At 43.8% G+C, this 140,314-nt stretch overlaps 2 protein-coding genes and 3 pseudogenes across 6 annotated transcripts in view; 3 read left to right on the top strand and 2 right to left on the bottom strand.

Annotated features, from left to right (window-relative positions):
* Nucleotides 1-11,655: 11,655 nt before the first annotated feature.
* Nucleotides 11,656-25,107, bottom strand: LOC311100271 (large ribosomal subunit protein eL37-like). Its single transcript, XM_084141117.1, has 4 exons — nucleotides 25,051-25,107; nucleotides 24,197-24,332; nucleotides 13,704-13,788; nucleotides 11,656-11,767 (listed from the first exon to the last, which is right to left on the bottom strand). The coding sequence occupies exons 1-4, from the start codon at nucleotides 25,051-25,053 to the stop codon at nucleotides 11,698-11,700; spliced, it is 294 nt and encodes a 97-aa protein (XP_083997243.1). The 5' UTR covers nucleotides 25,054-25,107; the 3' UTR covers nucleotides 11,656-11,697.
* A 4,267-nt stretch (nucleotides 25,108-29,374) lies between these two features.
* On the top strand, nucleotides 29,375-54,532 carry LOC311099919 (alpha-2,8-sialyltransferase 8E-like; the record flags this gene model as incomplete). 2 transcript variants are annotated; one of them, XM_084140636.1, is made up of 8 exons in its annotated part: nucleotides 29,375-29,520; nucleotides 32,721-32,828; nucleotides 44,514-44,606; nucleotides 52,218-52,304; nucleotides 52,842-52,986; nucleotides 53,161-53,273; nucleotides 53,450-53,542; nucleotides 54,070-54,532. In XM_084140636.1, 8 exons carry the CDS (start codon nucleotides 29,375-29,377, stop codon nucleotides 54,530-54,532), a joined length of 1,248 nt encoding a protein of 415 aa, XP_083996762.1. The 2 variants fall into 2 exon arrangements, with proteins under 2 accessions (XP_083996762.1, XP_083996763.1); XM_084140637.1 differs by lacking the exon at nucleotides 32,721-32,828.
* An 11,416-nt stretch (nucleotides 54,533-65,948) lies between these two features.
* LOC311099380 (lipoxygenase homology domain-containing protein 1-like) lies at nucleotides 65,949-95,101 on the top strand (annotated as a pseudogene). Its single transcript has 5 exons — nucleotides 65,949-66,125; nucleotides 78,151-78,257; nucleotides 86,135-86,204; nucleotides 93,574-93,753; nucleotides 95,091-95,101. The product of its transcript is annotated as a lipoxygenase homology domain-containing protein 1-like (transcript).
* A 5,820-nt stretch (nucleotides 95,102-100,921) lies between these two features.
* Nucleotides 100,922-124,287, top strand: LOC311099381 (lipoxygenase homology domain-containing protein 1-like; annotated as a pseudogene). The gene is made up of 20 exons: nucleotides 100,922-101,003; nucleotides 104,615-104,775; nucleotides 105,016-105,438; nucleotides 105,668-105,796; nucleotides 106,200-106,358; nucleotides 106,593-106,752; nucleotides 106,844-107,047; nucleotides 107,286-107,467; nucleotides 107,627-107,686; nucleotides 108,085-108,251; nucleotides 108,562-108,712; nucleotides 108,892-109,088; nucleotides 109,621-109,850; nucleotides 110,089-110,268; nucleotides 112,345-112,463; nucleotides 112,813-112,930; nucleotides 119,542-119,673; nucleotides 121,311-121,495; nucleotides 123,523-123,662; nucleotides 123,827-124,287. The product of its transcript is annotated as a lipoxygenase homology domain-containing protein 1-like (transcript).
* A 2,499-nt stretch (nucleotides 124,288-126,786) lies between these two features.
* Nucleotides 126,787-140,314, bottom strand: part of LOC311099383 — a 26,760-nt pseudogene continuing 13,232 nt past the window's right edge. Inside the window, exons 8-15 of the transcript XR_014615709.1 lie at nucleotides 134,161-134,179; nucleotides 133,397-133,685; nucleotides 133,072-133,197; nucleotides 132,134-132,266; nucleotides 131,719-131,823; nucleotides 131,390-131,485; nucleotides 130,913-131,016; nucleotides 126,787-130,675 (exon numbers count right to left, since the gene is read on the bottom strand). The product of XR_014615709.1 is annotated as an uncharacterized misc_RNA (transcript). The remainder of the gene's footprint in view (nucleotides 130,676-130,912; nucleotides 131,017-131,389; nucleotides 131,486-131,718; nucleotides 131,824-132,133; nucleotides 132,267-133,071; nucleotides 133,198-133,396; nucleotides 133,686-134,160; nucleotides 134,180-140,314) is intronic.

The raw sequence follows: 140,314 nt of genomic DNA on the forward strand, positions 1-140,314 counted from the left end.
CCTGCCAGCAGCCTGCCAGCAGCCTACCTACCAAAGGTTGCACCGTGTCCATTACATTTTAGTCATTTATCAGACGCTCTTATCCAGAGTAACTTACAGGAGCAATTAGGGTTAAGTGCCTTGCTCAAGGGCACATCGACATATTTTTCACCTAGACAGCTCAGGGATTCGAACCAGCGACCCTTCGGTTACGGGCCTTAACCACTAGGCTACCTAGGCTACCCAATGTAAAAATTTAAAAAAGGCATATTAGCTATCTTTCAATAGTTATCCATGTTACCGGAGCTTCATCTTATTCTTTCTAACTATTTCTATGGCGGATTCGCGGCCGCAATTTATGGAAGATGCCAAATCTTTGGAGATAACAATAGATGGCGAAGTCAAAGATAGGCCAGTGGTTTCCATCTGTGGCAAAGTTTTCCCTAAATTAATGCTTATGGCAAATCCAGCTCCAGAACCAGCCATAGAGCCAGCTGGCAAATTTTTTGAATATGGTGTAGTTAAAACCCCCTGCAACAACAGATCAAATTAGCTAGTTAGATCAGGTTAGCAAGATAGCTAGCTAGGGATAGCATGCTAGCTAGCTAATTGTTGTTGATGTTTATCAACTCCACGTGGATATTCCCACACCCTTCGTTATTCTTCGGAGGTGGAACCTAAACTGTGAATCAGTAGCTAGGTTTCTATCCAATTGGCAATAGATTATCATGTGAATATTCTAAAATATGCACAAAGAGAATATGCACATTTTCCCACCATTGGTGTGTTTCCACCAAACTCACTTGTTGCCAATAAAAATCAGTGTGTGATGACCTAGTGCACACAAAATTTACTTTTTCGCTTAAGCTTTCATGTATCGAATAAAAATCTAAAGTTCATTGTGTTTCCATCGCATTTTCAACTCTACCGATAGTTTTGTCACAAAAACTGTTGCGTTAAATAGCAAATGTGCCTACTCTGGTCTTGGCACGTGCTCTCTAGCCAACAGCTTGCAGATACAGTGCAGGTAGGCTGTGCAGGGGTTGGTGTTTGAAAGCAACATGGAATCGAAGGAAGCACCGGAACCACGGCGTAACCAGTGGGATCTCGCATTTTGCAACACACTCTCGTGATCAAACGAAGCTTAGGAAATCATCGATCACCTGATAAAGTTACTTTGAAAGGACGGAGGACAGACTTTTGCCCAAACGAGAAAAGGCCCTGCTCTCTTCCTCTCCTTCTCTTCCTCTCTCTCTATGAGGAGAGGATACTGATCCAAACACCAACTGTGGCCTCTGTGTGAACTGAAAGACTGAAAGATTGTAATACAGTTTGACATGATTTGACTGAAACAATAAAGTTGGCTGAGACTGGGTGTTAAGTGACTTTGAATGTCTTGAAAAGGGCTTAAAATAAAATGTATTATTATTATTATTATAATGTGTTGGTTGTTTGTTTTTGATGATACTGGAGCGGTCTGTGTACAGAGAGCTAATAATGTACCAGGGAGGTGAAGACATTTTCCTGCTCCCCGTGTCAGCACGAATCTCAGTCTTAACTAGTCATAACAAGTTCTTATAATTCTTATATATATTTATATACAGTAGAGATTATGTTTTAAGATTGTGAGGTTTCTAGTTGAGGATAGCTGAAGGCACCAGAATTATAGCCTCTCACTTTGCCCGAAATTCACACGCACAACCACAGTCATTCTTTGTTTTGTTTTGTCAGTGTTAGACTGTTGTAATGTTTTCAACTTTTAATGGTCATTCAATAAACTTAACGTTAACTGTGTAATTGACTCTTTCTACAGTCTAATATGTTTGTTGTAGGCTATGCAATATGATTTTGAGGTGTTGGACAAGAGTAAATGTCAAGATTATTAGTGCTGTTTTATAGCGGTACAAAATGCTAAATGCTCATTCTGATACATAGCTTTGCATCATGTGCCATCCACAGACAGTCACGCAAAGTATTTAAAAAATGAAATTCCTATCATACCTAAAGCATTCCTTTAAAACTAGTGTTTTTTCAGCATCATAAATCCGGAAGTCAGCTCGATATAAACAGCATTGGTCAGTGCAGGAACTGCAGGTATCAATGGACTAACCAATGGCTGGCACCAATGGGCGTTTCCAGATATCAAGGAACTCCCACATCAAGAAACTGCCTGAATTGCGGTCTGCAATTACACCATATTGTGTTTACTTAGCAGGCTGATGTTTATTGGGATGAGTCTTATCCTGGAGGCAGCACTAGGCGATTTCTGCTAGATAGGCAAGCTGCAAAGTCAAAATTGGCTTTATTGTAAAAATTCATGAAAACGAAAATGAGCTTTTTGGTATTAATTTTAACTCTGTAACTCTTTTAAAGTCACCATTGGCCTCATGGTGAAATCCCTGAGTGGTTTCCTTCCTCTCCGGCAACTGAGTTAAGAAGGACGCCTGTATCTTTTGTAGTGACTTGGTGTATTAATACACCATCCAAAGTGTAATTAATAACTTCACCATGCTCAAAGGAATATTCAATGTCTGATTTTTTTAAACCCGTCTACCAATAGGTGTCCTTCTTCAGTGAAAAACCTCCCTGGTCTTTGTGGTTGAATCTGTGTTTGAAATTCACTGCTCGACTGAGGGACCTTTCAGATAATTCTATGTGTGGGATACAGAGATGAGGTAATCATTCAAAAATCATGTTAAACTCTATTATTGCACACGGAGTGTGTCCATGCAATTTATTATGTGACTTGTTCAGCAAATTGTTACTCCTGAACTTATTTAGGCTTGCCATAATAAAGGGGTTGAATACTTATTGACTCAAGAAATTTCAGCTTTTCATTTTGTATGAATTTGTAAAAATTTCGAAAAACATAATTCCACTTTGACATTATGGGATATTGTGTGTAGGCCAGTGACAACATCTAAATGTAATCCATTTTAAATTCAGGCTGTAACACAACAGAATGTGGAAAAAGTAAAGGGGTTTGAATACTTTCTGAAGGCACTGTATACTAACAGCATAATAACTGGTTATAAAGTGGCGGAAATGTCCTTTAACATTACTACTGGGGCGCATTCAGCAGGACACAACATTTTGGAACGTTCTGATATAAGGAACCACCTCGGTGCTGTTCTGGTCATTATGTTTCTGTCTGCAACGACAACGTTTGCCACTCTACGTGGCCCAAGTTTCCCACCCTCTGAGTAGCTGTACAAATATTCTTATAATAGAATGACCATATCTATTGTCCACAAAATGACATGTACAAACACATTATATGTGCATTTATTTCAAGAAAAATTTAAAAACATCTAGAAAGTGATAACTTTCAAATATAGAAGTGTTATAGTATTTTGACAACATTGTTTTAGTAGGCCTAGTGCACTTTCAGAAAAAGAGCTAGATAAATACTAATTCAGTGGCAAACATCAACCAGCTTACAATCCATGACTGTCACGACTTCCTCTGAAGCTGCCTCCTTTCCTGGTTCGGGCAGGCTTCGGCGTTTGTCGTCACCGGCCTTCTAGCTACTGCCGCTCCTCATCTCATCATTCCATTTGTTTTGTCTTGTTTATTACACACACCTGGTTCATATCCCCTCATTAGTACGTGTATAAGTGTTCCCTCTGCCCCCTTGTCCTTGTGGGTGATTGTTTATTGTGAGGAGAGTGTAGCTAGGGTGAGCGCCGTGTATTTTGTATTGCCGAGGTATATTTTCTCAGTGTGCCTGTTTGGTTCCAGTGTGCCTGTTTCTGCATAACTCTGTATTCTGTGATTTACCCTCCTGCGCCTGACTTCAAATCACCCATCACAATGACAAATAACAATAACATTTGCTAACATCACTAGTTGCTTTACTAGTGACTAACACTACTATAATGAACAAAAATATAAACGTAACATGCAACAATTTCAAAGATTTTACAGAGTTACAGTTCATATAAGGAAATCAGACAATTGAAATAAAGACCCTAATCATTAGACCCTAATCTATGGATTTCACATGACTGGGAATACAGATATGCATCTGTTGGTCACAGATACCTTTTAAAAAAAGGTAGAGGTGTGGATCACCATTTGCCTCATGCAGCGCGACACATCTCATTCGCATAAAGTTGATCATGGAAGAACTGGGCCATTTTCAGCTTCCAGGAATTGTGTACAGATCCTTGCGACATGGGCCCGTGCATTATCATACTGAAACATGATATGATGGCGGCGGATGAATGCAACAACAATGGGCCTCGGGATCTCGTTACGGCATCTCTGTGCATTGAAATTGCCATTGATAAAATGCAATTGTGTTTGTTGTCCGTAGCTTTTGCCTGCCCATACCATAACCCCACTGCCACCATGGGGCACTCTGTTCACAACGTTGACATCAGCAAACCACTTGCTCACACGACGCCATACACGTGGTCTGCGGTTGTGAGGCTGGTTGGATGTACTGCCAAATTCTCTAAAACGACGTTGGAGGCAGCTTATGGTAGAGAAATTAACATGAAATTCTCTGGCAACAGCTCCGGTGGTCATTCCTGCAGTCAGCAAGCCAATTGCACGCTCCCTCAAAACCTGAGACATCTGTGGTATTGTGTTGTGTGAGAAAACCGCACATTTTAGAGAGGCCTTTTATTGTCGCCAGCACAAGGTACACCTGTGTAATGATCATGCTGTTTAATCAGCTTCTTCATATGCCACACCTGTCAGGTGGATGGATTGTCTTGGCAAATGAGAAATGCTCACTAACAGGGATGTAAACAAATTTGTGCACAAAAGTTGAGAGAAATAAGCTTTTTGTGCGTATGTAAAATTTCGGGGATCTTTTATTTCAGCTCATGAAACATGGGACCAACACTTTACATGTTGCGTTTATATTTTTGTTCAGTGTACATCACTAACATTACAACACTAATGCAAATATGAATGATAGGCTGGAAGGACATTTTGCCATAGGCTAAGGCTTACATAGGGGCTAGTCTAGGCCTTTTATGGATATTTTCAATCCCCCTCCAAGGCAGGGAATGGAAAGTCCTGGGTACCAAGTTTCATTAGTCGTATGTACAGGATACACATGGTATACACCGTCCGACGAAATGCTTACTTGCAGGTTCCTTCTCAATAATGCAACAAAAATAAGAAATACAAAAATAAAGTAAATGGCTTAGTACATTTTAGCATGAGTATAATACAGGAAGGCACAATTTATAACCCAATATTTAAACATTTTGGGGAATGGGTGATACTCGTATGCATGTGATTTGTGAGTCATCACCACTCCATTCAATAGCCTATTGAGCAACTATGGGGATTACCAGGGAGCCTGCCCTGCCGGTTTTTCTTTTGTTATAGATATGTTTCCCATTTCTTAGAAATCTCATGTCTGAGTGTAAGAGTGTGTGGCTGTGAGTGGGCGGTAGAAAGCTACTACTTTTTTTCTTTCCAACTTGATCCATGCCTGGCCAGTGGCTGGTCTAGTGCTGCCGCACCCGGACTTCATATGCCTCTGAAGGCAGCGGTTCAATTCCTGGTCTTGCACTCATTTTCTGTGCTATATCCCTCTCATCTGTCTACCATACATGTTTAGGAACAACTGATCTAGAGGCCCTCTCAGCAGACTTGGGGGCGATGTTCAGTCCCCATATTATTTTATTTTCTTGCCCCCATATTACCAACAGGGATGTAAACAAACTCTGGGAATTTCCCAGAGGGGGTAATAACACTGAGACCAACCTTGAAGGTTCATGATTTTAGAATTCTGTCAGACAAGAGGAAAGGGGTATTTTCAAGTCAAGATTTGGAGTGCTTTCTTTCCTCTAGGCCAATGAGGAAGTGTGATATATTCCGACCTGAGGATGTGACCGAGGACTGTCTGTCCCACAGTCTCATAGATTTCCCTTGTTAACAAAAAAACCCTCCCCCAAGTCAGGGGTTAAGTTATCCATCACCACAGCACACGGTTTGTGCTTAGTTATTTCCTGTTTATGATCCAGATTACACTATGCCTAAAACAGTTGCATTCAGAGTATTGATAACTGTTGTACTAATAACAATTACACTTTGGAAAGCAGTGTTATACTTAAAGAAAATCCTCTGTGCGTTATTATGGTGGTGCGTTTAACATGTACAGATTTTATGACAAATCAAACTTCAAAATCAAACTTCAACAGCAGTTTAAACAAGTAGATTAATGAGATGGTTATCTTGATAAAAAAAGAGTCACTTGATTGATGAAATTAATGATCAGGTGATTGTAATTATTTGAACCCCTCTTACTGCTGTACCATTACCCATGAACAATGACACAAATGGAAGAGTATTTTACTTAAATTATTTTATTTAGAAAACTCATTTATAAATAAAAAAGTGTCAACTGATTAAAGAAATTCCCTGCATATACAGAAGTTTTAAAAATACACACAGAATAATGTAAATAATTTTACAAATATATACTGAACAAAAATATAAACACAACATGCAACAATTTCAAAGATTTTACTGAGTTACAGTTCATATAAGGAAATCAGTCAATTGAAATAAATTCATTAGGCCCTAATCTATGGATTTCACATGACTGGGAATACAGATATGCATCTGTTGGTCAAATAAATCATTTTTTAAAAGGTAGAGGTGTGGATCACCATTTTCCTCATGCAGCGCGATACATCTTCGCATACAGTTGATCAGGCTGTTGATTGTGGTCTGTGGAAGTTGCTGGATAAGACGGGAACAGGAACACGCTGTCATACACATCGATCCAGAGCATCCCAAACATGCTCAATGGGTGACATGTATGGTGAGTATGCAGGCCATGGAAGATCTGGGCCATTTTCAGCTTCCAGGAATTGTGTACAGATCCTTGCAACATGGGCCCGTGCATTATCATGCTAAAACATGATGGCGGCGGATGAATGCAACAACAATGGGCCTCGGGATCTCGTTACGGTATCTCTGTGCATTGAAATTGCCATCGATAAAATGCAATTGTGTTCGTTGTCCGTAGCTTTTGCCTGCCTGCCCATACCATAACCCAACTGCCACCATGGGGCACTCTGTTCACAATGTTGACATCAGCAAACCACTCGCTCACACAACGCCATACACGTGGTCTGCGGTTGTGAGGCCGGTTGGACGTACTTCCAAATTCTCTAAAATGACTTTGGAGGCGGCTTATGGTAGAGAAATTAACATTAAAACAACAGCTCTGGTGGCCATTCCTGCAGTCAGCATGCAAATTGCACGCTCTCTCAAAACTTGAGACATCTGTGGCATTGTGTTGTGTGACAAAACTGCACATTATAGAGAGGCCTTTTATTGTTCCCAGCACAAGGTGCACCTGTGTAATGATCATGCAGTTTAATCAGCTTCTTCATATGCCACACCTGTCAGGTGGATGGATAATATTGACAAAGGAGAAATGCTCACTAACAGGGATGTAAACAAATGTGTGCCATAATTTGAGAGAAGTATGCTTTTTGTGCATATGGAAATTTTTTGGGATCTTTTAATTCAGCTCATGAAACATCGGACCAACACTTAACATGTTTTGCATTCATATTTTTGTTCAGTATAGATGTGACAAAACTTAATGCAAGTACACAACAGCTGTTGTGATATGGGTGAACATTTATAAAAGCAGTTGGCTTTCATTCACAAAAGTGATTAATTTGTAACAAATCTCAGAGCAAGTGTGCTACATTACTTTCTGAAGTGAGGTTAAACATAGACATGTAAATATAGTGATATAACCCACACAAACATTCACTGCCATGAACACATTTAAAACAAATGTCCATGAGAACCATTGAGGTAAGTCTCTATGACAACATCTTGGCCTATTTCCTGTTTACATGGGAATGGAATGCATGGATACATTGTGTACTATGCAATGTCCAGAACGTATTCCGGGAAGGAACCACCTCCACTCCCAGACAGGCTGCTGTGACCGTCTCCAGCTCGACCAACACACACTTGTGCCATGAACACACACTATTTTCTAATTTGATTTGAATAATTTTTGTTTCTCCTTCCCAGTCCTCATTTTGGCTTCTGTTGCTCCTCCAGTCTGAAATGTAAGTAAGGAACTTTTAATTTAGGAAAAAAATGGCTTATTGCAAGTTACATTGAGGAAAGCTTTGATGGGAAAATGTTTTACCTTTTTCTCATCAGGAACCTTTTTCCTTGCTTGCCCTCTGGGTTCAGACATTTTTTCTTACCATTCTTCATTGTGGCACTACAAAGATACAAAACAATATATTTGTAGTCTCACTTCCAAACAATCTGATTGTAAATATAATTATTTGTAATACTCACATCATTTCTGTCTTTGCACAGAATACAGTGTTTGGGTACACCTCTAACTTCTGGATGCGTTTTATCCTCACAGACTGCATTAGTTTTCCCCTGCATAGACATTTCTCAGATCTTCCACCTATTGATTTGAAGGAACAGCAGATAAGATATAGTGCTATTACAACAAAAACTAAAGGTAATTGTTATTACTAGCTTTCAACATCTGAATCTGCTATTCACTTATCAAGTTAACCATATGGATACTGCAAAATGTGCCTTTTGTACATATGAAATAACGGGAATAATTTATTCAATGAACACATGAACTAAAAATAAAATGGTAGATATACAAATGCCCTCTTAGAATTGAAATAGCCTACTTACCAGGGTAATGAGCAAGTCCAGCTCCGAAGACTGTGACACAAAGCAGGATCAAAGTTGCAGTCCTCATATTTGTTTGAAGTGTGCTACTGCTGAGAGCAGGTCAGTTGCCTTTATATTAGTGGCTCATGGTTTCCCTTTCCATTTCAAGCTCAACTAATGACCTCTACAATGATGGGATAGTACCGCAATCCCCTTTCTTCCAAATCCTGCAGGGAAATCCCCAGCATAGCAACATTTCCCTTTCAAAACTAATGTCAGCTCTGTGGCTGTCCAGTTAATTTCCATTGATTGAGGCAGTCAGAAAGAGGGGATAAAGCAGTTTATGCCAACAACAAATCTAAACATGTTCAACCCAATGCTGTAAAACATGGCTACATAGAGCAGGAGTTTTCAAACCTCCCCACAGGGAACTATTCCAGAGCTAGCACTTGATTCAACTTATCAAGCCCTGGGGCTAAAATAAAATTGTGAAACATCTATGGGTCCAAGAGGAGAGGTTTGAAAACCACTGTTGGATTCTATCTTGAAACATACTTATTCATGTTACCATACTAGAACTTATTGATAACTTTATATGTATAAGGAATGTACACTGCTCAAAAAAATAAAGGGATCACTTAAACAACACAATGTAACTCCAAGTCAATCACACTTCTGTGAAATCAAACAGTCCACTTAGGAAGCAACACCGATTGACAATAAATTTCACATGCTGTTGTGCAAATGGAATAGACAACAGGTGGAATTTATAGGCAATTAGCAAGACACCCCAAATAAAGGACTGGTTTTGCAGGTGGTGACCACAGACCACTTCTCAGTTCCTATGCTTCCTGGCTGATGTTTTGGTCACTTTTGAATGCTGGCGGTGCTTTCACTCTAGTGGTAGCATGAGACGGAGTCTACAACCCACACAAGTGGCTCAGGTAGTGCAGCTCATCCAGGATGGCACGTCAATGCGAGCTGTGGCAAGAAGGTTTGCTGTGTCTGTCAGCGTAGAGTCCAGAGCATGGAGGCGCTACCAGGAGACAGGCCAGTACATCAGGAGACGTGGAGGAGGCCGTAGGAGGGCAACAACCCAGCAGCAGGACTGCTACCTCTGCCTTTGTGCAAGGAGGAGCAGGAGGAGCACTGCCAGAGCCCTGCAAAATGACCTCCAGCAGGCCACAAATGTGCATGTGTCTGCTCAAACGGTCAGAAACAGACTCCATGAGGGTGGTATGAGGGCCCGACGTCCACAGGTGGGGGTTGTGCTTACAGCCCAACACCGTGCAGGACGTTTGGCATTTGCCAGAGAACACCAAGATTGGCAAATTCGCCACTGGCGCCCTGTGCTCTTCACAGATGAAAGCAGGTTCACACTGAGCACGTGACAGAGTCTGGAGACGCCGTGGAGAACGTTCTGCTGCCTGCAACATCCGCCAGCATGACCGGTTTGGCGGTGGGTCAGTCATGGTGTGGCATTTCTTTGGGGGGCTGCACAGCCCTCCATGTGCTCGCCAGAGGTAGCCTGACTGCCATTAGGTACCGAGATGAGATCCTCAGACCCCTTGTGAGACCATTTGCTGGTGCGGTTGGCCCTGGGTTCCTCCTAATGCAAGACAATGCTAGACCTCATGTGGCTGGACTGTGTCAGCAGTTCCTCTAAGAGGAAGGCATTGATGCTATGGACTGGCCCGCCCGTTCCCCAGACCTCACCAATGCCACGTTGCACCACAGACTGTCCAGGAGTCGGCGGATGCTTTAGTCCAGGTCTGGGAGGAGATCCCTCAGGAGACCATCCGCCACCTCATCAGGAGCATGCCCAGGCGTTGTAGGGAGGTCATACAGGCACGTGGAGGCCACACACACTACTGAGCCTCATTTTGACTTGTTTTAAGGACATTACATCAAAGTTGGATCAGCCTGTAGTGTGGTTTTCCACTTTAATTTTGAGGGTGACTCCAAATCCAGACCTCCATGGGTTGATACATTTTATTTCCATTGATAATTTTTGTGTGATTTTGTTGTCAGCACATTCAACTATGTAAAGAAAAAAGTATTTAATAAGATTATTTCATTCATTCAGATCTAGGATGTGTTATTTTAGTGTTCCCTTTATTTTTTTGAGCAGTGTATATGTTAGGGGTCAAGAGGAACTAATTAGATGTGTTGAAAGTTACTAATTGAGAAAAGGGGAAGCGCAGAAATGTCATTCTGTTCAAATATGTTATTGAATATGAATGTTCCTAAGGAGGGCGGCAAAGGGCAACAGTCTAGTATCAGTTATTGATAAGGCAGGCCAGTTGCTGAGGAACCAGGACCATGAGGGATGTGGAACTCAACTCGAGGTAAGGTCAACAGATGAAGAGGGAAGACACTGCTGGGAGGGGAGCCACAGGGACCCACCCTGATGACCATCCGATTATAGGCCTCTCACACACACTTCCACACCCATGAGGGTCCTAGACTTAGACAGGGCCATGATAATACCAGTAAGAGGAACCTACCGTGTTTCTGCCTAACAGAAAGAATGTCTAGCTTAGACGTGCAAGGAGATAACTACACCTTGTCGGAAGGTACATATGTGCTTGTGTGTTGTCTTTGCAGCTGTATGACCCAATGGGGAAATAAACATGGTTTGAGTTTTTACTCTGTTCAGAACATAACACCACAGACAGAGCACTTGATTAAGCAAAAAATAATTGATTGTACACTGTACCACTGAAAAACGTCTTTACATAATCCCACCCCACACAATCCTCAAAAGGTTGTCTCATCCATACCATTTCTATGGCTGATTTGGGCAATGTCAAGTGCTGATAAAAAAACTTAAACAACTTGACAGAAACGCACTTAATTTTTTTCCTTCATTTAAAATCCAGGTAGAATAAATAAAATATTCAATTGAGAATGGTGAACTACACCGCAATTACACAGTTCACACACTTATTCGATGTGCAGCTTAGACTGTTAAAGAGTTCTTGGATGGTTAATGTAATACTGAAAAAAAACAGACAAGACAACTTAAATCAACAGCACATTTATTTAAGTAAACCCAAAGTGTGTCTAGGACGAGCTGGAGGCAGCCACTGCAGCACGCCTGGGCTTGGGTGTGGTCCCTTCCCGGAATCCATTCCTGAAAAAGGAAAGAATATAAGACATCTGTACATTACATACAATACTCAAATAGTAACCTTATTGCTCACCTAAGCTATATGGCAACATTTCATTCAGTCACCCAGGGTCTTTACCAGGTTGTGGTGTTATTTGTACCAAGCATGTACACTACTGGTGAACAAACTAAATAATAGATGGCAATAAGCAAACATGGCTGAATAAATTGATGGCAGAGTGAAGCTTGCCTCAAAATTAAAATCACTGAACTAATGTGTTCAGACATTTATTTTTTTACATTGGCAAACTAATTTCAGCTAGCATTATTTCCAAGCAACAGCTTTAAAGGAGCACAGGCTGACAGTGGCTTAAAGGGCTACACAACCAGACTCAGGAGCAGAGAATGATTCACATATAGCAGAGTAGTGTTGCAAGGTATACTGAAACTGCTGTACTTTTTCAATACTAGAACACGATAAACAGTTCGGTACTAGAATTTGTTACTTTCGGTACTTCTTTCAAATGTGTCTCACCTCATAAGGATTGAGAGGATCAAGTCTGTCTAGTAATTTGTCTGAATGTTCTCAAGGGGGCAGTAGTGAGCTAGCTAGGCTACATGCACATGCAGCTGGAACAGCACGAGCTACTTAAGAAGCAAGCGAGAGAGAAAATGCTGACAGCATGGCAATACTTTGCTTATGGAGCAGATGAGGGCCAGCCCACCGAAACAAGGGATAATCAGCAACATATATTCAGCATGACATTCCCCTGTAGCTCAGTTGGTAGAGCATGGCGCTTGCAACGCCAGGGTTGTGGGTTCGTTTCCCACGGGGGGCCAGTATGAAAATGTATGCACTCACTAACTGTAAGTCGCTCTGGATAAGAACGTCTGCTAAATGACTAAAATGTAAATGTAATGTGAGCGTTATAATATGATTACAACCCAAAAGTAATTTGAGTTGCACTCATAACTTAGCTATGACAGCAATATATTTAGACTACTTTGCGTTTGTCTGGGCTTGCTGGTAGCCAACCAGCAGCCCTGGGTGGAGCATTGTACCCTGAGAGTTGAAATGCACTCTGGGAATTGTAGTACGCTGTGTTAAATCCATTGTATTTCTAATGGTGTGTAGACTACTGCAATATAGAAGCTTCAGAAATGAACTTAAAAAACATGTTTTGGAACTAAACTATTCACTTAATACATTAAATTATTTAGCATAGGTCTAATTAATTTCCTCTGACCCTATATTATGGCTATAGATGAGCAAATTAACCCTGATGTGTATCAAATTACATTTTAAAACAGCTTAGATGTAACGGTAAAATTATGTTGTATGCTCTGAGTCTCAGATATGGTTTTGCATAAGGAAAATGTAAGATTCTTCTGTTATTTAATAGGGCGTTTTATTTTTGAAAGAAATTGAATATAGAATAGATCTTCTATTTGTTATTTTAGTTGTTCTACCAGTTATCAACATATTGCGCAAAGTAAAAAATGAAAAGCCCAGTGGTTATTCTGTGACTAGGTAATACTCTTTTTTTTTTGCCATGGTATCTTGTATTGTTTTGGTATCGAGTATCGTGATACTGAACCTGGTATCGAAGTCAAAAATTCTGGTACCGTGACAACACTACAGCAAAGCATCAACCACCACAAATATACTCTCACATTTTAGAATGACCTGCATGTCCTTTGCATTTGATTAACTCAGGCCCTTGAGAGCCACAATCCTGCAGGTTTTAATTTCTCCCTGGCACTAATGTTACTGATTGTTCTCGAGTGCACCAGGGTCGCCGCCTTCAGTGGGCAGGAAACAGGAGAAAACGCATCCTACCTGAACTTCATTTTCAAATGCAAAACATTTTGCCATGTGCCCTACTGAACAACCCTGTTTTTCCAGGCAATGGGGCAAAAATCAGCAGGACTCTGTACTCTGGCTTTCCACTGTGCTCACCTGAATCTGCGGTAGACAACCCTCAGGTGCCTCAAGCGGCCGGTCCCAGTGGTGTTCCTCCTCTTGGCCTTAGCGCTCCAGTTGTCTACAGAAAGAGACGACAGGTCAATACACAAAGGTAGACAACAGAAATACATTTAAAAAAGCAGGATCAACGGTTTTGCCAGCGAACATTCCCAAATATCCTTAAATTAATTTGCAGATCCATGACAATAGAGCAGCATTGCATTCGTGGAAACCAAGACTTCAGGGCAGGCCTGGTTGTAGCTAGATATGTTAGCCGCATAGGGGACAATTGTAGCATTTTTGTAAACCCTAACCCTTTTCCTAACCTTAACCTAATTCTCCTAACCTGCCACAATAATTATCCTAACCTGCCACAAGTTATCCTAACCCAGGGTTTTTTCTGCAAAGAAAAGTCTTGGGCGGCCGCCTAAGTGTTTTTTTCCCCAGACCGCCTACGTATGACCAAACAGTAGTGCTGTCCCCGACTCCCAAAAAAATATTGGTCGACCGAGCTGTCTTTTATTTTGACCAATCAATTGGTCTAAATTTATAAACATGTATTTTTCCATATATAGGACACACCCTATATGTTTTAATAAAATCAACTATATGTACTGAGCTTGTCTGATGCTTTAAGCACACTGTTTGATTAAATAATTAAGACAAATGACTCAAGAGGGAGCCAGAAATCAAGATAGCCTAACCAGAAGAAAAAAACATGTTCCTGATCCTCCTCCTGCCCTTCACAGATTCTGCTGTTATGCTCCTGAATCTGCCGGTAATAGGCTACACCAGGGGTTGGCAACCTTTTCCATTTAGTACCAATTTATCTTACCATTTCTATCGATCAGTTACGATTTTCATATGCACATTTTTGTGGAACAGTGTCATTTAATTTATAAGTCTTTATCTCAAAATTATTGTCATGTGATTAATCAAAATGTTACCTAAATTAAATTACAAATCTAAAAGTAACTTTTATTACCATTGCCAACTATGTAAAAATAGCCTACATAAAGCCAACAAATAAAAACACTGCAGCCTGCAGGTAGAAAATATCCTGATGAAAATAAATATCTTATAAAACACATTGGCTATGCATGGCCTGTCTGCAACAAACTTGAAACATTGTATCAACTGTGTCTGGCCAGAAGCTTGCACTAGCAACATTGTATAAAATATTCTGGGCCCTCAGCATTTCCTGCACCAGTGAGCTTTAAAACATATTTTTCCATATATACACACCCTATGTTTGAAAAAAATCAACTATATGTAGGCTACTTCACCTGATGCTTTAAGCGCTGCAAGTAAAAAATGGACACACAAATTACTAAAAAGAGGGAGCCAGAGACCAATATAGCCTAACCAGAAGAAAAAAAAACCTGTTCCCGAACCAACCCTACTCCTCCTCCCGCTGTTGCTGGCCTTCACAGATTCTTCCATTATGCTCTTGAAGTTGCCGGTAATAGGCTATCATATAAACCACATTGGCTACACATGGCCTGACTGCAAACGAACTTGAAACATTGTATCAACTATTAACTGGGTCCAGCCCGAAGCTTGCGCTAGCAAACTTGCAACATTGTATAAAAGATTCTGGGCCCTCCGTTTTAAACGCCAGTGAGCTCGGGACAGACACAGCTGTAGGCTATTTGCGCAAGGGATAAGAAGCAGTGCTGGACTTGGGCAGGAGCTCACCGGAGCTGAGTACCGGCACCTGAAATGTTCTACTGCTTGAGCTCCTGTTCCTCTTAAAGAATCTTAGCTCAAAAGTATTGTGGAGCTCCTGCACCTAAATATAAACAGTACCAGTACATTTTTTCGATTTTACGCTGAGTGGTTATTGAAAGGGAGAGCTGGAAAGATTTTTAAAAATACATTGAGGAACTATTGTAATTCTCAATGGATGTAAAAACAGACTACGTTTGCTTGCTGTTTGAGGTGAAGAAAACATTACTTTGAGAAGCTCTACAGGTCATTAGTGGTGGTGCATTAAGCCAATCAGGAATACTATCAGATCCCCAAATGGGCACATTTATATATGCCTACATTTGCGCGCAGGCCAGGTAGCCTATAAGCCTACGTCTATGCGTGCGCATCCTTACTCAACATTGATAGGAGTGCTTCAAACGAAAGACTGACTAAATTGACAAAACTCGTAAATGGAATGAAATAAATCAAAACTTGTTTCTCACAAGTGTAGCATTGGTTGTGCACTCTGCAAACAATGTGTCCACTCAAGATAATGAGAAAGGGAAGACTGGAATAATATTGAATGCATGAAAATAAATTACCGTAAACAAAGTAAAAAACATTGTAGATTAGAAATTATAGGAATTAAAGGGAAATGTACTACTGGTGACATACGTAATGGGGAACTGATATACACCAACAATCAAACGCAAACAATTCACACAGTGAAGAAATGAAACAATGATTGTGAACAAATTGGTGGTAGAGATCACATTCTGGAGAGAGAAGTGCATTGTGCATCTGGGTACATGGTCAATCCGACCTCTGCATTGGCCATGCAGCATTTACGGTGATATTGACTCCACAGAAGTCAGGGCATTCATACTTCTTGAGCTTCATGGAGCAGTGCAGAGCTGTTGTCAAGGAAGTGAGTTTGTGTTTATACAGGATGTACCGCCCCCACTTACTGTCAACCAATCATGTCAATGCGGAGCTATAAAGAGCCCTCAGTATTGGTACAACATTTGGGAGGCGCATGGCGATGCGGTACAGAGCTCGATTTGGCCTCTGCATGCCTATGGTGGCGCCGCAATTGCGTCACACCCTCTATATGGAGCCTCCGACCATATTTTCGGATCAAGCATGAATTGGTTTTTAGTCAAGGCCCCCGTAATGGATTAGTTCATTGAGATGGGCGGGCGGGCATATATATATATATATATTACACACACACATACAGAACCTACTCATTCAAGGGTTTTTCTTGATTTTTACTATTTTCTACATTGTAGAATAATAGTGAAGACATCAAAACTATGAAATAACACATGGAATCATGTAGTAACCAAAAAAGTGTTAAACAAATCAAAATATATTTCAGATTCTTCAAATAGCAACCCTTTGCCTCGATGACAGCTTTGTACACTCTTGGCATTCTCTCAACCAGCTTCACCTGGAATGATTTTCCAACAGTCTTGGAGTTCCCACATGCTGAGCACTTGTTGGCTGCTTTTCCTTCATTCTGCAGTCCGACTCATCCCAAACCATCTCAATTGGGTTGAGGTCGGGGGAGTGTGGAGGCCAGGTCATCTGATGCAGCACTCCATCACTATCCTTCTTGGTAAAATAGCCCTTACACAGCCTGGAGGTGTGTTGGGCCATTGTCCTTTTGAAAAACAAATGATAGTCCCACTAAGCCCAAACCAGATGGGATGGCGTATCGCTGCAGAATGCTGTGGTAGCCATGCTGGTTAAGTGTGCCTTGAATTCTAAATTAAGTAAAGTAAAGCACCCCCTCACCATAACACCACCTCCTCCATGCTTTACGGTGGGAAATACACATGCAGAGTTCATCCGTTCACCCACACCATGTCTCACAACGACATGGTGGTTGGAACCAAAAATCTCCAATTTGGACTCCAGACCAAAGGACACATTTCCACCGGTCTAATGTCCATTGCTCGTGTTTCTTGGCCCAAGCAAGTCTCTTTGTATTGGTGTCCTTTAGTAGTGTTTTTTTTTGCAGCAATTCGACCATGAAGGCCTGATTCACACAGTCTCCTCTGAACAGTTGATGTTGAGACGTGTCTGTTACTTGAACTCTGTGAAGCATTTATTTGACTGCAATTTCTGAGGCTGGTAACGCTAATGAACTTATCCTCTACAGCAGAGGTAACTCTGGATCTTCCATTCCTGTGGCGGTCCTCATGAGAGCCAGTTTCATCATAGCGCTTGATGGATTTTGCAACTGCACTTTAATAAACTTTCAAAGTTCTTGAAATGTTCCAGACTTGGTATTTTACCAAATAGCCCTATCTCCTGTATACCCCCCCCCAACTTGTCACAACCCAACTGATTGGCTCAAACGCATTAAGAAGGAAAGAAATTCCACAAATTAACTTAAGGCACACCTGTTAATTGAAATGCATTCCAGGTGACTACCTCATGAAGCTGGTTGATAGAATGCCAAGAGTGCAAAGCTGTCATCAAGGCAAAGGGTGGCTATTTGAAGAATCTCAAATATAAAATACATTTTGATTTGTTGAACACTTTCTTGGTTACTACATGATTCCATATGTGTTATTTCATAGTTTTTATGTCATCACTATTATTCTACAATGTAGAAAATAGTAAAAATAAAGAAAAACCCTTGAATGAGTAGGTGTCCAAACTTTTGACTGGTTCTGTATGTGTGTGTGTGTGTGTGTGTGTGTGTGTGTGTGTGTGTATATATATATATACACACACAGTGGGGAAAGAAAGTATTTAGTCAGCCACCAATTGTGCAAGTTCTCCCACTTAAAAAGATGAGAGGCCTGTAATTTTCATCATAGGTACACGTCAACTATGACAGACAAATTGATTTTAAAAAATCCAGAAAATCACATTGTAGGATTTTTAATGATTTTATTTGCAAATTATAGTGGAAAATAAGTATTTGGTCACCTACAAACAAGCAAGATTTCTGGCTCTCATAGACCTGTAACTTATTCTTTAAGAGGCTCCTCTGTCCTCCACTCGTTACCTGTATTAATGGCACCTGTTTGAACTTATCAGTATAAAAGACACCTGTCCACAACCTCAAACAGTCACACTCCAAACTCCACTATGGCCAAGACCAAAGAGCTGTCAAAGGACACCAGAAACAAAATTGTAGACCTGCACCAGGCTGGGAAGACTGAATCTGCAATAGGTAAGCAGCTTGGTTTGTAGAAATCAACTGTGGGAGCAATTATTAGGAAATGGAAGACATACAAGACCACTGATAATCTCCCTCGATCTGGGGCTCCACGCAAGATCTCAACCCGTGGGGTCAAAATGATCACAAGAACGGTGAGCAAAAATCCCAGAACCACACAGGGGGACCCAGTGAATGACCTGCAGAGAGCTGGGACCAAAGTAACAAAGCCTACCATCAGTAACACACTACGCTGCCAGGGACTCAAATCCTGCAGTGCCAGACGTGTCCCCCTGCTTAAGCCAGTACATGTCCGGGCCCGTCTGAAGTTTGCTAGAGTGCATTTGGATGATCCAGAAGAGGATTGGGAGAATGTCAGATGAAACCAAAACATAACTTTTTGGTAAAAACTCAACTCGTCGTGTTTGGAGAACAAAGAATGCTGAGTTGCGTCCAAAGAACACCATACCTACTGTGAAGCATGGGGGTGGAAACATCATGCTTTGGGGCTGTTTTTCTGCAAAGGGACCAGGACGACTGATCCGTGTAAAGGAAAGAATGAATGGGGCCATGTATTGTGAGATTTTGAATGAAAACCTCCTTCCATCAGCAAGGGCATTGAAGATTAAACGTGGCTGGGTCTTTCAGAATGACAATGATCCCAAACACACCGCCCGGGCAACGAAGGAGTGGCTTCGTAAGAAGCATTTCAAGGTCCTGGAGTGGCCTAGCCAGTCTCCAGATCTCAACCCCATAGAAAATCTTTGGAGGGAGTTGAAAGTCCGTGTTGCCCAGCGACAGCCCCAAAACATCACTGCTCTAGAGGAGATCTGCATGGAGGAATGGGCCAAAATACCAGCAACAGTGTGTGAAAACCTTGTGAAGACTTACAGAAAACGTTTGACCTGTGTCATTGCCAACAAAGGGTATATAACAAATTATTGAGAAACTTTTGTTATTGACCAAATACTTTTTTTCCACCATAATTTGCAAATAAATTCATAAAAAATCCTACAATGTGATTTTCTGGATTTTTTTCTTCTAATTTTGTCTGTCATACTTGACGTGTACCTATGATGAAAATTACAGGCCTCTCTCATCTTTTTAAGTGGGAGAACTTGCACAATTGGTGGCTGACTAAATACTCCCCCCCCCCCCCCACTGTATATATGCCCGCCCGCCCATCTCAATGAACTAATCCATTGCGGGGGCCTTGACTAAAAACCAATTCATGCTCAGGAATGAGTAGGTGTGTCCAAACGTTTGACTGGTACAGTATGTATGCATACATACACTGCTCAAAAAAATAAAGGGAACACTTAAACAACACAATGTAACTCCAAGTCAATCACACTTCTGTGAAATTAAACATTCCACTTAGGAAGCAACACTGATTGACAATACATTTCACATGCTGTTGTGCAAATGAAATAGACAACAGGTGGAAATTATAGGCAATTAGCAAGACACCCCCAATAAAGAAGTGGTTCTGCAGGTGGTGACCACAGGCCACTTCTCAGTTCCTATGCTTCCTGGCTGATGTTTTGGTCATTTTTGAATGCTGGCGGTGCTTTCACTCTAGTGGTAGCATGAGACGGAGTCTACAACCCACACAAGTGGCTCAGGTAGTGCAGCTCATCCAGGATGGCACATCAATGCGAGCTGTGGCAAGAAGGTTTGCTGTGTCTGTCAGCGTAGTGTCCAGAGCATGGAGGCGCTACCAGGAGACAGGCCAGTACATCAGGAGACGTGGAGGAGGCCGTAGGAGGGCAACAACCCAGCAGCAGGACCGCTACCTCCGCCTTTGTGCAAGGAGGAGCACTGCCAGAGCCCTGCAAAATGACCTCCAGCAGGCCACAAATGTGCATGTGTCTGCTCAAACGGTCAGAAACAGACTCCATGAGGGTGGTATGAGGGCCCGACGTCCACAGGTGGGGGTTGTGCTTACAGCCCAACACCGTGCAGGACGTTTGGCATTTGCCAGAGAACACCAAGATTGGCAAATTGGCCACTGGCGCCCTGTGCTCTTCACAGATGAAAGCAGGTTCACACTGAGCACATGTGACAGACGTGACAGAGTCTGGAGACGCCGTGGAGAACGTTCTGCTGCCTGCAACATCCTCCAGCATGACCGGTTTGGCGGTGGGTCAGTCATGGTGTGGGGTGGCATTTCTTTGGGGGGCCGCACAGCCCTCCATGTGCTCGCCAGAGGTAGCCTGACTGCCATTAGGTACCGAGATGAAATCCTCAGACCACTTGTGAAACCATATGCTGGTGCGGTTGGCCCTGGGTTCCTCCTAATGCAAGACAATGCTAGACCTCATGTGGCTGGACTGTGTCAGCAGTTCCTCTAAGAGGAAGGCATTGATGCTATGGACCGCCCGTTCCCCAGACCTGAATCCAATTGAGCACATCTGGGACACCATGTCTCGCTCCATCCACCAACGCCACGTTGCACCACAGACTGTCCAGGAGTTGGCGGATGCTTTAGTCCAGGTCTGGGAGGAGATCCCTCAGGAGACCATCCGCCACCTCATCAGGAGCATGCCCAGGCGTTGTAGGGAGGTCATACAGGCACGTGGAGGCCACACACACTACTGAGCCTCATTTTGACTTGTTTTAAGGACATTACATCAAAGTTGGATCAGCCTGTAGTGTGGTTTTCCACTTTAAGTTTGAGGGTGACTCCAAATCCAGACCTCCATGGGTTGATACATTTGATTTCCATTGATCATTTTTGTGTGATTTTGTTGTCAGCACATTCAACTATGTAAAGAAAAAAGTATTTAATAAGATTATTTCATTCATTCAGATCTAGGATGTGTTGTTTAAGTGTTCCTTTTATTTTTTTGAGCAGTGTATATACACATAAATACATACACACACATATACATAAATACATACACATCAGCCGTATCAAATGGACACATTTATAAGTCTACATTTGTGTGCAGGCCAGGTAGGCTAGGCCTAGTTCTATGCGTAATCAGGTGCGTGTCCTTACTCAAAATTGACAGGAGTGCTCCAAACAAAAGACAATGAATAAATTGACAACTCGTAAATGGAATGAAATAAACCAAAACATTTTCCTCACAAGTGTAGCCTAGGTTGTGCACTCTGCAAACAACATGTCCACTCCTACAATGACAATGGTAAGACTGTAATAATAATATATTGAATGCATTAACAGAAATTACCATAACCAAACAAACATTGTAATTTAGAAATGGTAATTAACGGTAAATGTAGTACTGGTGTGCCATCCCCGCGGCCTCCACAATGGATTAGTCCACTCAGGCAGTCGGAAGAACCAAAAATTCCCCAAATGATGCATTCAGGAGTATTTGTCATGGTATGCAGCCCCATTTGATTTTGTTATGTTTGAATCACTCAGATAGCATAAGCCATGACAAGATGTGTAGAATTGCAGGAAATTAGCTTTTAAACAGCTACATTTTGTCCACTGCGGCCAACAGGAGGGCCTCAAATGTTCGGTCGGTGACCGCACCATTGGCCATGCCCCCACCCAAGCCCCATTTTATTCAGATAAAACCCTGCCCTAACATGCTACGAAAAGTAACTTCTGCTAGTCAACACCGGCAGACTTGCCCTGGACAGTCTTGGCTTCCACTAATGCAATACAGTGAAAATAGACTAAATAGTAATTGTTCAAGCGCCATCTACGCTCAACAGTTAGCTGATCCTACTTTGTAATACACACCCCTGGTCAACAGATGTGGGGACACAGGTAAACACATCCAGAGGTTAGGCAAAGATATTGTTCATCTAATTTGTCAACCAATGTGCACGCATGGAGAGTTTGGGGTCTTGTCTCAGTCACAAAGTAAGAATCACTGAAATTCATATGTTCAGACATTTGTATTGAAATCATCACTGACAAGACACTGGGTAATAAACATGAACTGACTCATGCTGCACTGTCAAACATTCAAAAACAAGTCAACAAGGCAAGCAGTAATGCAAACAAAATAAAAGACAATGCTGCAACAAACCTCAGTATTCAATAGAGACAGAATACCCACAGGTCTGTGACATCTTGGTGACAACATAGTGGTGATGTGCCGTTTGTAAACGATTCATTCTTTTTGAACGACTCATTACTGACTTGAGAGTAATGATTCTTTTTTCAGAGGGACTCGTTCATTTGATCTGCTGGCCGCAATGAAACGTACAGCAGGATTAATACTCGCTTCTCCGGCTCCGGAGACACCAACTGTATCATGTGCTCACGGAAAAATAGATAATGCATAAAGAAAAATACATGTTTAGAACTGATAATTGATTCGATTGCATGGTCAAAGAATGAATGACATTAACTGATTATTGAACGTTAGAAGAGACAGCTCTGCTCAACACTTGAACGTGAAAACAAGTATTTTGGGGGGGCTGTTGCAGTTCGCAAATGATATTGTGCTAATCGCCCTCGCGGAAGTAAAGTGTCGAGAGAAGGTGGGACGATGACGTCGTGTTCAAGAACTGTGCAAAGGGAGTGGATGAGGCATGCAGGGAGAAACGCTTTGTCAACGACACTCGCGCTCAGAGTTCCACAAGAAATTCATGGAGAAATATGTGAAGTAGGACTTGCAGTGCTGCTATGAAGGTGTTTCATGTCTCTCTGCTCTGTTCCCAGTTCTAAGGGAGAGGACATTTTCAGTAATAACTGACTGATAGGGATTGGTCTGAAAACATTGAATGAACCTGAAGAATGGTGTCATCCTTCAACATGGAACACGCACCAAATCCTCTGTATATAAATGATTCTAACTCCTGACCTTAAAATAGATTTCAACTAGTTTTGTTTCATGTACAATCATTTTCCACCCCTGAAAGGAATGGTTGCAATAGTGACATCATCAATGTCAACTTGTTGTTATTTAACTTTTACCTTACCATTTTTAAGCCCCCCCCAAAAAAAAATTATGTTCAACTTAGGCCAAGATTCAATCAGTTCTGGCGTCAACCCGCGATAACCGCCAACTGCACAGCAGTTGCATTGTTATTATTTAGCCGATGTCGAGGTGTAACTGCGTTGGGCCCCATGTAGCTCAGTTGGTAGAGCATGGCTTTTGCAACGGCAGGGTTGTGGGTTCGATTCCCACGGGAGGCCAGTATGAAAAATGTATGCACTCACTAACTGTAAGTCGCTCTGGATAAGAGCGTCTGCTAAATGACTAAAATGTAAAATGTAGAGCATTCTGCCAAGAGCCGTTCACAATCTAGTCCGGTTGCGGACGCAACTAGACCTTGTTTCAAAGCTATCAATAAATAATCGTATTTGTATAAGTAGCATTGAAGCACACTTTTATAAGTCTGTCATAAATGACAGCTACAATAAGCCCCTATGGGGAACGGGATGCGTGTAGAATCATGATTCTTTCGAGTTTTTAGTTCATTGTTAGCCGTTAGGGGTCCTGCATGCTCTGGGCATGACTGAATCAAATGAACGAAATGAGTTAAAATATTTGTTCTTTTGACTAAACGAGTTGAAAAGATCTGAGTCAGTAAGAAGTACCAAACTTCCCATCACTACAATATAGCAGTTTCAATGAATGGATAAGCCGAATTATCGATCTCAAGGAATGGCATGGACACTTACAACTTCTCTTGCGCTTCTCGGGGTAGCCACACTTCCCGCAGGATGACTTCTGCAGATGGTAAGCCTTGGAACCGCAGCGACGGCATAGAGCATGTGTCTTATTACGCCGCTTTCCGAAGGACGACGTCCCCTTCGTCTGAAACACACAAGGACCAAAAGTTAGCCAAAGAGATCTTTGTCATTCGGTGTGAATGCATGGCGAGGTTGGGGTCTTGTCTCAGTCAATAAGTAAGAATCACTGAAAATTCATATGTTCAGACATTTGTATTGAAAACATAATTGACAAGACAATGACACAGGATAATTCATAGCAGAGAATTAGTCATTTGTTGTACATCTGATTGCATGCGTAGGTAACCAAGCTGGACTACTGACGTTTCTATCCAACTTCCTGGTAACTTCACTAGTTTGCTAGTTTTCCATTTTTGGTTTAGGCAAGGTAGCAAGTTAGCTAGCAAGACCAGTGGCATAATATACTAACACTACTAGCTAGAAACAGTTCAACAAAACAACTCATAACTAGTTGATTAGAGGGAATTAGCTACACAAAGAAAGGTGAGGATGTTGTGGTTTGTAGAATGGCTCATTTACCTTGAGCACAAACTAGCTAAGGTTGTTTTCTAGCTAGCTAACCCCAAAACATACACAATGGACCAATGCTTCCTTTGCTAGTTAACTAGCTAACGAAGTTGTCTTCTGCTTTTTCTACACCATCTAACGTTTAATCAAAAACAATATCAGTGAGAAACCATTATCATTGATTGTAAGTCGTAAACCACTACGATTTCTTGAAAAATAAACCGATAAATAAATAGATGTTGTAAGATCCATCTCTGACAAATTATTTCACTCACCATTTTCTTCCTGTGGGTGGGTGAAAAGAGACCGGAAAAGACCTTGGTGTTGCAGTAAATCAGAACCGACGTTGTTCCGGTGTAACAGTAAAATAAGCCCTCTTAATTAGGACAAGCATTTCATTCCATAAGTAGCCTACTAAGTTGCCCGCTACCTACTAAGGATGTAAACATTAATTTATGTACTGAAGACAAAACCGACCAATTGTTATTTATTTATATCAGGCAGGGCCTGTTTGAATACTTTAAAATGCATAATTCCTTCTCTGCCTTCACCCATCAAATAATGTTGAATCAGTGATTACTCCAAGGAAGGGAAGAGGGAAGGATATAATTGAAAAAGTATTCTATCTGGGCTACTTCCATAGCTTGTTTCTGAAATGGATATGAATGCACAGGTTTCTTCCTTAGCCTATCAAGATAAGGAGTCCACAACGTTTCAATGAGTCTATACAATGCCTAGGCCTACTACATGAACACCATACAATATATGCTTTTAAAGACTTTACACAAGTGGAGTTGCATCCAAGACAATCAATTTCCATGTGTCAATCAGTCATACTGTGATCATCATAGGCTACAATGACTTTCTCTATACCAGGCGGTGTCAGTGGAAGGCCCTAAAAATTGTCAAAGACTCCAGCCACGGCAAGCGGTACCGGAGCGCCATGTCTAGGTCCAAAAAGCTTCTTAACAGCTTCTACCCCAAAGCCATAAGACTCCTGAACAGCTAATCAAATGGCTACCTGGACTATTTGCTGCTGCTACTCTCTGTTTATTATCTATGCATAGTAACTTTAACTCTACCTACATGTACATATTACCTCAATTACCTCGACTAACCTGTGCCCCCGCACATTGACTCTGTACCGGTACCCCCTGTATATAGCCTCGCTACTGTTATTTTACTGCTGCTCTTTCATGTTTTAGTTATCTATTTTTTACTTAACACCTATTTTTCTTAAAACTGCATTGTTGGTTAAGAGCTTGTAAGTAAGCATTTCACTGTAATATGTGACAAATACAATTTGATTTGCATTTACTCAGGCAGCCCAATTCTGATTTTTTTTCATTAACTGGTCTTTTGACCAATCAGATCAGCTATGAAAAGGTCTGATGTGAAAAGATCTGATGTGATTGGTCAAAAGACCAATTAGTGGAAAAAATATCAGATTTGGGCTGCCTGTGTAAACGCATTGCTTTTGAATGTAATATTATTTTTAGCCACAAGATGTTGCCAATCAGCTGCTGGTGGCCAAGTGACAATGATCTAAAGCAGCTTCATCGCCTGTCTGCTTTCCTTAATCTGAAACCAACTTCATGAAATAACTGTACAGTTTAAGCGCATTCCTGCTTGATATCCGACATATTGCTATTCCCAGATTTGTAAAGAGGAAGGAGAGAGGACAAGGACAGGAATCCACTTCAGACAAATTGAGATGGACTCACTGAATGAGGATGTGATGTGGACTATCAGTTCAGTTTATTTTGTCTATTCAAGTTTTTCATTCACAACAAAAATAATTTCATATTTCTAACTTCTATACATTGTATACATACGAAGGGCGGCAGATAGTCTAGCGGTTAAGAGCGTTGGGCCAGTAATCGAAAAGTTCACTGGTTCGAATCCCTGAGCCATCTTGGTGAAAAATCTGCAGATGTACCCTTGAGCCAGGCATTTAACCCTAATTGTTACAGGTTCGCCATCAATAATGGCTGATCCTGGCTGTAACCCCACTCTCAGGGGGAGTTGGGATTGGCAAAAAACACATTTCTGTTTCACACTTGTACAGGTTACCCACTTTTGAAAAAGGACAAATATAAGCACCTCTATTTGACATTATGCTCCCCAGATAATAAAGGGGAGGGGATAAATATTGTCTCATTTTATACTTGTATCATTAAAGGCCCAGTGCAGTCAAAATTCTGTTTTTCCTGTGTTTTGTATTGTACATCAGCTGATGAAACACTGTAAAAGTGTGAAAAAATGTGATCAGTGTTATTTCCTGATAGTTGCTGGTTGAAAATATAATTTACACAGGACCTTCTAATCAGCAGGCTTTGCATGGGTCGAGTTTTAGCTTGCCTGGTGACATCACCAGGTGGTATAGTTTAATAGACCAATAACAGAGAGTTCCAAACCTCTCTGCCAATAACATCTAGTTTTCAGGTTACATATCCCTCCCATTAGGCCCCTCCAATTAGGTACCTCACTCAGACCACTCCCAGACAGTCCTAGCAAAATTATTGCTTGAGAAAGCTATTTTAGTTGCTTTTTGGCCATTTTAATGGAAAACTATTACAGTAAGGTACTTCATTGTTACCCAGAAATGATTTGATTGAACCATTGGACACTACCCACTTATTATTATTATTATTATTATGGATACAGACATCAATTCAATGTCTATTCCACATTGGTGCAACGCAATTTCATTAAATGATGTGGAAACAACGTTGATTCAACCAGTGTGTGCCCAGTGGGCCCGTTTCACACTGTGTATTTCAATACTGTATCACCGACATAGCTCATTCTAATATTTCTACTACTGTACATTGTATTTTAGCTACACTGTTTATACACACCACATATGTATTTATATACTGGATTCTTGACATAGCTCACTGTAATATATCTACTTCTGTACATATCATTCTTAGTATATATTCTATAAATTCCTCTGGTGTGCATATGTACAGTATAGATATAAGCATTTCGCTGCATATGCTGTAACACCTGCTAAACTGTGTATGCGACCAATCAACTTTGATTTCATTTGATATTGAGATCAAAACGGCTGCACTGGGCCTTTAACATTAAAGCAGTGTGCCTCAATGTCTTTCATCATTGTTCCCTCCCAGTAGGCTTATGTTTCCAACTAGTCCCTGAATAGCTAATTGAGAATAATCATCATGGATATTTAGGAATAGGCCTATTCATTTTAAATATCTTATTGGGCGAGAGGATATACATGTAGGCCTAGTGGTATGACATTTGTATGGAATGGGCCTACACACACGCATTGTTGAGAAGAGGGGAAATCATTTGGCCCCCAAACACCAACACCTACAACCAAACACATACCCTAGCCTAAGCAACAAAACGATGAGTGTGGATGTTGTTTTTAACACAATGCTTTTTGGACATTAAAGAGGCTATTTACTCCACTCATCTTTATTGGATATTCTATAAGCTTTTGAAATGGTTTGTGTTTGTGTAATAAAATATAGACCTATGGAAATTAGAATTTCATTATTTGTCAAAAGCCTGATTTCCCCTTTGTAAGGCAAATTGGCCTATGTGTAGGACTATATGGGAGATTGATATAGGCCTATTAGACCTGTGGGTGAACTCAGGTGTTTACTGGGCACTGTGAGCAGACAATTAAACCAGTCGTTTAGGAGGTGTCTACCTTGTCCTTAGAAGACAGCACATTGACCTTGGTTTTGGCTGACTGGAGATGAACCCCACAGGGAGAGAGAAGATAGAGATATAGCGAAGCTAGAGATATAGAGAAGATATATATATATATATATATATATATTATATATATATATATAGAGAGAGAGAGAGAGAGAGAGAGAGAGAGAGAGAGATAGAGAGAGAGAGAGAGAGAGAGAGAGAGAGAGAGAGAGCGAGAGAGAGAGAAGAGAGAGAGAGAGAGAGAGAGAGAGAGAGAGAGAGAGAGCATCAGCATCCATGGACCAGTCTGCTGTAATAGAAAGAAGCTGCTATTATCACCATTAACGCCATTCTGTTTGTCCTGAGAAGAGAGAGATTTCGTAGACTACACCTTTCTTTTGGGTCATGTTGAATTGACTATTTACGAATTACAGTCATGTTCTTTTTATGAGCTAGCCTATCCTGACAGTTTATGGAACACTGTTAAATGAGACTGGAATATCTGCATTGCCTGCCACTGTCTGTGGAGCCCTACGATCGAGCGCACCACCCAGTCGAGACAGTAACGCATGATCACAAAGAGATGTCAGGCATTTTTTGAGAAACATTGAATGTTTTCTGTACCATCATCAGCCTTGCAAAATACCAGAAGGTATAATATTTGTATTCTACAATTTCTAATCAAATCACGGTCCGTCCGGAATCGTAGCCTATTTCCATGCTTTCTGTTTATAAGGAGGCAATACTTCTCGACCAAGACCAATGAGATCTGTGCTGTGGCCGCAGCGAAGTAGAGTTGTAAAAATAGCGTAAAGACTTTTGGACAATTGTCCTCTCGAATGCTTTCACGATAAACCTGTGTGATTGATTCTGAATGGTGCGGCAAGAGAAGGTTAATTCTGTTTTTTTTGGCACCAGCGGATGCTGCGCCGAAGAATGGGATACGCCGACCTTACGTCGGGTAGAGATTTACTCGGCAATAGGTCGCTTTGTTTTATATTCATTTGCGCATTTGGACTGGTTACACTTTTACAACAGATTCTCAATGGAAAAAACTACATTAAAAGGTAAGCAATGTGAAATATATATCTTCCACAAATAGCCTATAGGCCCAAATCAAATAATTTGCCATTCATCTGAAGACTCAAATATTATCAATTGCATAATGTTGAAATTGTAAGGGACGGCCTGACATTTAGAAATTGTGTAAACGAAATGGCTCTGTTATTGTTATAATTGTATTAATACTGTCATCATTGTAATTCAGTGTAAATATGGGAGTAGTGGTTGTAGTAATTGCTGCATGGGGGGGGGGGGGGGGGGGGGGGTGTTAAGCTTAAAAAATAGCACATCAGTCTTCCATTTTTCCAGTGGCATATTTAAACTATTCTCATGTGGTGAAGCATCACATTCATGCCACACACAATGCTCCAGCTGTTTATCGTAGTGTACTCCCTTCTTTTTAAAGTGTTTATTTGATTTTCAGTTTTAGCCTTATCTACTGATCATACATAAGGCTTGGATATCTGCTGATATCACAGTTTTAAAAACAACTAAAATCTATTGATGCAGTTTATTGATCCGTATTTTTCACTTAATGTTGATCATTTCTACATGTTAATGTCACAGGGGTTATTGTCAGATTCTATAGTCATTTAGCTAGTTCACCCTGTGGGCTTCAATGCACACACAGTCATGCTGCTGTTTCAGCATAATGCATTCCTAAGATGTTTTGTAACACCTCTGCAACAGCAATATCTCTACCTAATAGAGATACCTTTTCTAATGCAATCTTTTTTGTTAATAGCTCCCATAGTGATACATGCTATTATTAATCACTGGAAGGCTTTGACTTCTGCATTATCTTCTGGGATGTTTTTCATTGTGAGACGAGCAGATGCTAAGAACCTGATATATTCTCATCTTTAGATAGGCCTATTTAACCCCCCCCCCCCCCCCCAAATAGAATAAAAAGATTGTCACACTAAAATACGCCTCCCTCTTCCCATGCACCCCCAGCAATTTCAGACAGTGCATTCTAGCTTTGCCTAACAGCAAACATACATGTGCTGCATTCTAACTGCCCCCCCCCCCCCCCCCCCCCCCCCCCGCCCAATGCCCCGTCACCTGTGTGTCTCCACCACCGCTTGGGCTACTCTGATGAAATCCTGTGGATTCATGGCATCCTGACCCTATGCTATGGCTGAGATGGCATGAACCCAGCCCCAGCAATACCTCTATCTATCTACCTATCTATCTAGCTATCCTGCCCCTCAGTCCTAGCACTCTGACTGGGAAAGAGGGGAACGGGCTACAGTCACAACGAAGCCACTGAGCCAGCCAGTGGGCAACAACAGCAACCATTTTGCTACACAGTATCTGCACACCTCAGGAGAAAGAGAGCGAGAGAATGAGTGTGTTTGCGAGAGAGAGAGATAGAGAGAGAGAGTGAGGGTGGAGAAATGGAGAGAGAACGTTCAAGAGATGGAGAGAGTGAGTGTCTTGAAAATGATGTCACTGTGAGATATTCTCCCCTTCTTCTCCCCCCATGCTGAAACCATGACAACAAGCTAAAGTTGTGGATGGGACCAATGGTCCAACCCCTCCCGACCTATGCTACCAACATGTAGCCCAGTCAAACACTGCCTAAGAACATGTGTCTCAATCTCATGAAATTCTCTTATGCCCCAAAGGATCTCAGTAAACCATATCTGCAAATGACCACATTGTGTGGGTCTGGAAGAGACTGTACTAAAGAAGACACTTAAACTACAACGCAATAATGCCAGTTGTAGAGAGCACTATCTGAGAATAATCAGCATGAAATACATGCACTTTAGTCCTCCATTACTCCAAGATCATTTTAATTTGTTTTACCCAGATTATATTAGACCTTCAGGAAAGTTCAGGGTGACTATTCAGAGAGTGCACAACATGTCTGTTAAAAGACATAAGACACATGTGCTTTGGAGTGGTGTAGTGCTTTTAGCATTCTGGCATGTGATAAATCTCCCCTTTTGAATTTCCACAGTGTGTATCATATAGCACAGCCTGGCTGCTGTGACATTAACAAACACCCCTTAAAGATGTATGCCAGGGTAAAGATCGCGAGGCTGTGAAATCACAGGGTAGAGAGGAAGAAGGGCTTATTAAATAATACAGTGACCCACTTTGGAGCAGTACACATGATCTTCTCTCATCTCCACTTGACTCGGAGAGGGCGATACCTAAAAATACCCGCAGCAGGCTGGTTAGGCTACAAGTGGAGATCCAGATGCCTAAATCCATGTCCTGTTTTAGCACACTCCATCCTGACTGCAACAGCCAGGGGCAGAGTGTCATTGAGATTTTTAAGTGGTTCTCTGAGAAGCCAAATGGGCCTGGAGTATTGACATGATGCCCAAAGTAGTGTTCGTTTTATCACATAATGTGCTTATGGATAGGATTTACACTGTAGTGATACACTTTGCTGTCCACAATGATTTAATGGAACAAAATCACAGGATTATTTGCACAATGGCATGAATGCTCAAATATATTTATTTTGATTCATATGTTTTTTTTTTCTTTCTTAGTGAGTTAGGCTTCAAATATAATGAATGAAATCAAACATGTCCCTTTTACACAAAATCCGTCTTCGAATTAAATCATTTTAATTTCTTACAGGTTTGGATATTTGGTTGGGATATTTGGATTTGCCTCATGCAATTTTGACAAAATCTGTTCAATTCACTCATGTTACTCAGGGAGGAGATGGAATCTGTCCCATCCAGTAGGGGTCAGCGTCGTGGCCTGGGAGGGTACAGGTGCTATGCACCTCTCAAAGGTGGCCTATATGCCGCTGTTGTCTGTAAACCGTTAAGTATCCTCTCAGTTTGTCTGTTCTCAATGTAACCCCTTAACCATAATCATTTGGTTCTGATTTATAGAATGCGTTGTGGTTTTTTAGATTGTGCATGAGCGTAATGTGCAAAAATACCCTATAGGCTAATCTACAGAACTAAGATGTGCTGCATATTGAGACAACAACTGAGATCCGTCAACTAACCTAGATTTGACCTGTTTGACCACAATGAATGGATTAAGGTATATTAAAGCCAAAATGCTGATCCCTCTGTATGGTGTGGTGTGTCTCTGTTTGTGCATTGTGTATAAGAGTGTGTGTGTATGTGTGTGTGTGTGTGTGTGTGTGTGTTTGACTGACTGTTAGTTCTCAGGTAATGAAAGCACAATAAATCCCAAATAAACTGACTCATTTTCTTACTAGTGTGAAACAGTTTAGCCGACTCAAAGGAGACGAGACAGGAAATTGGACCGGTCCTGTAAATGTCTTGGATGATGGATCTCTGAAGCCTGCCAGGAATGTGAAGAAAAGGTACATTTCCAACGTGATTGACTGACTGTACAACACCCCTGTGAGACAGAAAGAGATAGAGAGAGAACATGAGATTTCCTGCTGATAACCCAGCCCCCTGCATGTGTGGCCTGGGCCTTAGAAGCCTCCACTCGCAATGCATAACCAGTATAACCAACAAACTGCTGTACTAACTAACTAGTAAAGAGACGAAGTCAGCAACACACACATAACTATTTTGCTTCTGCTTGTTTTGCATTTCTGAGGAATCCTAGTTGAGATGTTTGCAGGGGTGATGATGACACAGGACCCACTCACACTGACATTTAACTCTGACTTACCTGCCTGCATGTTGACAGATGTTTCCGTCAGAATTTTCAGCCCGATTCACAGAGCTCCGTAATAGTCACACCCTGCCTAGCCGATATTAAGAAGAAAAAAAAACGCTCTCAAAGGTAGGCCAGTCTGAAGGCATTTAAGTACTTTTACAGAAACCCAAGAATGCCTCTTTATTTTTCATTGGTCTGAAAGGATTCAACTCTCATATATTTTCAGTGGTGGTTGCACTGCAGATTTGCTCTTGCATGTTGTCTCATCCCTTCCACCCCCATGACCCTCGAACCCTGACCCCCATCCCCACTGAGAAGCTGGTTGGACCGCGGTTCTCCTGTTGATGTACTGGCTTCTCCTCGTACCTCTGTGTCTCATCCAGCACCCATCTCTCAAGCGCCTTTCGCCCTCAACCTGTGTGTTCATGCATTCTGCACAGCTCTGTGTGTATGTCATATGCATAGTGGACACGTCTCTCTGTTCCCCTATCTCCTCTTCTCACATCTGCATTGTATCTCTCTGCAACCTATCTGGATTACCTTTCCTTTTGTTTTCCTCTCAAGAGAAGACAAAAATATGAAACATTTCCCAGTAGGTCTCTGGCTTCAGTGTGCTGAGGACCTAAAGTCAGTAGGCGTGATAACATGCTGGTTATTAATAGGCACTCTTCCATCATGGATGGCAGAAAGCCAGTGTGGCATGGGCGATCTAAGATGACATTCAGAGTCATCCTCTTTCTTCTCTTCTAGGCTACAGTGCTTATTAGGTGTTCTTCGTTAGAGCTAAACCAAAAGAAACTAAGAAGCTACAGATCTCAGTCTTAATAGGAATTAGGATAAGTATGGTTTTCAATGATAAAGGATAAGAGACATTATGCTCTAGACCTCTTCAGTATCTACTTGATAGCAAGCCAATCCAAAATACACTGCATCATCAGGGGGATGTAGACAACCAGTTTCATTGTTTCTTACACATTTTGATTTTATCCCAGCATCTTGTTCAAATGCATTTTTCTGTCATGTCGCCCATGTTGCCTTTTTGTGTTTTACCTCACCTCATTTTACTTGAACAGCCATGCGTACAACATTAATCCCCCTTTTCACCAAAATTTTCTACCTCATCCTATCTCACTGAGATAGCATTTACTCTACAAATTCACTCACTGCGTTGCATATTGGGAAGGCCGCCATCTTGGATTCAACTGAGCAACCCCTCACCCAGCAGACAACATTTTACACGTGACATCATAATAACGTCATTTTCTGGTTGTAAACTGGCATTCTGGTATAGTAGAGGGGACTTCATATAACCAGATTACAACCAGATAAAGACGACATCAACACGTGATTGGATATACATTTGTTATCTGGTTATATAGCCAGATTACAACCAGATGAAGACATATTTTTATGGTTGCTAGAAAGATGTTTAGCCATTGGAACCAGTTTTGCACGCTGGGCAGCCACTCTTTGTCCCTCCAGTAGACAGTAGGACTCAACATCACCTATTTGGTATCTACTTTTAAATATGCTCCAAATAGAAAGCACCTTCTCAATAAGTTTCAGGTATTGGGAGCTTTTAGCTCTCCTCCTTTCCTGTTGCCTCTGAGGCTAAGCAGTCGGCTGTGGTCCTCAGGCAAGAATTTTTCTGCTCAGGTGCCAGAGAGGGCAGCCTTTTCCAAAGCTGGTACATGGATCAATAGCATTATCCATTACAAGCCTATTTAAATACACCTAGTGGGAGATTTGACTCCTCCGTGTGGCTCTCTGCCTGGCTTGAGAGGGAGGAAAATATTTGGGTTAGATTCTGGGGCTGATGATGTTCTCAAAAAAGAATTTCTGTCATGCTAAAATGTTCACCATGTTTTCACTTTCCTTAAGTTTCCTTCTCTTCAGATGTCATTGTGTTTGTCTCAAATATCACACAATCACTACCACCATATCAATCTAATGTTGTTTTTGTGTTATGTCACCATTTTCCTGTATAATGTTTCTTTATTGGTTTCTTTATTTATTTCCTTGTCTGAAACCTTCCAAGACTCTCAAGCATGTAAAGTTTGTATCTGTCCAATCAGGATTTTTAAAAATTAAAATTGAATCATTCAATGAGCTGTAAAATCTTATCGAATGGTTTGAATCTGAGTGAGAATGATGACTGTGTACAGTATGTAAATTATGATTATGTCTATGCATGTACATGTATGTGTGTATGTATGTGTGTGCATGTCATACGAGATAGGTAATAAATACAAATGTAGGACCAATAGATTTTTATGTGATCTTCCTCAGTTTTATTTCTACATGCAAAGAGATCTGCAGACTTTTATGGTTATTCCAAACTGATGAACTCAGGCTACCCAGCAAGCAAAATTGGGAACATTAAGTCTAAATGAAGATATATTCTGGTTGTAAACTGGTTGAGAAGACGTCTTATAACAGGATTACAACCAACTGGTCTTTATGACAACTAGGTAAAGACATGTTTTTTGTGACAAGACCAAAACGTCATGGGAAAGATGTCATATTTTGGTTATCTGGTCAAATAATCAGATTATTATAATACAACCAGATAAAGAGGCTTTCTTGGTTGCTAAAAAGACATGGAAAAAAACTTCCTTATACAACCAGTATACAACATGAGGTAACACTTTACCGTAGGTGTCCTTATGCATGCATTCATAAAGCCTTTATAACAGCTATATAACACATTATAACATTTGTCATAAGCTGTCATAAATAGTTTTAAATATTTATGTGTCACGGCATGAGATATTATAAAACCAGTTATAATGTGTGTTAAAAATGACTTTTCATCCTGTTGTCATATGCTCTAATGTCAACTGTTAATAACAACTGATATTACACAGTCTGCATGAAAACGTATGTCATATGTTGTTACATGCTACATAAGAGTCTACATACCAGATGTTATAACAGTATGTTATGTAATTTACCAACCTCCTGTGTAACATTATTATATTGAATGGAATGATGGGTGTCATAACCATGTCATATGCCCTTATAGAGTGTGCACAGACACCTTAAGTAAAGTTACATTAATTTGAGGTGCTATAAAACAGTTATGAATGTGCTGCTTAGACCACAGGATGAGTTGAGAGTTTCATACAATGTTACCATTTAAATGATCTCCAAGAAACATGGGCAAATGTTTAAGAAAGGACACATTATAATACCAACAACTTGCCAAAAAAACAAAAATATTGAAACGAAATGGAAGCATATATAATTTTAAAACAAAATCAACGTTGCTGGGGCACAACAGGATTTGTGACAGCTGTGAAAAAAGTAAGATGTGTAGGCTACAGCAACAATGACAGCTATATTACAGTGTGGAAAAAAAGTATTTAGTCAGTCACCAATTGTGCAAGTTCTCCCACTTAAAAAGTTGAGAGAGGCCTGTAATTTTCATCATAGGTACACGTCAACTATGACAGACAAAATGAGAAAAAAAAATCAAGAAAATCACATTGTAGGATTTTTAATGAATTTATTTGCAAATTATGGTGGAAAATAAGTAATTGGTCAATAACAAAAGTTTCTCAATACTTTGTTATATACTCTTTGTTGGCAATGACACAGGTCAAACGATTTCTGTAAGTCTTTACAAGGTTTTCACACACTGTTGCTGGTATTTTGGCCCATTCCTCCATGCAGATCTCCTCTAGAGCAGTGATGTTTTGGGGATGTCGCTGGGCAACACGGACTTTCAACTCCCGCCAAAGATTTTCTATGGGGTTGAGATCTGGAGACTGGCTAGGCCACTCCAGGACCTTGAAATGCTTCTTACGAAGCCACTCCTTCGTTGCCCGGGCGGTGTGTTTGGGATCATTGTCATGCTGAAAGACCCAGCCACGTTTCATCTTCAATGCCCTTGCTGATGGAAGGAGGTTTTCACTCAAAATCTCACGATATATGGCCCCATTCATTCTTTCCTTTACACGGATCAGTCGTCCTGGTCCCTTTGCAGAAAAACAGCCCCAAAGCATGATGTTTCCACTCCCATGCTTCACAGTAGGTATGGTGTTCTTTGGATGCAACTCAGCATTCTTTGTCCTCCAAACACGACGAGTTGAGTTTTTACCCAAAAATTATATTTTGGTTTCATCTGACCATATGACATTCTCCCAATCCTCTTCTGGATCATCCAAATGCACTCTAGCAAACTTCAGACGGGCCTGGACATGTACTGGCTTAAGCAGGGGGACACGTCTGGCACTGCAAGATTTGAGTCCCTGGCGGCGTAGTGTGTTACTGATGGTAGGCTTTGTTACTTTGGTCCCAGCTCTCTGCAGGTCATTCACTAGGTCCCCCTGTGTGGTTCTGGGATTTTTGCTCACCGTTCTTGTGATCATTTTGACCCCACGGGGTGAGATCTTGCGTGGAGCCCCAGATCGAGGGAGATTATCAGTGGTCTTGTTTGTCTTCCATTTCCTAATAATTGCTCTCACAGTTGATTTCTTCAAACCAAGCTGCTTACCTATTGCAGATTCAGTCTTCCCAGCCTGGTGCAGGTCTACAATTTTGTTTCTGGTGTCCTTTGACAGCTCTTTGGTCTTGGCCATAGTGGAGTTTGGAGTGTGACTGTTTGAGGTTGTGGACAGGTGTCTTTTATACTGATAACAAGTTCAAACAGGTGCCATTAATGCAGGTAACGAGTGGAGGACAGAGGAGCCTCTTAAATAAGAAGTTACAGGTCTGTGAGAGCCAGAAATCTTGCTTGTTTGTAGGTGACCAAATACTTATTTTCCACCATAATTTGCAAATAAATTCATTAAAAATCCTACAATGTGATTTTCTGGATTTTTTTTTCTCAATTTGTCTGTCATAGTTGACGTGTACCTATGATGAAAATGACAGGCCTCTCTCATCTTTTTAAGTGGGAGAACTTGCACAATTGGTGGCTGACTAAATACTTTTTTTCCCCACTGTATGAAAAAAATTATAATTCTAGCTAGTTTGTTGCAATTGCAACATTTTGTTGGCCCACCAATGGCTAGCTATTCTGCTAGCAATCTGCTAGCGCTAGCTAGCTAACTCCACTAGCTACAGGTAGAATTAAAAAACGTACTCCGTAGCACATTGCACATTAACATCCTCTTTCACTTAGAGTGACTTCAGAAAGTATTCACACCCCTTTATTTTTTCCACATTTTGTTATGTTACAGCCTGAATTTAAAATTGATTAAATGGAGATTTTTTGGTCACTGGCCTACACACAATACCCCATAATGTCAAAGTGGAATTATGTTTCTTGACATTTTTACAAATGAATTAAAAATGAAAAGCTGAAATGTCTTGAGTCAATAACTATTCAACCCCTTTGTTATGGCAAGCCTAAATACGTTCAGGAGTAAAGATTATCTTAACAAGTTATATAATGTTACATGGACTCACTACTCTGTGTGCAATAATAGTGTTTAACATGATTTTTGAATGACTACCTCATCTCTGTACCCCACACATACAATTATCTGTAAGGTCCCTCAGTCAAGCAGCAAATTTCAAACACAGATTCAACCACAAAGACCAGGGAGGTTTTCCAATGCTTCGCAAAGAAGGACACCTATTGGTAGATGAAAAAAAAGCAGACAGTGAATATCCATTTGGTGAAGTTATTAATTACACTTTGGATGGTGTAACAATACACCCAGTCACTACAAAGATACAGAGAGGAAGGACACCGTTCAGGGATTTCACCATGAGGCCAATGGTGACTTTAAAACAGTTACAGAGTTTAATGTCTATGATAGGAGAAAACTGAGGATGGATCAATAACATTGTAGTTACTCCACAATACTAACCTACTGACTGAGTGAAAAGAAAGAACCCTGTACAGAATACCAAAACATGCATCCTGTTTGCAACAAGGCATTAACGTAATATTGTAGTGAGCAGTAATATTTTATATGTGTATGATATACAGTATATTATATATACTTCACATGCTACTCGTAATAAGACAGTTAAATAAGACACTCGCAATTAGCCTATTAAAATGTATAAAGATGTATAAAGATAATTAAAATATACAAGCAAGCATTAGGCAATGAGTTGACGTTGACTAGCAAGAATTGGTCTGACAATTGTCCATATCAAAGGCAGATATTTAATTAACATTGTACAATGAATGGATTCACATACAATGCATAAAGCTTAAGTTACAAAGCATTACTAAGCATACTTCTAGGCATATAGATCCTAAGCTTAACTTGGAAGACAATGCATCAACAAAGAGATGCTTACTAGGCCAGAGGCCTAGAAGTCTAGAAAATGAGAATTGATAATACAACCTTCCTCCATGGACTGGATACAGGATAAGAGAGAGAACAAAGGCATTTATTTATGTTTATAACATCTAAAGGTGTAACCTTTCAACCCAAAACCAACCACCATTGACCAATCAAACGATACCAAGTTTACAGTAACCTAAACGCTCCCAGGCCCAATCTCCACAGGTATTCAGACCCTTTACTCAGTACTTTGGCAGCGTTTACAGTATTGAGTCTTCTTGGGCATGACGCTACAAGCTTGGCGCACCTGTATTTGGGGAGTTTCTCCCATTCTTCTCTGCAGATCCTCTCAAGCTCTGTCAGGTTGGATGGGGAGCATTGTTGCACAGCTATTTTCAGGTCTCTCCAGAGATGTTCGATTGGGTTCAAGTCCAGGCTCTGGCTGGGCCACTCAAGGACATTCAGAGACTTGTCCCGAAGCCACTCCTGGGTTGTCTTGGCTGTGTGCTTAGGGTCGTTGTCCTGTTGGAAGGTGAACCTTCACCCCAGTCTGAGGTCCTGAGCGCACTGGAGCAGGTTTTCATCAAGGATCTCTCTGTACTTTGCTCCGTTCATCTTTCCCTCGATCCTGACTAGTCTCCCAGTCCCTGTTGCTGAAAAACATCCCCACAGCATGATGCTGCCACCACCATGCATCACCGTAGGGATGATGCCAGGTTTCCTCCAGACCTGACACTTGGCATTCAGTCCAAAGAGTTCAATCTTGGTTTCATCAGACCAGAGAATCATGTTTCTCATGGTCTGAGAGTCTTTAGGTGCCTTTTGACAAACTCCAAGCAGGCTGTCATGTGCCTTTTACTGAGGAGTGGCTTCCGTCTGGCCACTCTACCATAAAGTCCTGATTGGTGGAGTAGAGATGGTTGTCCTTCTGGAAGGTTCTCCCATCTCCACAGAGGAACTCTAGAACTCTGTCAGAGTGACCAAGGCCCTTCTCCCCCGATTGCTCAGTTTGGCCGGGCGGCCAGCTCTAGGAAGAGTCTTGGTGGTTCCAAACTTCTTCCATTAAAGAATGATGGAGGCCACTTTGTTCTTGGGGACTTTCAATGTTGCAGACATTTGTTGGTACCCTTCCCTGTCTCGGAGCTCTACGGACAATTCCTTCGACCTCATGGTTTGGGTTTTGCTCTGACATGCACTGTCAACTGTGGGACCTTATATAGACAGGTGTGTGCCTTTTCAAATCATGTCCAATCAATTGAATTTACCACAGGTGGACGCTAATCAAGTTGTAGAAACATCTCAAGGATGATCAATGGAAACAGGATGCACCTGAGCTCAATTTCGAGTCTCATAGCAAAGGGTCTGAATACTTATGTAAATAAGGTATTTCTGTTTTTTATAAAAAAAAAAAAACTGTTTTCTCTTTGTCATTATGGGGTATTGTGTGTAGATTGCTGAGGATTCTTAAAAAATAAAAAATCAATTTTAGAATAAGGCTGCAACGTAACAAAATGTGGAAAAACTCAAGGGGTCTGAATACTTTCCGAAGGCACTGTACATCAGTGGAGGCTGCTGAGGGGAGGATGACTCATAATAATGGCTGGAATGGAGTCAATGGAATGGTATCAAACACATCAAACACATGGTTTCCATGTGGTTGATACCATTCCATTGACTCCATTCCAACCAATATTATGAGCCGTCCTCCCCTCAGCAGCCTCCAGTGACATACATATAGATAGTATCAGAGTTATCCTCAGTGTTTCAGATAGATACCAGACATGGATACTATAGTATTATTCTATCACGTTCAATAGTCAGTCCTCTGGATACTGTAACAAAGAGATACATTTTGGCCTTCAGAGGGGGAAGGGCTGACTAGTCCTTGGGCATTGTCCTTTGTTCCTGGACCATTTGCCATGCAACTCCAGGTGTCAGAGAACACAGAAATTAGGGCCAAGCCTACAATTTTGAAAAAAATGTGGCAAAACAATTAACTTTTTTTCCTGAAAACAGAGTGTTATGTTTGGGGCAAATCCAATACAACACATTACTGAGTACCACTCTCCATATTTTCAAGCGTAGTGGTGGCTGCATCATGTTATGAGTATGCTTGTAATCGTTAAGGAATGGGGAGGTAAGCACAGGCAAAATCCTAGAGGAAAACCTGGTCCAGTCTGCTTTCCAAAAGACACTGGGAGGTGAATTCACCTTCAGCAGGACAATAATAACCTAAACCACAAGGCCAAATCTACACTGGAGTTGCTTACCAAGAAGACAGTGAATGTTCCTGAATGGCTGAGTTAGTTTTGACTTAAATCTGTTTGAAAATCTACGGCAAGAGCTGAAAATGGTTGTCTAGCAATGATCAACAACCAATTTGACAGGGCTTGAAGAATTTTGAAAATTATAATAGGCAAATGTTGCACAATCCAGGTGTGGAAAGCTCTTAGAGACGTATCCAGAAAGACTCACAGCTGTAATTGCTGTCAAAGGTGCTTCTAAAAAGTATTGACTCAGGGGTGTAATTTCATTTTCAATGCATTTGCAAACATTTCTAAAAACATGTTTTCACTTTGTCATTATGGAGTATTGTGTGTAGATGGGTGAGATCCATTTTGAATTCAGGCAGTAACAACAAAATGTGGAATAAGTCAAGGGGTTTGAATACTTTCTGAAGGCGCCGTACACTTTAAATGCAATTACCTTTTCATCTTAATACACGTTATTTAACTCAAGCTAACTAACGTTATTGGTATCCATGTTATTTGATGATCCAATGAAAAGTTATTGCGATCTCTTGTGTCAGTGAATCATACAGCTGAAATCAGAAGAAGAAGAAGGGTGGGACTTACCAACATAACAATACAGAAGCAAGAAGATCACCTCACAACCCAATTGTAAAGAACATGGATAATGTTAGCTAGTTAGATTGAGTTAAACAACATGTATTAAAAACATGCTCCGGAACTTTGGCGACAACAAAGTATTTTTTATACCTCCCGCTTTGGGCTAGATGTGTCAATGTGTAGTTCATACATTCATAATCTATGAGCAGAATTTTTGTCTTACCTCAATTAGCCACAACATTTCTAATTTGAAAGCAACTGTTTTTCTGGAAGCTGTGCTGCGCCATTTTCCCTACATTTTCCTCCACTTGGGCCAGCCCCATAGCAATTCGAGTTCTAACCAATGAGCTTCAGCCCCTCACCATTTGAGTGACAACTAGCAAGATGCATACACAGCAGAGCAAGAGAGAGAAAAATGATGTGGTGCACATATCTGCACATATGTGACGAAGTACGGAATTTTCGGGGACCACTTTTTGCTCGTGAGCACTACTTTCAGAACTACTGGCTAAAAAGTATACAAAAGTACTGGAGAATCTCTTTAAGATTAAAAAGTAATTGCCTCTAAACTAAAGTATACAGTAAGAGAATGTATTGTGTGATGTGCTGCAAAGTAAGCTTTATAATTCAGAATTCCCCCACTAGCTAGCTATGCATCGATGGGGGCACGCAGCACAGTGAGGCCTATTGTGCTCATGTAGTGCCACTAAGGTAAATGAATGGCTAGTATACTGTCAAACAAAACACATTGTTTGGACTGTGTAGAGCAGGGCTCTCCAACCCTGTTCCTAGTTACCTGACTGACTAACTAGCTAGCTAGCTACCCATTTTTTTGTAATATAGCTGCTCTCATTGTTACTGTAGTCTGCACATCTTCCTTTTTTCCCATCTGTCACAAATCCTGTTGTGCCCCAGCAATGTTGATTTTGGTGTAAAATTCTATTTGCTTCCATTTTGTTTAAACATTTTTGGTTTATAATATGTCTTTTTTTATTATTAAAAAAATCGTAAGTACATCTGTACTCCCATTTGCCCATGTTTCTTGGAGATCCTTTAAATGGTAACATTGTATGAAACTCTCAACTCATCCTGTGGTCTAAGCAGCACATAACTGTTTTATAACATCTCAAATTAATGTAACTTTACTTAAGGTGTCTGTGCACACTCTATAAGGGCATATGACATGGTTATGACACCCATCATTCCATTCAATGTAATAATGTGACACAGAGGTTGGTCAATTACATAACATACTGTTATAACATCTGGTATGTAGACTCTTATGTAGCAGGCATATGACATAAGTTGTCACCCAGACTGTGTAATAGCAGTTGTTATTAACAGTTGACATTAGAGCATATGACAACAGGATGAACAGTCATTTTTAACAACCATTCCTGTATAACCGATTTTATACCGTGACTCATAACTATTGAAAACGACTTATGACAGCTTATGACAAATGTTATAATGTGCCGCAGAGCTGTTATAAAGGCTTTATGAATGCATGCATAAGGACACCTACAGTAAAGTGTTACCCAACCGGACTATAATTGCATAAAATACCAGTTTTGCCCACTGGGTAAGTATGCTGTGTCTGCCTTATGCAGTAAGACAGCCGCAGTCACTCCCCATATTCGCCATTGGCATCACACTGTGCAGCTGTGCAGTTCACTCTATCCAGCCTACTGTACATGCCATACGACACAGACATACCTTATCCATGATAAAGGTTGTTCAGTCTAGGTGCTCCTGCCATGAGGATTTGGTCATATTTTCTCACAATTTACCACAAGATTTCTACCTCCCCCTTCCCCTTTCTCACTACATATTTCATGCTCTTTTTGTTGTTTGCAAAGACAATTTTTTGTTAAGAGAATGTCCATGTTAATTGTGAATGTTAAAATGAATGTTATCAGCAACAAAAACATCTGAAAACAAAACAGAGAAATTATATTACTTGTCTTAAACAGTGGTAGCTGGTGACAAAAAAGTGTCCAGGGTACATATTGTGGATTCCCTATCCATAGGAATGATATCACACCTGCCACTCATTCCATAACAATGTCTTCACGTTAAAGATTAATTTTAATAATGTATTTTAAAGTAAAGCCACAATTGTATTGGAATAAAGTTAAAAATGTCCCCTAATGTATATCATCTTTCCCCAACCCCACTGTGCTATGTGTTTTGTGTCCCAGCTTGTTCCTTATTATTGTTTATTATTGTGTAGATCAGATCAGTGCAGCGTGACGCTGACTGTGCCTATCCCTCCAGGTATCTGGACTCATACGATGGATCCTACGAATACAACTCCACTGCATGCAAAGAGCTCAGGCAGGAGATTATGGATGTCAAAGTCCTGACCATGTGAGTGTAATCGCCTGTGTTACACTCTAAGAAAAAAAGGTTATATCTAGAACCTAAAAGGGTTCTTCGGCTGTCCCCACAGGAGAACCCTTTGAAGAACCCTTTTTGGCTCCGGGCAGAAACCTTTTGAGTTCCATGTAAAACCCTTTCCACAGAGGGTTCTACATGGAACCCAAAAGGGTTCTACCTGGAACCAAAAAGGTTTCTTCAAAGGGTTCTCCTGTGGGGACAGCCGAAGAACCCTTTTGGAACACTATTTTCTGAGAGTGATGCAGTGATGGGCAACTATGATCCTTGAGGGCCTATGTGCCTTGCTGGTTTGTGTTCTCTCTTTGAAATGAGTGTCTAATTTAGATATTGGAGGAAGCAAAGTCTGTGCACTCAGTTCCAACATTCAGGCCCATCCCTTGTCCTTTCCAAAAACATTGAAATAATGATTTTATAATACAACAATAGGAAGATATAGTGGTAGAAACAGACAAGGGCAAAGATACATGAGAAAGTGGACTGTCACGATCGTCAGGAACAGATGAGGACCAAGGCGCAGCGTTGCAGGCAAACATACTCTTTATTGAGCGAAAACACGATCAAAACAACAAAGACGGTAACGTGACAGTACACGGTCAAACTAAACCAACTTGAAACAAGAACCCACAAAACCAAAGGAAAAACCGACAGTTTAAATATGGCTCCCAATCAGAGACAACCAGCAAACAGCTGACACTCGTTGCCTCTGATTGGGAGTCACTCAGGCCAACATAGAAATAGGGAACATAGATCTACACACCCTGGCTCAACATAACAGTGTCCCCAGAGCCAGGGCGTGACATGGACGAGACAGGCTTTGAACCTCTGTCGCCAGGGGGATGTACTGTACAACATGCAGCAGTGCTACCATAGGACAGACTCTGGCACAGGCTTACATATTCTTGAGGATGTTTGAGCTAGTTATCACACCTGCAAGAGGGGCTTGCTGAGGGACAGTGTGCCAGGCCAGGCAGCAGACAGCGCGACATACAGACAACAGCCCCTTGGCTCCGCCAGCAGTTACAGAGCAGTGACTGGCTCTAATTACTCTACATCCAGCCCTGGTAGTGCTTTCCCCCTGTCACGGTTCAGACAGACGACCAGAGGACCACAATTGCGTCACACCAGAAAGTTTATTAAAACTTAAGGGAAAAGGGAAGTAGGGAGTGAGTGAAGGCTCCAGGGGTAACAGGGATCCCGTCCAATGTGCTGGGTCTGTGCCCCCCCCAGTGGCAGCGATGCGTCCTATGAAGCCGGTGGTGGGTGGTCCAGAAGTCCTGGGGGGGGGGGAGACACAGACACAACAGGGCGGATGAAACAAGGCAGCAGTACAGTTCAAGGGAAATCCAAATACGTAGTAGCAAGGCAGAAGGCTGGTCAGAGTTACCGGGATCGAAGAGTAGTCAGGAGTCGTTATGGCAAAAAGCAGGTCTGGATCTCCTGGGGCAGAAGAGTATCCAAACATCAGGCAGGTCCGGGAACACAAAACCAGGGTGAGCCAGAAGCGCGAGCAAACAGGTTCCGGGTGTGAGCTTTGCAGACGATCTGACAAAGGAGAGCTGAAAGACAGGGCTTTAAATACTGGGAGAGGTAGTGGGTAATGCAGCGCAGCTGGCAGAGTAATTAGAGCAGAGCAGAGCAGGGACAGGTGGAGCTAGTTAGGCTGAGTAGAGAGAGTGGTGAGCAGAGTGGAAGAAAATTAAGGTGGTAACCCGGTGGAGTGAGAGGCTCATGACAGAACCCCCCCCCCAAGGGACGGCCCCAGAAGTCCCAAGAGCAACACCACGCCGGGCGGGAGGAGGGGAGCCGGAGGAGGGCTAGAACTCCTCCGAACGGTCCGAGTGAATGTCCTCATCCTCGGAGGAAGCCGGAGGGCCGTGGTCGGGAGATGGGACAGGTCCCGAGACAGGATCAGGCACAGGACAGGAAGCCGAGCGGGCAGGACGGTTAGGGACCCCTCTGGGGCGGCCCCTACGGATTGCAGGTTGATCAGGATGCCGTTGGTGGAAGGCGGTGATGAGAGTCCTATCCACAATCCGACTAGCTGGCACCCAGGTCCTTTCCTCAGGTCCATAGCCCTCCCAGTCAATGAGGTACTGGAGACCCCTACCCCTCCGTCTGGACCGAAGCAGGCGGCGGACGGTGTAAACCAGACCACCATCGACGAGCCGTGGAGGAGGAGGACAAGGCGCAGCAGGGACCAGCGGACTCTCATGAATGGGCTTAATCTTAGACACATGGAAAGTGGGGTGCACCCTCAGGGAATTAGGCAGTTGGAGCCGGACAGCAGTTGGGCTAATCACTCTTATGATAGGGAATGGGCCAATGAACCGAGGTGCCAGCTTCTGCGACTCCACCCTGAGTGGCAGGTTCTTCGATGACAACCACACCCTTTGACCAACATGGTAGGTGGGAGCAGGAATTCTCAGACGGTTGGCCCCGGTAGTGTAGCTGGCAACGGATCTGAGGAGTGTGGCTCGGGCTTGTGACCAGGTGCGGCGACATCGACGGGCAAAAGCAAGTGCAGATGGGCAAGTAACCTCCTCTTCCTGGCTGGCAAATAGAGGAGGCTGGTATCCATAAACACATTGGAAAGGGGACATACCGATGGCAGAGCAGGTCAGAGAATTGTGTGCGTACTCCACCCATGTCAATTGCTGCGACCAGGAGTGGGGGTTGCGTGAAGTCATGCATCGCAGTGCCTTCTCGAGCTCCTGATTTGCCCGCTCTGACTGCCCATTGGATTGGGGATGGAATCCGGAAGTCAGACTGACTGTGGCTCCCAGCAGGTGACAGAACTCCTTCCAAAAAGCGGAGGAGAATTGTGGACCACGGTCAGAAACTACATCCTTTGGCAGTCCGTGGATCCGGAAGACGTGTTCCAGGACCACCTGGGCGGTCTCCTTGGCGGTTGGGAGCTTGGGGAGGGGAATGAAGTGTGCCATCTTGCTGAATCGGTCAACTATGGTGAGAATGACGGTCATGCCACTTGAAGGGGGCAGCCCCGTGACAAAGTCAAGGGCGATGTGAGACCAGGGACGTCTGGGCACAGGCAGGGGCTGCAGCAATCCGGCTGGGGGCTGGCAGGACGACTTGTGTTGGTTGCAGATGGGGCAGGCTTGGACGAATTCCCGTACATCCTTTCTCAGAGAGGGCCACCAGAACCTCTGGGCGAGCAGGTTGTAAGTGCGGGTGGAGCCAGGGTGACAAGCTAGGCGGGAGTCATGTCCCCACTGAACGACCTGGGACCTCAGGTTTTCGGGGACAAAAAGGCGGTCAGCTGGGCAAGTGCTGGGACCTGGCTGGTTACGGAGAGCTTCCAGCACCTGTTCCTCAACAGCCCAGGTCAGAGCTGCTACGATGCAGGGACTTGGCAGAATCGACACAGGGTCCTTGGAGGGGGTGTCATCCTTCTGGAATTGACGGGAGAGGGCGTCTGGCTTGGTGTTGCGTGATCCAGGCCGGTATGACAGAGTGAAATTAAACCTGGTGAAGAACAGGGCCCAGCGGGACTGCCTGGAGTTCAACCGTTTGGCCGTGCGGATGTACTCCAAGTTCTTATGATCGGTCCAAACGAGAAATGGAATGGTGGACCCCTCCAGCCAGTGACGCCACTCCTCCAAGGCAAGCTTCACAGCCAGCAGCTCACGGTTCCCTATGTCGTAATTGCACTCAGAGGGGGACAACCGACGTGAGAAAAAGGCACAGGGATGGAGCTTCCTATCCTCCGCAGCCCACTGAGAAATCACAGCACCAACTCCCACATCCGAGGCGTCCACCTCCACAATGAATTGCCGGTCCACATCAGGCATCTGGAGGATGGGAGCGGAGGTGAACCTCACCTTGAGGGTACTGAAGGCTTTGTCGGCTGCTGGGGTCCAGGTGAAGGGTTGCTTGGTGCTGGTTAGAGCAGTGAGAGGGGCAGCAACGGTACTGTAGTTCCGGATAAACTTTCTATAGAAGTTAGCAAACCCCAGAAACTGTTGCAGCTTCTTTCTGTTCTCCGGAACTGGCCATGAAGTGACTGCTGATACTTTGGCAGGATCCATTTGGATACTTCCCTCTGCCACTATGTACCCCAGGAAGGCCACTGTCTTGACGTGAAACTCACATTTCTCTGCCTTGGCGTAGAGGGAATTCTCCAGAAGACGGTGAAGGACTTGCTGGACATGGCGGGTGTGTTCAGACAGGTTTCTGGAGTAGATTAAGATGTCATCCAGGTAAACGAAGACAAACTTGTTTAACATGTCCCGCAGTACATCATTCACTAGAGCCTGGAACACAGCAGGAGCATTGGTGAGTCCAAAAGGCATAACCAGATACTCGTAGTGGCCTGTTGGTGTATTGAATGCGGTTTTCCATTCATCTCCCTCCCGGATCCGCACTAGGTGGTAAGCGTTTCTGAGATCCAACTTGGTAAAAACAGTGGCTCCCTGGAGCAACTCAAAAGCAGAGGTGAGCAGAGGCAGAGGGTAACGGTTCTTCACTGTGATGTCGTTGAGTCCCCTGTAGTCGATGCAGGGGCGAAGAGATCCGTCCTTCTTCCCCACAAAGAAGAAGCCAGCACCAGCAGGAGATGAAGATGAACGGATTAATCCTGCGGACAGAGAGCCATTGATGTAGTCCTCCATGGACTTTCTTTCAGGAGCAGACAACGAATAAAGACGGCCCTTTGGAGGGGCTGTTCCAGGGAGGAGGTCGATGGCACAGTCGTACGGTCGGTGAGGGGGCAGAGATGTGGCTCTTGCTTTGTTAAACACTTCTCTGAGACCATGGTAGCATTCTGGGACATTGGAGAGGTCAGGAGCGGAGTTAGTAGGTACTGGCCGAGGGGGTAGTGCGGCAGCAAGCAGGCAGGTTCGGTGGCAGTCCTCTCCCCACTCCCTGATCACCCCGGTCACCCAGTCGAGCTGAGGGTTGTGCCGGCGGAGCCATGGGTAACCCAGGATGAGGGGTTGGCCTGGAGAGGGGAGCAGGTGAAACTGGATAGTTTCTTGATGGTTTCCGGACAGACCCATCGAGACCGGGGCCGTGACATGAGTGACCGATCCGAGTAAGTGTCCGTCCAGTGCCCGGGCAGGAATAGGAGGTGTCAAACGGAGGTTCTCCAGTCCCAGTTGGCGTGCCAGCTTGATGTCCATTATGTTGGCTTCGGCGCCAGAATCCACCAGAGCAGCCAGGGTGTGAGTTGAGTCAGAGAGGCGGAGGTGAACTTGCAGCAGGGGTTTGCGGTCGGAGGACTGGATGGTCATTGAACTCAACCGGACTCCCCCTATGCCCGGTGAGCTTCGGCCCTTTAAAGGGCAGGTTACCACACGATGTCCATCACCTCCACAATAGAGGCAGAGGTTTGAGGTGAAGCGGCGCTGGCGCTCTGCAGGAGTGAGAGAGGCTCGCCCAATCTCCATAGGCTCAGACTGATCAAGCTGACCTGGGTGAGTGGCAGTAGATGACAGGAGCCCAGTCGGATCTCTCCGAATGCCGGTAGTAGGTGGACCTTGGCGCCCCCTCTCACGACGACGGGTCTGTATCCTTCTGTCGATCCTGACAGTCAGTGCGATGGCTTCATCAAGAGTGGAAGGCAGTTCATGGGAGACCAACTCGTCCTTGATATAGTCAGCCAAACTATGGAAGAACGCGTCCACCAACGATGGTGTGTTCCAAGAACTTCGTCTAGCCAGGGTTCGGAAGTCGATGGAATGGTCTGCGACTGTACGTCTGCCTTGTCGAATACTGAACAGTTCACGAGACGCCTCTGCGGTTGGTGAATCCAGGTCAAACACCTTCAGCATCTCCTCAGCAAACAGGTCGAAGGTTGCACATGCGGGGGTTTGACGTTCGAACTCTGCTGTTCCCCAGAGTCGAGCTCGGCCCGTCAGGTGAGTGATGGCATACCCAACTTTAGCCCCCTCCGTGGCGAAGGTCCTTGGCTGCAAGGAGAACTGAAGTCGGCAGCTAGTCAGGAATGGCCGGACCTGGGTTGAATCGCCGTTGAACCGCTCGGGGTTTCCAATCTTGGGTTCCGGAGCAGCGGCTGCAATGACCGGGGCAGGTAACTCGGGGGCAGGGCTGGTGGGCAGACTGGCTGGGGTAAGGTTGGTGAGGAGTTGAATGATCATGGCGAGTTGTTGTTGCTGCTGCTGGAACTGCTGCTCATGCTCGTCGGTTTCCATGTCGGGGGAAGTGTGCGCTGAGTCCATAATGGTCAGATCGTACTGTCACGGTTCAGACAGACGACCAGAGGACCACAATTGCGTCACACCAGAAAGTTTATTAAAACTTAAGGGAAAAGGGAAGTAGGGAGTGAGTGAAGGCTCCAGGGGTAACAGGGATCCCGTCCAATGTGCTGGGTCTGTGCCCCCCCCAGTGGCAGCGATGCGTCCTATGAAGCCGGTGGTGGGTGGTCCAGAAGTCCTGGGGGGGGGGGAGACACAGACACAACAGGGCGGATGAAACAAGGCAGCAGTACAGTTCAAGGGAAATCCAAATACGTAGTAGCAAGGCAGAAGGCTGGTCAGAGTTACCGGGATCGAAGAGTAGTCAGGAGTCGTTATGGCAAAAAGCAGGTCTGGATCTCCTGGGGCAGAAGAGTATCCAAACATCAGGCAGGTCCGGGAACACAAAACCAGGGTGAGCCAGAAGCGCGAGCAAACAGGTTCCGGGTGTGAGCTTTGCAGACGATCTGACAAAGGAGAGCTGAAAGACAGGGCTTTAAATACTGGGAGAGGTAGTGGGTAATGCAGCGCAGCTGGCAGAGTAATTAGAGCAGAGCAGAGCAGGGACAGGTGGAGCTAGTTAGGCTGAGTAGAGAGAGTGGTGAGCAGAGTGGAAGAAAATTAAGGTGGTAACCCGGTGGAGTGAGAGGCTCATGACACCCCCCCCCCCGAGCAAATCACATTTCCCAATCATCGAGGAAGAATGTCAGTTCAAGGGGAGCTATTTAGAGACCTTCTATTTCTGGCCATCGCCATCTTCTGAAGACAGCAGACGCAAGGCGTCAGTCAGAGGGAGTGCCTGAGCGCAATGCTAAATCCATTGCCACAGCTTCCAGTGCCATTCTCATGTTACACCTCAGCGCGTGTTTAATATTCATATTACAGAGCAGAGCCAAGTAAAGTGCTGCAGTGTCATCTCTGTGGTTTCTGTAGCTCCATGCAGCCCCCTCCCCCTGTTGGCACTTTTCAACCCCCTCATTGTGAGACCATCTACAGCAGGGATGGGCCCCTGGAGGTCATGGGGCCTGTGGCCCCCCTTTTGTAGGCCAGCAGATCAATTTCCAAAGACAAAAAAATATTATAATAAAACTTTTTTGTTTTACTTAGGGCCCCCAAAAAACTAGGGCCGGCTCTGACTGCATGTGTGGGTATGGATGTGTGTACACAGAGCCGCGAGCCACTGCGGCCCCACATGATGAGTTCAGATGTTTTGTGGCTCCCACCCCCATAGAATGTGCCCATCCCTGATCTACAGTATATACAGTATAGGACCATAGGGTATAGGGCTTATTCTTAAACATGCATGGATCACTTGACTCTTCTCTTGTTTGTCTCGGTTTTATGTGGGGTTTCCCTGCCCATCTGCCAGGGTGAAGACGTCGGAGCTGTTTGAGAGATGGAGGAACCTGCAGGTGTGCAAGTGGCAGCAAAACATGGTGGAGACCAACAACTTCAAGTGAGCTTCTAATTGACCTTAAACGCATCATAGAGATGGTGTTTCAGGTCATCTTTCTTGCAGTCACACTGTACATCTCAAAAAGAATGCTATATCATATTATTGTGGTTCACGAGACCTTAAACACTTCTTGAGGCATTGTGATATCTGATCATCTGCAGAGCGTGAACGCAAAACAGAAGACTTGGAATGCCACCAGAGTCTATTAGCATGTGCCTCTTCAGAGGGGATATTAGTGCTCTTCTACCGTACATCACACACATTAGCCTCCCTCTCCTCTGTGGCCCCATCCATGTCTATCTAGTGTGACTCTGCCCCTATAGTACCAATCACATTGCTTAGATGTCTCTCTGTACATCAGGGCATCTTTATTGTGTGACTAACCAGACTCATAGAGACACTTTCTACTGCAGGGTGCACAGTTCTAGTCCTCAAGGACCAGGGCTGCAATGTTGCTAGTTTTTTGCAGCATCCTTGTTCTACTACAGTTTTTTGGGTCTGACAGTAACTCCTCCCTTCTACTGTTCTCTCCAATAGGATGTCTCTGTCGCGGTGTTGTAATGCGCCCTCCTTCCTGTTCACAACCAAGAGGAACACCCCAGCAGGCACCAAGCTGAGGTATGAGGTGGACACCAGTGGCATCCTGCCCATCAGTACTGAGGTCTTCAAGATGTTTCCTGACGTGAGTGTTCCAATTATAACAATATACAGTATATCATCCTGTATGACTACCTGTCATCCATGCATCCTATGCTATGTACCCTACCTCCCACCCTAAGGTGATGGAACTCCACCTTCTCTGGTTATAAACTGTACCCCATATTTCTGTTTGACATTGGTTCTGTTTCATTGAAAGGACATGCCTTACTCCAAGTCCCAGTTTAAGAAATGTGCAGTTGTTGGAAACGGAGGAATCATCAAGAACAGCAAATGTGGGAAGGAAATTGACTCCGCAGATTTCGTGTTTAGGTACACAGCATCTTTATTCTGTACTGCTAAAAATATTTCCAAGCGTCACGCTTGGGTTGATTTCTTTTTGACTGCAGATATCAAATGGCAAGATACAGTATTTAATTACTTTCGCTCAGCTCAGGCCTTCTCAGAATCTGCATTGAATAATGTAAATAATTATCCTTCCTTCAAAGATGCAACATACCACCCATCAATGAGAAGTATTCAGCTGATGTAGGCGCCAAAACGGATCTGGTGACGATTAATCCAAGTATTATAACGGAGAGGTACTGTAAGGCTATGTCAACAAAAAAGGGTATTCTCACTGGGCACACACTGGTTGAATCAACTTTGTTTCCACATAATTTCAATGAAATTACATTGAACCAATGTGGAATAGACGTTGAATTGACGTCTGTGCCCAGGCACACACACACACATACACATACACACACACACACACCATCTAGACCTGAAATGCATTAACGGCAGCAGTTACAATGGGTGTGCATTGTACTTAGTAAAAAAACAGAGCTGCAGCACTCACGTCTGCTACTTGTAGCTCAGTTGGTAGAGCATGGCGTTTGCAACGCCAGGGTTGTGGGTTTGATTCCCACGGGGGGCCAGTGTGAAAAAAAATAATAATAATGTATGCACTCACTAACTGTAAGTCGCTCTGGATAAGAGCGTCTGCTAAATGACGTAAATGTAAATGTACTTGCAAACACACACACACAACACACACACACACACCTCCTCCCTCCTTATACACACTCTGATCCCTTACCTCTCCTCTCCTCTCCTCCACCACCAGATTCCAGAAGCTAGAGAAGTGGCGGCGGCCATTTTACGAGGTTCTTCAGAACTACGAGAACTCATCAGTGGTCCTACCCGCCTTCTACAACACGCGTAACACAGACGTCTCCTTCCGAGTCAAGTACATGTTGGACGACTTTGACGCCCAGAGGGGCGTGTTCTTCTTCCACCCCCAGTACCTGCTCAACGTCCAGCGCTTCTGGACTGTCCAGGGTGTCCGCGCCAAACGCCTCAGCAGCGGCCTGATGCTAGTCACTGCCGCCATGGAACTGTGCGAGGAGGTCCACCTCTATGGCTTCTGGGCGTTTCCCATGAACCCCTCTGGCATTTTCATCACGCACCATTACTATGACAACGTCAAGCCCCGCCCCGGGTTCCACGCCATGCCCCACGAGATCTTTAACTTCCTGCACATGCACACGCGAGGCATCCTCCATGTACACTCAGGACCTTGCACATGATCATGCACCGGAGCCACGCCCACGGCGTAATGCATCATGGGAAGTCACCATTTACTCCTGTTTTTGTCTCGGTTGTTAATTGATCATCATTTTGCATATCTTCATTTAGATACAATGGTGTTTTCTTACAGTTGATGAGAGATGGCCTTTTGAGCTCACACCGTATATTTGTGCTCTTTACACTAGCTCCATGTGTTGAAGGTTGCTTGCTTTAATGCCAACACTATAATTTATCTTGGTGTGTTTCATACTCTCTTGCTGAATAAGCAACTCCAATGGCCGCCGGTTTCTCTGATTCTGTTAATGTAGGTTGCTTGTTTTAATGTGATGTGATCTTTCCTAGTGATGTCGTTTCTGTGAAATCTTAGTGGCTCGGTGGTACTGTTGTACAGAGGTTTGAACTTAACATGTTGCACAACTATTTACACTGTGCTCTCTTTCTCAGACGCTCTGTGGGTGAGGCAGCTTTTATTTATGTCTGTGTAAAAATCCTGAACACTATAGATGTTGAGCGAATCCAAAATAAATCTTCAAAGATCCAACTGTTTAACCTTCAGTTGTCCAGCTACATTAAACTGTTTTATATGGGTAAATATTTATTATAAAACACTTCCTGACCTGAGAGGACCTTTTTCATAGGTCCACTTTCTTCTGTATAACTAACTAGCCAAACACTGGAAGATATCCTTGGATATTTCTGATGTGAAATGATGATGTTTTATTTGCTTGCTCTTTTTGGACAAAGGCAAGATTATGAATATTATATAATCACCACCACCATAGTAAAATCTCTGACCTCCAGAACAGACAGTCCTAGTCACGCATCATATGTAAGGCCAGGAGGGTTTCCTCACCTTGGGACCTGACTGGGAAAACTCTGGGCCCTAGTTATAGCCTATAACTAGGGCTTGAAGCGTTTCCTGGTCAGGCTACATAGTAAGAAAAACACCTTGGCCCTAGTTATTGGGAACTGTTGAGCAATCGATTTCTCTCTGTCATTCATGTCTTAAAACCATGCTGCCTTATGATATAAATGTACAAATCCTCTCTCAGATATGCAATTCACCCCTGAATTGCTTTTCTAATGGACATTCGTATCAAACAAACTCTTGTTCTTACTGTCTGCTGACTCACTTTAATAACCTAGATGAGAAGAGGTTCACTTCTGCTGTTGAAATTACTAAATATAATATAATTCCTGTAAGATATAATGCTATTTGCATACTCGTGATGCAGTGCATGATTCTACTATATTTTTTGTTTTGTGTGTGCCTGCAACCAACACTGAAACATGTTTACAATGATCAGCTTCTGCTAAAGCTCACAGTGCATTGGGAGAGATTAGTTTAATTAAAATTATATTCAATTTATCGTCAATTGCACACAAGGTCCAACCGAAACTTGACTTTCGCTTTTAACTCAACCTCTCTGAATCGGAGAGGTGCTGCCACTTTGGGCACTGTTGTTGTGGGGGGTTAACTGCCTTGCTCAAGGGCAGAACAACAGATTTTTCAAACTAACAACTTTTCGGTTACTGGCCCAATTCTCTAACCGCTAGGCTACCTGAAACCTTATATCAACCTTGAATGGATTTTAAAAGAGAACTGATCGACGGAGGCACTTTTTCACAGACGATGGAAAGGAATTACTAATATCGCCCCGTTTTGAAATTATACGATTTTTGTTATCATTATTATCACTGCATCGTGTCATTTCCCTTTTGCAATGTGACAAAGTTGTAACCTTGAAAGCATCATGGATCTCAGCCTTGGAATGCTGTATGTCTCTATTTGTATTTGTTGTGTTTAACTGTGACAGAATGGAGGAAAATTACTGAACTGGAAACATAGGGCCATTCTTCTGTATATGCTGTGCAATGCCTTTAGATTTTTATAATGCCCCAAATTCCCATGATCTTCCATGATCACTCCTAAAGTTTTTGGAAGATTGTTTCTTTAATTCACAGTCACACAGATTGTGTGTAAAAGACACAATGCACAAAATAAGTTATCCGTATGAGCACATTAACTATTTTCAGTTTGAGTCATCAAACTGTAGAGTAAAAAATAACTAGGTAGAAGAATCGGTCCGAAAATGAAAGGATGGAATTATTACAGTTTGAACAGTGATACAAAACCTACATTCTGGGTCATTCTTTATATTGTGTTTGTAAATAAACATGTTTGGATTTTCTGCTTGTCCTGATCATTTACTTTCTATAGACATCTGATCTACAAAGAAATATGGATTTGGGTCAGGCATTTCCCTAATTACAACAACATTTGTAACCCATTTTACATTTTAGTCATTTAGCAGACGCTCTTATCCAGAGCGACTTACAGTTAGTGAGTGCATACATTTTCATACAACATCATACAACCAATCATTTTAGTCCAAACTGTTTCCACCAATCACCATACAGCCCAACAAATCTACTGGACTAACACTGCAAATTAGAAACTCAGCATAGCACTGAATGGAATTGAATACATTAAAGTATTTACATACTTTTTCAAGTGAGTGGAATTGAACATGACAGGAAAATTCAATTTCTCCCAATGAATGACAGCTAATTCAATTTTGTCATCTGAAGTCAAGTATTTTGTCTGCAGTTGATGAGCACATTGGGGCCATGTTCATTAGGGCACGCAACAGAAAGCGTTTCAAAATGTTTTGCAACAGAAACGGAAAATGAAGTCCAAGTAGTTCCTCCGTGTTTCAGTCAGTCTTCTTCCGTTTGGTGACTAATGACCACAACCCTGTATGTGCTCCTGACGGATGGACAACAACCACATGACCAATTTACTGTCTCGTTTCAGGTCAGCTGGCCTCTGGTTTGTCTGCTCCAATTAGCTCCTTAAGCAAAGCTACTGTTAGTGTCTCAATAATTAAGCAGACGGTGGTCAGTGTCCTGTCCGCTCAATGAATCACTTAAGCAAGGCTGCTACTGCTGCTCTGCAGCCCTTTTACATCATGGTCAAATCATACTGAGTCACCAGATACCATAACTTGTATAGGTGAAATAGTAGTACACCCATATTCACCTGTCATGGCAGTGAAATCTGAGAAAGACCATGCCACTATATATGAGGTATTGGGACCCCACACAGGTATTATGTATAAAGTAATTTTGGACACATAACACAGATAAATCAATTAAACTCATAGGTGATGTGATAGACCCTGTACCTACACACCATGAATGAGGTATCACGGCAGACCCGGCCTATAGCATACAACTTAGAGTGCACCGCCATGTGCTTTCAGAAAGTATTCACACCCCTTGACTTTTTCACTGGCCTACACACAACATTTCAAAGTGGAATTACACTACTTCACTTCAAAGGTTTTTCTTAATTTTTTTTATTTTCTACCTTGCAGAATAATAGTGAAGACATCAAAACTATGAAATAGCACATATGGATTCATGTAGTAACCAAAAAAGTGTTAAACAAATCAAAATATATTTTATATTTGAGATTCTTCAAATAGCCACCCTTTGCCTTGATGACAGCTTTGCACACTCTTTGCATTCTCTCAACCAGCTTCATTAAGTAGTCACCTGGAATGCATTTCAATTAACAGGTGTGCCTTCTTAAAAGTTAATTTGTGGAATTTCTTTCCCTCTTAATGCGTTTGAGCCAATCAGTTTTGTTGTGACAAGGTAGGAGGGTACACTCTAAAAAGTAAAGGTTCCTGGAGGATCCTTTAGGGGTTATTCAAATTGAAACTGTGGGGGAACCCCTATAAGTTATTTGAATAACTCTTTAAAAGGCTTCAAAGAACCCCTTTCAATGGATCCTCAAATAACCTTTTGAAGAACCTTTTGGGGTTAATTTTTGAACTACAGTTGAAGTCGGAAGTTTACATACACTTAGGTTGGAGTCATTAAAACTTGTTTTTCAACCACTCCACAAATTTCTTGTTAACAAACTATAGTTTTGTCAAGTCGGTTAGGACATCTACTTTGTGCATGACACAAGTAATTTTTCCAACAATTGTTTACAGACAGATTATTTCACTTATAATTCACTGTATCACAATTCCAGTGGGTCAGAAGTTTACATACACTAAGTTGACCGTGCCTTTAAACAGCTTGGAAAATTCCAGAAAATGATGTCATGGCTTTAGAAGCCATGATAGGCTAATTGTGATAGGCTAATTGACATCATTTGAGTCAATTGGAGGTGTACCTGTGGATGTATTTCAAGGCCTACCTTCAAACTCAGTGCCTCTTTGCTTGACATCATGGGAAAATCAAAAGAAATCAGCCAAGACCTCAGAAAATAAATTGTAGACCTCCACAAGTCTGGTTCATCCTAGGGAGCAATTTCCAAATAATTGAAGGTACCACGTTCATCTGTACAAACAATAGTACGCAAGTATAAACACCATGGGACCACGCAGCCGTCATACCGCTCAGGAAGGAGAAGCGTTCTGTCTCCTAGAGATTATGGTACTTTGGTGAGAAAAGGGCAAATCAATCCAAGAACAACAGCAAATGACCTTGTGAAGATGCTGGAGGAAACAGGTACAAAATTATCTATATCCACAGTAAAACGAGTCCTATATCGACATAACCTGAAAGGCTGCTCAGCAAGGAAGAAGCCACTGCTCCAAAACCGCCATAAAAAAGCCACACTACGATTTGCAACTGCACATGGGGACAAAGATCATCCTTTTTCGAGAAATGTACTCTGGTCTGATTAAACAAAAATATAACTGTTTGGCCATAATGACCATCGTTATGTTTGGAAAAAAATGCTTGCAAGCCGAAGAACACCATCTCAACCGTGAAGCACGGGGGTGGCTGCATCATGCTGTGGGGGTGCTTTGCTGTAGGGAGGGACTGGTGCACTTCACAAAATAGATGGCATCATGAGGAAGGAAAATGATGTGGATATATTGAAGCAACATCTCAAGACATCAGTCAGGAAGTAAAAGCTTGGTCGCAAATGGGTCTTCCAAATGGACAATGTCCCCAAGCATACTTCCAAAGTTGTGGCAAAATGGCTTAAGGACAACAAAGTCAAGGTATTGGAGTGGCCATCACAAAGCCCTGACCTCAATCCTATAGAAAATGTGTGGGAAGAACTGAAAAAGCATGTGCTAGCAAGGAGGCCTACAAACCTGACTCAGTTACACCAGCTCTGTCAAGAGGAATGGGCCAAAATTCACCCAACCTATTGTGGGAAGCATGTGGAAGGCTACCCGAAGCATTTGACCCAAATTTAACAATTTAAAGGCAATGTTACCAAATACTAATTGAGTGTATGTAAACTTCAGACCCACTGGGAATGTGATGAAAGAAATAAAAGCTGAAATAAATAATTCTCTCTACTATTATTCTGACATTTCACATTCTTAAAATAAAGTGGTGATCCTAACTGACCTAAGACAGGGAATTTTTACTAGGATTAAATGTCAGGAATTGTGAAAAACTGAGTTTAAATGTATTTGGCTAAGGTGAATGTAAACTTCAGACTTCAACTGTTATCCACCCTCCCCTATTATTATTAGTAGTAGTAATACGCTTAACAATTACAACAATAACACAATATTTTAGTTGTCAGTGTTTATTAGGATTTTAGTGGCAAAGCAGAATAAAAAACCCAAATATGAGGTCAACTCCCAGCAGAGCCCCAAGTCCAATGGGTATATCCTCTGGCATGTTGATGTTAATGTGTTGATGTTCTCCTTATCAATAGCCAGAATGATTTTGCAGTGCATGGTGATCGAACAGGTTTCCTGTTATATTCATCAGAGGTGTAGGGAGGGTGAAGTCTGTGAATCCCAAAAATATTCATTATAAAGATAATTAACAAAACATGCACATGACAGTATTCAAACCTTAGTTTTAGTGGTAAATGTGGATTAATAAAACTATTTTGATAATGGTTTTAACACACATACCTTGTCCATAATGTATAGGCCTATGGGATTTTCCTTGTACATGTGATCTGCATAACATACCAATACCAATTGACATACCTTTGTATGCCTCCTCGTCTGTAAACCTGCAGACATAGACACAAAAGTGAGCAGTTCAGTGATCTACACCCAATACAGCAGCCTTCAACATATTCTTATAGCATACATAGTCTTACCTCTTTGTTGATTGATATCCATTGAATTGTATAAATTTTCTGTTTTAGAAAGATTTGCACAAATATGAAAAGATAGATGGTATCATCATAAAACAATATCAATTTAGATCATACAAGGGACAAACCTTACCTTAAATTGTGGAGCTCTTTAAATTTTTCAGTTAAGTGCCTGTACCTGCTGTCCTTTCAAATTCAAATCCAAACGTTTCAGTTGGGCAGTTAGGTTCCTGCAAGAACCCCCACCTCCTATGGGGTTCTTGGAATAACCTTTTGGGGTCAATTTTCAGTGCCAAGAACCCTAAGGTTCTTCGAAGAACTTTAAGGATATTAGAAGAACCCTCGTTGAACCCCTAATTTTTAGAGTTTATACAGAAGATAGCCCTATTTGGTAAAAGACCAAGTCCCCATATTATGGCAAGAACAGCTCAAATAAGCAAAGAGAAATGACAGTCCATCATTACTTTAAGAGATGAAGGTCAGCCAATACGGAACATTTCAAGAACTTGAAAGTTTCTTCAATTGCAGTCGCAAAAACCATCAAGCGCTACGATGGAACTGGCTCTCATGAGGACCGCCACAGGAATGGAAGACCCAGAGTTACCTCTGCTGCAGAGGATAAGTTCATTAGAGTTACCAGCCTCAGAAATTGCAGCCCAAATAAATGCTTCACAGAGTTCAAGTAACAGACACGTCTCAACATCAACTGTTCAGAGGAGACTGTGTGAATCAGGCCTTCATGGTCGAATTTCTGCAAAGACAACACTACTAAAGGACACCAATAAGAAGAAGAGACTTGCTTGGGCCAAGAAACACGAGTAATGGACATTAGACAGGTGGAAATGTGTCCTTTGGTCTGGAGTCCAAATTGGATTTCTGGTTCCAACCGCTGTGTCTTTGTGAGACGCGGTGTGGGGGAACGGATGATCTCCGCATGTGTATATCCCACCGTAAAGCACGGAGGAGGAGGTGTTTACGGTGAGGGGGTGCTTTGCTGGTGACACTGTCTGTGATTTATTTAGAATTCTAGGCACACTTAACCAGCGTGGCTACCACAGCATTCTGCAGCGATATGCCATCCCATCTGGATTGGGCTTAGTGGGACTATCATTTGTTTTTCAACAGGACAATGACCCAATACACCTCCAGGCTGTGTAAGGGCTATTTTACCAAGAAGGAGAGTGATGGAGTGCTGCATCAGATGACCTGGCCTCCACAATCCCCCGACCTCAACCAAATTGAGACGGTTTGGGATGAGTCGGACTGCAGAGTGAAGGAAAAGCAGCCAACAAGTGCTCAGCATATGTGGGAACTCCTTCAAGACTGTTGGAAAAGCATTCCAGGTGAAGCTGGTTGAGAGAATGCCAAGAGTGTGCAAAGCTGTCATCAAGGCAAAGGGTGGCTATTTGAAGAATCTCAAATATATCTTGATTTGTTTAACACTTTTTTGGTTACTACATGATTCCATATGTGTTATTTTATAGTTTTGATGTCTTCACTATTATTCTACAATGTAGAAAATAGTTTTCAAAAATAAAGAAAAACCCTTGAATGAGTAGGTGTTGTAAAACCTTTGACCAGTAGTGTATGTTTTCCAAAAGGTTAATAAAAAATGAAAAGCTGAAATGTCTTGAGTCAATAAGTATTCAACTCTTTTTTTATGTTAAGCCTAAATAAGTTGAGGAGTAAAACAAATCTTAAGTCATATAATAAGATGCATGGACACACATACAATTATCTGTAACGTCCCTCAGTCGAGCAGTGAATTTTAAACACAGATTCAACCACAAAGATCATAATGATGGTTTTCCAATGCCTTTCAAAGAAGGGCACCTATTGGTAGATGTTTTTTTTTTTTTTTATCAGACATTGAAAATCCCTTTGAGCTTGGTGAAGTTATTAATTACCCTTTGGATGGTGTATCAATACATCCAGTCACTACAAAGATACAGACGTCCTTCCCTTACTCAGTTGCCGTAGATGACGGCAACCGCTCAGGGATTTCAACATGAGGTCAATGGTGACTTTAAAACAGTTACAGATTTTAATGGCTGTGATAAGAGAAAACTGAGGATGGATCAGAAACATTGTAGTTACTCCATAATACTAACCTAATTGACAGAGTGAAAAGAAGGAAGCTTGTACAGAATACAAATATTCCAAAACATGCATCCTGTTTGCAACAAGGCGCTAAAGTAATGCTGCAATGTGGCAAAGCAATTAACTCTTTGTCCTGAATACAAACTGTTATGTTTGTGTCAAGTCTAATAAAACACATTACTGAGTACCACTCTCCATATTTTCAAGAGTGGTAGTGGCTGCATCATGTTATGGGTATGGTTGTAATCGTTAAGGACAGGGGAGTTTTTCAGGATGAAAAATAAACAGAATGGAGCTAAGCATAGGCAAAATCCTAGAGGAAAATCTGGTTCAGTCTGCTTTCCACCAGACACTGGGAGAGGAATTCACCTTTCAGCAGGACAATAACCTAAAACATAAAGCCAAATCTACACTGGAGTTGCTTACCAGTGAATGTTCCTGGTTGTCTAGTAATGATCAACAAACAATTTGACAGAGCTTGAAGAATATTGAAAATAACAATGGGCAAATGTTGCATTATCCAGGTGTGGAAAGCTCTTAGAGACTTACCCAGAAAGACTCACAGCTGTAATTGCTGCCAAAGGTGTTTCTAACATGTATTGACTCAGGGGGTTGAACACTTATCTAATCAAGATATATTTTTCTTACACTTCGACAATACAAAGTATTTTGTGTAGATCGTTGACAAAAAATGACAATTAAATCCATTTTAATCCCACTTTGTAACACAACAAAACGTGGAAAAAGTAATGGGGTGTGAATACTTTCTGAAGTCACAGTGTAGGCCTAATGCAATTCACAGGCCTAGCATCTGGGCATTAAGTCAGAAGCTTTTAACCATGCTGAAACCGCTGAACCGTCAGAACCACTGATGGATGTTCAAATGTACCCGGTAGGCCTAAAAAAATAAGTCAAAAACATTTCCTGTGGAGCAAGAAAGCATACTTGAATGTATGTAGTTGAGTTTTTCCACACAGGTCCTATATAGGCTACACAATGTATCAAGCTCTGTATAGTCTTCAATGGAGGTAAACACGGTACATTTCTGCCCAAAACACACAAAAGCACAGGCAGCACAAGTCACAGCAGTGTTCCCTCAGAATTGATTCAACACAATCAACGTGTCTGAATCCTAACCAAGTAAACTTCAATCACTGTATCTCTCCCCTTACAGTACAGTATAATCACAAAGCTTTCTCTGTTTTCACTTGTTCTAATTGAGTCCACGTTCACTTTCCCGCTGAATGATGTTCTCATGCTTATTTAATGAAGTGACATGGTCTATAAAGAGAGCAGCGTATTGGTGATTGACCTCATGATCTTCAGGTCACCTCAACACCAGGTACGGCAGAGAAGATTCTGAGAAGTCAGCACGGTTATCAAGAGAAAGAACCGATAAATGAAGACATCGAGTAGAGATACAGGTGAGCAGGAAGCACATCCAGGTCTGCAGATGCTGGTCGTCACATTGATTATGACGATCAGCAGGTGAAAAGGTATGGATAAAGAGGTAAGACTTAAACAAACAATCTCTTTCTTACCTGCTTATCTTGTGATTGGGTATGATGCTTTGTTACGATATAGACCTACATGGGGTTGTATTGAAGTGTTAAAATTAGTTAAGATGTGTTTCAATATGTAGCTATTTTTAGATATGCCCTGCGGTTAACCACTCAGAGAAGACTTGACTATTTGCAGACATTTGTGTATTGGGTATCAGACAGTTGATGATAGAGATATTACAATTAATATGCCAGAACTCTTCCCCCCTCTCCAATCCCCTTCCTTAACACCCCTTCCCCCATGACCACCTCGTGCCTAGATGATCAGGTATCAGGTAGCAGCAGTAAGTCTACTGGAGTGATTTGGCTCATGCACAGGTGCAGATATTAGTTCATGTGTTACTTTGCCTGTAGGCTTGTGTAAATTGTTTAACCTGTCTTATCACCTGTATGTTGTCTATTTGAATAATTTGTCCATGTGAATTAAACATGGGTCTGTGTGATTAAAACATGATTTATTCAACTCCATTTAAAATAGTAGGAGAAAGGGCTCAAACAAGCAAACGGAAACCCCAACCATGCACAGTCTCCACTCTAATACTCTAGTAAGTGTCCTAGATATTTAGTTTAGATATCACAAGCTAAATACGTTGTTCTTGCAGGCAGGGGTCAGAGGTGAGGCTGGGTAGACCTGACTCCTTCTAAACAGTAGTGATCAGCATAGATGAGTTTAACTGAGCATGACTGAAGTAGAGGTCTTCACGGAGCCACCTGTACCCGAATACCCGAGACACGATCTGGGAGCCGAGAGGGATCCAGATTTCTAAATAATGTCACGGGTCTGGGTCGGATCTGGTATAATTGTCACGGGTCTCGGTTGTGTAATTTGAACTGACTTGTTTGGAAGGGCCCGTACAGAGCCGAACGCGACTGCTGCAGTGGAGAGAGAGAGAGAGAAATTGTATCATTTATGCAGCTGCTCTTGCTTTTCATGAGAGCTCTTGCTTTCCACCTGTAGCTTGTTATTGTTGTTGTTGTTGGCCAATCATGTCATCAAAGCGGCAATAGACTACAGTCATAGAACGTCCATGTGTGGCAAAAGTTAGGAGAGATCTAATCAATGGAAGATGGAATTAAAATGAGGGATTTCAACGTTAAATGAGATGGATAGGCTACAACGACCAAGAGCCAGCAGGGAGGCTGCTACTTAATATTCTATGGCTTAGCTTCTCCCGGCTTGATGCAGTCAAGACAGGTAGGCCTACTATGTAATCATTATTATTCTACAATAGCGCGAGTCGGCTTGTTTGGTTGTTGTCTCTTGAATAATGGAGAACACCGCACAGGGCAGAGAGGATAAGTTATCTCGGCAAGGCGCCTTTTTCACAGGGCTTTCTCCTGTGGGTCACGTGGTTCCCGTGGGGCCAGTAACTTTTCATGAGCAGAGCGTGTCGGCAGCCCTGCCCCAGGAGGAGCGCTTCTGACCTGGCAGAGCTCAGTGTGGCCCCAGCCTCCTCTTCCAGCACATCCACACACCTGACAGCCGGCCAGTCCAGTCTAGTGTACCCAGGGGCCCCAACGCGGCCCCCTGCCACGGCTTAAATGAATTGTCGTACACCTCTAGAAACTCAAGGAAGCTCTTACGAAACTGAAGGCCAGGAAAGCTGATGAATAAAAGATGCTCTCAAAAAGGAAAGAATCTGCGGAGGAATGGAGGAAACTAAAGAGGTTGATGACAACGTGGAGGAAAAGGAGCCAAAACCGAAAGGGAAAAGCAAGTTTGTTGCCAACGGAGACGCCGAGCCAAACGGGGAGAAGAAGAGCCCAGAGTTGTCAGAGGAGGCACCGGAGAAAGGGAGAGAGAGAAAGGGGGAAAGCCATGATAAGGTAAAAGAGAAGAAAAATAAAGAAAGCAGGTGATGCAGAGAAGGGGGCTAGGGATGAAGTGATTGAAAATGAGGAAGAGGGGATGACGAGCAGAGCAACAATGACACCACCAAAACCAAACCCACGAAGAAGAAATCCAAAGAAGAGGACATGACTGATGGAGAAGTTATAGAAGAGAAGAGGAGAGGAGGAGACAAGAAGTCCAAAGATGGAGGGAAGAAGAACAAGAAGAAGGCTCAGGATGAGGAGCCAGGAGGGAGAAGAAGAAGACTCCAAGACAAAAAACACGAAGAAGAAGAAGAAGAAGAAGAAGAAGGGATCGGCTGAAAGAAAGAAAAGATAGAAAAGAAATGGAAGAAGACCATGGCCAAGCAGGTGGACTATGCTGCCACAATGAGCTGATGACCTACCACACAGACTCATCCGATGGCCATGAGGAAAAGTACCACAGCTTACCTGTACATGGTTCAGGTAAGTCTGGGTTGTAAGGTACTCCAGTTCTAAGCACTGCTGTATTCTGAAGTGGGGTTGAGTTATATTTCTACAGCCAAGCTGGGCTCTACTGTGTTCTTGTAGGGCCTGTGTGGGGATCCCTCTGTTAGGACAGCTCAGTGTGTTCCACATCAATGGAGCCCAACAGAGACTTAGAGGCAGACAGATGCTTGGAGTCAGGCTGGGGCCAGGGCCTAGGGCCAGGGTTGGTAGAACTGGGGCTATGCAGGGGCCAGGAGCAAGGACTGAGACCAGACAAACAGGCACGCACACACACACACACACACCAGAAGTAGAACTCTCTTTCTCTACTCATTTATCAGGTCTGATTATACAGTGGGGGAAAAAAGTATTTAGTCAGCCACCAATTGTGCAAGTTCTCCCACTTAAAAAGATGAGAGAGGCCTGTAATTTTCATCATAGGTACACGTCAACTATGACAGACAAAATGAGAATGTTTTTTCCAGAAAATCACATTGTAGGATTTTTAATGAATTTATTTGCAAATTATGGTGGAAAATAAGTATTTGGTCAATAACTAAAGTTTCTCAATACTTTGTTATATACCCTTTGTTGGCAATGACACAGGTCAAACGTTTTCTGTATGTCTTCACAAGGTTTTCACACACTGTTGCTGGTATTTTGGCCCATTCCTCCATGCAGATCTCCTCTAGAGCAGTGATGTTTTGGGGCTGTCGCTGGGCAACACGGACTTTCAACTCCCTCCAAAGATTTTCTATGGGGTTGAGATCTGGAGACTGGCTAGGCCACTCCAGGACCTTGAAATGCTTCTTACGAAGCCACTCCTTTGTTGCCCGGGTGGTGTGTTTGGGATCATTGTCATGCTGAAAGACCCAGCCACGTTTCATCTTCAATGCCCTTGCTGATGGAAGGAGGTTTTCACTCAAAATCTCACGATACATGGCCCCATTCATTCTTTCCTTTACATGGATTAGTCATCCTGGTCCCTTTGCAGAAAAACAGCCCCAAAGCATGATGTTTCCACCCCCATGCTTCACAGTAGGTATGGTGTTCTTTGGATGCAACTCAGCATTCTTTGTCCTCCAAACACGACGAGTTGAGTTTTTACCAAAAAGTTCTATTTTGGTTTCATATGACCAAATGACATTCTCCCAATCCTCTTCTGGATCATCCAAATGCACTCTAGCAAACTTCAGACGGGCCTGGACATGTACTGGCTTAAGCAGGGGGACACGTCTAGCACTGCAGGATTTGAGTCCCTGGCGGCGTAGTGTGTTACTGATGGTAGGCTTCGTTACTTTGGTCCCAGCCCTCTGCAGGTCATTCACTAGGTCCCCCCGTGTGGTTCTGGGATTTTTGCTCACCGTTCTTGTGATCATTTTGACCCCACGGGGTGAGATCTTGCGTGGAGCCCCAGATCGAGGGAGATTATCAGTGGTCTTGTATGTCTTCCATTTCCTAATAATTTTTCCCACAGTTGATTTCTTCAAACCAAGCTGCTTACCTATTGCAGATTCAGTCTTCCCAGCCTGGTGCAGGTCTACAATTTTGTTTCTGGTGTCCTTTGACAGCTCTTTGGTCTTGGCCATAGTGGAGTTTGGAGTGTGACTGTTTGAGGTTGTGGACAGGTGTCTTTTATACTGATAACAAGTTCAAACAGGTGCCATTAATACAGGTAACGAGTGGAGGACAGAGGAGCCTCTTAAAGAAGAAGTTACAGGTCTGTGAGAGCCAGAAATCTTGCTTGTTTGTAGGTGACCAAATACTTATTTTCCACCATAATTTGCAAATAAATTCATAAAAAATCCTACAATGTGATTTTCTGGATTTATTTTTCTCAATTTGTCTGTCACAGTTGACATGTACCTATGATGAAAATTACAGGCCTCTCTCATCTTTTTAAGTGGGAGAACTTGCACAATTGGTGGCTGACTAAATACACTGCTCAAAAAAATAAAGGGAACACTAAAATAACACATCCTAGATCTGAATGAATGAAATTATCTTATTAAATACGTTTTTCTTTACATAGTTGAATGTGCTGACAACAAAATCACACAAAAATGATCAATGGAAATCAAATTTATCAACCCATGGAGGTCTGGATTTGGAGTCACCCTCAAAATTAAAGTGGAAAACCACACTACAGGCTGATCCAACTTTGATGTAATGTCCTTAAAACAAGTAAAAATGAGGCTCAGTAGTGTGTGTGGCCTCCACGTGCCTGTATGACCTCCCTACAATGCCTGGGCATGCTCCTGATGAGGTGGCGGATGGTCTCCTGAGGGATCTCCTCCCAGACCTGGACTAAAGCATCTGCCAACTCCTGGACAGTCTGTGGTGCAACGTGGCGTTGGAGGATGGAGCGAGACATGATGTCCCAGATGTGCTCAATTGGATTCAGGTCTGGGGAATGGGCGGGCCAGTCCATAGCATCAATGCCTTCCTCTTGCAGGAACTGCTGACACACTCCAGCCACATGAGGTCTAGAATTGTCTTGCATTAGGAGGAACCCAGGGCCAACCGCACCAGCATATGGTCTCACAAGGGGTCTGAGGATCTAATCTCGGTACCTAATGGCAGTCAGGCTACCTCTGGCGAGCACATGGAGGGCTGTGCGGCCCCCCAAAGAAATGCCACCCCACACCATGACTGACCCACTGCCAAACCGGTCATGCTGGAGGATGTTGCAGGCAGCAGAAGGTTCTCCACGGCGTCTCCAGACTCTGTCACGTCTGTCACGTGCTCAGTGTGAACCTGCTTTCATCTGTGAAGAGCACAGGGCGCCAGTGGCGAATTTGCCAATCTTGGTGTTCTCTGGCAAATGCCAAACGTCCTGCATGGTGTTGGGCTGTAAGCACAATCCCCACCTGTGGACATCGGGCCCTCATACCACCCTCATGGAGTCTGTTTCTGACCATTTGAGCAGACACATGCACATTTGTGGCCTGCTGGAGGTCATTTTGCAGGGCTCTGGCAGTGCTCCTCCTGCTCCTCCTTGCACAAAGGCGGAGGTAGCAGTCCTGCTGCTGGGTTGTTGCCCTCCTACGGCCTCCTCCACGTCTCCTGATGTACTGGCCTGTCTCCTGGTAGCGCCTCCATGCTCTGGACACTATGCTGACAGACACAGCAAACCTTCTTGCCACAGCTCGCATTGATGTGCCATCCTGGATGAGCTCCACTACCTGAGCCATTTGTGTGGGTTGTAGACTCCGTCTCATGCTACCACTAGAGTGAAAGCACCGCCAGCATTCAAAAGTGACCAAAACATCAGCCAGGAAGCATAGGAACTGAGAAGTGGTCTGTGGTCACCACCTGCAAAACCAGTCCTTTATTGGGGGTGTCTTGCTAATTGCCTATAATTTCCACCTGTTGTCTATTCCATTTGCACAACAGCATATGAAATTTTTTGTCAATGAGTGTTGCTTCCTAAGAGGACAGTTTGATTTCACAGAAGTGTGATTGACTTGGAGTTGCATTGTGTTGTTTAAGTGTTCCCTTTATTTTTTTGAGCAGTGTACTTTTTTTCCCCACTGTATCAGGTCTCTCTGTCTGATCAGGGTTTTTTTAGGACTCACTCTCTCTCAGGTCTTTCTCTCCCACTCTCTGATCAAGTTCTCCACTATTTCTCTCTCTCTCTCGCACTCTCTATCTATCTATCTATCTATCTATCTATCTATCTATCTATCTATCTATCTATCTATCTATCTATCTATCTATCTATCTATCTATCTATCTATCTATCTATCTATCTATCTATCTATCTATCTATCTATCTATCTATCTATCTATCTATCTATCTATCTCTCTCTCTCTCTCCCACCCTCCCTTTCTCTCTCTCTCTCTCTCTCTTTCTTTCTCTCTCTTTCTCTGTCTCTCTGTCTCTCTGTCTCTGTCTCTCTCTCTCTCTCTCTCTCTCTCTCTCTCTCTCTCCCACCCTCCCTTTCTCTCTCTCTCCCACCCTCCCTTTCTCTCTCTCTTTCTCTCTCTCTCGCTCTCTCTCTCTCTCCCTCCCTCCCACCCTCCCTCTCTCTCTCTCTCTCTCTCTTCTCCCTTTCTCTCCCTTTCTCTCTCTCTCTCTCTCTCTCTCTCTCTCTCTCTTCTCCCTTTCTCTCTCTCTCTCTCTCTCTCTCTCTCTCTCTCTCGCTCTCTCTCTCTCTCTCTCTCTCTCTCTCTCTCTCTCTCTCTCTCTCTCTCTCTCTCTCTCTGTCTCACACACACACAAATAAAATCCAACTGTATGTCACCTGTGCTGAATACAACAGGTGTAGACTTTATCGTGAAATGCTTACTTACGAGCCCTTTCCCAACAATGAAGAGTTAAAAAGTAAGGAAATGTGCTAATAAAAATAGGAAATAGTAAGACAATAAATAACAAGAACGAAACGAGGCTAAGGAGTACTGTTACTGAGTCAATGTGCAGGGGTTGTGGTAGTTAGATAATATGCATAGCCATGGGAAGTAGGGGTGCTGAAGGTGCTGCAGCCAGTCTAGATGCACTCAATGGTGCAGCTGTAAAACGTTTTGAGGATCTGAGAGGCCACGGCCAATTTTTTTAACCTTTTGAGGGGGAGATGGCTGTCGCGCCTTCTTCACGACACACACATACACACACACACCCACACACACTCTCCCCCCTTTCTCTGGTATTGTTTTCTTACTTGTCTTTATATTTTACTGAACCTAATGAACTGGTCCTCCATGGACTCGTCTTAACTCTCAGGGCTGAGGCAATGCTGGGGTCCTCTGACTGTTTCCAGAGGAATGTCACAAGGCTCCATTCTGTATCATTTATGAGGCTGTACAATCAAAGTTTACCCAATGTCATTGTCACGACTTCGGCGAGGCTGCCTCCCCTCCTTGTTCGGGCAGGCTTCGGCGTTCGTCGTCACCAGCTTACTAACCACTGCCGCCCCAATCATCATCACAATTATCTTGTCTTGTCAATCACACACCTGGTTCCTATCCCCCAATTAGTTTGTGTATAAGTGTTCCCTCTGCCCCCTTGTCCTTGTGGGTGATTGTTAGTTGTGAGAGTAGTATAGCTCGGTGGAGCTACTCGTACATGTTGTTGCCAGGGTAGATTTTCCCCTGTGCCTATGTATTATTGGATTCTACCGTTACAGTGTATTTGCCAGGGATGAGTGTTTCCCCTGTGCCTGTTTCGTTGATCGCTATTTGAGCGCATTTGCGTGTCTACGAAGGAATAAACTCTGTATTCGGTGATTACCCTCCTGCGCCTGACTCCTTTCCATCACACTCTTCACAGTCATGCAGTATTTACCAGGGACTTCCATTTACAGCTTCTCGTGTTTTCCCTGTATATACACTATTAACCATGACCTGCTTGTTACAGAATTCCGCTGACTGGCCAGGGGGTTTGACCTAAACCCCTTGGTTACATTACCCTATAGCCCAAGCTCTATGCAATTACTACGTACTGCACCATCAGTTCTTAATGGTGTAGAATAGAAAGATCCCTAATGAAGCCTGCTAAAGGAAGAAGACCCATTGCAGGACATAATATTACAAAGAAAATCCTTTGGGAGCCTATAACACTACAGGTTCATATTATTTGTATAAAAAGAGCAATGAAGTGTAATCACACCAAATTCAAGTAATTATAGAAAGCACTTACACTGACTTAGCAGCAAAACAAACAAATCTACTAAATGAAACATACCTAAGTCACACACATAAACACAAAGTGACAACAGATAAACACATCTACAGTGACAGCAGACATGTGTCAACTCCTCTCCCCCTCCTCCTCCACTCCCAACATCAGACAGACGGGCGTGGTACAAACAAAACAAAGCCATATGATACGGATGAGTGCTGGGTGTTCATCTCCCTTCCTCCCTATCTGTTTTGTGGTCAGTCAGAGAGAGGGAGAGGGTGAGAGAGAACGAGGAGAGAGAGAGAGAGAGAGAGAGAGAGAGAGAGAGAGAGAGAGAGAGAGAGATGCACAGAAATCCAGATCTGAAGCCAGGCATGGATTCACTCACGGCAGATTCGCTGCATTGGGTTCCCTGGAAGCCTCTATGGAAGGAAACATAATACTCCTAATTGAGCCATCGCTCAATGATTGAATCCTGCCAGTTCTTATGATCTGACTTTTACCCTAGAGATGGATTGGACAGTGTTCAGGCCCAATGTTCAGCTGATGCTGTAAAGCTCGGGTATACCTATCAGCGTGACCACAAGACAGGATAATAAATCAACTAAAGTAATGATGTGTCTCTCTCGCTCTCTCTCTCTCTCTCTCTCTCTCTCTCTCTCTCTCTCTCTCTCTCTCTCTCTCTCTCTCTCTCTCTCTCTCTCTCTCTCTCTCTCTCTCCCTCAATTCAATGGGCTTTATTGGCATTGGAAATAATAATAATAATAATAATATGCCATTTAGCAGACGCTTTTATCCAAAGCGACTTACAGTCATGCGTGCATACATTTTTTTTTGTGTATGGGTGGTCCCGGGGATCGAACCCACTACCTTGGCGTTACAAGCGCCGTGCTCTACCAGCTGAGCTACAGAGGACCACATACAGTACCAGTATAAAGTTTGGACACACCTACTCATTCAAGGGGTTTTCTTTATTTTTACTATTTTCTACATTGTAGAATAATAGTGAAGACATCAAAACTATGAAATAACACATATGGAATCATGTAGTAAACAACAAAGTGTTTCGCCGGTCTACTGAGCCACCGGTCTGAGCAAACCACCTCGGCAACACCGGAATGGAAACCCAATGCACCCTAATCACCTCCAGCGCACCTGCACCTCATCATCTCATCACCACCCCTATATAGCCCTGGACTGTTCAGTGTTGTGTTGTGTGTGATTGTTAGTGTCTTGTCCTTGCTCTTTGTAGTTTCCCAGCGCCTCAACCAGCACCAGCAGCAGATTGCCCAGCTGAACGCCGCCATGTAGGAAGTGCTCCAAATGCTGCATAAACTGACCATCGCTCCGGATCCACCTCAAGGAGCGGCGAGTGCACCCAGTCCACCTCCTCCCGTGCTATCACCAACGTCTGAAGGACCCCTCGCCCTGCCGGAGCGCTATGATGGGAACATTTCGAAATGCAGAGGCTTCCTGCTGCAGGTTTCACTGTATCTGGCGCGTCAGCGTGGGGCATCTCCATCGGACCAAGCCAGGATAGCGTTGGTGATTTCGTTACTGAAGGGAAAGGCGCTGGATTGGGCCACGGCAGTCTGGGAAGGAGGTGAGGCCGCGGCGCTTCCCTACTCCACCTTCCTCGCTCGGTTCAGGCCGGTGTTCGATCATCCCACGGAGGGAAAGGACGGGGGTGAGCGTCTTCTCCGGCTACAACAGGGAGAGGGGGCCGCGTTCGAGCACGCCCTGAGATTTCGAACGGTGGCGGCATCTTCCGGCTGGAATGAGTGCGCCACGTCCATTCGTCTTGATGACATGCTGAGAGACTGACGCTCACCCCAGCTGAGCTATGGAAGCTGCCCTGCCTCCGAGTCCTCACCCATGGAGGTGGGCAGCACCCCCTACACAACCACGGACCACAGATCTCCTGGCGACTCCCTATCTAGGCGGTATGACTCCCGTCACCGCTCCGTGAGTGTTCCGTTATCACCTGTCACCAAACCATTGTTTTTAGTTCCCCTAATGGTGAATGGTTCTTCCTTCTCTTCGCTTTCCACGGCAATGATAGATTCCGGATCAGCGGGGAACCTTATAGATAGGGAGCTGGTCTCTGAATGGGGGTTGCCCACTGTGCCACTGCCTTCTCCGCTAGACATCACCTCGCTGGACAATAAACCAATGGATCAGGCACCATTACGCACGTCACTCTCCCCATCACCATCACCATTCCCACACTACCGAAGCACCACGAGGAGCTGTCCACATCCACATCACCATTCCTACAACTTCACCGGATCGTCTTGGGATTGCCCTGGCTCAGACTACACAACCCCACCATCAATTGGATCACCAAGAGGATCACAGCCCGGTCCCCCTCATGCCGGAGGACCTGCCTGCCGGTGGTTTGTTGTTCCGGAGTCCCTCCAGCCCAACATTCCATGTGAGTACGCAGATCTCTCCGACGTATTCTCTGCCTCCAAGGCTAAGTGTCTCCCTCCTCACAGGTCCTGGGACTGCGCCATTGACCTGCTGGAGGGACAACACCCCCCGAAGAGTCGCATTTACTCCCTCTCTATAGCGGAGACTGAGGCCATCAGTTCATCAGACACTCTACCTCTCCTGCCTCCGCCAGCTTCTTCTTCGTGGCCAAAAAAGATGGAGGACTGAGGCCGTGCATTGACTACCGGGGGCTGAACGCAGTCACCACCAAGTACCGGTAGCCCCTCCCTCTGGTCCCATCGAGCAGCTGCGAGGGGCCCGGTACTTTACCAAGTTGGACCTGAGGAGTGCCTACAACCTGATCCGAATCCGTGAAGGAGACGAGTGGAAGACTGCATTCAGCACTACCTCAGGCCACTATAAATACTGCGTCATGCCCTACGGCCTCGCCAACGCACCTTCTGTGTTCCAGTCCCTCGTCAATGACGTGTTCCGAGACATGCTGAGTAGACAGGTGGTGGTGTACATCGAGGATATCCTGATCTACTCGGCTAAGTTCGAGTAGCACGTCAGGTACGTCAGAGCGGTCCTACTCCGCCTCCGTGAACACAACCTGTTGGTGGAATTCGCATTTCTCCCCCTTCACCAACAGGCCATCTCCTTCCTGGGATACAGGATCAGTCCTCAGGGGGTGTTCATGGAAAGAGCTAAGATGGATGCCGTTAGGTCTTGGCCAGTCCCCAACACCATCAAGGGCCTACAGAGCTTCCTGTGCTTCGCAAATTTCTACCGGCGTTTCATCAGGTCCTTCAGCTCCATAGCCGCCCCGCTCACCTCTCTCCTTAAGGGGGGGCCTCAGAAGCTGGCCTGGAACTCTGAGGCTGATGCTGCCTTCAAGAGGCTGAAGGAGAGGTTCACCACAGCGCCCCTCCTAAAACACCCAGATCCAGCTCGTCCTTTCATCCTGGAGGTGGACGCATCTGAGGAGGGCGTGGTTGGGGTCCTCTCCCAGCAGCAAGGTAAGCCAGAGAAAATGTATCCCTGTGCCTTTTTCTCAAAAAAGCTTACCCCCGCAGAGAGGAACTATGGAGTTGGAGACAGGGAGCTGTTGCCGGTGGTCCTCGTTCTGGAAGAATGGAGACACTGGCTGGAGGACGCAGTCCATCCATTCCGGATTCTCACTGACCACCGGAATTTGGAGCACATACGGGCAGCGAAACGGATGAACTCTCGTCAAGCCAAGTGGGCCCAATTTCTTACTCGCTTTCAATTTGTTCTACCGCCCAGGATCCCAGAATGTGAAAGCCGACACACTCTCCAGGATGCACCATACCGGAGAAAGGAAGGATCTGAGGGGTCCTATCCTGCCTCCGTCTCTCATCGTGGCACCTGTCGTTTGGGTTGTGGACGAAGTCATCCGCCTGGCAGCTCAGGAGGACCCAGCGCCTGCCAACGCCCCTCCGGGGCACGTGTATGTACCCACCAGGGTCCGTGACCACCTGCTGATCTGGGCACACACCACCCTTACGGCAGGGCACTCCGGTATGACGCGCACCCTACATTCTCTCTCACAAAAATACTGGTGGCCCACCTTGGCTACTGATGTCTCCCGCTATATCAACTCCTGTTCCGTATGTGCCCAAACGAAGACACCTCGGAACACCCCGGCAGGCAAACTAGTTCCTCTCCCAGTGCCTCAGCGACCTTGGTCACACCTGTCCATAGACTTTGTCACCGACCTCCCACGTTCTGACGGCTTCACCACAGTCCTGGTGGTCGTAGATCGGTTCTCCAAATCATACAGTTTTTTGCCACTAACTGGTCTTCCTTCTGCTCTCCAGGTCCTGAGGTCCTGTTCCAACAGGTCTTCTGGCATTATGGACATCTGGAGGACATCGTCTCGGACCGTGGCCCCGAATCCACCTCCCGAGTGTGGAAGGCTTTCCTGGAGAAGATTGGGGCCACGGCCAGCCTCACTTCCAGGTATAGGCCTCAGTCGAATGGGCAGGTGGAGCGCATGAACCAGGAGCTGGGGACATTCCTTCGTTGCCACTGTCATGACCGGCAGGGTGAGTGGGCAAGGTTTTTATCCTGGGCAGAATAAGCCCAGAACTCCCTCGTTCACTCCTCCACGGGGCTCATTCCCTTCCGGTACGTCCTGGGGTACCAGCCGGCCCTGGCCCCTTGGACACCCAGCCAGACCGATGCACCTGCTGTCAACGAGTGGTTCTGCAGGGCCGGACAGGTCTGGGACTCCGCCCAGGTCCATCTCCAGAGGGCCATTAGTTGGCAGAAGGACCAAGCCAACCGCCACCGCAGTGAGGCCCCCGTATTCCAGCCTGGTGATCGTGTCTGGCGGTCCACTAAAAATCTCCCTCTCCGCCTGTCCTGCAAGAAACTAAGCCCCCGGTTTGTGGGGCCTTTTAAGGTCCTCTGTCTGATAAATGAGGTATCGTACCAGCTGCTCCTTCCCCCTCACTACCGTGTCTCACCCACTTGCAGGCCCGCTCCTCGTCCTCGGGGTCGTCCTCCAGGCTGGCGACGTCCTGGGGTGGGTGCTGCGCCTCCGGGGGGGGTACTGTACTGTCACGTCTCCTCCTGTTGCCCCCCTCCGGTGCTCTGATTCGCCGGTCTACTGAGCCACCGGTCTGAGCGCACCACCTCAGCAACACCGGAATGGAAACCCAAAGCACCCTAATCACCTCCAGCGCACCTGCACCTCATCACCACCCCTATATAGCCCTGGACTGTTCAGTGTTGTGTTGTGTGTGATTGTTAGTGTCTTGTCGTGTACTCGCTCTTTGTTGTTCTCTTGCTCAGTGTTAAGTAAACCTTTACATTGTTGATGTCTGCATCCTGCCTCTTCGTTTCCTCAGTACTCGTCACAATATTTGATTCTTCAAAGTAGCCACCCTTTGCCTTGATGACAGCTTTGCACACTCTTGGCATTATTTCAACCAGCTTCATGAGGCAGTCACCTGGAACTATATGTTTACATTGCCAAAGCAAATGAAATAGATAATAAACAATCAAAAATGAACAGTAAACATTACACTGACAAAAGTTTGAAATGAATAGAGACCTTTCAAATGTCATATTATGGCTATGTGCAGTGTTGTAACGATGTGCAAATAGTTAAATTACAAAAGGGAAAATAAATAAACATAAATATGGGTTGAATTTACAATGGTGTTTGTTCTTCACTGGTTGCCCTTTTCTTGTGGCAACAGGTCACACATCTTGCTGCTGTGATGGCACACTGTAGTATTTCACCTAGTAGATATGGGAGTTTATGAAAATTGGATTTGATTTCAATTTCTTTGTGGATCTGTGTAATCTGAGGGAAATATGTCTCTAATATGGTGATACATTGGGCAGGAGGTTAGGAAGTTTCCACCTCATTTTGTGGTCAGTGTGCACATAGCCTGTCTTCTCTTGAGAGCCAGGTCTGCCTATGGCAGCTTCTCTCAATAGCAAGTCTCTCTCTCTCTGTATGAGATGGTGACTGTCGTCGGTAATGTGAGAGGGGCAGGCATAGATGCTAATGTATTTGTCACTCTTTGTGGAGACTTTGGCATCACTCCCAAAGTGCACCTGTCCAGCAAGTGAGTTCAATCGTATTTCCCTAATACATATGTGTCACGCCCTGACCTCTATAACTCTAGTTAGTTTGGTCAGGGTGTGCATGTTTAGTTCTAGGTTGTTGTATATCTATGTTTAGAGTCTAGTGGTTATACTTCTATGTTTGGCCGGGTATGATTCCCAATCAGAGGCAGCTGTTGCTCGTTGTCTCTGATTGGGGATCATACTTAGTCGGCCAGTTTTCCTGCCTGGGTTGTGGGATCTTGTTCGTACTCTGGTTTGGCTTGTATGTGTTTTAGCCATAGTGAGTGTCACGTTACGTTGCCTTTTGTTGTTTTGGTCGAGTGTTTATCCAGTTTAAATAAACACGTTCGCATACCACGGTCTGACTCGTCTCTCAACGATCGTGACAATATGTTAGCTCTGTGGTATTACTGAAAATAAATGCTGGAATACATCACTTACTATAATGAACTACTAACTCACAAAGGCTCAGGATTATAAAAGGACAAACTCAAAATCATGTTCCATATAATCGTATAAACTTAATACTGAACTCAAAATGCTCGGTCAATATGTTTTATCTTTAGTATTCATTTATTGATATTATTAAATGAGATTGTAATTCAGTGACTTCTTTCAAGGAATGTATGGCTTATGTTTTTAATCCTAATTCATGAATGTACAATGCATATTTGGGTGTTGTAAATAGGATGTACAGTGTGGAATTTGTGCAGAAAAAAAGGTTTTCTTTGCTAACTCTCTAATTCTCCAGCACAGAAAATAGGTATTTTTTTTATCAATCTACCTAAGGATTATTATTTATTACAGTAGGATTACTTCCTTTTGTGTTGCATTGTGGGTATGAGTCTGTATAAGAGTAAATTCCTGTAACTTTAAACTCATGAACCTCATATAAGCTGACTAAGTGACGCTGTACTGACGTCAACTATCAAATCAGTACAATTGTCACAAAAAGCTACTGATAATATAACGTTTACCAGGAGGTAATTGAAATTATAGTGCTTGATGGAAATGCTCCATAACGAGAGGAGGCAAATCTTCTAATGCATTTGATAGAGGCCTGGCTAAAGTACAGAATGCACTCTTCTATACAGCCACATAATGGACACACAGTGTATCTGAAGTAAGGAGGACCTATGTGACATGGCCGGTCTTCTTTTCATTTAGAGCAAATTAAAAAAGACCATGATGTCATTTCTAGATAACACACTTAATCTGTGTTGGTAATATGAGGACCTGCACAGGGACTGTTATCATGCAAGTCGCAGGCTCTCTTTATCACTACACACCCATGAATACGCAGAAAGAGTTACATTTTACATTTTAGTCATTTAGCAGACGATCTTATCCAGAGCGACTTACAGTTAGTGAGTGCATGCATAATTTTTTTGTTTTTCGTACTGGCCCCCCGTGGGAATCGAACCCACAACCCTGGCGTTGCAAACGCCATGCTCTATCGACTGAGCTACATCCCTGCAACTGAGCTACAACTGAGTTACACATATACAGTATACTGTACCTAATCTACAGTACACTTGTCTACACCTTGTCATTCATGTCATTCTCCCCATCACATTAGACACATTGACTCAGTATGTAACATATGATATACACAGACGTACATAGATACTGTACACATACATATACACAGTGCCTTCTGAAAGTATTCAGACCCTTTTACTTTTTCCACATTTTGTTACATTACAGCCTTTTTCTAAAATTGATTAAATTGTTTTCCCCCCTCATCAATCTACACACAATACCCCATAATGACAAAGCAAAAATAGGTTTTTTAATTTGTTGCTTATTTATTAAAATTACAAAACGGAAATATTACATTTACATAAGTATTCAGACCCTTTACTCAGTACTTTGTTGAAGCACCTTTGGCAGCGTTTACAGTATTGAGTCTTCTTGGGCATGACGCTACAAGCTTGGCACACCTGCATTTGGGGAGTTTCTCCCATTCTTCTCTGCAGATCCTCTCAAACTCTGTCAGGTTGGATGGGGAGCATTGCTGCACAGCTATTTTCAGGTCTCTCCAGAGATGTTCGATCGGGTTCAAGTCCAGGCTCTGGCTGGGCCACCTGATAATATAACGTTTACCAGGAGGTAATTGAAATTATAGTGCTTGATGGAAATGCTCCATAACGAGAGGAGGCAAATCTTCTAATGCATTTGATAGAGGCCTGGCTAAAGTACAGAATGCACTCTTCTATTCAGAGACTTGACTCCTGCGTTGTCTTGGCTGTGTGCTTAGGGTCGGTGTCCTGTTGGAAGGTGAACTTTTGCCCCAGTCTGAGGTCCTGAGCGCTCTGGAGCAGGTTTTCATCAAGGATCTCTCTGTACTTTGCTCCGTTCATCTTTCCCTCGATCCTGACTAGTCTCCCGTCCCTGCTGCTGAAAAACATCCCCACAGCATGATGCTGCCACCACCATGCTTCACCGTAGGGATGGTGCCAGGTTTCCTCCAGACCTGACACTTGGCATTCAGTCCAAAGAGTTCAATCTTGGTTTCATCAGACCAGACAATCGTGTTTCTCATGGTCTGAGAGTCTTTAGGTGCCTTTTGACAAACTCCAAGCGGGCTGTTATGTGCCTTTTACTGAGGAGTGGCTTCCGTCTGGCCACTCTACCATAAAGGCCTAATTGGTGGAGTGCTGCAGAGATGGTTGTCCTTCTGGAATGTTCTCCCATCTCCACAGAGGAACTTTAGAGCTCTGTCAGAGTGACCATTGGGTTCTTGGTCACCTCCCTGACCAAGGCCCTTCTCCCATGACTGCTCAGTTTGGCCGGGCGGCCAGCTCTAGGAAGAGTCTTGGTGGTTCCAAAGTTCTTCCATTAAAGAAGGATGGAGGCCACTGTGTTCTTGGGGACCTTCAATGCTGCAGACATTTTGTGGTACCCTTCCCCAGATCTGTGCCTCGACACAATCCTGTCTCGGAGCTTTACGGACAATTCCTTCAACCTCATGGCTTGGTTTTTGCTCTGACATGCACTGTCAACTGTGGGACCTTATATAGATAGGTGTGCGCCTTTCAAAATCATGTCCAATCAGTTGAATTTACCACAGGTGGACTCCAATCAAGTTGTAGAAACATCTCAAGGATGATCAATGGAAACAGGATGCAACTGAGCTCAATTTTGAGTCTCAAAGCAAAGGGTCTGAATACTTATGTAAATAAGTATTTTTATTTAATTTTTTTATATCATTTATTTACAATTTCTAAGAACCTGTATTCGCTTTGTCATTATGGGGTATTGTGCGTAGATTTCTGAGGATTTCTTCAAATTAGTGGATTCGGCTATTTCAGCCACACCCGTTGCTGACAAGTGTATAAAATTGAGAACACAACCATGCAATCTCCATAGACAAACATGGGCAGTAGAATGGCCTTACTGAAGAGCTCATTGTCTTTCAATGTGGCACCGTCATAGGATGCCACCTTGCAAACAAGTCAGTTGGTGAAATGTCTGCCCTGCTAGAGCTGCCCCGGTCAACTGTAAGTGCTGTTATTGTGAAGTGGAAACGTCGAGGAACAACAACAACTCAGCCGCAAAGTGGTAGGCCACACAAGCTCACAGAACGGGACCGCCGAGTGCTGAAGATTCGTCGGTCCTTGCTTGCAACACTCAATACCAAGTTCCAAACTGCCTCTGCAAGCAACGTCAGCACAAGAACTGTTCGTCGGGAGCTTCATGAAATGGGTTTCCATGGCCGAGCAGTCGCACACAGGCCTAAGATCACCATGCACAATACCAAGCGTCGCCTGGAGTGGTGTAAAGCTCGCCGCCATTGGACTCTTGTGCAGTGTAAACGCATTCCCTGGAGTGATTAATCATGCTTCACCATCTGGCAGTCCAACGGACAAATCTGGGTTTGGCGGATGCCAGGAGAACGATACCTGCCCCAATGCATAGTGCCAACTGTAGTTTGGTGGAGGAGGAATAATGGTCTGGGGCAGTTTCTCATGGGTCAGGCATGGCCCCTTAGTTTCAGTGAAGGGAAATCTGAATGCTACAGCATACAATGACATTCTAGTCGATTCTGTGCTTCCAACTTTGTGGCAACAGTTTGGGGAAGGCCCTTTCCTCTTTCAGCATGACAATGCCCCCGTGCAAAAAGCTAGGTCCATTCAGAAATGGTTTGTCGAGATCGGTGTGGAAGAACTTGACTGGCCTGCACAGAGCCCTGACCTCTAGTTGTGACATATAGCTTTAATTATTGTTACCGTCATTACTACCGAGGAGGAGTAAAGTTTCACCTTACTCAGATATAGCCTTTATATACTATATGTTCTACTTGTATTATGGGATGATCAATTAACATTTGCACCATGATACATGTAAGTGTTGGCCCTGGTTTTGAACAGGTCTGAGGGATTGGAACAATGAAGGCGGAGCGAATTGCAACATTTTGGAATTCTAATGGAATTGTGGAGATAACTGCTCAAATGACATGAATTCCAAAGTTTGTGTTGGTGTCACGAACGTCGTATGAAGGAGTGGACCAAAGCGCAGCGTTAGTTGCGAACATACTTGCTTTATTTAATTAAAGCATACACACGAAATAACAAAACAATAAACGACTCGTGAAGTCCTCAGTGACAATGACCGAACACGGAACAAAAACCCACAAACACAAAGTGAAACACAGACAGTTAAATATGGCTCCCAATCAGAGACAACCAGCACACAGCTGACACTCGTTGCCTCTGATTGGGAGTCACTCAGTCAAACAATGAAAATGACGAACTAGAAACACCCAACATAGAAACAGAACACATAGAATGAACACACCCTGGCTCAACATATAGAGTCCCAGAGCCAGGGTGTGACAGTACCCCCCCCTAAAGGCGCGGACTGCGACCGCGCCTAAATACGAGCAAAACAGGGGAGGGCTGGGTGGGCATTCCTCCTCGGCGGCGGCTCCGGCTCCGGGCTTGCCCACCACCCTCCAACAAACCCCCCATAGCGCCCCTGGTCCGGTCTGGCCCCGCTGGCTGGAGCTGGACTGGACGTAGCAGGGGCGGTAGGCTTCAGCTCCTTAGTGGAGCAGTTGAGCGGTACCTGAATTGGCACCGATGACCCAGGCACGGGTTGTGCCGGACTGACGACTCGCACCCTAGGCTTGGTGCGTGGAGCAGCGACGGGCCTTACCAGGCTGACGACTCGTACCCCGGGCTTGGTGCGAGTAGCAGGAACGGGCTGAACCAGGCTGACGACTCGCACCCCTGGCTTGGTGCGAGTGGCAGGAACGGGCTGGACCAGGCTGACGACTCGCACCCCTGGCTTGGTGCGAGTGGCAGGAACGGGCTGGACCAGGCTGACGACGCACACCGTAGGCTTGGTGCGTGGAGCAGGGACAGGCCGGGCTGGGCTGGCGACGCACACCGTAGGCTTGGTGCGTGGAGCAGGGACAGGCCGGACAGGGCTGACGACGCACACCGTAGGCTTGGTGCGTGGAGCAGGGACAGGCCGGGCTGGGCTGGCGACGCACACCGTAGGCTTGGTGCGTGGAGCAGGGACAGGCCGGACTGGGCTGGCGACGCACACCGTAGGCTTGGTGCGTGGAGCAGGGACAGGCCGGACAGGGCTGACGACGCACACCGTAGGCTTGGTGCGTGGAGCAGGGACAGGCCGGGCTGGGCTGGCGACGCACACCGTAGGCTTGGTGCATGGAGCAGGGACAGGCCGGACAGGGCTGACGACGCACACCGTAGGCTTGGTGCGTGGAGCAGGGACAGGCCGGGCTGGGCTGGCGACGCACACCGTAGGCTTGGTGCGTGGAGCAGGGACAGGCCGGGCTGGGCTGTCGACGCAAACCGTAGGCTTGGTGCGTGGAGCAGGGACAGGCCGGACTGGGCTGTCGACGCACACCGTAGGCTTGGTGCGTGGAGCAGGGACAGGCCGGACTGGGCTGGCGACGCACACCGTAGGCTTGGTGCGTGGAGCAGGAACAGGCCGGGCTGGGCTGTCGACGCACACCGTAGGCTTGGTGCGTGGAGCAGGGACAGGCCGGACTGGGCTGGCGACGCACACTGTAGGCTTGGTGCGTGGAGCAGGGACAGGCCGGGCTGGGCTGGCGACGCACACCGTAGGCTTGGTGCGTGGAGCAGGGACAGGCCGGGCTGGGCTGTCGACGCACACCGTAGGCTTGGTGCGTGGAGCAGGGACAGGCCGGACTGGGCTGGCGACGCACACCGTAGGCTTGGTGCGTGGAGCAGGGACAGGCCGGGCTGGGCTGGCGACGCACACCGTAGGCTTGGTGCGTGGAGCAGGAACAGGCCGGACCGTACTGGGAACACACACCACTGGCCTTAAACGGGGATCAGGAACGGGCCGGACCGGACTGGCAATACACCTCAGTACCTCTCGCCGTGCCTCTACAACTTCCTTCCCTCCTCTCGCCAATGGCTCCCGTAACCCGGTGGCCTTCTCTCCTCGTCTCCCATTTCGCCCTGTGGCAGCCTCCTGCTGCCCAGTCGCCCATGCCGTGTGCCCCCCCCTAAAAAATTATTGGGGGTGCCTCTCGTCCGTCCGACGATGGCACTGCTGACGCCGCTGCTCCTCTCTCGCCAGGGCCTTAATCCTACCCCAAGGTCCCTTGCCCCCGAGCATGTCCTCCCAGGACCACGATTTGCCCACCTGGGCCATCGCCAGCCTCTCCATCTCCTTTCCTGGCGCTTCCTCCCATGTCCAGTCTGCCTGCTCCTGGACACGCTGCTTGGTCCTTTTATGGTGGGTTTTTCTGTCACGAACGTCGTATGAAGGAGTGGACCAAAGCGCAGCGTTAGTTGCGAACATACTTGCTTTATTTAATTAAAGCATACACACGAAATAACAAAACAATAAACGACTCGTGAAGTCCTCAGTGACAATGACCGAACACGGAACAAAAACCCACAAACACAAAGTGAAACACAGACAGTTAAATATGGCTCCCAATCAGAGACAACCAGCACACAGCTGACACTCGTTGCCTCTGATTGGGAGTCACTCAGTCAAACAATGAAAATGACGAACTAGAAACACCCAACATAGAAACAGAACACATAGAATGAACACACCCTGGCTCAACATATAGAGTCCCAGAGCCAGGGTGTGACAGTTGGGGTTGATTTGTTTTGTCAATGTCAGTCCGCCATTTATTTTGAAGGTTCATTTTAGACACAGACAGGGCGGGCTTGTTGGACAGTAATTTAGTGCCAAACATTTTATTGATGCATTTTGCCCCTTTAATTAGGGAGTGCAGCCCTGGCATTGTCACATAGATTTGAATATTGACCATAATTGCCAAAAGGGGAGCATTGAGAGAAATGTTGGTCAATCACAATGGCAGGTGTATTCTCCATTGTTGGAGGGTATCGTATCTGATTCACCACGGCTGGCAGTGGAGGACCTGCCACAGAGACACTAGCCATCTGCCACTGTCAGAGGAGGGGGTAGACTTGTGCCAAAACCCCAGACTGGCTTTGGTCAGGTGTCCGATTCTACCACCCTGTGACAGAGACAATATATTAGCCCACTGGTTCAGATACTGAATAGATTGTCTTTCAGGTAACATCTTATTTGATCGTTCTTATGACATTTATATCCAGTGTCATAAATATGACATAAGACTTGTCATGAGGTGTCATGTACAATACATTCAAGTTCACTCATGTCAAAGAAAGTGTTACCATTGATATTTAAGAGGGGACAACAGCATATTGGGATTCTGTCACTCTGCCAGTCTGGCATGAGACCATCATTGTGCCACACACTAAGCTGATCTGTCAGAAGCTGCAATTTACCAGATATATCTTTATCCCTATTTCTCTTGTAGTCTGTCTCTCCCTTTTGCTCATGCTCGCTATCTTTTCTCACATTACAGAAGCCGAACGGCATTTGAGAGAATTAAGATGGATCAAAACACACAATGTGGGGCCCTTGAAGAAGCTGAGGTGCAGTATGACAATGGCGTCATGGTGGCAGAAACCACTGGTTTAATTCAATGTACACTACATTATAATAATATCAGCATACTCATTGTACTGTAGTCTCAGACTGAGCTTAGAATGCCTGTGGGGGATTTCCTCGGAAATACCACTGAGTGTTAAGCACCATCTGTTCTTTGGGGGTTGTGATGGTGATGGTGCTAGAGATGGGATCTGGGTCACATCCCAGTCCTAAAAAGTGAAGATACATAGATTATGTCTGAGTGACTGCAACACACTGGGTGTTGGTAATAGCCTAGATATATATTTTGAGGAGTGAATAAAAAATAAAAAAACATCTGCATTGCTGCAGGTCATCTGAAAATATGCAAGTGCAAAATACAAGCAGTTTTATCTAGACCATCATCATTATCCAGTTCAATGTGTTTTGAAACTAGCTTACAGTAGAAGAATGTGCCAGGGCTAATTGTAAATTTACCACCATCTAAATTAATTGGCCTAGAATTTCTGATAAAGTAGGGTAGTTTATTTAATCCCTAAAATGCTACTTTGGGCGACATTTTATCTCTGCAAAACTGCATAACCACGCAATAATAACTTAAAAGGCCTAGGCTACTCACGATGTTGTAGAAGGACTGGTCTTGTGTTCTTTCATGATGTGACGTCTGTGAGAGTCACGCATTTTGCCGCGGATTTCTTTACACCTGTAAAAAAAACAATCGCTGCATGGACATCGGAAAATACGTTTAAAGATCATTCAAACGAGTGGCGTTTGGTAATGCAAAGTGGCTTTTGCACACCTGTCCGGGAGTGAAGTTTGGCCTCTTCTTCCCGGCTGAGCTCAGGATCACACTACCAAGCAGAGCTCTTCACAAGTTCAACGACCCGACTGCTGCAATTGATTTTATCAACAAGAACTAGAAGGAAACTGTTCCCCCAGACTGACCGGAGCAACGAGATGGATATTTAGCCTATCTGAAGTGCACTGTTTGATAGGTAAGGCCCGACACATAATATAATAATATGTAGCCTACGACAGTGCTTCCTGTTTTTTTATTTGCATTATACGTACATTTTCCTCATTGTTGGCTGAAATAGTAAGCCTCTATTCATATAATAATTATTTTGTCATTGTTTTCTATGTAGGCTTGAGGAACAGGTTCCCTTTTATTTTGTCGAGCCATAAGCTGTCATGCTGCCTATGTTATTTGATTTAACACCCTGGTGTCACTTTAGTTGGCACTATTGGTAAACTGTGCTTTCAATATTATTTTTTTATATATTATTTTCTCTTTTAAAATATAATTGTCACAACGCTCCACTTGGTAAGAGTTTAGCCTAGCTGCTGAAACCACTATGTTTCCTGGAGAGTATTTAGGAGCTTGTATACTGTTTGGGAAGACGCTTCAGCGGGTGGGTGGGAGGTAGTTCAACTGTTTTTTGTTTTATTTTTTCTCGTATGTCAGGTTCGGTCTTCCGCTTACATATAAAAGCCTACACTGATTTCCTCTTTTTCCAAAGGATGACTCAACAACCTAAAAAAACATTTGTGCCTTTCTGTCTTCACTTCCAGATATGACCTCACTTATTAATCTTGGGTGGCGATTTCAATTGCTGACTTAATCCTACTTTGGATCGTTCTTCCAACAAAATTAGCACACCTGCTAAGGTTATCAAAACTTTTCTTGAAGAGTTTGCCATTACAGACCCCTGCCGTTTTTTCAATCCAACTAGTAGGGAATATTCATTTTTCTCCCATGTCCATCACACGTATACCCGCATTGACTACTTCTTAGACAACAGACTTCTTTCCTCTGTACGCTCATGCTCATACAATTCCATTGTCATATATGTTCACGCCCCTCTGACTTTAGAGCTATCAGTTGGTGGTGGGACTGAGCCTCGTGTACCTTGACGTTTTAATACGCGCTTGCTGTCTGATGAAAGTTGTCAACTTTCTGACTACTCAGATTGACGTTTTTATAGCTACTAACGACACCCTCGACGTTTCAGCATCTGTTCTGTGGGAGACATTTAAGGCCTACATTAGAGGTAAAATCCTTTCATACACTAGTTTTGAAAGAAAAAAGAGGAAAAAAAGACTCTCTGAACTGACAATTTGTGTTTTACAGTTAGACAGTACTTACGCTACCTCACCTTCCCCAAATGTGTACAGGGATTGACTCTCTTTACAAGCTGAATTCAATACCTTGTCAACAGACCAAATTGAGAAACTGCTGCTTAAGTTCGTGACATACTCACTATGAGTCTGGTGACAAGGCAAGTATATTGTTTTCTCATCAACTTCGCCAGTCTTCCTCTGCTCTACAGATTTCTCAAATTCAAACACCTACAGGTGCAACAACAGATCCCCAGCTAATAAATAACCAGTTTAAGGACTTCTATGCCTGTTTATACACTAGAATAGCAGGAAATTAGCTTTAAAACCGAAAAAATTTTGCTCAGCTCCATGGGGAAATTTGTAGAATTGCAGGAAATTGACTTATAAATTCTAAAATGTCTCTACATCGCCAAGATGGCGGCCTCTAAAATTCAGCTGTGCCGACAGCGCCCACTGCAAACTCAATATCACTTATCACTTTTGAACACAATTGAACAATAAATAGCCTATTACCTTGTCGACAAGTTAACAAATGATATGTATGTCTCCAAAAGTTAAAGAATGGGATTAAGCCAGTGGCTCAAATGGAACTATCCAAGCAGTATATACTCCTCTTTTAAATGTTGATATTTGGTTGCATTGTCAACTAAATACAATTCAATAAAGACTATATATACAAAAGTATGTGGACACCCCTTCAAATTTGTGGATTTGGCTATTTCAACCACACCCGTTGCTGACAGGTATATAACATCGAGCACACAGACATGCAATCTCCATAGTCAAACATTGGCAGTAGAATGGCCTTACTGAAGAGCTCAGTGACTTTCAACGTGGCACCGTCATAGGATGCCACCTTTCCAACAAGGCAGTTCGTCAAATGTCTGCCCTGCTAGAGCTGCCCCGGTCAACTGTAAGTGCTGTTATTGTGAAGAGCAACAATGGCTCAGCCGCGAAGTGGTAGGCCACATAAGTTCACAGAACGGGTAGAAATCGTCTGTCCTCAGTTGCAACACTCACTATCGAGTTCCAAACTGCCTCTGGAAGCAACATCAGCACAAGAACTGTTCGTCGGGAACTTCATGAAATGGGTTTCCAGGGCCGAGCAGCCGCACACAACCCTAAGATCACCATGCGCAATGCCAAGGGTCGGCTGGAGTGGTGTAAAGCTCGTCGCCATTGGACTCTGGAGCAGTGGAAACACGTCCTGTGGAGTGATGAATCACGCTTCACCATTGAATCTGGGTTTGGCGTATGCCAGGAGAACACTAACTGCCCGAATGCATAGTGCCAACTGTAAAGGTTGATGGAGAAGGAATAATGGTCTGGGGCTGTTTTCGTGTTTCAGGCTAGGCCCCTTAGTTCCAGTGAAGCATACAATTACATTCTAGACAATTCTGTGCTTCCAACATTGTGGCAACAGTTTGGGGAAGGCCCTTTCCTGTTTCAGCATGACAATGCACCCGTGCACAAAGCGAGGTAAATACAGAAATGGTTTGAGATCGGGGTGGAAGAACTTGACTGGTCTGCACAGAGCCCTGACCTCAACCACATCGAACACCTTTGGGATGAATTGGAAAGCCGATTGCGAGCCAGGCCTAATCGCCCAACATCAGTGCCCGACCTTACTAATGCTCTTGTGGCTGAATGAAAGCAAGTCCCCACAGCAATGTTCCAACATCTAGTAGAAAGCCTTCCCAGAAGAGTGGAGGCTGTTATAGCAGTAAAGGGGGGATAAACTCAAGAGATGTTTGACGAGCAGGTGTCCACATACTTATTGGCAGGTAGTGTAACTTTTGTAATATACACTGCTCAAAAAAATAAAGGGAACACTTAAACAACACATCCTAGATATGAATGAATGAAATAATCTTATTAAATACTTTTTTCTTTACATAGTTGAATGTGCTGACAACAAAATCACACAAAAATTATCAATGGAAATCAAATGTATCAACCCATGGAGGTCTGGATTTGGAGTCACCCTCAAAATTAAAGTGGAAAACCACACTACAGGCTGATCCAACTTTGATGTAATGTCCTTAAAACAAGTCAAAATGAGGCTCAGTAGTGTGTGTGGCCTCCACGTGCCTGTATGACCTCCCTACAACGCCTGGGCATGCTCCTGATGAGGTGGCGGATGGTCTCCTGAGGGATCTCCTCCCAGACCTGGACTAAAGCATCCGCCAACTCCTGGACAGTCTGTGGTGCAACGTGGCGTTGGTGGATGGAGCGAGACATGATGTCCCAGATGTGCTCAATTGGATTCAGGTCTGGGGAACGGGCGGTCCATAGCATCAATGCCTTCCTCTTAGAGGAACCGCACCAGCATATGGTCTCACAAGGGGTCTGAGGATCTCATCTCGGTACCTAATGGCAGTCAGGCTACCTCTGGCGAGCACATGGAGGGCTGTGCGGCCCCCCAAAGAAATGCCACCCCACACCATGACTGACCCACCGCCAAACCGGTCATGCTGGAGGATGTTGCAGGCAGCAGAACGTTCTCCACGGCGTCTCCAAACTCTGTCACGTCTGTCACATGTGCTCAGTGTGAACCTGCTTTCATCTGTGAAGAGCACAGGGCGCCAGTGGCGAATTTGCCAATCTTGGTGTTCTCTGGCAAATGCCAAACATCCTGCACGGTGTTGGGCTGTAAGCACAACCCCCACCTGTGGACGTCGGGCCCTCATACCACCCTCATGGAGTCTGTTTCTGACCATTTGAGCAGACACATGCACATTTGTGGCCTGCTGGAGGTCATTTTGCAGGGCTCTGGCAGTGCTCCTCCTGCTCCTCCTTGCACAAAGGCGGAGGTAGCGGTCCTGCTGCTGGGTTGTTGCCCTCCTATGGCCTCCTCCACGTCTCCTGATGTACTGGCCTGTCTCCTGGTAGCGCCTCCATGCTCTGGACACTACGCTGACAGACACAGCCAACCTTCTTGCCACAGCTCGCATTGATGTGCCATCCTGGATGAGCTGCACTACCTGAGCCACTTGTGTGGGTTGTAGACTCCGTCTCATGCTACCACTAGAGTGAAAGCACCACCAGCATTCAAAAGTGACCAAAACATCAGCCAGGAAGCATAGGAACTGAGAAGTGGCCTGTGGTCACCACCTGCAGAATCACTTCTTTATTGGGGGTGTCTTGCTAATTGCCTATAATTTCCACCTGTTGTCTATTCCATTTGCACAACAGCATGTGAAATGTATTGTCAATCAGTGTTGCTTCCTACGTGGACAGTTTGATTTCACAGAAGTGTGATTGACTTGGAGTTACATTGTGTTGTTTAAGTGTTCCCTTTATTTTTTTGAGCAGTGTAATAAATAGCCTAAAGTTAAGGCTATTTTACAAACTAATGTAACATTCAACCTTAAAATTAGAAACACATCCATTGGCACATTTTGAGGCTACTGTAACAATAAATGCCTTCTTATGTAATCATACAAAGCGTGCATGTTCAAGATAGCATGCATAGGTCGACGCAGGAGATCTTCACAATTGTTGTAATTTTTATTTTATTTTTTTATTTCACCTTTATTTAACCAGGTAAGCCAGTTGAGAACAGGTTCTCATTTACAACTGCGACCTGGCCAAGACAAAGCAAAGTAGTGCAACAAAAACAACACAGAGTTACATATGGGGTAAAAAAAACATAAAGTCAGAAATACAACAGAAAATATATATACAGTGTGTGCAAATGTAGCAAGTTATGGAGGTAAGACAATAAATAGGCTATAGTGCAGAATAATTACAATAGTATTAACACTGGAATGCTAGATGTGCAAGAGATTATGTGCAAATAGAGATACTGGGGTGCAAAAGAGCAAATTAAATAACAATATAGGGATGAGGTAGTTGGGTGGGCTAATTTCAGATGGGCTGTGTACAGGTGCAGTGATCGGTAAGGTGCTCTGACAACTGATGCTTAAAGTTATTGAGGGAGATAAGAGTCTCCAGCTTCAGAGATTTTTGCAATTCGTTCCAGTCATTGGCAGCAGAGAACTGGAAGGAATGGCGGCCAAAGGAGGTGTTGGCTTTGGGAATGACCAGTGAGATATACCTGCTGGAGCGCAGACTACGGGTGGGTGCTGCTATGGTGACCAATGAGCTAAGATAAAGCGGGGATTTGCCTAGCAGTGATTTATAGATGGCCTGGAGCCAGTGGGTTTGACGACGAACATGTAGTGAGGACCAGCCAACAAGAGCGTACAGGTCACAGTGGTGGGTAGTGTATGGGGCTTTGGAGACAAAACGGATGGCACTGTGATAGACTACATCCAATTTGCTGAGTAGAGTGTTGGAGGCTATTTTATAAATGACATCGCCGAAGTCAAGGATCGGTAGGATAGTCAGTTTTACGAGGGCATGTTTGGCAGCATGAGTGAAGGAGGCTTTGTTGCGAAATAGGAAGCCGATTCTAGATTTAACTTTGGATTGGAGATTCTTTATGTGAGTCTGGAAGTTGAGTTTACAGTCTAACCAGACACCTAGATATTTGTAGTTGTCCACATACTCTAGGTCAGACCCGTCGAGAGTGGTGATTCTAGTCGGGTGAACGGGTGCTAGCAGCGTTCGATTGAAAAGCATGCATTTAGTTTTACTAGTGTTTAAGAGCAGTTGAAGGCTACTGAAGGATTGTTGTATGGCATTGAAGCTCGTTTGGAGGTTTGTTAACACAGTGTCCAATGAAGGGCCAGATGTATACAAAATGGTGTCGTCTGCGTAGAGGTGGATCTGAGAGTCACCAGCAGCAAGAGCGACATCATTGATATACACGGAGAAAAGTGTCGGCCCAAGAATTGAACCCTGTGGCACCCCCATAGAGACTGCCATAGGTCCAGACAACAGGCCCTCCGATTTGACACACTGAACTCTATCTGAGAAGTAGTTGTAGTAATAATCTGTGCAGACTGTCGAACGGCATTGATCACTTGCACCATGTACTTTCAATGTAATCTCACCTGCAACTAAATATTAGGAAGGTGTTCTTAATGTTTGTACACTCAGTGTAGGTTGTAATCTCATTGATCAACGTCTCAACCAAATATTACCCCATTATCCACATTAAAATGACGTGGTGTGCCCAGTTCGGTTGGTCGCAAAATTGTAGCTAGTAGTTGCGAGATTTTTTGCAATTGTTTGGTGTTTCTTTAAACAACAGTGTTGTGTATAGAAGGTGTCAGAGTATCACAAGGCCTAATTGTCACATGAGGAACTGTTGCCTCCAATAGCTGACTGCCACTGTGTCCCCAGGATTGAACATGACAACACAGGTGGCTTGAATGCCAGCTGGTTCCTGTACTGGGTCGTGGTCACCGACATGAACCGTCTGCACATAAGGTTCTACTTTGCATGCAACAACTGGCTGAGCCGAGAGGAGGGGGACAGCCTGTATGTCAGAGGGCAGCCTCAACCCCATGGATGTCCCCAAATGTAGGTCAATCTGGAAAGCACACCTTTACACACAGTACAGGATACACATCCACACTACATAGAATATAGAAGGCGACACTGCATGAGGCCCATGGTTCAAAAACACTCTGACCAATTGCACTGAACACTATCTACAGGGCCTACAGCATAAGCTGCAAAGTATACGGCAACTGAAACCAAGATTTGCATAATTTAGGAGCTGCATCTTACATAGCCAACTTGATTTGTAGTTAATGCACACTTCATGTTCTTACAGGTAAGTTACTCTGCCTACTGTTACTTGTGGGTAAGGTGCCTCATGGAGCCTAATCGTCCGGTAAACCTTGTAGTCCTCTTGTTACAATGTGACCTTCATCTTACATCTCATTATCAGACAGAGAGAGAAGGATGCAGGGTGCATTTGTTTTGGGGCCAAATGTGACCATGGTAGTAGACACAGATCATGCCTCCGCTCGTGCCTACTTTTCCAGTATATTCAAGACTGGATGAGTGGTCAAAGATTAACCGTTATTCCGAACCTGACAGCTGTCACGGGACCAGACACACCCTGACAGGCACACTCACACACACCTACAGTAGACCTATTAATATTTCACCTGGAAACTGGCTTATTTGGGATTAGAAGAAACTCTTGACTGTCTGATGTCTATTGTGAGAAAAAGGGAGGAGATGCACACAAACTCGCACAAGGCACGAGATTAAACAGGAATTAAGGAGAGGTTAGAGGTTACGGTCAAAGAGGTTAGAGGTTACGGTCAAACTTAAATTTCAGTGACAGTGATGCATAACATGAAAAGTATCATAATGGCTGTGTCTATACCCCATGTGAAATATCATGAACAGACCATAACCAGTTCATGAATGTCCTATCCTCTTTGATATTCTGTTGTTTAACAGATAATGTATAAATACAGTGAGTGTGTTCACCTCTGCCGAGATGGGCAGTGGGTCAGATGGGGACGTCTTCCTGAATATATTTGGAGATCATGGTAACACAGGCAAGATAAGACACTTTTCGTGCTTTACAGTTGTTCTCTGAGTCCACTGTGAGAATACAAGCACTATTCTTTCTGTCATTAGCTGTTTGATTTCATTATATATCACTCTATATTCTATATGGTTTCATTTAATAGCATCAAAGGGGAGAGGTGACAAAGATAACTTTGAGCGAGGCACAGAGGACAAGTTTACTATTGAAGCACCAAACATGGGAAGGCTGAAGAAAATCACCATTGGCCACAACAACAGGGGCTCATCAGCTGGATGCTGTGTAGATAAGGTATACACACACACACATACACTCACACTCACACTCACACACTGTTATCTGTCTCCAGGTGGTGATTGATGACATGGGGAATAAGGAGGTGTATGAGTTTCCAGGGAATCACTGGTTTGCCATGGATGAAGATTATGGGAATATACAGAGGGACGTGTTGTTGGGAGCAACACAACCCATAGTATGTGGAAAAATTTCCCAACTCTTAGTACAAAACTCAAAACAGATCATCCAAAAGGCAGTTTATTCGCAACTTTAAGCACATTTTCAGTTGACTAAGTACAACTCACAAAATCACACAGTAACTTTTTCACCAAACTTATCAGTATTTTATCTAGAAATACCTTTCGTATAAAGTAATTGCCTTTCACAATGTAATGATCACACTACTTTTCATATGATTATCTTCTCATTTTAAAAAATACATTTGACCATCACTTAATCCAACTGCGCTTAATGGTTAATCATTTAACCATTTGGTAAACCTATAGATTTTAAACTGGTTTGTTAACTAAATATGGATTTTGAGAACTACAGAAATAAAATGTGTGTTTGTAAAGTATAAAAATCTATATTACATGTATGATACATGATAACCATACATAATGACTACTCGTCATTAGTAATTGATTTCACATAGTGGTAACCACAATTGGTCACCATATACACTGAACAAAAATAGAAACCCGAGCTGAGAAAAAAATAAACTTAGATTTTCCATACGCACAAAAAGTGTATTTCTCTGAATTTTGTGCACAAATTTGTTTACATCCCTATTAATTAGCATTTCTCCTTTGCCAATATAATCCATCCACTTGACAGGTGTGGCATATTACAGTTTTTCTCCATTGGTTTGGCTCATTTCTTGAAACAGAAATTACATTCTCAAAACTACATGGACAAACCTCCAAACCACTTGGCAATTGTTCACAACAGAATTGAATTTCTCATTCATTTCATCAAATTGCAAATGTCTAAGTACATGTCTCAATGTCTCAGTACATCTTTGCAAATGATTAAGTACAGGTAGCCTACATTTAGCACAATTTCCAAGTGAATAGATCTTGTTGATCTAAACTGATTGTTGATTCTCAGTCTAATGGTTGTTCGCTCCAAAACGTGTCAGCGTCATTTCATTGTATAAGTCATCACATGCACAATAGTCTGTTCAATTGTCAAAATTAGTCAAGAACATAATACCATGAATACCATATATGAATCCCTTGGAACATTTGATAAATTTATTACAGCAATTGACAGTCAGGTGAAACTAGAACTTGACTAACGAAGGAGGAGTTTCACACATCTCAGATGACCAATCAAACAGTATGTTTAGTTACCTGACAGGTGCTGTCCATGACTGTGAATGCTGCCAAACATGTATGTAAAGAGCTTGACCATGCAGGACCAGTACAATTTCTGAACATGGAGGCACCTGGCCAAGTAAATGAACAAGGGCAACTGCCTGCTCGAGGAAGAGGAAGAAGAAGAGGAGGAGGAGGAGTAAGGGTGCGTGGTGGTGGAATAGGGGGAAGAGGCCGAGGAGCACGAAGACACCATGCTGTCCCGGATGAAATTCGGGCCACAATTATAGACCATGTCATCAACCATGGCCTCACAATGGCGGAGGCAGGTCGCCGAGTGCAGCCTAATGTGCCTCGCTCAACAGTCTCCTCCATCATCCAAACCTTTCGCAGGGAAAACAGGTATGTAGTCAGTCAATGATGGAATTATATGTTGTATAGGACAGGACACTGTGCATAGAGCAAGAAATATATTTATTTACATATTTACCTATTCATTTAGTGTGTGTGTGTGATAGGCCTACAGTAATATCTTACCTCAATGGGATGTTATGATACTAAAAATGACAAGAAAAACATTGGAGAAAATAAACTATGGAATAGTTTATTTTCTACAGTATTGATGATACAGTTTACAGTAGTATTCCAGTCACTGTGCAGTGATGCATTAGAATTGTGGTAAAGTTACTGTAAGTAAAACAACAATACAATTACATAGGTAACTCATTCTGTAAGGAATACATAAGGTATACATTACGAATGGAGTGTTGTCCTTTGACTTCTATATCTAGGATTGGACGACAACCTTGCACAGGTGGCAGAGGAAAACTTCTCAATGAACAACAAGAACAAGAGATCTGTAACATGGTGATGGCAAATAATGCCATCACATTGAGACAGATCCGCGCTGCAATCCTACAAGACAATGCCATATTCCAAAATGTCAACTCTATAAGCATCTCCACAATAGACCGGATATTGAAGAAGCATCAGATGACAATGAAGCAAATTTACAGGGTACCATTTGAGAGGAACTCTGATAGAGTGAAAGAGCTGCGGTACCAGTATGTACATGTAAGTCAGTTACTGGTTGTCCATCATTATAACATTTTTACAATTAAGCAGTGGTTCCCAAACTTTTTTGGCTTCAGTACCCACTTTACCTGATTTGTGTATCCAGGTAATCCAGGTATGGAAGTATTTGATTTATCTGACTTCAACATTTCGCCTAAAAACTGCAGCTTACTGTATGATGCAATTATCATTATAATCCTTATTTTGAAGAATATAACATACAATAAGAAAAGGGGTCAAAGAGCTGCAATTAGTGCCTCCCATGTAAATCTATCTAATACTGTGGGTTTTACTGTAACATTTCAGTAAGTCTAGTCATTGATGATTTCCCCCCTCCCCTTTCTGTCAAATACCCCCTGTAGTACCTCTGCATAGGGGTACATGTACCCCAGGTTTGGAACCACTGGAGTAGTGGCCAGTAGTATATTGAACTTGTGGAGAACATAGAACATTCCTATGTAATTGTCTGTAACTGTAGTGTATGACTCTTCTGTATGACTGATTTGATGTTTTCTTTTTTTACGCTATTGTAGAGAATAATGGCATTGGAAGGAAACGAGACCCATCACATCCTCGTGTTTGTGGATGAAGCTGGCTTCAACCTGGCCAAGGGCCGAAGACGTGGCCATAATATTATTGGCCACCGGGCCATGGTGGATGTCCCAGGCCAGCGAGGGGGCAATATAACTATGTGTGCTGCCATATCGGAGAATGGTGTGGCCACTCACATCCCCAGTCTTGGCCCATACAATACACAGAAGCTCCTCATCTTCTTGGACCGCCTTCATGTTGATTTGATCCCTGAAAATGAGAGCGGTCTCGTAGGGCCTCACCTACCACAATATGTCATTGTATGGGACAATGTGAATTTCCACCGTGGCCCGCTCATCAGGGCCTGGTTCACTACTCATCCAAGGATGGTCATGGTGTTCCTACCACCTTACTCTCCTTTCCTCAATCCTATTGAGGAGTATTTCTCCGCTTGGAGGTGGAGAGTGTATGAGCATCGGGCTCAAGATCAGAGGTCCCTGCTCCATGCAATGGACGCTGCGTGTGAGGATATTACAGGAGATCAGTGTAGGGGATGGTTGCGACATGCACGCCGTTTCTTCACTCGTTGCATCGCAAGGGAGAATATACGCTGTGATGTGGACGAGAATCTGTGGCCAGACAGACAGCAGCGTGTGGATGGCCAGGAGGGTGAGGACAGCGACCAGTGAAGAACTGTTAGTTGTGAAACTCCAGCTTTATTTACAGCACTGTAGGCTGCATATAATTTTCATTGTTTTTTGTTTGTGTGTTTATATTACAGTATATTATGCTGTATACATTTTCTTTTTACTCTGATGTATGGAAGTTACTTTATGTGTGTGAATGATAATGGTTACAATTTCCTTGGCAGTATGAGTGCAATGTGTGATGTCAAACCTTGGAGGCTACTCTTACCCTAAAATCCTATTTATTTTTTTCAGTTTTATACACAATTGTATTCTGTTAGCTAGACAAAAAACAGTACAGTAACCATTGTCAATGAAGGACTGGGCTAAGACTGAAAGGTGGACATGAGGGATATTTCAATGGTCCTCTGCCATAGTGACAAAACATCTAAACATTTTGACTTGCAGTGCTTACACAATGCCAAAGGGACGAAGCATTTTGGGGGCACTGACTGTTTAAATGAGAAGGAAATTTAGTTTTGACACATGCGTGAACTGTTTTGGGAGAGGTATGAGCTTTTGCAGGTGAACCATGGTGTTGTGCCGAACCATCCACGTTATTTTGGCTAAAGCACCAAGAGTGTTGAGAACGTCCGGTCTGTTTCAAGAAATGAGCCAAAGCAATTGAGAAGGATCTTTGCCATTTTCGTGGCACTGACTCCTTATATGGGAAAGGAATTTAGTTTTGAAGCATGAGTGAACAGTTTTAGGAGAGATATGAGCTTTTGCAAGTGAGCTATAGTGTTGTGCTGAACTGTAAGACTGTTTTGCCAAATGATCTTAGAGTTTTGAGAATGTCATTTCTGTTTCAAGAAATGAGCCAAACCAATGGAGAAAAACTGTAAGAAGCTGATTAAACAGCATGATCATTACACAGGTGCACCTTGTGCTGGGGACAATAAAAGGCCACCTTAAAATGTGCAGCTTTGTCACACAACACAATGCCACAGATGTCTCAAGTTTTGAGGGAGCGTGCAATTGGCATGTTGACTGCAAGAATGTCCACCAGAGCTGTTGCCAGAGGATTTCATGTTAATTTCTCTAACATAAGCTGCCTCCAACGTCGTTTTAGAGAATTTGGCAGAACGTCTAACCGGCCTCACAACTGCAGACCACGTGTAACCACTCCAGCCCATGACCTCCACATCGGGCTTCATCACCTGCGGGATCGTCTGAGGCGGTGTAGTGTGCTGAGGAGTATTTTGGTCTGTAACAAAGCCCTTTTGTTCGGAAAAACTCATTCTGATTGGCTGGGCCTGGCTCACACCAATGGCTGCACCCCTGCCCAGTCAAGTGAAATCCATAGATTAGGGCCTAATGAATTGATTTCAATTGACTGATTTCCTTATATGAACTGAAATTCTTGCATGTTGCATTTATAATTTTGTTCAGTATAAAAGGGGGCATGTGAACACTTGCAATTTCTTTCAACATGGAGCAGGATAGACAGCAAGGAAGAGAAATAAATCAAAGAGCTCGTGGACAAGGGGCCTGTCAGAGCGGTGGTCATGGGCCCCATCAAAGAGGTAAAATAAGTGGGCAGAGGCCTTTCCATGGCAGAGGCTGACAGATTAGTTCATCCCAATCTGAAAAGATTGTCAATTCGATCATGAGACAAAATCGGTAAGTCTGCAGGATATGCACTATATTTGACATTTTTGTCATTTAGCAGACACTCTTATCCAGAGCAACTAGGGTTAAGTGCCTTGCTCAAGGGCATATCAACAGAACCTTGTTGCTCAAGGGCATATCAACAGAACCTTGTCAGCTCGGGGATTTGAAACAGCAACCTTTCAGTTACTGGCCCAACGCTCTAACCACTAGGCTACCTGCCGCCCCACTATGCTTAACCATTACAGTTACATTCAATTACATATTGTAATGCATGTAAATTCACAAAACATGTTACAGTAGTCTTATAGTATGATCTATTGACAGTATACTCTGTTCTACCCTCAGAATTGACTGAAGATTCCATGTTGGTGTCAGTGGCCGTGTGTGGCATCCGACAGCCTACCAACAATCGCCTGCCTTTTGAAGAGGCACCAGGTATTTATGAAAAACATTTACCTGGTGCCTTTTGAGAGAAACAACGACTGGGTGAAACAACTGTGGGCTGAGTATGTTCAGGTACAGCACTATATACTGTATTACTGATACTATTTGATGCATATGCTACTTAACAATATCATATTGGAACTATACTGTAAAAATAACTAACCAAAATATATTTTTAGATGGTGATGGTGCTTAATGCTGCTGTGAACCATCACAAGTATATCTTTGTTGATGAAATGGGCTTCAACCTGGCCAAAACTCAGCGCCAAGGGCGGAACCTCAACGGCCAACGGGCGACCGTCCTAGTGCCTGGACAACGTGGGGGAAAATCTCCATGTGCTCAGCTATCTCCGAAGATGGTGTGGTAGGACGTAGGCCATTACTTGGATCCTACTACACTGCACACCTCATTGTGTTTCTCAGTGTCAGGTTCCACCATGCAGAGGTGGTTCAGGCATGGTTTCGGGCCCATCCCCAGTTCGTGACCCTATATACCTGCCCCCGTACTCTCCTTTCCTCAACCTTATTGAGGATTATTTTTCAGCATGGAGGTGGAACACACTCTAAAAATAAAAGGTTCCTGGAGTGGTTCTTCAAATTGAAACTGTGGGGGAACCCCTATATGTTCTTCAAAGGCCACCTTTTAATGGATCCTCAAAGAACCTTTTTGAAAAAACTTTTGGGGTTAAGTTTTGAACTACCCCCCCTCCCATATTATTATTATTATTAATAATAGTTGAGTTTTTACCAAAAAGTTATATTTTGGTTTCATCTGACCATATGACATTCTCCCAATCCTCTTCTGGATCATCCAAATGCACTCTAGCAAACTTCAGACGGGCCTGGACATGTACTGGCTTAAGCAGGGGGACACGTCTGGCACTGCAGGATTTGAGTCCCTGGCGGCGTAGTGTGTTACTGATGGTAGGCTTTGTTACTTTGGTCCCAGCTCTCTGCAGGTCATTCACTAGGTCCCCCCGTGTGGTTCTGGGATTTTTGCTCACCGTTCTTGTGATCATTTTGACCCCACTGGGTGAGATCTTGCGTGGAGCCCCAGATCGAGGGAGATTATCAGTGGTCTTGTATGTCTTCCATTTCCTAATAATTGCTCCCACAGTTGATTTCTTCAAACCAAGCTGCTTACCTATTGCAGATTCAGTCTTCCCAGCCTGGTGCAGGTCTACAATTTTGTTTCTGGTGTCCTTTGACAGCTCTTTGGTCTTGGCCATAGTGGAGTTTGGAGTGTGACTGTTTGAGGTTGTGGACAGGTGTCTTTTATACTGATAACAAGTTCAAACAGGTGCCATTAATACAGGTAACGAGTGGAGGACAGAGGAGCCTCTTAAAGAAGAAGTTACAGGTCTGTGAGAGCCAGAAATCTTGCTTGTTTGTAGGTGACCAAATACTTATTTTCCACCATAATTTGCAAATAAATTCATTAAAAATCCTACAATGTGATTTTCTGGATTTTTTTTTCTCAATTTGTCTGTCATAGTTGACGTGTACCTATGATGAAAATGACAGGCCTCTCTCATCTTTTTAAGTGGGAGAACTTGCACAATTGGTGGCTGACTAAATACTTTTTTCCCCCACTGTATTATACTGTACAGGGCAGCGGGTAGCCTAGTGGTAAGGGTTGGGCCTGTAAACGAATGGTTTCTAGTTTGAATCCCTGAGCCAACAAGGTGAAAAATCTGTTGATGTGCCCTTGAGCAAGGCACTTAACTCTAATTGCTCCAGAGTCACCGTTGATAATGGCCGACCCTGGCCGTGACCGCATTCTCCGAGAGTGTCCCAGGGAGAGTGGGATATGCAAAACACACATATTCCAATTCTCACATGCGTATTAACACACTCGTACATCTGTGAAATAGGACAAATAAGGTTTACCCTTTACCTGCATACTGTGCCAGAGAATTCTATTATATCATGTTAAAATTAAATGAATATATTTACAGTGTGTACAGTGCCTTGCAAAAGTATTCATCACCCTTGGTGTTTTTCCTATTTTGTTAGATTACAACCTGTAATTTAAATGGATTTTTATTTGTATTTCATGTAATGGACATACATAAAATAGTCCAAATTGGTTAAGTGAAATGGAAAGAAATCACTTGTTTCAAAAAATTCTAAAAAATGAATAACGGAAAAGTGGTGCGTGCATATGTATTCACCCCCTTTGCTATGAAGCCCCTAAATAAGATCTGGTGCAACCAATTACCTTCAGAAGTCACATAATTAGTTAAATAAAGTCCACCTGTGTGCAATCTAAGTGTCACATGATCTCAGTAAATATACACCTGTTCTGAAAGACCCCAGAGTCTGCAACACCACTAAGCAAGGGGCACCATCAAGTAAGCGGCACCATGAAGACCAAGGAGCTCTCCAAACAGGTCAGGGACAAAGTTGTGGAGAAGTACAGATCAGGGTTGGGTTATAAAACAATATCTGAAACTTTGAACATCCCACGGAGCACCATTAAATCCATTATTAACCACAACAAACCTGCCAAGAAAGGGCCGCCCACTAAAACTCACGGACTAGGCAAGGAGGGCGTTAATCAAAGAGGCAACAAAGAAACCAAAGATAACCCTGAAGGAGCTGCAAAGCTCCACAGCGGAGATTGGAGTATCTGTCCATAGGACCACTTTAAGCCGTACACTCCACAGAGCTGGGCTTTACGGAAGAGTGGCCAGAAAAAAGCCATTGCTTAAAGAAAAAGCATTTTGGTGTTCGCAGTTTGGTGTTCGCCAAAAGGCATGTGGGAGACTCCCCAAACATATGGAAGAAGGTACTCTGGTCAGATGAGACAAAAATTGAGTTTTTTGGCCATCAAGAAAAACTCTATGTCTGGCGCAAACCCAACACCTCCCATCACCCCGAGAACACCATCCCCACAGTGAAGCATGGTGGTGACAGCATCATGCTGTGGGGATGTTTTTCATCGGCAGGGACTGGGAAACTGGTTAGAATTGAAGGAATGATGGATGGCGCTAAGTACAGGGTAATTCTTGAGGGAAACCTGTTTCAGTCTTCCAGTGATTTGAGACTGGGACGGAGCTTCACCTTCCAGCAGGACAATGACCCTAAGCATACTGCTAAAGCAACACTCGAGTGGTTTAAGGGGAAACATTTAAATGTATTGGAATGGCCTAGTCAAAGCCCAGACCTCAATCCAATTGAAAATCTGTGGTATGACTTAAAGATTGCTGTACACCAGCGGAACACATCCAACTTGAAGGGGCTGGAGCAGTTTTGCCTTGAAGAATGGGCAAAAATCCCAGTGGCTAGATGTGCCAAGCTTATAGAGACATACCCCAAGAGACTTGCAGCTGTAATTGCTGCAAACGGTGGCTCTACAAAGTATTGACTTTGTGGGGGTGAATAGTTATGCACGCTCAAGTTTTCTGTTTTTTTGTCTTATTTCTTGTTTGTTTCACAAAAAAAATTATTTTGCATCTTCAAAGTGGTAGGCATGTTGTGTAAATCAAATGATACAACCCCCCCCCCCCCCAATCCATTTTAATTCCAGGTTGTAAGGCAACAAAATAGGAAAAATGCCAAGGGGGGTGAATACTTTCGCAAGCCACTGTATTTATTTTGGCCAGAGCAGAAGTAATATTTATACACACTATGTGCTGTACCAGAGCTTTCAAATACACTGAGGCATTTGTATTCACAATGTAGCTACCCGAGTTCTCTCAAGAACACCCAATGAAAAAGTACAGGAATACTCAAAATGATAGAATACCTACATTGCCACTGAATAAACCTGTAACCAGATGACTTCACTTGATGAATACAGTTCTATCCTACAAGTGATGAACTCCTACTTAGTGATTATGATGGATTGTGGTGCATTAGCCCACTCTCCATCATCCTGCCATTGTCTAATTGGTTAGTGACATGTTGCTCTGCCCCCTTTGCAGTGATAAACTACGAGATCACGGCGGTCACGGGGAACATGAGCAATGGTGGCACCAACGCCAATGTGTTCTGCCAGATCTATGGAGAGGAGGGCAAGACTGAGCTCATCTGCCTCAAGAGCCGCTCCAACAACCTTGAGCGCGGGACCACAGAGATATTTAAAGTCAGACACAGTCAGTGAACCAGTAAAAGAAGTCTACTGACTACACATTCATTGGTTTCAAATTGTGGGAAAAGTATTTTCCTTTTGTGAATTAGTTGGATTCATGAAGAGTACAGCTATCATTGGTTTTGAGAAGACTTAGCATAAAATCAGTCATTCTGCCATGTTGTGGAGTGGAGTGATGAGGACAAATCTCTGAATAACCACCATTGGCCTGTCTTACTGTCTCTCACCCCACAGATCGAGGCACTGAACGTGGGCAAATTATTCAAGATCTGCATCGGGTACGACGGTTCTGGTATGGGCGATGGGTGGTTCCTTGAGACGGTGGACTCGCCATGGTGCAGATGGAGGCAGCGAAGGAGAAGCCGAAGGATGACAAGAAGGACAAGAAGAAGAAGAAAAAGAAGAAGAAGAAAGAGGAGGATGAGGAAAAGGGGCATGTGACAGAGCTCCAGAAGGTGGTGGAGAGCGTGACCTTTCCCTGTCAGCGCTGGCTGGCCCGCGACGAGGAGGACGGGAAGATCATGGTGGAGCTCCTCCCAGAGGACCTTGGAGACCTGGAGGGCTTATGTGTACGTCAACATCTACGGAGAGATGGGCGACAAGGGCGAGCGGAGACTCAGGAAGTCAATCAACCTGAACACATTTGAGAAAGGGCAGGTGAGACATCTGTCAATATGATGATGATGTCAATATCTGAGTCGCTGTTGAACTACAACCTCTTTCCCATTGACCCAGCTGTTTGACCTTTGTGCATGGTCCCCTGTTGTTACGGATCAAATAAATTAAAACAATTAACAATTATTGATCATTGAACAGATACCTTTTATTAACCTTTTATTTATGCCTTTGACCTCTGACCTTTCCCGTGGTTCCCTGCTGGGTTCAGGAGGGCGTGTTCTCCATCCCGGCCATCGATCTGGGTGTTCTGAAGAAGCTGAGGATTCGCCATGACAACAGCCAGCCTCATGCCGCCTGGTTCCTGGACTGGGTGGAGATAGTAGACAACAAAGACCATGTAAGGGAGGGGAGGAGGCAGGCACGGGATTACACAATAGGAGAGGATTATTAACCACTTTACTACACCATTTGAGATAATATTGCCTTTTCTATTTTATTATTACCACTTATCTACATTCTACACCATATGACACACCATGCATGTATATCTATAGAGCTAGGAAGGTGATTTATAGATAAATAGCTGGTCCAAAAAAATATATGCATCTGATCCCAAGACTGCCTGTATGTGAGAAAAGGTGTGGTTTTTAAGGATATAAAAAGGTCTGCCTATTGGTCTAAGAAAACAACTGCACAGCGCCCCTTGGTGGTCGGGAATGGTACACATGGGGTTATTATCAAGTCACAGAGACAGACAGACAGAGCCTAGAAGCCTGGCAGGCTAGGCTAGTGACCGACAGACTAACTGTGTTCTAGGTACTGTAAACGGGGGTTGGCCATTGATGAGGATGACGGACAGATCACCAGGGAGCTGGTCTCTGTGGACGAGGCCTTTATGAAGAAGGGTGATGATGAGGAGGTGGAATACTCCAGTGCAACACTCGGCCTGGAGCAGAAGGGTGAGAAATGCTAATTGTTTGCTCTTATGCTGAGTTTGCTCCCATTATTTTCAGAACAATAAATGCAAAAAAAAGATGTTATATGTCCTATTCCCTCTGGAAAATAACAGATGCAAACATCTAGGCCTAGTTACCCACATTTCATTGATCAGTAGTTATATAATTTGATTTAATAATATCAATGCATAATATCATGAATACATTCTTATCTGATTTAGTTGATCTGTCTGTCAGCCATGTGCACCACCTTCACAATGAGGGTAAAGACTGGAGACAAGAAGAATGCGGACACCGATGCCAACGTGTTTGCCACCCTGTACGGCACGAAAGATGACACAGGTAACCATGATATAAGATATTTAGATAATATACACATTTGTGTCTGTGATCGTGTGTATTAGAATACACTACCTACTATGCCATTTACTGCTCTGTGATACGAACACATAAGACAGAGAGACAGACAGACAGACAGACACACACAGTCCTTGTGATATGATCTGTTATGCCTGTGCAGCGGCCACAGCAGGCTGGTTCCTTGACTGGGTAGAGGTTGACGCCCCGTTCCTGGGCCTGAGGCTAAGGTTCCCCTGTGGTCGCTGGCTGTACAAGGGAGAGGACGAACGACGACGGGGCCATCGTCAGGGACCTGTCCCCTGCAGACCTCCAGACTGATCTCGACACACCATGTAAGAACCAACTTGCAACATACTATACTTAGATAACCCATATTATAGCCTACTAGCTAGCATACCACTACCCTATACAGTATTACTATCTTATATCATACCATATCAGGTCATATCTGACATACCATAAGAGCCAGTCTACAGTACACTGTACTTATTGTAGATAACCCATATCTTACAGGACCCTATCCTACCAATTACCATGCCATATTATACCCTTGTTTCCCCTCTGTTACAGTTGTGCCGTACGAGATTGAGACCTTCGCCAGTGACCTGTTTGCAGTGGGTACAGACGCAGACGTGTTCACCGTGCTGTACGGTCGAGACGGGGGTGTGCACCCAGCAGAGGTCTCTTTGTTCAACAAGAGGGAGAGGACCATGTCGTTTGAGAAGGGAGCTGAGGACATGTTCATCGTTGAGGTACGTCCACACAGTGGTCACCTATAAAACAATGTATAGAGACAGTTAAGCAAGGGATATGTGGTTCTTTAATGAGGATGATGGTGATGAATAGGATGATGATGTGGATGATGATCCTCATGATCATGATGATGATGATGTTTCTGTGACACCATGCAGTTGGAGGATGTGGGTGATGTCATAGAGAAGATCTGTATTGGTCATGATAACAGAGGGATAAACTGATGATGGTGTCATTGAAAAAAGCTTGCAGCGTGAAATAGCTCACAATCAATGATTATTGTGAGCATTTTTAGGCTTGCGGTTAGAGCAGACGACTACTGAGGAAGAGAAAGATACACAGGAGAAAGGCTACTTACTCAGTTACAGATCTAGGATCAGCTTACCCTTCACAAATCCTAACCTTAACCATATGGGGGAAAATGAACAAATCTAATCTTAGTCCAGTGTCAAAGGTCAGGGCAATCCTACACAGGTCTTCAGTAAAAAGAGACGGACGACGTCGTATTATAAATCAAAACAATACCATTTTTAGTCACAAGGTGGTGCTCTTCTCCTCACGGAGAGACCTGGAGTGTTCTCAGTCACTCACACATTGCTGCTCTGTGTCTCTCTAGGGGTCGGAGACTATCATCTTCTCATGTGAGCACTGGCTGGCCAAGTCAGAGGATGACGGAGAGACAGTGAGAGCGTTAGTACCCTCTGACATCATAATGGAGAAACAACTACGAGACGGAACTCTGAAAGTCAACGAGATTGAGGTGGAAGATGCACTGGAGAGTACGTACACACAAACACAAGCAAACACACACGCACATGCACACGCACACACTCTGAGGAGGAAGACTCAGTGGAGATTACACCCACATATGCACACACAGACACACTGGAGGCTGGCCATTACAGCAGAATGTGCCTTTTCGTTTGTCAGATTCTTTGTCTGCCTGCCTTCTTTGTCTGACAGGTAAATGATGAGGCAGTTCTCTGTCTTGCTCCGCTGCAGTCACACAATGTTGGGAATTTGTTCCCATTTGAACACTTCAGCCCATTATTATGCTTTCTGTCTGTGGGTTGTTTTATCTGTTATCTGTGCCCACCTACAAGGTGTATGCGATGACAGGTGACGTTTACAACAGGGGCACGGATGCCAACGTTTTCCTCACCATCTACAGAGACCTGGGCGACACGTGTGAACACAAACTCAGCAAGTCTGAGACAAACAGCAACAAGTTTGAGAAGGGAGCGGTAAGAGACAGAACACCACACCGTATCCATTATTGGCTTTTGCATCACAAAATAAAAGGTAGTGATGTTGTTATACAATCATTGTACAGTAATATTATGGCAATATATAAGGAAAATACTAATGAATGTGTCTTTTTGGATCATTCAACTGCTTGTGCTGAATGTGCCTCCTATTTCAGCTGGATAAATGTACCATTGAGGCGGTGGACCTGGGCCAGGTGTTTAGAATTAAGATTCGCCATGACAACAGCATGGTGAGTGCTGATTGGTACCTGGACCACATGGAGGTGGTTGACGAGGATCTGGAGGAGGTCTTAGTGTTCCTGTATGAGCGCTGGTTGTCCAGGAAATGAAAGGACTGACGCATCGAGAGAATGTTCTAGATCAAGGTACTGTGTGTGTGTGTGTGCCACAGTATGTACACTAATGTATGTGTGAACTATACTTCTGCAGTCAGTATGTGTGTGCATGCGTATCAGTGTGTGAGTGCGTACGCATATGTGTGTGTGAGCACACAGATCCTGACAAAGTGTGTGTGACCTGACCTGTGTATTCTCACAGGGTTATGAGGGGGAGAGGGAGACTTTCCAAGGCAGGAAGAAGAGCTCAGCCCTGATCAGCCCTGATCACGAAGAGTGTAGACAGCAACATGAACAAGAAGAGTAACAAGAAGAATGAGGACGTCCAAAAGAAGGGTTCCAGTAAATAAACACACTACTGTCAATATAACCCCCCCCACACACACACAAGCACATCAAGAGTTGTGAAAAAAGACTGCATTTCACCAGTTGCATACATTGCAATAAGCTGATTGATCACTCCAGAAATAAGTATTCACATTACACTTTGTAGAGGCAGGGTTTGGAGTAACAACTGTATTTTTGTGCTACACACTCATACACATACAGTCAAAACACATTACCTTGTGTCTTTGCAGTCATGCCATACCACTTCACCATCTCCACAGGGGCAGAGAAGGATGCCAGTACCAGCAGCACGGTCTATGTGGGGTTCAAACCACACCCAGACAGAGGGGCTGTGGCTTGACCTGCGTGGGGGGAAGAAGTGCTTTGATTCTGGGTCTCTGGAGTCCTTCGAGTCACATGGAGTTGACGTGGGAGAGATTAGGAGGGTGGAGGTATGGGTCACATCACATTAAGCATACAGTATATGCATATCCCAAAGAAAAGTGGTGGTGTGCAATATATACTGTAGATAAAGGAAGACAAGGCCTGCAAACGGTTTAATGCTGCTACCATGAGTGCTTTATTCCTGGACCATGTTATACAAACAGCGTTCAGACACAGAAGTCTTCATCCAGTGCAAGAGTCACAACACACGCTGATGGATGTGGTTGCTCCATGCTCTCCCTGTAGCTCGGAGGAGCCACTCCTGAGAGTTGCTAGTTGGTTGATGAGCTAGCTGTTGCCGTGCCAACCAAAGGGGTAAAATACATTTTCCAGTGTAAGTATGGGTTGACCAAAGATTGGGGAGATGGACTGGCTGCCAGGGTGTTCAACGTGTTGGATGCAGATAGCATCACCATCTCCCAGAAGGCAAGTATCACCAATAATATACCTTTTTCTACTGGTACAGTATTACGCCTGTACTTGCTTTACCTACAGTACACAGTTATTACCTGGACTGCTAATACAGTACTAAACACAAACAGTACATGCAGTCATATCGGTTTAATATATGGCAGAGGGGGGTAAGTTGAGCCATTTTTAGCATCACTCCATCAAGGGATATCTACTTATATCTACAGTGCATTCAGAAAGTATTCAGACCCCTTGACTTTTTCCACTTTTTTGTTACATTACAGCCTTATACTAAAATGGATTACATTGACATAAAAAAAAAAAAAAAAACTGCTAGGTTTTCATCAAGTACCTCTCTGTACTTTGCTCTGTTCATCTTTCCCTCGATCCTGACTAGTCTCCCACTCCCTGCCACTGAAAAACATCCCCACAGCATGATGCTGCCACCACCATGCTTCACCGTAGGGATGGTGCCAGGTTTCCTCCAGACCTGACGCTTGGCATTCACGCCAAATATTTTAATCTTGGTTTCATCAGACCAGAGAATCTTGTTTCTTATGGTCTGAGAGTCCTTTAGGTGCCTTTTGGAGATGGGAGAACCTTCCAGAAGGACAACCATCTCTGCAGCACTCCACCAATCAGGCCTTTATGGTAGAGTGGCCACATGACAGCCCACTTGGAGTTTGCCAAAATCAAATCAAATCAAATTTTATTGGCCACATGCGCCGAATACAACAGGTGCAGACATTACAGTGAAATGCTTACTTACAGCCTTTAACCAACAGTGCATACATTTTTTGATTTTACTTTTTTATTAAAAAATAAATGCACTGTTGGTTAAGGGCTGTAAATAAGCATTTCACTGTAATGTCTGCACCTGTTGTACTCGGTGCATGTGGCCAATAAATGTTAATTTGATTTGATTTTGGCAAACTCCAAGTGGGCTGTCATGTGGCCACTTTACCATAAAGGCCTGATTGGTGGAGTGCTGCAGAGATGGTTGTCCTTCTGGAAGGTTCTCCCATCTCCACAGAGGAACTATGGAGCTCTGTCAGAGAGACCATCGGGTCTTCTCCCCCAATTGCTCAGTTTGGCTGGGCGGCCAGCTCTAGGAAGAGTCTTGGTGGTTCCAAACTTCTTCCATTTAAGAATGATGGAGGCCACTGTGTTCTTGGGGACCTTCAATGCTGCAGACATTTTTTGGTACCCTTCCCCAGATCTGTGCCTCGACACAATACTGTCTTGGACCTCTAAGGACTATTCCTTCGACCTCATGGCTTGGTTTTTGCTCTGACATGCACTGTCAACTGACCTTATATAGACAGGTGTGTGCCTTTCCAAATCATGTCCAATCAATTGAATTTACGACAGGTGGACTCCAATCAAGTTGTAGAAACATCTCAAGGATGATCAATGGAAACTGGACGCACCTGAGCTCAATTTCGAGTCTTATAGGAAAGGGTCTGAATACTTATGTAAATAAGGTATTTATTGTTTAATTTTTTTGTAAATTTGCAAAACAATCTAAAAACCTGTTTTCGCTTTGTCATTATTGGGTATTGTGCCTAGTTTGAAGACTGTAAAGTAACAAAATGTGGAAAAGGGGAAGTTGTTAGGTTTAGGACCTCATACTGAAGCTTATACACACCCCAAACAATGATCTACTTTGGATTAGATACAAGCATCATGAAACCTCTAACACAATACATTCATTTGATTTGGTGAAAATATTTTTTTTGGATCTAACTTGCTTACCACTTTTTCCATGTGGTTTCTTCTTTCACAGACTCCATGAAATGATGACCTCTTGCTAAATATTTGGTCACATAATTCATTTTGTGTATGGTTTCCTAGAAACAAGGGTGGCTCAACTTACCCCTTTGGCTCAACTCTCTCAACACTCTCCCCTACAAGGAAATGTCTTAACTTAATGTACTTTTTGTCACATTGATTTGTTTGTTTGATTTATTTGTTTGGTTTAACTGGCAGCATATGTTATCTCATCAATTAAACAAATATTCATAGTTTAATTTGATTGAGTGATTGATTTATTGACTGATTGATTAATCATTGTCTGTCTGTTATTGTCAGATCATCTATGAGGTGACGGGAGATGTTCTGAATGCAGGTACAGACACCCAGATCTACCGGTCTGTGTTTGGGGCTAACAGCACTACAGAGGGGATACTTCTGCAGAACAATGAGGACAGGTCCAGTACCACACACACACCTGACCAAACGTTCACAGGCAACCAAACACACTGATGAAACGCTGTCAAACACACCTGACCCAAAAGTTCACCCATGTGACCAAATGTTTACACTTCAACAAATGCATAAATTGAACACACCCAAATAAACACACCCCAAATAGCCAACATAAAGTGGTATTGAAACAACAAAACTACAATTTTATTCCACATAAAAAACAATCTCTGATTAGCATAGAATAGTTTTATTTACTATAGTTCACAGTGCATGTGATATGGACTAGTGGTGTGTTGACAGTTTAAAAGACTCTCCCATAAAGCATTTCGCTCACACTCTGGCTGTCTTTAGGTTTGAGCGTGGTCAGGAGGACACGTTCAGCCTGGAAGTCGATGACATTGCTCCCCTGATGAAGATGAGGGCTCGTATCGACGGCTCTGGTAGCCAACCTGACTGGTTCCTGGATAAGGTCAGCACTGACAACATGTCACAGTTTACCGGCTCGATACAACAAAGACTCTATACAACACAGTCTTTGTCTTTGACCTTACAGAGCTGTCAGGATGTCAGTGTGCAGCGGTAGGACGGAGTCAGGCACACGACACAGAACTGAGTAATAGACGAACTTTACTCGAAAAGCAACTAAATCTAATTTACACGCAGGGAAATACATCAGCTCACAGCAGACATAAACACCAAACAACGAACAATCACGCACAACACCATGAGGGAATCAGAGGGTTAAATAGGGAAACAAATTAACGTGATGGGAACCAGGTGTGTACAATACAGACAAAACAAATGGAAAACAGAAACGTAGATCGGTGGCAGCTAGAATGCCGGTGACGACGACCGCCGATAGCCGCCCGCACAAGGAGAGGCACCAACTTCGGCGGAAGTCGTGACAAGAGCAGTAATTACTCCATGTTTACAGTAAGAATATAATACAATACCATACAATCAGTGGAGGCTCCTGATAGGAGGAAGGGGAGGACCATTGTACTCAGTGAATTTCATAAAAATAAAAATAGTTAAACATAGTTAAAAGTTATCCTTTTCAGATAAAATTATACTCCACTGAACAAAAATATAAATGGAACAATTTCAAACATTTTCTGAGTTACAGTTCATATAAGAAAATCAGTCAATTGAAATACATTCATTAGGCCCTAATCTATGGATTTCACATGACTGAGAATACAGATATGCATCTGTTGGTCACAGATACCTTAAAAAAAGGTAGGTGCGTGTATCAGAAAACCAGTCAGTATCTAGTGTGAACATCATTTGCCTCATGCACCGCGACACGACACATCTCCTTCGCATAGAGTTGATCAGGCTGTTGATTGTGGCCTGTGGATTGTTGTCCCACTCCTCTTCAATGGCTGTGAGAAGTTGCTGGATATTGGCGGGAACTGGAACATGCTGTCGTACACGTCAATCCAGAACATCCCAAACATGCTCAATGGGTGACATGTCTGGTGAGTATGCAGGCCATGGAAGAACTGGGACATTTTCAGCTTCCAGGAATTATGTACAGATCCAACATGGGGCTGTTCATTATCATGCTGAAACATGAGCTGATGGCGGTGGATGAATGGCACGACAATGGGCCTCAGGATCTCGTCACGGTATCTCTGTGCATTCAAATTGCCATAGATAAAATGCAACTGTGTTCGTTGTCCGTAGCTCATGCCTGCCCATACCATAACCCCACCGCCATCTTGGGCACCCATGTTTACAACATCGACATCAGCAAACCGCTCACCCACACGTCGCCATCTGCCTGGTACAGTTGAAACCGAATTCATCCGTGAAGAATACACCTCTCCAGTGTGCCAGTGGCCATCGAATGTGAGCATTTGCCCACTGAATTCAGTTATGACGCCGAGCAGATGAGCTTCTCTGAGACGGTTTCTGACAGTTTGTGCAGAAATGTTTCGATTGTGCAAACCCACAGTTTCATCAGCTGTCTGGGTGGCTGGTCTCAGACAATTCACAGGTGAAGAAGCCAGATGTGAAGGTCCTGGGCTGGTGTGTTGGTTACACATGGTCTGCGGTTGTGAGGCCTATTGGACGTATTGCCAAATTCTCTAAAACACATTGGAGGCGGCTTGAACATTAAATTCTCTGGCAACAGCTCTGGTGGACATTCCTGCAGTCAGCATGCCAATTGCACGCTCCCTCAAAACTTGAGACATCCGTGGCATTGTGTTGTAAGACTGCACATTTTAGAGTGGCCTTTTATTGTCCCCAGCACAAGGTGCACCTCTGTAATGATCATGCTGTTCAATCAGCTTCTTGATATGCCACACCTGTCAGGTGGATGGATTATCTTGGCAAAGGAGAAATGCTCACTAACAGGGATGTAAACAAATTTGTGTACAACATTTTCGAGAAATAACCTTTTGGTTCTAATGGAACATTTTGGGGATCTTTTATTTCAGCTCATGAAACATGGGACCAACACTTTACATGTTGTGTTTATATTTTTCTTCAATATAAATATATTCACGTCACCAAATAACTGATTAAAACACACTGTTTTGCAATGAAGGTCTACAGTAGCCTCAAAAGCACAATGGTGTAGCTGGAGGACAGCTATTTTCCGCAATTCCTCTGGATACATTGACTTCAATACAAAACCTATGAGGCTCATGGTTCTCACCCCCTTCCATAGACTTATACAGTTTTTATGACGACCTCCAGAGGATGTCCTCCAACCTATCAGAGCTCTTGCAGTATGAACTGACATGTTGTCCATCCAATCAGGATTAGAGAATAAATCTAGTGCTGAAAGCATAAGCTACAGCTAGCACTGCAGTGCATAAAGTGTGGTGAGTAGTTGACTCAAAGAGAAAGACAAAAGTTGAACAGTTTTTAACAACATTTCTGAAAATATTAAGGAGAATTAGTATTCTTCTTAGTTTACCTTTCATTTACTTAGCTAATGCAGCTAATTTAGCCTACACAACAACCTGACTCAAACAGAGAGGAGTGCTATTTACATTAGCTAGCTGGCTAAGGATATCCAACACTGCAACTCTTCCAAGTCAAGGTAAGCTTTCGGTTTTATTAATTTATTGTTACTGGGGCCCGCCGGTGTAACTGCTAAACTGTTTGCTGTACATTGGACACATGGATTGGATTGTGGGTTTACTAACGCGTTAGTTCTAGTTTGTTGACTATAACGTTATTAATATGGTAACAACGATGTAGGTGGTTAGCGGTTATGGTATGAAGGTTTGGCTTGGAGAGGTTTTTGTGCCTGGTCAAAGACAGCTGTTGTGTTGTGCACTGAAGTCCACAAGCAATGGGAAAAGGTGAGAGCAGGAGAGCACGTAGATGCGAGAAGGAATTATGCAACTAGCAAAGTAGCGGACTAAACTCCACTCCATGGTGAAGGAAGTTTATGATGAATTTCACCAAGAGAGAGGAGCAGAGACCAGGCTTTGTGGAATCTAGCTCCAACTACATCGATTCGCCCAAGTCAATACTTGGAAATCATGAAACGCCTACCTTGTACCTATGTTTGTCCTCTGTAGTTATGTGCCTTTCTTTGTTTGCTGAAATCCACACTTTTTCAATAAATGGTCATCAAATACAACCACCGACTTTTTGCTAGTTTCTGATGGCAATTTAGCGCGAATGCGCATGTGTCAATTGAATAGATACACATGACGAGGTGTGGCTTAATGTGACCACACCCTCGAGTAGGGTACAGCCTTAGGGTACTCCCGTTAGTCCCATGTAATTAGCCTAACTTTGGCGGCATCCACTTTTTTGTCGTTTCAATAAATGTTTTCAGCAGCCTCACGTGTCTATACTAACATACTTGGCTGTCACAAAAACAAATTATTTGTATGATACTTATTCTGCCACTCTAATTTCTTACCCGACCTGCTAACACTAACAGTAAAGATAGTAAAGCTGTCGCATTATACTTACATCATTGTTTGTTTACAGTTTGTTTTTGTCAGTTAGCTGACGTTAGCTAGCTGGCTAGCGTCGAGAGAAGTTAATCTTGATCTAATTCGCTAGTTTTAGATATGTCGCATAACTACTTCCAGTCTTTGCCTGCCCTTGAATGGTCTAGGTATTTAGAAAAGTTGATTCTTGTTGGCTTGCCTATATGTCCTTTCAACTTGCCTCCTACTGGCCCTCCAACACCACTTCCAGCAGTGTGTCTCTCCTCAATTTGCAGCAGGCAGCCAAGTTTGCTGTCACTCAGTCAGAATGCACATCACATACAGGCAAGCGCGTGCAAGGCGGTATTAAATGTGTCACTCACTGTCTGTCACCTTGATTACTCAAATATGTCTCTCAATCTGTGCACCTACGTTATAAACGTTCATTTGTAGGCTAGGTTGTAGCAACCTCAAGATGGATATAGGGCAAATTCAAGTATCAGGTAGTAGCCTAAATCTATTGATGTTACACTAGCCAAAAGTATGTGGACACCTGCTTGTCAAACATCTCATTCCAAAATCATTAATATGGAGTTGGTCCCCCCTTTGCTGCTATAACAGCCTCCACTCTTCTGGGAAGGCTTTCCACTAGATGTTGGAACATTAGTGCAGGCTTCCATTCAGCCACAAGAGCATTAGTGAGGTTGGGTACTGATGTTGGGCAAGTAGGCCTGGCTCACAGTCGGCGTTCCAATTCATCCCAAAGTTGTTCGATGGGGTTGAGGTCAGGGCTCTGTGCAGGCCAGTCAAGTTCTTCCACACCGATGTCGACAAACCATTTCTGTATGGACCTCGCTTTGTGCACGGGGGCATTGTCATGCTGAAACAGGAAAGGGCCTTCCCCAAACTGTTGCCACTATGTTGGAAGCACAGAATCGTCTAGAATGTCATTGTATGTTGTAGTGTTGAGATTTCCCATCACTGGAACTAAGGGGCCTAGCCCGAACCATGAAAAACAACCCTGGACCATTATTCCTCCTCCACCAAACTTTACAGTTGGCACTATGCATTCAGGCAGGTAGCGTTCTCCTGGCATCCGTCAAACCCAGATTCTTCCGTCGGACTGCCAGATGGTGAAGCGTGATTCATCAGAGAGAACGTGTTTCCACTGCTCCAGAGTCCAATGGCGGCGGGCTTTACACCACTCCAGCCGACACTTGGCATTGCGCATGGTGATCTTAGGCTTGTGTGCGGCTGCTCTGCCATGGAAACCCATTTCATGAAGCTCCCGACGAACAGTTCTTGTACTGACGTTGCTTCCAGAGGCAGTTTGGAACTCGGTAGTAAGTGTTGCAACCGAGGACGTGCTTCAGCACTCGGTGATCCCATTCTGTGAGATTGTTCAGCCTTATAGCTCGATTTACATTTTATAGGTAATTTCTGATTGAGTCGACATATGCAGCATTTGGGCGAATCGTGAATGCAGTCTCCGCTAACGTGGGAACATTGCCTTTACATTTCTATTGCGATGTAGCACAGGTCTTCAGCGCTATGGATTGAATCGAGCCCTAAATCTTAGGTCACAGGGTTGCTCAATCCCCAACATCCCTCTCAGACTTTCTCTCTCACACACTCGCTCTCTCTCTCACACACACACACACACACACACACACATAAACACACACTGATCCCTGCCTGCAGGCGATAGGTCACTGCATAATTCAGCCACACACACCAGACAGACAGACACGCTCACACAGCTCTGCACGGTAGGGGTAAGAGTTCGTCTGGGGTGAGCTTCATTGAATGGCACATGAGTGTATTGACCCATTTCAGTCAGTGTGGGGTTGGAGCAGGCAGGCTGCAGATACTGGGCTGAATATGTTCTCCCCAGACACCGACACACACAGGCTCAGACACAGGCTTAGTAATGAGCAGTAGCAAAAGCACCATGCTGTATCCCAATGATGACACTAAACATGTACTGTTTTATGTAGTGTCAAAGGGGTTGTGAATAACACAAGACAGCAAAAAGACATTGGACAAAGTTGAATTGTATTGTATTGTATAACCCTGCCATGAAATATGTGACAACACTCGCCTTCATTTACTGAGTGAACATATATTTTATGATGTGACATCACAGGGGCATTGCTAATTGTCTCAATGTATTACCATACCATTTCTTTGTGATCTGTAATTGGTTGTTGACAGAAGTAGCACATGCACTAAGAAGTACAATACAAAAATTCTGAACACCCCCCACCTCCAGGAAACATTACAGATTTTATCCTACATTCTGAGGTTTCTCACTGAGACATAATTGTGTTCCAGTTCTATTTGATGGTCATCATTGAATTGGCGGATGGCTTCCCCCTGTCTGCACAATATGAACGCTGGCCCCAAATTCACTTCAATGCCAAGACCTTACCACTCTGATGTAAAAAGGCATTTCCTATGCAGGAACAACCCCTCCATGTCTTTCCATATCACCCAGCCTGCCTCTAGACTAACCAAACACAGCCGTGTCGGTCTGTGGCTGGGCCATGTCCTTGGACTGACCCAGTAGATGTACAGCATCCCAAACAGATGTGTGCTAACGTTATGGATTACACACACAGTGCCTGTTTATTCAAATGGCCACTGCAGTGAACTGGGCACACAGCCAGCATGCTAATCCCACTCAAATTAATATATTGATGGAAGTTAATGCAGGTTGGGCTACCGGAGCCTTGGGTTTTTACAGTAGGGTACTTTCTACAGTTACACCCTGTCCATGACAAGTGGTCAAACACACTGGGAGAGGCGAGGGGAAGAGGGATATGCTCATAATGCACAGTATTTACATATAATGTCAGGTCCATAATTATTGGCATCCTTGATAAATATGAGCAAAAATGACTATTAAATAAATAATACAAATACTGAGCTATATTGTATGCTCCAAAAATTTGGGAAATTATATTATTTTATACTAATACAATTGCCCAGAGACAAATATTTTGTTTAACAAGCAATAAAGAAAAATCTCAAAGATTGGGGTCCAAATTATTGCCACCCCTGTTTTCAATACTCTAGCAAACAAGGGTTAATGACTTACCTAGTAAAATAAAGGTTAATGACTTTGACTAATTCATCATGATTAATTATAATTCATCATAATTTCGCCCAGATTATCATGCATAACCTGACCACAGAGGATGTGTCGGAGTTCACCTATGAGGAATGGCTGCCGTGGTGGACGAGGAGGAGATGGTGGAGAGAACCACCTACATCATCCAGGTCAAGACCAGTGACATTGGAGGTGGGTCAGTCAGTCAGTGCACAGACAAACAACACATTCTACAGTCCTCATTAAAGTCCATCATGTTTGTGTGACTGACCAGGGCCTGTATTCATAAAGAATCTCAGAGTTAAAACATACTGATCTAGGATCATTTTTGCCTTTTAGATTATAATAAATGGGCAGGGGGGACCTGATCCTAGAAAAGCAATCCTACTCTGAGACACTTTATGAATACAGGCCCACGTATCAATCTCAAGACTACATTATCCCACTGAACTAAAGCCTAGTCATTACTGTAATTCCCTGAACCACATTTACTTCAATTATCTGTAATGACACTGTCCCTCAATCTGGAACTTGCACTGCAAATCGACACCATTTATTATACACTGCACCAGATCCAGCTTAGGTCCTGTTCCTAACCAGCTGGGATGTTTGTTACAGTATATTCTCCTGATTCACTTCATCTCAGCGGCACAGCGGAGCCTCTTTTCTGCTTGGAGAGACGTGACGCTGCAGCAGAGGTGGAATAACGACGTTCCATTTGGACTCACATAGGCTAATGAAAGAGATCCTCCTCTGAAAGCTGTTGCTGGGCTTTGCTCCTTAGCCGTGCAGTTTTCCACCGCAGAGCAGAGCAGAGGAGAAGCGGGCTGCTGATTGACACGATAGAGGAGCTAGGTGTCTGAGCTCACTTCAAAGAGCTCCTCATTCTGCACTTGGCTGCCAGTGTTACTGAAGACATGGCCCTCATCTTCCCACTGAGCCTGTGTGTGTGTGGATCATGAGCAGAGCTTTCACACACACAGCATCAGAGAAGCACTGACTGCGCTCTCAACATTACACATACGGGCATGCACGCATGCGCACACACACACACACACACGCACATAAGTTAAAGACATGTGAGTCACGCACGCACGCACACACACGCACGCACACACACACACACAAACAAACATGCAAGCACATGAGTCACACGTTACTCAGAGGAAAAAGCGCTTCTTAATTGAGGTTTGATTTGATAAGGAAGTTGGTTAGTTGTTAATATGGGACTATTTGAAAGGCAGTCTATGGAAGTAAATATGGTGATTTTATTAATTTTCAAGGATGTCTGAATGATGGTGAAGTGGTGTTTTGAAAGGCAGAATGTTAGTGGCTAATGGAGAAGATTTACAGAGACCTTTGGGGTGAAATTAGGTTTGTAAAATCTGTATTATTGGTGAATAGATATTTCTTTTTTCAAGGATGTCTGACTGTTGCTGATGGGGGAGGTTCGAATATGCAGTCTGGTGACGGGGAATGGTTATTGGTGAATATATTTTTTATACGATGACTTGGGGGTAGAAGCTGTTCAGGGTCCTGTCAGGGTCCTGTTGGTTCCAGACACTTGTTGTGCGGTAGCAGAGAGAACAGTCTATGACTTGGGTGGCTGGAGTCTTTGACAATGTTTGGGGCCTTCCTCTAAAACCGCCTGGTATAGAGGTCCTGGATGGCAGGGAGCTGTACACACTTCCCTCTGTACCTAAATCTGCATTGTGTTTTTATGCACCAACTGTGAACTAGATAGTTTTTTTAATGATATATTGTTTATCACGGCTGTCTATTTCATACCCTGTCAGTTGTTTAATACTCTACTGATATGTCATGATCAGGTCCTGCTCCAGGGTGGCACATAGAATTCATTGATGTAAAGGATGAGGCCCTGGACAAGACATTCCGTTTCCCATGCGACCGCTGGTTGGTCAAGAAGGAGGACGACGGACAGATCATGAGGGAGTTGGTCTGCACCAACAACGACATCTTAGACCTCAACGAGAAGACCAGTAAGATCAGTTGCGCACAAGCCTGAGTTCTCTTTAGTAGGGCCAAGCATTTATCCTGGTAAGGCTATGCAGTCAGGAAGAACTCCTGGCTCTAGTCTTTACAGTGCTCCAATCAGATCATAATGAAATCACTATAGTGTACTGTAATGGTAAGGGTAGGTAACAACACATCTGCCATGCTGATCCTCAACACGGGGGCCCCTCAGGGGTGCGTGCTCAGTCCCCTCCTGTACTCCCTGTTCACCCATGACTGCATGGCCAGGCATGACTTCAACACCATCATTACGTTTGCCAACGACACAACAGTGGTAGGCCTGATCACCGACAACGAGGAGACAGCCTATAGGGAGGAGGTCAGAGACCTGGCCGTGTGGTGCCAGGACAACAACCTCTCCCTCAACGTGATCAAGACAAAGGATATGATTGTGGACTACAGGAAAAAAAAGAGGACTGAGCACGCCCCCATTCTCATCGACGGGCCTGTAGTGGAACAGGTTGAGAGCTTCAAGTTCCTTGGTGTCCACATCACCAACAAACTATCATGGTCCAAACACACCAAGACAGTCGTGAAGAGGGCACGATAAAAGCCTATTCCCCCTCAGGAGACTGAAAAGATTTGGCATGGGTCCTCAGATCCTCAAAAAGTTATACAGCTGCACCATCAAGAGCATCCTGACTGGTTGCATCACCGCCTGGTATGGCAACTGCTCGGCCTCCGACCGCAAGGCACTACAGAGGGTAGTGCGTACGGCCCAGTACATCACTGGGGCCAAGCTTCCTGCCATCCAGGACCTCTATACCAGGCGGTGTCAGAGAAAGGCCCTAAAAATTGTCAAAGACTCCAGCCACCCTAGTCATAGACTGTCCTCTCTGCTACCGCACGGCAAGCGGTATCGGAGCGCCAAGTTTAGGTCCAAAAGGCTTCTTAACAGCTTCTACCCCCAAGCCATAAGACTCCTGAACAACTAATCATGGCTACCCGGACTATTTGCTACCCGGACGCTGCTGCTACTCTGTTTATTATTTTTGCATTGTCACTTTAACTCTACCCACATGTACATATTACCTCAATTACCTCGACTAACCGGTGCCCCCGCACATTGACTCTGTACCGGCACCCCCTGTATATAGCCTCCCTACTGTTATTTTATTTTACTGCTGCTCTTTAATTATTTTATATTTTATATTTTTTACTTAACACTTTTTTTTATTTTCTTAAAAAACTGAATTGTTGGTTAAGGGCTGTAAGTAAGCATTTCACTGTAAGGTCTACACCTGTCGTCTTCGGCGCATGTGGCAAATAACATTTGATTTGATTTAATCTACTTTGTTTCCTATCCTATTGCAATCCAGTCCTCACGTAACCCCAAAGTTGCAAATATTTGTTCTAGCCTACTAAGCCCTTGTATAGTTGAATCAGGTCTGTAACAAAAATTTGCAACATTGGAGTTATGCGAGGGCTGGACACTGACTGTACTGATGTCTACTTTTGCCCAATGGACCATTCAAGATAATTCAGTCCCCCCAGGGCTAAGCTAACGCTTTGTGTTTGTACTTTTGTTTGAAAGAATATTAAATTATTACCACCATGGTGGACACAGACAACGCAGAGACCAAAGAGAACATCTGGATCGCACTGGAGGGGAAGAAGGGGCGATCAAAATAATATGTGATGGAGAACTCATCAAAGAAAAATAGGTTATTGCGGTACGCGTTTGTGTAAAGAAAAAACAGAAATTATTGGATTGGAGGACTTTTCTCTTTTGTCTATTATGCCAGCCAGGTTTAGAATGATCTCCCTTGGCACTAAGAGCTCTTTTACAGACTATAATGAGTCAGGCCTCTCAACAGTATACTCTGCTCTTATGGAATTCAATCACTAGTAGTAATACACTCATTAGACATTGCCAGGCATGAAAGGAGCTCATAAAATCTAATCCACACCTATTTTTTTTAAGATTACATTTTTGCTAAACTTATCTAATGCAGCTTGTAATATTCTTTACTGGTTTTCCGCGCAATGTGTCTTGTTTTCATTCAGGGGAAGTTCTCCTCCAAACAGCTGGGTGACATTACTGGCATCTGCCTGAGCCACACCGCCAAGGATGGGAAGGAGGTGAGAGGAGAGACATTCTGGCAGATGGAGGAGGTCGTCTTCATAGAGAAAGAGCTAAACAACAGGTGAATGACCCCTAGCCTGGCCCCATGTACTGTATATCAACCATCTGGGGCTTATTCGGTAGGGTGCGAAACCCTGCAGCTAGAAATATGTTGTGTGGAAACACACAAGTTCTCCGTCTTGTGGAAGAGAGATTCATTCTACTTTTATATCCCTCCTGTTCTAGGTTCCTAATAGTCTGCAACGCCCTGATCCCCCTCTCCCCGAAGAGGGACGAGTTTGTGACCATCGAGGACATTGAGAGATTCGCCAGCAAGGCCTGCAGCCTGGTGCCCATCAATATCATCATCAAGGGCAACGAGAAGGGGGTGGGCACCGACGCCAACGTCTTCATCACCATCTACGGCTCCAACGGCGACTCGGGCTGCCGGTCGCTGCGGCAGAAGTTCCTCAACCTGTTTGAGAATGGCCAGACGGGCCGCTTCCTGCTGGAAATGCTGGACATAGGCGAGTTCCTGAGGGTGCGTGTGAAACACGATAACTCGCCTCAGTCCCAGCTGGCTGCTGGACTGTGTGGAGGTCACCAACACGTCCAACGGCGTCATCACCATCTTCCTGTGTGGGAAGTGGCTGGATACCAAGAAAGTGGACAGCCAGATCTTCAGGGTCCTCTACCCAAAGTACTAAAGACCTCATATTGAGAGTTCTGGCCTCCACAATCACCCGACATCAACCAAATTGAGATGGTTTGGGATGAGTCGGACCGCAGAGTGAAGGAAAAGCAACCAACAAGTGCTCAGCATACAGTGAGGGAAAAAAGTATTTGATACCCTGCTGATTTTGTACGTTTGCCCACTGACAAAGATATGATTAGTCTATCATTTTAATGGTAGGTTTATTTGAACAGTGAGAGACAGAATAACATCAAAAAAATCCAGAAAAACGCATGTCAAAAATGACTCTGCAAAACATGACTTAGTACTTGGTGGCAAAACCCTTGTTGGCAATCACAGAGGTCAGACATTTCTTGTAGTTGGCCACCAGGTTTGCACACATCTCAGGAGGGATTTTGTCCCACTCCTCTTTGCAGATCTTCTCCAAGTCATTAAGGTTTTCGAGGCTGACGTTTGGCAACTCAAACCTTCAGCTCCCTCCACAGATTTTCTATGGGATTAAGGTCTGGAGACTGGCTAGGCCACTCCAGGACCTTAATGTGCTTCTTCTTGAGCCACTCCTTTGTTGCCTTGGCCGTGTGTTTTGGATCATTGTCATGCTGGAATACCCATCCACGACCCATTTTCAATGTCCTGGCTGAGGAAAGGAGGTTCTCACCCAAGATTTGACGGTACATGGCCCGTCCATCGTCCCTTTGATGCGGTGAAGTTGTCCTGTCCCCTTAGCAGAAAAACACCCCCAAAGCATAATGTTTCCACCTCCATGTTTGACGGTGGGGATGGTGTTCTTGGGGTCATGGGCAGCATTCCTCCTCCTCCAAACACGGCAAGTTGAGTTGATGCCAAAGAGCTCCATTTTGGTCTCATCTGACCACAACACTTACACCCAGTTCTCCTCTGAATCATTCAGATGTTCATTGGCAAACTTCAGACGGGCCTGTATATGTGCTTTCCTGAGCAGGGGGACCTTGCAGGAGCTGCAGGATTTCAGTCCTTCGCGGCGTAGTGTGTTACCAATTGTTTTCTTGGTGACTATGGTCCCAGCTGCCTTGAGATCATTGACAAGATACTCCCGTGTAGTTCTGGGCTGATTCCTCACCGTTCTCATGATCATTGCAACTCCACGAGGTGAGATCTTGTATGGAGCCCCAGGCCGAGGGAGATTGACAGTTCTTTTGTGTTTCTTCCATTTGCCAATAATCGCACCAACTGTTGTCTCCTTCTCACCAAGCTGCTTGGCGATGGTCTTGTAGCCCATTCCAGCCTTGTGTAGGTCTACAATCTTGTCCCTGACATCCTTGGAGAGTTCTTTGGTCTTGGCCATGGTGGAGAGTTTGGAATCTGATTGATTGATTGCTTCTGTGGACAGGTGTCTTTTATACAGGTAACAAATTGAGATTAGGAGCACTCCCTTTAAGAGTGTGCTCCTAATCTCAGCTCGTTACCTGTATAAAAGACACCTGGGAGACAGAAATCTTTTTGATTGAGAGGGGGTCAAATACTTATTTCCCTCATTAAAATGCAAATCAATTTATACAATTTTTGACATGCGTTTTTCTGGATTTTCTTGTTGTTATTGTCTCTCACTGTTCAAATAAACCTACCATTAAAATTATAGACTGATCATTTCTTTGTCAGTGGGCAAACGTACAAAATCAGCAGGGGATCAAATACTTTTTTCCCTCACTGTACGTGGGAACTCCTTCAAGACTGTTGGAAAAGCATTCCAGGTGACTCTGGTTGAGAGAATGCCAAGAGTGCGCAAAGCTGTCATCAAGGCAACGGGTGGCTATTTGAAGAATCTCAAATATAACACTTGTTTGGTTACTACATGATTCCATATGTGTTATTTCATAGTTTGGATGTATTCACTGTTATTCTACAATGTAGAAAATAGTCAAAATATAGAAAAACCCTTGAATGAGTAGGTGTTCTAAAACTTTTGACCTGTAGTGTATATATATATATATATATATATATATATATATATATATATATATATATATATTCCAATACTACCTGAGAAAGTGGCCTGGACTTGATGGCTAAAACACAATAGGGTCAAAAGGTCAGGTAACATGATATATTAGGATATTAAATTATTGCATCTTAGCTCCTAGAGTGTGCGGCTTTCCTTTTCTTTTTCAAACATGATCGTGCCACCATTTTTTAAAGCACCTGTCAGAGATGACATGTTGCTTGTTGTAAATTAGGTTTTATAAGAGAGTATACAATGTTTTTGTTTCTGAAAACTGCTTTTTTTAGATGCTTTGTCAGATGTGTTCAGCTCCAGGTGAGATTTCGATTACTTTGTGAAGGGAGACTCAGAAAACAGGATTGTCAGCCTCATCAGGATGGATTTCATGTTGTGTCTCATTCTCAATGAAAGTTTTTTTAGAAAAACATTTTCCATTCTTGTCCAACTACAAAGAGGCATAGCTAGCTGGCCTTCTAAGGACACAAGGTAGCCTCTACTCACGCACACCAATTCATCACCAGATTTATACACCTTCCATTTCATCCAATTTATTACAAAAAGAGCACATACAAAAAGGATAATATACAAGCCTTGAAATAAAATTGAAATTAAAAAACAGAACAGTTTGGGTTTAGCGATGCAACTTTTAAAATCATTATTAGTAGTAATAAATAAAGTACAAAATTCCACCAAATGTGAATCTAACATTTACACATATGCTCATCCAGTTCTTCATCAACACACTCATCATCATTAATGAGCTATTGCTTTAATATTAATGATAAATAGTTCTACTCTCCGATAAAATATCCTATATTGAAAAACATTGCGCAGTCACAGCTAAAACAGCAGATTTCTCATACAAAGGTGGCGGCAGCCCTATCACTGGCACTATCTGGGATATTTTCTCTTTCCTTCAGTTTTTGTTTGTCAGATGCAAGCAGCAGTAAAATTAATTATTTGTATTATTCTTAGTATATCTGCAAATATTTTCACCATATACTTATATACCATCGAGAATATATATCCAAACCTGAGAAAAACATGCATTTTTAGTTAGTTTGTGCTTTAAGAGATCCTCTGTTCTTGTTTTCCCTTGAGAGAGGATTGTGATGGGAAACATTGGATGGGTTCTGAGTGGCTGGAGGGATGGACGGTCATGAATAAATAAAGGAGACAGAAATTAAAGGAAATGCAGGAAAAGAAGAGGGAAAGATTGGACTAATTAGTGTAGCGTAGATGAACACAGTGAAACATGCCTCTTTCTACAAAGGTTTTGGTCAAATATTTAACTAAAAAAAGATGGAGAAAAACTGGCTATGTCCAAATACTCCTAAATAGCTGCTTTCCTTTCTCTCATAAGGTAGCCACAGATCTATTTGCTTAGTGAAACCGTGAATATGCCAACCACACCACCTGATGTTCGCACACTCCACTTATGGGGGCTGACATATTTCTTTCACCTTGCAGGTTGGTCAGTGGTGACCTTAAAGAGAGAAGAGAGGGAATAAGTGAGGAAAGACAACGTTATACAGTATTTGGACATGATGGCTTTTGGGTAAGTGAGTGCAGGAGTTAGTGTGGTTTAAATCATAAGGTAATATCTCTTGACACTAGAAGCGAGGCACTTGTTGGACTCAAAACTACATGTTTTTCTGGAAAAGAGGGAAGGAGAAATATCCCATGACAAAGAAGAAAAGGAACATGCTTTGTTAAAAGACAGAATGGATAGAGGGATGAAAGAGAGAGCTGGAAATGGACAGAGTATTTAATAATAATGATGATAATAACACATCTATGTTCGTAAACTGTTATGCCAGTGAGAGGGTTCCCATGTTAAAACTAAGAGTGCAAAACGAGAGACAAGAAAACAATTACAAACTAAAAACCATTTCATTCCATTGCAGTCTGTCCACTACATCACAGCATAGGGGATAAGAGAAAAGTTGCATTGAATGGAATGTAACCAAGATATCCACAGCACCACATGAGAAGAGCAGGCCAGACAGCTCAGCCCGGGACAGTAAACATAGCACAGCCGGCTCGGGGAGAGATCAAACAGCAGGGCTTTTTTGTTTAGTTTCTTCAGGAAAAATACAACTGCATGCGGAGCATTCCCATTTAAAACAATGCAAAAATGAGGTAAATCATTTTTTTTTTTTGTTATTTCTAAATAAATTATGATTCAATTGCAACAAAAAAAAAACTATATAAAATTAAATATGTACCCATGATATCTACAGTTAGTAATAAATTATGATTGTTAAATACTTAAGGCATCTCAACTGACAACACCCTGTGTAAACTATCAAAACATCCCATAGAAAAGTCCACTAAAGGAGGAGGCAGTATCAACACTGGCAGTGCACAGGACAGTAAGGGTCTGTCCCAATCCTTCACAACTCATCCTTAAGTCCGCAGGGCGATTTAATTTTTCCTAATGCTTCAATACTGAGTCCTCAATGCATATGACAGAAAGGTTTTTAAGGATTGGCACTGCTATGTAGTGTTTACGCACATTGACTTAGACATAACAGAGCAACAGATCAAAAGGAAATATCAACATTCAAAAGGAAATATCAACATTTAAATACTTAATAAAGTTTTTTTTTTTTTTACAATAAAAGTATTCTATGACCCTTATTTTACCCGCCTCCAGCCCTGTCTGTGTGCACACTGTGGATACTGCCCCCATCACACAACATTCTACATTGTTGTTCTAGCAATACAGCATAGAAACCAGCATAGCAACCACGAGGGGAGATCTGTCACACAAAAACACAAATTTAACAACTAAGCTCCTCACTCGGTCCAAAACACTGCGTGTTTATATACCTAAATATACAGAAACCAACGCAAATGCAATACCAAAGAAAGAGGTTGTTGCTATATCTATCATCACATGTGCTTGTTCTTTAGGCAATAAGGTAAACGTCACAATAGGATTCCATTTTGTTTGCCACCAAAAAGGGACAGGATGAACACACGCTACAGGTCAGGGACAGCCACTGACATCGTGCTCAGTATTTTTTTCTTTGTTAGTGTTGAGAAAGATAGTCACAGCTCAGATGAACTAAGTCATGCACACACAACCCCCTCCCTTGCTCTTCCTATATATATTTTTTTTACGCTAACACAACAGCCCAAGCCAACATTGAAACATGCATTTCACTACACTGCTCAGCCATAACACCTGCGCCAGGAGGGGATGGCACAGAGTCGCTGTTTCCAGGGCAGCTAACCCTCCTGCATACCCAGAATGCCCCACACCTCACCCAGTCACTGCAGTGCATGATAGGGGATTGGGTCTTACTACATTTCTTTTTTGCATTTTTTAAAGTCCTTATTTGGCTTTGTATTCTACAAGCACGCCAATCAAACCACCATTAAACTAACTACTATATTCCCCTTTAACCTTTGACACACACTTGAACCCGCACTTTAAGTTTGTCACACATGATCACGCATTGGTTAAATACACACTGAAACCCACACACTGGGGCAGAACACACACATTAACCCGTGCTGCAGCAGGTCAAGCGATACCATAACTCATTTGGTTAAACACTCACTAACCTGTGTATTTACTCAAACACACGCCAACCCATGCATTGGGGCAGGCCGACATTGCAGCAGTGAAATAGTCATATTATGTCCCAACACTGATGACAGCATCAGTCCCAAGCAAATGTAGAACTACTGTATTGCATACATACCACTGTCTGATACCGCTACTGTACTACCACAAATGATCTGTCGGCAAACATGGCGACAGGGCTTTTACGTGGTTGATTTAGATTCCTGTTGTGGCAGAATAAGCAAGGTGTGTGGGGGTGTGTGTTTTGAGTGTGTGGCCGGCTGGCAAGTGGGGTTGTGTGTTTTTCACTCAGTACATTAATGTCATGGCTTTAAGAACATGCTACAAAGACACAGGAAACAGGACAAACACCTGCCTCCCCTACCTACAACAACACGACAGCAACAACACCCCACCTCCAGCAAGCAACTAGTAAACCCTGTGCGTGTGTATAGAGTATGTATGTGTGAGTGTGTTTGCTTGTCTTTTTGCCGGGGATGTGCTTTTATTGAGAGAGAGAGAGAGAGACTCCATTCTCTCGTGCAGTAAGTAATCCTGGGTTGGCTCAGTAAAGCGTGAGTCAGAGAGGGTGATGATGTCACATGACGTCTGGAGACATTTGGCAAAGCACCCGTGTGGGGAGGGACCAGGGCCGGGGTGGAGGGGAGCAGGAAACACACCAGGGTGATTGACAGCAGCCAGGCCGTCAGGCTTCACCCCCGGGCCAATCAGCTGTCGGGATGGAGCTGCGTCTCGATGTCCACGCGGCAGATTGGACACTTCCTGCTGGTCGCCAGCCACTGGTCCACACAGCCCTGGTGGAAGAGGTGCATGCAGGGTAACCGCCTGGACGGGGGAGAAAGGAAGGAAGGTAAATCATCTGGTCATCAATTCACACATACTGAAAAGAGAAAATGTACAGTATGCACATCGCACAGTTTCAGGGGGTTCCTTCTGCAGATTTGATATGCTCCCAAAGGTTATTTGAATGACGAGACGCAGAAATGGACACAACAAATCACCTTTGGGAGCACATCAGCTGCAGACAATAGTCATTATTTGGAGGGTCCTGACAGTCATTACCTGACATCCTCTGCATCCTCCAGCATGGATAGGCAGATGGTACATTTCTCATCCACATCAGTCTCCTCCTCTTTCTCACCAACCTTCATCTCCAGAGGCTTTCTCTGTGGACCAATCAAATGACATATCCAGATTAGAATCAGATGGGGTCATCGGTGCTCAAGAGTTTTTAAAGAGACAAAAGGCTTCAGAAGTAAGCGACATTGCTTTTTTTAAACTTTGAGTTTGTATACAGTACCATATCATACCACACAGAATGCTAACCTGTGCTTGTGTATCTATGATGAGTTTTTGTAGTTGAGGTGATTTGGAATCATGCTTTAGTGGTGAGGTAGCCCTGTCTGAGACTTGTAAGCCCTCAGACCTTGAGGATGTCTTCTTGGTCTAATGGTTAACACATTCAATTCCCACTGGTTACATTTGCAATTATAGCCCCACTTGTGTGTATATTTGTAGCTCAAAGAGCTGCCTCCTCACCTTCTTGTATTTGTGTGGGAAGGTGAATCTCTCTATGGTGGTCTGAACTGCCCCTCTACTGACACTTCCCAGCCTGTCTTCAAGCTGCAACAGCTCCTAGGGCACAGGAGAACAAGGCTTTTGACAGGACTTCACTAGACATTTGCAATTACAAGTGCACTGGTAACGGGATATACAACAGGGATATAGAACAGATAAGGCCTTGCCATTAAAGCTTAATTGTTAAAAACATGTATAGTACACAGGTATAACACTAGTAATTACTGATATAGAATACAACTATAGGTAAAACAGAATAGGACAGGATACATCTAGAGATGGACGTTTACCTCATAGCTCTCTCGTACAGCCGAAGCATGGCGTGAGGGGTTGAGGCCCTGTAGAGCCAACAGGTGGAGCTGGGGGTACGGATAGTTTCTGATCTCGTGTACAACCTGTCGAAAAAAACTAAACACTTTAGTCATCCACAGAACATCGTAAGATATGACTAAACATACAGCACGGGACAGAAGTCAATCAAAAACCTAAACCTAATAAAACAGCAAGACAGACACCAAACAAAAGATGTTAACAGAAACAGACAGACATCAAACCACCAACCTAGACCCCAAAACAGGCAGCACAGTCTTTAAAAAACCTAAAGCAGAGATCTACAAAGACACTAAACAATCAACATAGACATAAAAATAAAAATAAACTACAACAAAGCAGAGACAGACCAAAACAGCCAAGTCATGGACGTACCACTTGTGCAGAGGTGGTGTTCCTGGGAAAGTGGTGCATTCTAGGGGATGAGGCCAGGTAATGCTGATAGTGCTGTGGAAGCTGCTGGAGCTGGTACTGATGGTGAGAGAGGCCAGCGTCCACACTGAGGTCCCTACGAACAGAGGGACAGAGAGAGAGAGAGACCTAGATTAACATCAACACAGAATATGAAGGCGATTACAGACGGGCTGCGATAAATAGCAATTGAACCGCAAGAAAATCTGCCTACTGTTTGTGGAGACCAGGTCCCGGTTGTTGTCAGCTCGAATGTTGTCATTAAAACATTGTTTGATTGTTTGACAAGATGTACTCTGCTCATTGGTCAACCATGCGCGGCGGCCACTCAAGACTTCAGCTAATTTCATATTTTGGCGCCTCAAGCGTCGAGCCAGGGGCGCAGCTCATGGGAGCGAGGTTTCCAAAGCTCGCCGCTTGCAAAAATGCTTGCGCTTTGCGGACCTACTCCCATTGAAGTCTAAGAGATGAACAATGATCAAATCAAAGTTTATTGGTCGCGTACACAGTTTAGCAGGTGTAATAGCAGGTGCAGCGAAATGCTCATGTTACTAGCTCCTAACAATGCAGTAAAATGTCAAACACTTAAAATGTAAGGGGGAAAAAATACAAAAAATACAAGAAATCAAGAACGGCGCGACAGTTTAGCTATGGTCTATGGTCAGTTTAGCATTTATCTCACAAATGGTTAAGGTTGGGATTTGGAATGGGTATGCTAATAATAGATCCGTTCTTATTAGTAACTTATACCGGAAGCCATAAACACTCCTGAGGTGCTCCCTACAGGCAGGTGGAGAGGTAAATGCTAAATCAACAACAACACTAATGCCAGACAGACGCGGGGATGGAACACTGACTTATCTTCTCCACGGCTCCCACTTTCATTTCAAACAGTGACTCACCAGTCTGTGCCCTCGGCCAGGTAGCGCGGCTGCTGGCTGATTGGCTGGGGAACGTGGAGTGGAGGGGAGTAGTCATACCCAGAGCGCAGCCTGTGAGGGTTCAGAGGAACGCGCTCCGGTGTTCGTCTGCACGGAGGAGTCATTTACATCCATTAGTATTTGGAAATTGGAGGGGCTGTAGTGTTCTAGTGTCTGTTCATTTGTGTGTGTGTGTGTGTGTGTGAGAAAGAGGGAGCGACAAAGCATATCAAAGTGTGTGTCTAAGTGAGCATCTAAAGTGTGTGTGTGTCTAGGCGAGTGAGCTTAAAAAAGTGGGTGGTTGTACCTGGAGTGTGGGAGGATCCTGCGGTGCTGCGCCTCTAGAAGCTGCTGCTGGATGAGGTATTGCTGGTGTAAGGCCTGAGGTAGGAACGGGGGCCCCGGGATGTCCTGGAACTGAGGGGGGGCCGGCAGGGCCGTCAGGGGCGGAGGGTGGTGGGGGGCCAGGCCAGTCTGGGGAGGCTGACTGGCATGACCCACGGGGAACTCGGCTGAGATGGGAGCCTGGGGGGCCCCCAGGTTAAAGTGTCGGCAGGAGGTAGCATGGCTGTGCTGATGTCTGGTGAAGTGTGCTCCTGCAGGAGACAAGCGCACCCAATCAGGATTCAGAGGAAGTAGGCCCCAACCAATCAAGACAAGACCGAAAAGACACTCAGTCAATCAGACGATAGAGAGACAATCACACCCACCCAGAGAGCAGGCAGACAGAGTGATCAACCAAGACAAGAGAACACTCACCCAATCAGAGAAGACGCCAGAGAGAGTAGAAAGAATGAGTGATCACACCAATCAGACAGACAGTGAACAACAGCCAAACAGAGGGAGTCAGTCACACTTAATTAAACATCACACAGAACAACTACACAGACATTTTACATTACATTTTAGTCATTTAGCAGATGATCTTATCCAGAGTGACTTACATAAGCAATTAGGGTTAGTTAAGTGCCTTACTCAAGTCACATCAACAGATCTTTCACCTAGTCGGCTCGGGGATTTGAACCAGCGACCTTTCAGTTACTGGCCCAATGCTCTTAACCGCTAGGCTACCTGCCGCCCACAGACCGATCTTAAGACAGCACAATCACACAGAATCAGACAAACAATCTGACAGACAAATCATTGTTAGACAGAAACCACAACCACGCACACAGACAGAGATCAAACTAACAGTCAGAACACAGAGACGGACACAATTGTAAACACACATTCAGAAACAGACCACCCCCCCACACACACATGATATCACTCACACACAGAGAGAAAACAGAAAGTGACCTCACCCAGGAAGAAAACACAAAACAGGAGAAAGAGCAGATGAAGAACAGACAAAGTAACCTCCATGGAGCGACCTCTAACCTCCAAAGAGAGCCAAACTTTCTGGCTCATATCCTGCCGTTCTACAGAGTCAGCTGGGAGCAAAGGGGTTCACTGGGCACCGACCGACTGACCTTTAGTTTGATTTGGACTTTATGCATGTCTCTGATAATATCAGCTAGGTTTGATGTGGACTTTTGCTTAAGTGGGTTTGTATAATGTTATAAATAAGTACCCTGCGTTTAATTGGACCTTGAATGAACATATGAAAATCTATGGTACGGAGTTCCCGTGTATGAGAACGTTTAATGTGATGTGGCGGTAAATATTTTCAACGTTCTTCAACATGCTACTTATTCACAAGGAATACAGCCACTGTCTACCTGCCTCTCCAGCTGTGAGATGTAACTGTAGTCCTATCTATAGACCTCTCTCATTATGGAGCCTGGCATTATGGGATCAACCGCTAGATCCACCAGCTGCTTGGGGTGCGACTCAATAGTCTAAAGTGGCGTCCTCTCCTTGTCTCATTTTCTTAATCTTCGCTGATCTGGAAAGACAGGGCAGGTGAACACAACATGGCAGATAGACATGCCAAAATTGCTTTCACCTGTCCAGGGCCCGGTTTCCCGATGGAATTTAAGCGTACAAGTTTTTTAATGATGCATCTTTCCTACAACGGCCGAAGATATAACATACGTTTCCCAAAACACCACAAAGAGAGAATGGTCGCTAAGTGCATCGTTGGAGCACGTTTCTATACTGATAGGATCGAAAAGAAAGGGAGCGCTGCTCTCGGATCAGCTTTCTCCATTCAAATAATAGCCTTAACATTCGAATTTTCACACAATACTGACGACGGATCAGCTCCTAGAGAGATATTACCACCTACAGCTGCAAATATTGAGGTGGCTTATTCTAATACTTACCCAATAAATATTCACTAAATCACTGATTTGGCACATCATTGTGCGCATGTTAGGCTACACATCATGAAATATATTGAGACAAATTACAGAAAGTAGCCTACAAGTAGCAAAATAGAACTCAATTGAACCTGACATGAATTTCAATATGATTGAATAAATAGGCTTATAGCCTACTGCTTATATTTTAATGCATTCATCTCGGTTTTCATTTGAAGCATCATTTTATATGTCGCTTGTTTGTATCAATTGCAAAGACATTGCAACTTTGTATTTGTAGTCAACTTTATTCTCAAGTTATCGGCTGTCAGAGACGGATAAACGAAGTGATTCTAAACTCAGCAAAAAAATAAACATCCTCTCACTGTCAACTGCGTTTATTTTCAGCAAACTTAACATGTGTAAATATTTGTATGAACATAACAAGATTCAACAACTGAGACATAAACTGAACAAGTTCCACAGACATGTGACTAACAGAAATTGAATAATGTGTCCCTGAACAAAGGGGGGGTCAAAAGTAACAGTCAGTATCTGGTGTGGCCACCAGCTGCATTAAGTACTGCAGTGCATCTCCGACTCACGGAGTGCACCAGATTTTCCAGTTCTTGCTGTGAGATGTTACCCCACTCTTCCACCAAGGCACCTGCAAGTTCCCGGACATTTCTGGGGGGAATGGCCCTAGCCCTCACCCTCCAATCCAACAGGTCCCAGACGTGCTCAATGGGATTGAGATCCGGGCTCGTCGCTGGCCATGGCAGAACACTGACATTCCTGTCTTGCAGGAAATCATGCACAGAACGAGCATTATGGCTGGTGGCATTGTCATGCTGGAGGGCCATGTCAGGATGAGCCTGCAGGAAGGGTACCACATTAGGGAGGAGGATGTCTTCCCTGTAACGCACAGCGTTGAGATTGCCTGCAATGACAACAAGCGCAGTCCGATGATGCTGTGACACACCGCCACAGACCATGACGGACCCTCCACCTCCAAATCGATCCCGCTCCAGAGTACAGGCCTCGGTGTAACGCTCATTCCTTCGACAATAAAGGCGAATCTGACCATCACCCCTGGTGAGACAAAACCGCGACTCGTCGGTGAAGAGCACTTTTTGCTAGTCCTGTCTGGTCCAGCGACAGTGGGTTTGCACCCATAGGCGACGTTGTTGCCGGTGATGTCTGGTGAGGACCTGCCTTACAACAGGCCTACAAGCCCTCAGTCCAGCCTCTCTCAGCCTATTGCGGACAGTCTGAGCACTGATGGAGGGATTGTGCGTTCCTGGTGTAACTCGGGCAGTTGTTGTTGCCATCCTGTACCTGTCCCGCAGGTGTGATGTTGTTACACGTGGTCTGCCACTGCGAGGACGATCAGCTGTCCGTCCTGTCTCCCTGTAGCGCTGTCTTAGGCGTCTCACAGTACGGACATTGCAATTTATTGCCCTGGCCACATCTGCAGTCCTCATACCTCCTTGCAGCATGCCTAAGGCACGTTCACGCAGATGAGCAGGGACCCTGGGCATCTTTCTTTTGGTGTTTTTCAGTCAGTAGAAAGGCATCTTTAGTGTCCTAAGTTTTCATAATTGTGACCTTAAATTGCCTACTGTCTGTAAGCTGTTAATGTCTTAACGACCGTTCCACAGGTGCATGTTCATTAATTGTTTATGGTTCATTGAACAAGCATTGGAAACAGTGTTTAAACCATTTACAATGAAGATCTGTGAAGTTATTTGGATTTTTACGAATTATCTTTGAAAGACAGGGTCCTGAAAAAGGGACGTTTCTTTTTTTTGCTGAGTTTATGTTTAGCGGACATCTTCTGTGTATGAAGTCATGCGGGAGGGCAAAAAAGCATCTAACAACGCACTTAGCAGGCGTTAGATTACGAGCGTATTCAAGTGCCACGTTAATAACAACGGTTTCGGGAAACAGCTCTGAGATTTAACGACGCTTCTACGCAGGTTCTAACGATGAACTTGCTTTTGGGAAACTGGGCCCAGTCCTCTTTCAGATCTGTGTGAAGGACGAAGGAAAGAACACAAGACGAAGCCAATTTAGACAATTAGACTACTGAGGTGCAGACCTGTAGCTAATCCGACACTTCCATCTGAGGCAAGCTGCTGCTGATGTATTCCCCGTGCCTCACCCCCCGGGTTAATGCCACCTCTCGGTCTGTCTCTGTCGATCAAAGGAGGAGTTGTGAAGCTCTGGCCAACCTGCTGAATCAGCATGCTGCTGGGTCGCAGCCAAACAATCAATATCCATTACGTCCAGAGGGAGGGAGGTGTGGTGAGGAGGGGGAGGCAGCTGCTCCTTCAGCCCCTGTTAAAGCCCCCCAGCTGTCTGGGCCGGGGAACAGACACCAAGGTCTGGGGGGGTTGTCCCTCAGACAAGCAGCCCTCATATCAAAAAGCACAGACCCACCGACTGACTATTAATGGCCAGGCTCCATGTAGAGCCATCTTTAGTGCCGTCCTAGTTTATTCAGCAAGCGGGTTATTCCTCACAAAACTAGAACAAAAAAGGCCCTGCTTTTTTTTTTATGTACTCCATAGAAGGGTCCTTTGGAGGAAAGATTGTTGACATATAGTTGACATTTGTTCAACTTTTATATGCCCGTAGAATATATTACGTTCAACAATGTAATGAAAAAATAGCCAAATCAAAAATGGTATATTTTCAATATTCATGTTTGTATTGTTCAATATTCATAAATGAATGTAAGAAAATTGTGATTGAAATCAAAATACTAGTCATATTACAGAGCAAGCGGAAAAGCTTCATATGACATCAATTCTTGCTTTGTAGCACTTATGGGATGAAACATTATGGAGTCTTAAAAGGAGGCCAGAGGAAGGCCAAAATGTCACAAATATTCCAACTTCAATTAATTATTTCTCAATTATGCTTTAAGATATAAAATGTCAAATATATGTCAACAATTCTTCCTCCAAAGGACCCTTCTATGGAATACATTGTGAAAATCCCCAAAATCATGTTATTTTTTTGTTGCAGTTTCGTGAGGAATCACCCAAGCTGTGTGTGCTTTGACTATTATTGTGATAATAAAACGATACTACTGAACTCCATAAATGATAAAGAGTGGCTCGTAAAACAGCTATGCAACTTTGTTCTAATTTGATGTAGAGACGAGAGGGTTTAATCATTATCTTTACTGTTCAGAGGGGAATTTCCAGTAGCACTGCCTCTAATGATTATGATAAGCAGAGGTGTACTTGATACTTATAATTTAATGTTTTGCTGATAGTTGAATCACACTGTGTAACCAATTCAACTGACAAAAATATATTTCTGATACAGTGGTTGGACTATTTAATTACAACCCAAAGGTTACTTCAGGTCAACTCAAAATTGTATAATTCCTTTTTCCCCCCTTCCACATCATAGCCTACGTAATTAAAAGCAGTTTGACTATTCTAGTCACAAACCAAGGTGACATATTCTGCTTGGTTGTTCTTTTGCTACAGTATATTTTGCCCTGAGACACAGGAAACCCAGTGAACCTCAGCCATAAGAGGAGAAATGATGTTGGCTGGCTGAGGAAGTAGAGCGGAAAAAAACTGTTGGCTTCTGGCTTTGGTGGAACAGAGGATGCCATTTCAAAGCATTTTCACTCCGTTCTGACGGAATGCTTTACGTCACAGTTGTGCAAATATACAGTGACCCCAGTAACAAAGGAGAAACATGACAAAAAAAATTATTTTACTTGGATATAACAATATCTCAGGGTGGAAATGACCAGTGCTAGGATGACAGGGTTGTACCCAGTATTTCTTAACAAGGTGGTGCTGTTGAGAAGGGGACTCACGAGATTGTTGCATTTTTAAACACATGTAACGAGGTGGGCGAGCGCCCCTCTTATATTTATTGGGGAGAACCCTGGATGATTATAATCATAAATGGACCAGAAAATAAAATAGCCTACTAAATAGACCTTATTTGGCACACATTGCACCACTGACACAGCCTCAGCAGCATACAGCCTCTATAGCCTATTATTGACTGTCTGTCTGCTCATACCTCTGTGCTGAGCTCGGGCTGCAAATCTCCTGACTGGTGCATATCTGAGCTCAGACCCTCCAGAGCTGCACGCACACACCCAGCCCCTCCCCCATGGTGCGGCTGCGGCATAGCTCCCCCTGTTGACTAACAGGCCTGTAGCCCTGCCCACCCATGACTGCAGTAGTCTGACGTCCGACCCGGCTGTCTCTGCAGCTTTATAATCAATGCTACTACTCCCCATCTACCCTACACACCCCATTCCCTCAGCAGCATGAGCATCCCATTACTTTACAATGCACGAATAGAGGGGTGACGAGGTAATGTGTAGGCTAAGCAGTGCAGTAGCTATCAACCAATCATGAAGGATTTAGTACCTAGGTCTATCTGATGTAATGGCATGTAATGTGCCCAAGTGCAGTGGTTAGTAGGAAAATGGAAACTGGATTGAGGAGGGGGTAGCTGAGAAACACCTTATGTTTTACATATACATAACCCGAAGTACCAAAAGATTCATAAATCATTATAGATATAGGTGTCCAGGGGAATCCTAAAGTATAGTAAGATAAGGTGCTCATATCAATCCTTGTGGCTTGTGTGTTATTTAATCTCATGATTAGAATACACATGTAAAGTCTAAAGCAGCTGCTTGCACGGAACACTACAGTAGTGTTGAATAATTTATGTAATTGACTGCCGAATATGACCTTGTAAGTGTTTGAAAAGAAGGCGGTGACAATAACCTTTACCTGTGTGCTCTAGGTAGGAAGGCTATAATCCTTAACCAGACAGCTTACGTTTTTTGGTACAAAGAACTGTCATAGAAAGCCTCTTCTCCCAAAAACAGCATGAGATCACCATTAAATGAGGGCAGTTTAGTATGCATGAAAAGTGTTCTGCACAGTCATTGGAGACTTTTATTGAATTGGCCATGTGTAGACCAA

The sequence above is a fragment of the Coregonus lavaretus genome (assembly GCF_964263955.1).
Source record: "Coregonus lavaretus genome assembly, chromosome: 24".
Classification (NCBI taxonomy): Eukaryota; Metazoa; Chordata; class Actinopteri; order Salmoniformes; family Salmonidae; genus Coregonus; species Coregonus lavaretus.

Bases quoted from the DNA above. Each gene is read 5' to 3' on its own strand.
- LOC311100271 (XM_084141117.1), bottom strand. The intron at 13,789-24,196 runs GTAAGTGTCCAT...CTCTTTCTGTAG, and splicing joins CGAGAAGCGCAAGAGAAGTT to ACAACTGGAGCGCTAAGGCC. The intron at 11,768-13,703 runs GTGAGCACAGTG...TTCCTTTTTCAG, and splicing joins GTTGTCTACCGCAGATTCAG to GAATGGATTCCGGGAAGGGA.